Consider the following 122,215-nt stretch of genomic DNA (forward strand, 5'->3'; position numbering starts at 1 on the left):
CATCATGGAATAGGGATTATAAATTCTAATTCTATAGTTTGAGACAATATATTCATGTGATGTTTAAGAATTTTTTTTATAAATGAGTTCCAATAGTTCATGGATTAGGGACCCAATCTTATGGGGTTCCAGGGGCTTCTGTATAGATTATTTAAATTAATCTTTCTATCTACCCACTGGGACTCAGTGCTCAGTCTAGAAGATACCATCAGAGATGCTTATTTTTGCAGTTCTCAAACTGTGGATTTGTGTCTCCAGAGATAACATGCTTGTTTACAGCAAAAATGTTTTAAAATAAATAAATAAATATATAGAGGTGAGAAATAACAGACCTCAACCCTATTGTCCCTCTGCAAATTTGTGTACACAGAGTCAATTCTTTACCTCTCTCTAAAAGTGCAAAGTTTCAAAAAGTTCAATGAATTGTTGGGGGTGGAATAGCTCTGGACAAGAAGTCTGGAGATAAATGTGAGAAGGGAGGGACAGGCAATAGAAATTAAAAGTGAAACTGTTTGAGCAGCATATTTCAGAAGTCTTAAGGTCTTTCTGACTGTAGCCTTCATTGATTTGAGATCTACCATACATTCTCTCCTTAAAAGGGAAAACCTATAATGGCAGCAGGCCATAAAAGACACTGAGTTTGGGAATAAGAATAATTCAAGAAATATGTTTGCTGATAATGTTTTAAAGAAAGTCACACCAGTGAACTTGTGGAAGTCACTTAAGCACTTGGATTCAGAGACTGTTGAAGTGATAATCTCATTTTTAACAGCAGTAGCTTCTTCTGCGGGTTTAGAAAGAATATTTTCTTCCTTTGGACTAATTCATTCCAAATTGAGAAATTGTTTGAGACCTGAAAAAGCGGGAAAGCTTGTTTTTCTTTTCCAGATTATGAGCAAACAGGAAAATGAAGGTGAAGACGACGGTTTGCTGCAAAAGCCAATATTTTAAGTTTCTCATGTTGACCTGGCTGACATAGTTGAATTAATTTTTCTTGTTTTTTTTTTTTTTAAATATTTCATGTAACTATTTTAAGTTAAAAACAATTTTAACAAAAACTAACCAGATTTTTAAAAATTTGAATGTTTAACTAAATTCAAAAATTCATAGGCTTGTTTTGTTAAAATATTAGATGTTTGCTGTTGAATACATAGCATTGTTGTTTTAGTTAAATAAAACAATTTAAATGTCTGTCCGGTGATGTTCTCCTCCTAATACAGCATAGCAAGAAAATCCTCCAAATATTAATGATTAACCTGTTGAATTGGAGATATTTATGAAGTCATTGGGAGGTGAACTATCTGCTTCAATTACCTTTGGTAAATGAAATAACCAAACACTCATTTTCTGATATAGCTGTAAAACTAATCTGAAAAGTTTTCAAAATAAATCACTATAAAAATGTATAGTGTGTACCTTCTAAAAGTGAAACCCACATCTATCTCTGAGTTGTGAAGAATATGTATTAAGGTTATAACAACCAACAAGAATGCACTTTTATGTAGAAATCCATGATTAAATCAAGTCTTCCTGACTAGTGATTTAAATCATGATTTAAATCAAACCCACCCTGTTGCATGTGGAAGATTTGCAAGATAACAACTTCTAAATATTGGCCCAAATTAAGGCCTCCCTAAGGTAGAGGTGGTAGAAAGGAGGCAACACAACACAGGTATTTACTCCTAAGTGAAGAGCCACAATTTGAAACGACGAAGTTTTCTGGTCAAAGCACAGGACTAAGTGTGAAGCTATGTGGAGCACGGAGTTCCTTTGTGGCTTCTGGCAAGATACTCAGTTTTCCCTTCTGTAAAATACAGATGATAATACTTCCCTATTTTATAGGGTTGTTGTATGTGTTAAATTAGTGGGACTACTCATGCAGAAAAATACTTCATGTGAAAAAGGGAGGCAGAATCTGACCTGTATGTTTGCAAAGTGCTTTGAGGTCTTCAGATTTAAGGTGCTACAGAAATGCAAAGTTTTATTATTGTTTGCCTAAAAGTAGACATCAAGAACCAGAATAAAACCACACACCACAAACTGGATACCCCAATCAGGTACGAGCTTGGTGTTGTGGTTATATATGAACAGTGTTAACATTAACTTTGATTGGTCATCTACAAAAAGTTACATAAACTCAACTTCTTAAAGCTAAAACCTTTTGGAGTGTAAATCTAAATATATCACAACATGTACAACAGGCCAACTTTAAAATTACTTCATGAGCTGCTTCCCAAAAGAAGTTGTTCGCCACCCCAAACAGCCTGCATTTCTGAAGGTCTCTTTCTCCTACACTTGCCATCTGATAAGGCTATGCAGACAGAGACCATTCCCAAAGCGGCAGACAACTCCTCCATCTCATCCTGAAACTGGTCCTCCCAGCTTTCCTGGAGCCAGCTAGTATTTCTTGTCCCCCATGTGCCCCCAAAGCAGCAGCAGCACCTTCAAATGACTAATTCAACACAGGGTGACCAGATGTCCCAATTTTATAGGGACAGTCCTGATTTTTGGGTCTTTTTCTTATATAGGCTCCTATTACCTCCCATCCCAATTTTTTCACACTTGCAGTCTGGTCACCCTAATTCTACAGCCCAGCCCTGAGCAGGCGAAGGGCAGGGGAGAGGGGTGGGCAGCAGGGGGTTCACGGTGTCCCCTAACTCTCGTGTCGGAACCATTCACCACAAGGGAAGCGGGGGCTCCAGAGCAGGGAAGGATCAGCCCCCCCACGTTACAGCTTTCTCCTTCTCGGCCCCATCCAGAACAGGACTTATTCTCCCCTAACAACGAACAAACAAAAGACACTTACTGGCTTTATTTACTATTTCCTGCTAAACCCAGCGTCACTGCATTGTAGCCACAGAGTTTGACTCCCAGTTCAGGAACTCCCCAGTGGTGGAAACTCCAGCTCATTGCGGCGGCTCTTTCCCCCTGGAGCGATTCCTCCCCATCCCGGACGGCGCCCACTCCAGAGGCTGCATGATTTATTCGCGCCCTGCCCGCGTGTGTGGGGACGCGCAGCTCCCAGCCCGTCCAGCCAAGGGGAGGCGTTAGCAGGCGCCGCCCCGCCCGCCAGCCCCGCGCCCTCTGCCCGCTACCTGCTAGCGCCGGACTCCGGGAGCGCTTCCCCCCGCGCCAGCGCTACCGGGCAGCGCCCCCTGCTGGCGACCGGCCGCTTCTCAATGGGTAAAATAGGAGAGGCCTGCAGGTGAGGGTTTTGCATTTACATCCACTCCAGCTGCGGGTTGATCTGCCCTATGTTTTCCTTGCAGTCCACTATGAATCTGGGACCCTAGCTCAGAGCACTGAACTGCACTGCTGTAAATGGTACATTCATCTACCACTTTTTCTGTGAAAGCCCAACGATGTGGTGGTACAATTCTTCCGGGGAAATACAGGGAACAAGCAGAAGAGGAACAATCTTGAATTCATTTTTCATTAAAAATTGGGAAATTCCTCCTATCCCCCCAAAATGCAATTTTTTATTTATTGTAATGAAATGAATTCTTTTGTTCAGACTGACCAAAATAGGTAGGCAATACCAAAGTTCAAATATTTACTTACTTGTAAATAGACTAGACCAATAAAAAGGTCACAGAATTGAAGTGATTTGCCCAAGGCTACAAAGCAGGGAATAGAACCCAAGTCTCCTGACGTCCAAGCCAATAGCCCTCTCCAATAAATCCTCCTCCTTAAGTCTTTCAGAAACTTTTTCTATAAAAATGTACATGCTACTTGAGTGTTTGTTTTTTTTAAATTTCCTTCTCTTTTGTACATCACTTCAGCACATGCAGAATGTTCAGTCATGAAAGAGCACCGAAGGCGGTTACTGAGACTGTAAACCTTACTTAGATTGTTAGTTCCCTAAGGCAGTGGTGTTTGTACAGTCCTGGTCCATAACTACAACTCATGTGCTACTGTAATACCAATATACATAAACATAATAAAAATAACATTAACTGAAACAAATTAAATGGACAGATCAGATAGATAAAGCACAATAGGTAAAACAGACATTTTCTGCCACCCCAAAAACTTTCTGTTTAAGAGACACATTCTGTGGCAAGTTTTGAACACTTTAAAAAAAAACAAAAAACAAGCTCTAAACAATCAGCTGAAACAAACAAAATGTGTGTGTTGGGGTGAGTACCAATGAACTATTGGATCAATTGCTACCTCCTCTTCACCCCATATCCTCTTCTCCAGATATGGGCCTCTTCCCCCCAAGCAATCATAGCTATTCTAAAAGGATTACTGGAAAGTAGTGCAGTCCAAAAAATCCAATTTATTTATGTAGGAAAAATAGTTGTGTATAAATTTTCCATTATTTTTGTTGTGGTTATTTTCCCCCAAGGAAAAAACTGAATCCACAAGTGAAAAATGTTCATTTTTTTGAAAAATATTCTTGATAAAAAATCCACGGGGGATTGAGAATGGTTTTGGTAAAAATGGGCTTTGGTTTCTAGCTTTTCAATGAAAAACTGGAAAATGTCTTCAAAAAATGAAATTATCCTGAAATTATTCAACATAATCATTTTCTTAAAAATTAATTTGATGAAAGATGTCACAGGTTTCTCTCTCACACACACACACAAATTCATGTTGAGTATGAATCAGCTATTGAGTGAAGCACAATATAAACTTTAATTTTTTATTGTGTGGGCCTAACGCACAAGGTTTTACATGAAGTTTGCTAGCACCTTGAAATATAAACTATGAAAGAACCTTCTTAATATTGTCTGATGCAATATTTATGTATAATTTTCAGTTGCATCTGAAGAAGTGGGGTTTTTTACCCATGAAAGCTTATGCCCAAATAAATCTGTTAGCCTTTAAGGTGCCACCAGACTCCTCCTTGTTTTTGTGGATACAAACTAACACGGCTACCCCTCTGATTCTCACAGTTAAGCCAACATGCCCCTCCCTCTAGTGGCTAAAGAGAATATTGCTACTTCCAACAGCAATTACCTTTAAAATAAAGGCGAACTGCAAGGAGTGGTCATGTTTCTTTGAGCCAGAATAGGTCCTGGAGGTAAAAAATAAAACAGCCAGGAGGGGGGAAATTATGAAGAACTTTACATTGAGCTATTATTTTTGAATTGGTAGTAAAACCGAACCTCAGGAAGGATCAATTTAGACACAAATGCAATCCTGCAAAGATTTATGCATGTGTTTAATTTAAATCTGAGTATGTTAGTAAGTCTTTGCAGAATCAGGGCATAACTCTGGATCTGTGCACTCTATTGTGGATGGCAGAAGGACTTAGTCTTTTCACATGGTATAGCAGCAAAAGCAGGAGATTCAAAGGTTGCTATCCCTAATATTTCTACAGTAAACTAATAAGCCAAAAATGTTTACTTATTTATTAAGATCAAACATAATACAGGAGCAGTACAGGGCACAAGCAAACATATTTTTCATTTTGTATTCAGTTCACCTTTAAAAGGGACATTAGGTTAAAAAATATACGTTGTTTTTTTTTAACGTTTCCTGTCATCACTAACAATACTTTATATTTTAAAGTTGTTCCAGTGGTTTATTACTCATGTTACAAATTTACATCTTATTTCCAGACTTAATTTGTCTAGTTTCAACTTCCAGCCATTGGATCATGTTATAACAATTTCTGTCTTTGTCAAAGACTGTGTGTGATCTTGAGCAAGTCACTTAATATCTCAGTTCCTCATCTGTAGTATGGGGGTGTTATGATCCCAGGTTTTCTACACTCCGGGCTCCAATAACTTTTGCCACCACCAAGCTTCACACTTGCAAATTTTGTATTGTGTCACCTCTCACTCTGCTCCCTCATTCAAGGACTTGGTCTCCAGGAGCGAGGTGCTCATTGATAAGTATGGTAGGTACTCTTCAATGGCCACTAGAGGAAAACCCAGTCACCACAGATCCACTCCAAAGTCGTTTAATGAACTCTTACTTTATCAATTACAAGTAAACCCATGAACAAACTCAGTTACCTTTCAACAGTTACTTGCCTGTGCTTGAGAATGACTTATTACAGAACCCAGTTCAGACTTCCTTCTCAGAAGTTGCTGGATCTGACATCCTCCAAACTTGGTCTCAGTACCACAGGGTAAAAATATTAAAAATAAAAAAATACATACATAAACCCCCCCAAAGTTTTAAATGTCATCCTAGACAAAGGGAAGCTGAAGCTGTGAATTGTCCGGTGCTGGAGGTGACCATGAGGTGTTGTCCAGATAAGCTGCTCACTTGTGAGTAACTAATCATTATTTACTAGTGTTTTGCCTTTATTAAGATTTGAGACACCCATTTGTTGAGGGTTGAATCTGAATCCAACAGTGCCCAGGTCTCCTGACTCCCTGTCCCGTTCCTGATAACAAGGTTTTAAAAGTAGTCAGAATTTTCTGGTGAGTCAATGACTCAATTACATAAAACCTGGCAGGAGACAGTAATTGGACAGACCTCCGATACTCTGTAACCTTGATTGTAGACTTGGGCCACATTAAAAACAATCCTTTTCTACCCTCAGGCCTTTAAAATCTTGGATGAAATTCTGAAAAGCACCTAAGTGACTGAGGAGCTTAAGTCCCATTTTCAAAGTGATTTAGGAGTTTAAATCCCATTGACTTGACTATCTCCCCAGTAAGCCCTGAACCAAGTCAATAAAAAGTACATTATATAATCACATATAATTTGGCTGTACTCAATTTAATACCTACTTCACCACATTGTTATTTAATTAACCAAAAATGTCAAACATACACTATAAATCCTTAGATTCTATGTTACTGAGTTGAAAGTGTTTAAGTTTCACTTTGTTATATTAATCCCAAACCACTATTGTTTAGCTACCATACAGTTCTACTTTCATGCTACTAGTTGCCAATGCTCTCAGGTTATAAACTACACCATATCTCCTATCTGCCTTGTAATTGTAGTCAAATGTATTTGAGTCAAATTTAAAGCAAGGTTGAATGTATTTCTAAAAGATGTGCTCTGTCTGGTTCAACTACAAGTAAAAGGGTACTTAAGGATCTATCTGAAGCAATCTCAGAACCCTAAGCAATTATCTTCGGGAACTCCTGGTGTATAGATGAGGTCCCAGAGGACTGGAGAAGGGCAAACATAGTACGTGTCTTAAAAAGGGGGGACAAAAAGGACACAGGGAACTATAGGGTAATCAGCCTAACTTTGATACATGGAAGGATACTGGAACAAATTATCAAACAATCATTTGTAAGCACCTAGAGGACTTAAGGGGTGGGGAGGGATAGCTCAGTGGTTTGAGTATTAGCCTCCTAAACCTTAAGGTTGTGAGTTCAATCCTTGAGAGGGCCACTTAGGAATCTAGGGCAAAATCAGTACTTGGTCCTGCTAGTGAAGGCAGGGGGCTGGACTTGATGTCCTTCCAGTTCTAGGAGATAGGGTATCTCTATTTATTTATATTTTAATAGGGTTATAAGGAATAGCCAGCATGAATTTGTCAAGGACAAATCATCCCAAACCAGCCTAAATTCTTCCTTTGACTGAGTACTGCCCTGGTAGATAGGGTGGAAGCAGATGATGTGACATTTTGATTTTAATAAGGCTTTTGACACAGTCTCCCATGACAGTCTCATAAGCAAACTTGGGAAATGTGGTCTAGATGAAATTACTATAAAGTGGGTGCAAAACTGGTTGAAAAAAACAAAAACAAAAACATGAAGAGTGGTTCTCAATGGTTCACTGCCAATTTGGGAGGGCATACCTAGTTGGGTTTGCAGCATTCAGTCCTGGTACTATTCAATATTTTCATTACTGACTTGTATAATGCAGTGGAGAACGTAGGCCTTGGTGGAGCCCTAGGCCCCTAACAGGGTGAACTAAAGTCTGTGAACCAGAGCAGGCCTGTCCTTGGCAAAATAGCAATGCATCAGGTGTCAGCTAACCAAGTAAGCACATTCCTGACTGGAGAGGACTGTACAAAAAACACACAGCTCTCAAGTAACTATGTAAACACATTCTTAAAAGATGGTACAAGAACACATTGGCCCCTCATAAGATAAGGAGGGAATGACAAGATAATGGATGAAGATGGTTTGTTCTAACTAGGAGGTACAAGGATAAGTGCGCAGATGTGGTAGATACTTAGCTGCTGAATTCAATGGAGCTGTACCAGTTTACACTAGCTTAAATCTGGAACAAACTCTATGGGGAATTTATTGGATAAAAAGAGAGGGAAGGAGGAAAACAGAAGAGGATGACTAATATGATGCAAAAGAGTGGTGTGGTGAGAGCCATGGCAGATTGACAAGGGCTTAAAAAAATTGAAAAGTGTTGTGGAGGTATGTTTTCACAGCCCCTGCCCCCAGGTAGTTGAGCTGCGTTGCCCCGCCCTGCTCAGAAGCAGGGAGAAGGCAGATGGGCTGCACCATAGAGGATATGGGCTGGAGGGGACAGTACACCTGGGAACGGAGCAGTTCACCCCTGTGCACAGATGTAAGATCACATATTTGAATGACTGTGAAGCTTTGGAGTCCACTCAGGCCAGTATGGGGTGCAGTCAACACCTGCCTTGCAACTCTGGGTGCCTTAAATGCTATGCTGCTCTGGCTCACAGCCTTGACAGCAACAGCCACCATACAAGAAAGAAGGTCTCACCCTGGCTTCCATTGCCCAATTATGCTTTGCAGTGGGACCTCAACAACCCTTCCAGCCCTGAGTCCCCCTCAAATCATCTCCTCTGCAGGGCTCAGCCCTTCTCACTGTAGCACTCAGGGGTGGCTCTAGCTTTTTTGCCGCCCCAAGCATGGCAGGCAGGCTGCCTTCGGCGGCATGCCTGCGGAAGGTCCGCCAGTCCCACGGCTTTGGCGTACCCGCCGCCGAATTGCCGCCGAATCTGCGGGACCGGCGAACCTCTCACTGGCATGCCGCCGAAGGCTGCCTGACTGTTGCCCTTGCAGGGACCAGCAGGGTGCCCCCCGTGGCTTGCCGCCCCAGGCACGTGCTTGGAGCGCTGGTGCCTGGAGCCGCCGCTGGTAGCACTCACAAACTTTATCAAGTTCACTTCTTCTTAAAAGAGCCTGTTAGTTTGGCTGAGGATTTTACTTTTCAGTTTGAAATGCTGCACTGAGATGATTGTGTAAGATTAAGTTTATTAACAAAGAACAGATATTTAAGTGATACCAAATAGAAAGACTTGAGTTAGAAATGGTTACAAACAAAAGTAAATGGTTACAAAAGTAAAAATATGCTTCTAACACTAAAACCTAAGTTAACTAGAAAGTTTTGTTCAAAGTAGATTGTTCACTACAGTTGTTCTTCTGGCATGGCTAGCCAGTTCTTAGTCAGGATCCAACACAGAGTTCAAAGCATTTGGTTGCTATGTCTTTTCAGGTGAAGAATGCCAAAAAGACCTTCTCTCTCTGCTTATATCCTTCAAGTTTTCTCTTTGTTTTCAAAGTCAGGAAGCCCTTCTGGGGGCTCAGCTTGCTGAATCCATACCAGGGAGCCTCTTACCTTCTGCCACTGGGGTACTCTTAGGGTCACATCTCCCCCCTCACAAAGCTGCAGGAGGGTTAGCCACTGGCTGACCATAGACAGCATGTCAGAACCCTATTTTCTGGACAGGGCATCTCTCACCATATTTTCTTTCCCCTTTATATGTACAATTTCCATGTCATATTCTTGGAGCATCATGCTGTATTGTAACAACTTGTTTCATAGTAGCAGCCGTGTTAGTCTGTATCTGCAAAAAGAACAAGAGTACTTGTGGCACCTTAGAGACTAACGAATTTATTTGAGCATAAGCTTTCGTGGGCTACAGCCTACTTCATCTAATGCATAGAATGGAACACACAGAAAGAAGATATTTATACATACAGAGAACATGAAAAGGTGGGAATAGCCATACCAACTGTAAGAGGCCAATCAATTGAGATGAGCTATCATCAGCAGAAGAGAGAAAAAACCTTTGAAGGTGACCCATAGAAAGTGTGAGGATATTTTAACATATTTTAACATGAGGAAATAGATTCAGTTAGTGTAATGACCCAACCATTCCCAGTCCCTGTTCAAACCTAAGTTCTGTCCCCCCTCCATATCACTTGGGGCACTCTTTTCCCAGGTGTCCCCACTGCCCGCAGGAGTAACACTGCTTTGGCTCGGCCTCTGGTAGGGTGACCAGATAGCAAGTGTGAAAAATCAGAATAAGGGCTGGGGCTAATAGGCACCTATATAAGACAAAGCCCCAAATATCAGGACTGTCCCTATACAATTGGGACACCTGGTCACCCTAGCCTCTGGCCTCCTGGCCCTGGTACCTCCCTTCCTACCTCGCTCTCTGCAGCCTTTGCTAGTTTCTTCCCTCAGAACCTCAACTAGAGCCAGCTGCTGTTCAACCAGCTGCACCAAATAATTCTGCAGCTACCAATGTACCTCCCATTTTCTCTGCTGGTTCTTCAGCACCTGCCACAGCTGTTTGTCAGTCCCCCTCTGCTGGGATGCCATAAGTGCCCTCCGCAAAAAAGGCTTCCACATACTGTAGCTCCCTTGTCTCTTTTCCTTCTTTTCTATTATGGTTCTTCTCTATGCTCTCCTTGTATTGGGAGTGGCCACTTTATGCAGTCCTTCACAGTCCACCAGAGTCTCTTAAACTTCCCTTGTATCAGGGGCAAATGTATGCCCACATGCTGCACAAATTGTCACAGGGTCCACTCAGTGCAAGTGGCACCTTCTCCTGGCCATCCTGGAGATTAGCTCTGCCAGGCATTGCACCCTCCTCTGGCAGGGTTTTAACCCATCCTGTCTTGCCCTGCATCCCCACCCCCCATCTCTCCAGGAACTACAGCAGGGGTTGGCAATCTTTCAGAAGTGGTGTGCCGAGTCTTCATTTATACACTCTAATTTAAGGTTTCACGTGCCAGTCATACATTTTAACGTTTTTAGGTCTCTTTCTATAAATCTATAATATATAACTAAACTATTATTGTATGTTGTGTCAAAGTGGGGGATTTTCTTGTTTTTCCTTGTTTTTCCAATGGTTTGCATGCAGAGGGGGGTGAGACTCAGTTTCCCTGGGTGTTACTGGTTTAATGAGGTGAGGGGAGAGGGAGTTTGTTGGTACACAGGACCGGAGAGGGAACTTGGGACCCCAGCCAATGGCCTGGAGAATGGATACCCCAGCGACTGGTGACCTGATGACCCGAGGACCCAGCTCAGGAGTCGCAGCCGGTTCTGGCCAGTGGGAGGACAATGGGCTGTGAAGAGAGGACCCCAGTGAACTAACCAGCCAGTTCCAGCCAGAGGGGGCCGAGGACAGAAGAGGGGAGAGGGGGCCCAGGTGACCCTGTTTACCTGGAGAGAGGACAATGGACAGAGGTGGGACTTGGGGCCAGTGATATCAGATGCCCAGCTGGGAAGCAGGGGGGCTCTGGGCTGGAGAGGGGGAGCAGGCAGAGCCCACCTGGATGCAGGGAGACTGGGATGTGCTGTGCTGAGGGAGGCCAGGCCTGAGGCCCGGAGAGTTTTCCTGTGCTGTGTTCAACGCTCAATAAACCCTCCTGTTTTACACTGGCTGAGAGTCACTCTGGTCTGGAAAACAGGGTTGCATCAACCCCTTCGGGGGGTGGAGGCCCCGGGGGGTCCAGAGCAAGGGGACTTCCTGAGGGGGCTCATGGCGAGAAACAGGTGTGCTAAGGCTCAGAGAGGTGCGGCTCCAGGAGGTGGAGGGGCCTAACCCCGAGAGAGAGTGGACCCCCGAGAAGGGCTGTCTCACTGAAGGGGGCACCCCCCACACGGAGCCAAGAGTGAGCACGATCTGTGAGTCCGTGACATATGTAAAGTAAATAAGGTTTTTAAAATGTTTAAGAAGCTTCATTTAAAATTAAATTACAATGCAGAGCCCCCCCGACCGGTGGCCAGGACCCGGGCAGTGTGAGTGCCACTGAAAATCAGCTCACGTGCCATAGGTTGCCTACCCCTGAACTACAGCCTCCTCTTCATGACTTTGCCCTCCACCTGGGTCACCCTACATATGCCCTTCCTGGGGGTGGAGTATCAAACTCCCTCCATACAAATGGCACTCTTCCCTGTTCTGCTCCAGTCATGTCACTCCTCCAGTGGCTGGTAGGGGAGTCCTGGCCCACCCTCTACTCCAGGTTCCAGCTTAGGGGCCCTCCAGTCAGCAGCCAAGGCCTGCACCGTTCTACCTTGCTGTTTTCCACCTGAGCCTTTTCCTACCTTCCTGGCTTCCCCCCACTCTGGGGTCACCACCTTCTCAACTCCCTCCTCTCAGGGAGTATCTGTGGACTACTCTCTAGCCCCTAATACACCTCTCTCCTCCCAGGGAGTGACTGCAGTCTATTTCCCTGGAGCTCCCCTTCTGTGCTCAGCTCCTGGGCTTTATATAGGCCCCTCCAGCTGAGCCTGCTTCCAATCGATTCCCTGCTCCCTGGCTCCTCCTCCAGCTGCAGACTGTGGAGGTAATTGGGCCCACCTGGCTGCTTAAACCCTCCACTCCATCACAATAAAATTCCAGAGGACAAGAAAGTCCCAACACTAATTATTAAGCTCTTGGGGAAAACATTAAATGAATGTGTATAAATTGTGTGATTTGATAAGAAAATGGGCCAAGGGGAAAGGGGCAGACAATTATGACTAGTTGACTGATATTTTCACACAGGAACAGTTCCTATGCTTATGCTCTGAAGAGATCAGACAAGCTATTTGGGATAAACCACTGGATTCTGTCCAAAAATCAGCAGATCTTGCTGGTGCCTATGTGCCAGCTAGAGCATCCAGTGAGTTCAAAGAGAGGGGCAGAAACCCAGTGTAAGGAGGGGAGCCTGTTTTGCCCCTGGTAAAAAGGAGGGTGTTTAGGAGCCTAGGCACCCATCTCCCCAAAATAGATCTCATCTTGGGAAATCTCACTCTCAGCCCCATGTACAAGAGAATGGTGCAAGAAGGTGCTACCTGCGTGACTGAACTGAGCATGAGAAACACTTGACCTAAGCTAAAAGAAACTAAATCCACACCCAATCCAGCCCAGGTTAATGCTGCTGTCATTAACACAGAGGAGCTAGGGGGACCCCTGATTAATTTTGTGAGGTCTGACCCATTACAGGAGGATATGGAATTTATCAAAGTTGCCAAGGGGAATGAGAAAGAATGCCTAGGGTGGAGAGATACCATGCCCAGATTTATCTGGTCAGGGAAATTATGGTCAAGGAGTCTGATGTGCTGCAGAGTGAAGGTGTAGAACTCCTGGGACTGGGAAAATATAAAACTCCTCCACCTTTAGCTAAAGTGCATTGTGAGTAGGAATATTCTGAGGGTCCCTTAAAAGTAGGGGAGTTGGACTGTATTGCAATGGAAATGGGGGTGGGAAATGATATTTTGAACATGTCCAAAGTAGTTAATATTGTAACCAATAGAAAAAGGAATATTGTTCTGTAATCCCAGAAGGAAATGGTAAAGCAAAAGAAACTGCTGTTGGGGGATGGAAGTGTTACCATGAAAACAGAATTAGGGTACCCATAGCTTAGCTCACCTATTGCCCCCTCCCAGGTTTACCAAGGGTTCCCTCAAAACAGCCCACTTATTAACTAATCTGTTCTCCTAAGGTATGGGTCTCCAGGATGGCTACGGAAATACCTGGAAGACACAGATACAGCCTTCCGATAAATGATTGACACAAAACAATAGTCTTTCCAAAACAAGGCACCTTTTTATTGGTGCAAATAACAATCCCTAATACAATAATAACCAAAACCACAAATCCCTCGCAAGTTAAAGAGCACCCTAAACCGCAATAACATACCTCTGTGCTTCTAAGTGGCTGCACCCTGCTTAAGATGGTCAATCTTCCACAGGACACTGACAGCAGCTTTTAAATTTTTCTTAAATGTTACATATATACAATCCTTTTACAGTTAATAGACATTCATACATCTTTATTAATACAAGCACACACATATGCACACTAACATTGCACTATACTATGATTATGACTGACAGGCTGACCTTGCTGTCTTCTCCTCAGGTCTCTGCCTTTTCTCCCTCTGTGTCCCAGTCTGTGTGTCTGCATTCCAGTGGCAGGGCAGGACACCCTCCGCCACTGTCCTTCTGCTGCTTTTTTATTGTCAGCTCCTAACCCCTCGGCTGCCCACTGACACACAAACGTATACTGTCCTGTCAGAACTTTCTAGACCTTCCTGTCAGATCTTTCTTGGAGGCATGCCAACTGCCCACATTCCAATCATTCCAAACTGTCAGTTCTATTTTTAGCCTGCAACCCTTGTTTACCTCAGACTTAGGATTTGTTGATCTTGCCCCTACTTTAGTTTTCCTGCCAATTTTATTTTTAATGCTATGTGACCTGCAGCTTCTAATGGTGGAGTGACTCTTGCCTATTTAAAATGGAAGCCAGGGATACAAAATGGAATTTGGGGAATTTTTCTAGTATCAGGAAGACTCTCCCAGCTCAGCAGAAGGAAGCAGTGTGCTTTCAGGTGTGGGAGGAGCAGATACCAACTTTTGTGTAGCAGAGGAAATTAGCATGCCCTTGGGTCTTGGGAGGAATTAACCCCTGTAACTGAAGCAGCTGTCAGCTGCCAGCATTTTGCAGATGAGCATAGGGAAGACCCTATGCTAGAAAGCATAAGGGGACACATCCTAGACTGGAGGGAACCTCAATGAGGGGGAATAGGGGAAGATTTTTTTGAAGAGGAAGGAATGTTGTACAGGAAAGCTCTAGTGGATAAAGATTAAAATGTTGGGAAACCTTCCAAGCAACTAGTTGTGCCTGCCCAGCATTATGGGGACTCAATGTTGCTAGCCCATGACTGCCTTTTTGCTGGTCAGTCAGAGGCACAGAGCACCTATGCTAGGTTAAAAAGGAATTTTTACTGGCCAGGGATATAGTATAATGTGAAATACTATTGCAGATCTTGTGACTTATGCCAGAAGAGAAAGAGAACTGCAGGACCCCCAAAAGTTCCTCTATACCACTTGCCTGTGATAAAACAGGCATTTTTAAAGGTCGCATTAGACATTGTGGGCCCTAAAAGCCACATCCTACCCAAAGAGGGAAGCCATATCTTGGTCATAGTGGATTTTGCCACTAGCTATCCAGAGGCAATGGCTCTGTCAAACATAGAAGCCTGTGTGCTTTAGAGTTCACCCAGGCTAGTAAGAGATTCAGTCAATACCTGCTTTGCAACTCTGGGTGCCCTAAATGCTATCCTGTTGCAGCTCTCAGCCTTGACACCAACAGCTAGCACACAAACAAGGTCTCACTGGCTTCCACTGCCCAATTACGCTTTGCAGTGGGACCAACAACAACACTTCCAGCCCCACAATCTCTCAAAACCATCTTCTCTGCAGTGCTCAGCCCCTCTCACTGTAGCACTCCCAAACCTTATCAAATTCACTTCTCCTTTAAAGAGGCAGTACACAGAACCAGCTTGTTAGTTTGGCTGAGGATTTTACTCTTCAGTATGAAATGCTGTACCAAGATGACTGTGTAATAAAACAAAATTAAGGTTATTAATAAAGAACAGATATTTAAGTGATACCAAGTAGAAGGTCTTGAGATAGAAATGGTTACAAACAAAAGTAAAAATACTCTCCTAAGATTAAAACCTAATTTAAGAAACTAGAGCCTTATGTTCAAAGTAGATTTCTCAGCACAGTTGTTTTTCTGGGATGGCTGGCCAGTTCTTAGCGAGAATCCAACAAAGAGCTCAAAGTGCTTGGTTTCTTTGTCCTTTCACGTGAAGGATTCCAGAATGCCTTTTTCTCTTTTAACATTTTATCTTTCTTTTCAAAGTCAGAATTACTCTCCAGGGAGCTGACACCTTATTAATTTTTGTAATCTCAACCACTTAATTATCATGCCAGGGGAGATCTTCCCCACTTGTTAGTTTGATGGCTTTGTTTATCTTTTATGTAAATGTACTTTCATTGTCTCTGTTCAATTTACACTGGAGACACATTCAAGGTGGCTTGACTACATTCCTTTGTCTAGGGCAGGGTGACTTAAAACATATCTCCCAAACACACTTTAATTTTTCACGTCACCCATACGTACACCACACAATAATATTAACGACCAGTGTGTTACCAAATCACATATGATACCTCACATGACACCTTTTAGATACAGATTATGACAACAGTGAGGTGGCGTACACTGAACTGGTCAGGCCATCTGAGACTTACTGCTACATATCAGGGAGCCCCTTGCCTGCTGGCATTGGGATCCTCTTAGAGTCACAGCAACATTCTCAGGTGATATAAATCAACATAGCACCACTGAAGTCAATGCAGATTTACACTACTAGCTGACGACCTGGCCGCTTATGTACAATCAGGATATAACTCAATACCGTAGATTGGTTAATATACATACAGATCCCTAGTTTGAAAAGTTTTAAGTAAAATTTAGATAAAAATATCATTTCCAATCTGAGGAGTATGCCTGAGGTAGTGTCCTTTAGCTGGAACCAAATACCATATTAGATTCAAAGAAAGAGGAATAGCCTCACAATATGGGAAATGCCTGCCTAGGAAGAGTACTGTGGAAAAGGGATCTGGGGGGGGGGTCATAGTGGATCACAAGCTAAATATGAGTCAGTGTAACACTGTTGCAAAAAAAGCAAACATCATTCTGGGATGTATTAGGAGGAGTATTGTAAGCAAGACACAAGAAGTAATTCTTCTGCTCTACTCCACTCTGATTAGGCCTCAACTGGAGTATTGTGTCCTGTTCTGGGAGCCACATTTCAGGAAAGATGTGGACAAATTGGAGAAAGTCCAGAGAAGAGCAACAAAAATGATTAAAGATCTAGAAAACATGACCTATGAGGGAAGATTGAAAAAATTGGGTTTGTTTAGTCTGGAGAAGAGAAGACTGGGAGGGGACATAACAGTTTTCAAGTATATAAAAGGTTGCTACAAGGAGGAGGGAGAAAATTGTTGTTCTTAACCTCTGAGGATAGGACAAGAAGCAATGGGCTTAAATTGCAGCAAGGGCGGTTTAGGATGGACTTTAGGAAAAACTTCTTAACTGTCAGAGTGGTTAAGCACTGGAATAAATTGCCTAGGGAAGTTGTGGAATCTCCATCATTGGGGATTTTTTTAAGAGCAGGTTGGACAAACACCTGCCAGAGAGGATCTAGATAATACTTAGTCCTCTCTTGAGTGCAGGGGACTGGACCAGATGACCTCTCGGGGTCCCTTCCAGTTCTATGATTCTATGTGGCAAACCACTACCAAATCAACAGTGACTACTACTACTAAATGGACACAGAGTACAGAAGGCTAACCTAGATGGATACTTGATTGTACTATATATTAACTTTGTCGCTTCTGATATACCTGCTCAAGCCTAGAAAATTTTACTCAATAGAAAAATCTTGAGAAGAAAGGGCCCATGGTTTATGCCCTGTAGACAAGACTAATGGGACAGAAAATACAAAGCCCACATTTTGATGCCCGAAACAGTGCTCTCTTCATAAAGAGAATATATTAAATATACATAGTTCTATTTTTATTTTTACATATTTAACTCAATTTTGTATATACAAATTAGTCACATGATAATTTCATTGTAAAAAGGTCTCATTGCTGAATCTCTTTAGACAAGATAATCTCATCAGACCCATATGATTTAAAAACTTTGAAAATCTGGATTTAATTTTCCATCAACCACCCAAATGTTTTAAAGGTAATTGTGATCATTCAGTGATTTCTTTAGCACACTCCTCAAGCTAAATCATTTTGCAAGACGCATAAGAACCAACCTGTTGTGTAGATCCAGTCCCCAAACACCTGCACAGGATGAGTGAAGGTGCAGTGACTGATTTTCCAGCTCTTAGATTGGAATAGTGTCCATGAAGGGACTGTACTGTAGCTCCATGGCCTGTTTGTGATTGAAAGATGAATTCATCTTTCCTACCTGCATTTTAGTACCCTGCATAAAGATGAATTACTTGGTCTCTATGCAGGGAGAGATGGGTTTCACCCTAATATGAGTAAGATTTTAAATCTATAGAATTAGGCTTTATCCATGGATGGAGATGCATCGTGCTTACTGGTGAATAGCCTAGCAGAATGATTCCCAACAAATGGGCAAGTGCAATTCATTTTGCGTCACCACCTGGTTTTTGCTGGGTCGCAAATAGGATTTTTTTAAATTGTGTAATAACAAAAACTACATCAAAAAGAAGTATTTTAGTCATTTCTCCAGATCTTCAGCTGGTGCAAATCAGCATAGCTTAATTGATTTCCATGGTGCAGCGTCACTGACATCAATGACACTATGCTGATTCACACCAACAAAGGATATTGTCCATTGTGTCTAGCTTCAAATTATAGGAAGAAAATAATAGTATGGGCCCAAAACTCCATAGTGAGAGACCCTGTGGATTAGGGGAAGCAGGGGAAACAACACAGAGAAAGAAAGTTAAAAGGCATTATAATTATTATTTATTATTTCTTGTACTCAAATAGTACCTAGAAGCTCCAGCTCAGATTGCAGCCCCATTGTGCAAGACACTATAGATATGCATAGTAAGATAGTCCCTGGCCAGAGAGTTCACAATCTAAATAGAGAGACAGACAAAAGTGAGGGAGGAGGAGAAAGGAAGAATAATTATTATTATTCCCATTTCCTAGGTGGGGCACTGAGTGAAAGAGAGATTAAAGGTATGTCTACACTGCAATCAGAGGTGACGTGCATGTGGTCACATGGGAAGTCTGTAGCCAAGCAAGAAACTGAACCCAGATTAGAGTCCTAGTCTAGTGCTTCAGCCATAAGGCCAAGCTTCCTCTCAGTCTGAAGTAACTGTGGTGAAGAAAAGAAAGCTGTCTCCCCCATGGACCAACCACCCTTGATAATCGCATAAATCTTGCAACTTAAAAAAAACAAAAACAAAAACTTACCTTGAAAACTGACCTGCATATAAAAATGAGTGATATTTAAACAAATGGAGGGGAAATAAGGGGCTTGGCAATGTTGTGGCTATGACTACCTGAAAATATGACCCAAAGGAAGACAAATCAGCCACTGAAAAATGAAATGGTTCATACTGAGAGTTTGAACACATATATATATCCAATAATACATATTTACATGCATGGGAAAAGAGACTGAACCCAGGTCCAGGAGTAGAGGCCTTTGTGGGATTTTTGTGAGAGCATGATGCCAACAAGAGTAGCAAAGACCTTAAGAAAGAAAACATGGTGAACATAACAAGGCCAATGCCATAACTACAAAGGGAAAAGATTCAGGTTTGTTTAAAAACAAAAGAGAGTTCTTACTCAGTTCATTACTGTTTCGGAATGTTAAATGTTATATTTATTATTTCATTATACTGCAGTAACATGACTACAACAGTATATACACCATGGCTATTCTGTTTAAATTCATCGTATTGGAGGAGTTCCAGTACACTATGTCATATCCATGAGTCATGCAATGATTATGCTTGTGATATGTGAAACACAGGATTGAACAGATTGTGAGCCATAAATCTACCGGGTTTATAATCAAAATGTTAATTAGGAATGAATTAAGACTACATTTCAACCCCCTCTCTCCTTCCAAAACCCCCAAACCTTAAACTTTCTCCCAGCCCACCCTTTACCCCAGGCAGATATTTATTTCCAGACGACACCATGAAATTTATCTTCCTTGAACTTGCTCCCCAACAAAGCAAACCAATCTAAAGAAGTAAATGTCTGGTTAGCAGAAGTAAGTGGAATACAGCTCTATCAACACTATGTCTGGGCCACAGTAACCACATACTAAGGATTCTGCCTTAACTTGGTACTGCCACTGATATAACGGCTGTAACCATACACAAATTCTTCCTGTTCATATATAAATATAAACATTAAGCAAAGTTGAATGTAGCAGGGTCAACATACCTTACCAACTTCTGCAGTTAAGGGTAAAAACACCACTGTTTCTTTTGCAACTAATGTTTAATAAGAAGGCTGCTTCAATTGCTATATATTTACATCATTACATGCTGGGAACAATATTTTAAAGCATTCTTAACAAAAATTTAAACAATGGATTCCTCTTCTCTCTCTGCAGATAATGGACGATCGGTAGGTTCAACACTTTGAGGAGAGTCTGCCATCTTCACCTCAAGGTGCTCATTAGTGGTCCCAGTGACACTGTCATAGGATGGAGGGAAAGATGTTGAGGACACAGTTTCTGACTTGTCTAAATTTCTACCATAATTTTCATTCACCATGAATGCAATGAGGCCTTCTTTCTCTGGAGCATCTTCAAGGATGTCACCATCACAGGTTCTATGACGGTATAAAAAAGAGGCCTGCTTCATGGAACGTTGCATCAAATGACTCCTGTAAACCCTCTGGATAATAATGGCAGAAACTTCCTCTTGTTTGTGTCTGATTGTGGTTGTGATTGGTTCATAAGAAAGCTTGGATGGATTGGCAGCCATAAACTTTTCCTCCATCTGTACTTTTAGAGTATCCATCTCCCCAGATTCTCCTAGCACCCGTTTAGTGAAAGCAAACAAAATATCCAAACAGTGGATCCTATCTCCACTGACCAAGGGAAGATCCATTGCTATGAGCTCAATTTTGTTTGGTTTGGCTACACGTAAAGGTTCTGCCAGAGCATCTGCAAAGTCTGAAAGTGCCGAATACCCAATAAACTGAGTTGCCTCAGGATCAAATTTCTCCCAGACTTCATAAAACATATCAAAGTCATCTTCACCTAGAGGATCTGTACTTTCCTCAGTGGCAACATTGAAGTTCTCTAAAATAACAGCTATATACATGTTTACTACAATGAGAAATGATATAATGATGTAACTTACAAAGAAAATAATACCCACAACAGGTTTACCACATTCTCCCACAACTTCTTTTGTCTTTGGATCACAAGACGGAGGTCCAGTGTTTAAAATAGGACTGAGAAGACCATCCCAGCCAGCAGATGTTGTCATTTGGAAGAGACAGAGCATGCTGTTAGCAAAGGTTTGGAAGTTGAACATGTCATCAATCCCACTCTCCCACTTAACATAAGCAAAGTTAGCCATGCCAAAAATGGCGTAAATAAACATGACCAGAAAAAGTAAGAGGCCAATGTTGAACAGAGCAGGAAGGGACATCATTAAGGCAAAAAGGAGAGTTCTAATTCCTTTCGCAGCTCGGATGAGTCTTAGTATTCGTCCAATTCGAGCCAAGCGAATGACTCTGAAGAGTGTAGGTGGGAAAAGATATTCAAATACTTTAACAAGGTTAGAGAGCACATTGCCTAAAAAACAGAAATGAATAATCAGTTAGAATTTCTAATTTTTGCTAATTATTAACTGAAAGAAATAATAGTATCAGTAAAAATGTGCTAGCACTGATGGATCTTGAGTCTTAAAGGAAAAGGTACACATTTTAAAAATGTTAAACGGCTTATCTGTAAAATTTTTGAAATTAAAACAACAACAGACCCTGATGGACAATATTTTTCAAGCATTGGAGTACTATGTATGTTGTGCCCCTAAAATCTGTATATGAACTATTGCACATGGAAAACATACAAGTAGGTGTTTTATGTGCAGCATTTTGCACAACCACTGGTACATGTGTATTTTTTGTAGGGGCAGGTTATGTACGTGTATTTTAACATTTGGCTCTAAATGTTGAAAAAACAAAGCTCATATAAAAAAACAAAACATGACACCAGAGTCATAGGCATTCCGGGTCTTAGATACTGTGGTGACGAGGGCCAGATAAACCAGACAGAGAAAAAGAGAGTAAACAACAGTGTAATCCATGCTAACAATGAGGCTTTTGGTCCCTTTCTAGTGGCATGATCCAGGGGTCCAAGGTTCAGTCACTGCAGATGACCAATCCAGAGGTGGTGTTACACAAGGAAAGACTAAATTCGTTCAGGGCTTCCCAAAGTGTCCCATTGCAGCCCCAACTAGACTCATAAGACAACAGAAAAAAAGGTAATCTTCCAGACATCAGCTGGTCAAGGCTTGATGTAAATTTTTATACTCTTTTTTACCCCCCCATAATTTCTCTCTCTTGCTCTCCCTTTAGGTCTATTTATTTTTGCTATTTTCTAGGAACTCCTTGTGGCAAGGAGCACTATAGAGAAATACTTCTCTTTTAAGGGAGATTTTTCCTTAAATCTCTAATCTTTATGGGGACCCACTTCTTTGCTCCCTGTTTTTCACCACTGTCATCAAAGTGGAATCAGTAACAGGTTTGGATACATTTCTCTCAATACTCATACTGCCACACTATATGGGGCTAATTATGTGGAGAGCTGATATTTTCCTTCCCTATATACCTTCTGCTATCACTTTTGACTGTATTTGCTTTAGAAGTAGTTAAATTAGCAGAACAGAAATTTTATTCCAGCTCTTCACTCCATTTCTGCATTAAACTCCCTTCAAACTAAACTCAACATATATGGGCCTGATTCTCCTCTCTGTTACTCTAGTACAGTGATGGGCAACCTGCGGCCCACGGAGCACACGCGGCCCATCAGGGTAATCCACTGGCGGGCCACCAGACCATTTGTTTACACTTGCACAGCTGCCCACAGATCCCATTAGCCAGGAACGGCGAACCGCAGCCACTGGGAGCTGCGGGCAACCGTGCAAGTGTAAACAAATGGTCTGGCGGCTCGCCAGTGGCTTACCCTGATGGTCCATGTGCGCGCCGCGGGCCGCAGGTTGCCCACCACTGCTCTAGTATTAATCCATTGACTTCAGTTGAGTGACTCCTGATTTCCACCAGTGTGAGAGGAGAATCAAGATAACTTTAGTCTAAATTAGACTGTCAAATAAAATGATACACCAATAACAATATACTACAGGCATGAGGACAAAATCAATGAGTTTGATGATGACATGAGGATTTTTCCATATAAAAAGATTGCTCTAACAAGAGAATTGTCAAAGATAATGTGCTTGTTCACAAGAACTGTTGGAAAATTGTGTGACATATACAAATATTTATATTTTGGATATTCTCATATCTATTGTTATTCAGGATTTATCAATTAAAGTAGCTATATTTTAATTTCAATTTTTGAAACGGAGTCTACTTTACAATGTGAATGTATTGTATATGCTTTAAAAATTGGCAAAATATTTCTTCATGAACCAAAATTATTACAGGTCATGATATCATATGATAAATGATTATACAATCATTGAAGTCTGAAAAAAATAATCTGAATTTTAGTAAAAATTAAAATGTTTCACATCCCTAAAATAACCCCTAATTAACACAGAAAATTATTAACTTTATCATCTGAATTCTCTTTTCAGTGTTATGAGACCAAAGTATAATACTTATTATAACCTGGTGCATTACATTTACAACTTTTCAAACAGTAAGAGAAAAAACACTATTAGAGATTGTATACAATGTATCCTTCCACTATAAAAAGTAGTTCCTTTTAAAAGATAAGATAAAACAATAGGAAAAGTTTATAAATTCCTGTTCTGTGCTACTTTGAATATATGTATTGGTATTTATTCTTCTGACCTTTCTTTTCTTTCTCTCTTTAAAAAAAAAAAAATCTGTTTTGACTACTTTCCCCAACACTTTGTTTCTAACATCCTGGGTCCCATTTCAGCAACAGTTTGTGGCCAAGTAGCCAATTGCAACTCACTTTATTTTATGAAAACTAAATTTGGGATAGTGAAGAAAATGTTTGTGTATTTTTACCTACCAACAATGGACACGATGACAACACTTAAATCAAAAATGTTCCAGCCATTGGCGAAGTAGTAGTGTCTTAGGGCCAATAATTTCATGATGCATTCTACAGTAAAGATGACAACAAAGAGTGTGTTGATTTTGTTAAGAATGTAAGTCTTCTCTGGACTTTGATCATCAGTTTCTATCATCATACTGATCATGTTAAGGCAGATGAGAATCATGATGATAACATCAAAGGCTTGGCTTGTTACGATGTCAAATAAAAACCCTTGGTATTTGTTCTGTAGGATAAAAAAAAAAAAAAAAAAAAAGAGTATTTAGTATTCATTATGAGAATGTAGGCATGTATAGAATAATAGAAATGTAGGGCTGGAAGGGACCTCAAGAAATCATCCAGTCCATCCCCCTGCACTGAGGCAGGACCAAGTATACCTAGACCATCCCTGACAGGTGTTTGTCTAACCTGTTATTAAAAATCTCCAATGACGGGGATTCCACAACCTCCCTTGGTAACATATTCCAAAACTTAACTAGACTGATAGTTTAAAAGTTTTTTCTAATATTGCACCTAAATCTCCCTTGCTTCATATTAAGTTGTTTATTTCTTGTTTGCCTACTGTGGACATTGAGAACATTTGATCACAGTCCTGTTTATAAGAGCCCTTAACATATTTGAAAACTGTTATCAGGTCCCACCTCACTCTTTTCTCAAGAGTGAACATGCCCAGTTTTTAACCTTTCCCCATAGGTCAGTTTTCGAAACCTTTAATCATTTTTGTTGCTCTCCTCCAGACTCCAGTTTGTTCACATCTTTCTTAAAGTATGGCATCCATACCTGGACACAACACTTCAGCTGAGGCCTCACAAGTGCCAAGCAAAGCAAAACAATATAACCGAAATATTATCCTTTTTCACAAACAGCATCACACTATTGGTTCATATTCAATTTGTGATCCATTGTCATCCCCAGACCCTTTTCTGTAGCTCTACTGCCTAGCCAGTTATTCCCCATTTTGTATTTGTGCATTTCATTTTTCTTTCCTAGGTGTAGTACTTTGCACTTTTACTTACTGAATTTCACTGTGTTGATTTCAGAACACTTGTCTAATTTATTAAGGTATTTTTGAATTTTATTCCTGTCCGCCAAAGTACTTGCAATCCCACCCAGATTGTTAACATCTGCAAATTTTATAAGTGCTCTCCACTCCATTATTCAAGTCATTAATGAAAATGTTGAATAGTACCAGACACAGGACAGATCCTTCTGGGATCCCACCAGATACATCCAATTTGACAGGGAACCATTGATAACCACTCTTAGGGTATGGTTTTTCAACCAGTTTTGTACCCACTTTATAGTAATTCCACATTTCCCAAGTTTGCTTATTAGAACGTCATGTGGGACTGTATCAAAAGCCTTACTAAAATCAAGAAATCACATCTCCTATTTCCCACAGATCCCCAATCATCCCTAGTAACCATGTAAAATAAATGTATATACTCACTAGTGGATAGCTCCAATCTTTATATGTTACAATGTTATTTAATTTCATAATAGGTAGCTTATATATTTATATCAGAGTATACAAATCCTGAAGGATAATCTGTTTCAGGATAAATATACAAAACAGTATTTCTGCATTGACCTTCATAAACATTTAGTCTGTATAATCTTTATAATCAATGACAATTTCTTGGTGCAGAGTTAAGACTATGAAGACTGTACACTAATGGAAAGAAACAGGTATATTGTATATATAGTAGTTTTTTTCAGTGGATTAAGTGAATTTTACTATGGATTTTCACTGATTAGAGATATTTTAGTTGGAAGAACTCAGGCGGTCTCACCAATGGCCTTGGGATAGGTTTTTGGGGTTTCTTGGATCCCAGTTTTTTCATTGCATTATAATATTTTCTCTGTTCTTCTGTCATAAAGATGTCTTGTCCACCTAAGTATATGGAGACAATGCTACTGTTATTTTTGATGAGAAAAAAACATTACTGCCATGCAAGCATCTAAATTATTGGAATCCAACATTTCTCTTTTTCTTCTATTCTTTCATCTCTTGCTAACCCTTCTCCCAGTACCTTATTAGGCCCAAAACAGTGCAGCAAGTTAACAAGATCTCCCAGAGCAGCAGTTCTGTGGTGACACTCTAGTGGCTCAGAAAGCAGATAAATGTTTCGGTTGCTAAGAGCCCAGGCGTCTGAGGGAAGGAGCAACTTTCTCCCTGCCCCTCCAACTCATCTTGCTGCTTCCTCCATCTAAGGCCCACTGCCCAATCCCAGAGCTGCTCTCAGACCCTGTCCCACAGTGCTCAGCTCCAGTGCAGGGGAAGTAGTATTCATGGAACCATGTAGCTGGCTTCATAGACTCTTATGAATCAGCGCAGGCCAAAGAGCCAAGAGTTACATGGCTAGGATATAGGGGAATGGTATGGAGAAGGGGAAGCATTTCACTTGTAATGCTGCCTCTATTAAATTCAGTACTGATGCTGCTTCATGTAATAAATGTATATAGATATTTCAGAGCTTCAGTGTACTGCTGGCATGCTCTAGTTTGAAGACAACACAAGGAATATATCAGGGGCCTGGGAACATATCCAGTGTACTTATCTTTTTCTTTTGTTGGTTAAAATTGTCAATAATGACACCGACAAAGAGATTCAGTGTGAAGAAAGATCCAAAGATTATGAAAACCACAAAATAGAGGTACATGTACAGATTACATTCCTGCTTTGGCTGTTCTTCTTTCTGCAAAAATGATAACCAAGATGAAAAATGACTGAGAATAGTATGGCCCTAGTCCTGGAATGAGTTCTGTATAGGTGCAGGGGTCCTCCCGCACAGAGATCCTTGCAGGATATCCAACTTGCTTCATCACTAGAAATGCAGGAAAAAAACCTGTCTGTAATGCACAAGAATAAGGGATTATCTACCCAGGAGTTAGTACACAGCAAACTAGGGTGGGAATCTACAGTGCACCTGCTTGCCGCAGCTAAGCCACACACTGGGACTTTCACTCTGCTGTAGCAGTGAACATATGGTGAACTATGTGCAGTAAGCTGCTACACTCTAGTTTCACACCCTGGCTTGCTGTGCACTAACTCACTGTAGACAAGCCATAGGTCTTGCATTTCTGTGGTGGTGGGGGAGAAAGGGAAGCAGAGACTAAATTTGTAGTGTGATTAAAGTTAAATCCAAGGAGGCCACAGACAATGCGGATGACAATTTAAACAAGGAACAATGTTTTGCCTAGAATTTGATTATCCTTCCTGATAAGCTGAAAATACCTTCTGAAAATATGCCAAATTCTCTGTTGGCATGTTTCCATTGAAATAATTGGGCAGAGAATTTGGCCCAAGGTCTAGTATAACTATTTGTTGTTTTGATTTCCTTTGCAGTCTTTGTTAAGATTATTCTGTGCAGAACAGATTCCTGTAATTGGCATTGATATTGATTAAAATTATGCTCAGAAACCTGTAGGGCAAAATCTCCCATTCCACTAATTGAAGACTAAGAAATTAGAAGATTGAATTTAGGGGTTTTTGTACTTCAATATTCACACAAGGACACAAGATAATGTTTCTCTTTTTATGCATTTGTTTAAAATATTATCCATCATAACTAAATATATGCCTGAATCAACTCTCACTGAGGTCAATGGAGTCATTACTGAGTACAGTGAGAGTTGAATCAGACTTTCTTGGCATGATTTTCAAAGGTGGGCAGCAGGTTTAAAACAAATAAAAGGAAGTAGTTCTTCACACAGCGCACAGTCAACTTGTGGAACTCCTTGCCTGATGAGGTTGTGAAGGCTAGGACTATAACAGGGTTTAAAAGAGAACTGGATAAATTCATGGAGGTTAAGTCCATTAATGGCTATTAGCCAGGATGGGTAAGGAATGGTGTCCCTAGCCTCTGTTTGGCAGAGGGTGGAGATGGACGGCAGGAGAGAGATCACTTGATCATTGCCTGTTAGGTTCACTCCCTCTGGGGCACCTGGCATTGGCCCGTCGGTAGACAGGATACTGGGCTGGATGGACCTTTGGTCTGACCCAGTACAGCCATTCTTATGTTCTTATGTTAATCAACAGTTTTCACTGCAGTCAGTAGGATCTGTTGAGTACTCAATACTTGAAAATCAGGCCACTTAATGAGGAGCCTAACTTCAAATTCTCCTGCTTTTGAAAATCTTGGCCTAGATGTTTTCGTACACACAAATGATACAGTGTGGAATAAGCAAAAGAATATTTCTCATTAACCACCTGTGTCAATATGATGAAAATCTTAATGTGTACTATCTGGCCAGTTGATATGTATTCTATAATCCATTTTGAAAGTATATTAAGTTCATTGCGAATTGACTTAGGCCTTGGCTACACTTGCGAGTTACAGCGCTGTAAAGGCTCCCCCAGCGCTGTAACTCACTCCCCGTCCACACTGGCAAGGCATTTGCAGCGCTGTATCTCCGTGGATGCAGCGCTGCATGTACTCCACCTCTCCGAGAGGAATAGCGAGTATTGCACTGCCGCTGCAGCGCTGCGGCGCCAGTGTGGCCGCCCAATGCACTGTGAATGGCCTCCAGAATTATTCGGCAGTATCCCACAATGCCTGTTCTAGCCACTCTGGTCATCAGTTCAAACTCTACTGCCCTGGCCTCAGGTAACCAACCATGTGACCCACCCTTTACATTCCCTGGGAATTTTAAAAATCCCCTTCCTGTTTGCTCAGCCCGGCGTGGTGTGGAGTGCTATCAGCGAATCTTTCCAGGTGACCATGCCTCCATGCGCCAAGCGAGCCCCAGCATGGAGCAATGGCGAGTTGCTGGACCTCATCAGTGTTTGGGGGGAGGAAGCTGTACAGTCCCAGCTGCGCTCCAGCCGTAGGAATTACGATACCTTCGGGAAAGTATCAAAGGACATGATGGAAAGGGGCCATGACCGGGACGCCCTGCAGTGCAGGATTAAAGTGAAGGAGCTGCGGAGTGCCTACTGCAAAGCCCGCGACGCAAACGGCCACTCGGGTGCTCCCCCCGCGACCTGCCAATTCTACAAAGAGCTGGATGCGATACTTGGGGTTAACCCCACCTCCACTCCGAGCACCACCATGAACACTTCAGAGCCTGTGTGGGGGGAGGGGGGGGAAGGAGGAGGAAGAGGAGGAGGAAAACGGGAGTGATGGTGGTGGGCCGGATGGAGACACCCCGGAATCCCTGGAGCCATGCAGCCAGGAGCTCTTCTCGAGCCAGGAGGAAGGTAGCCAGTCGCAGCGGCTGGTACTTGGTGGAGTACAAACAGAAGAGCAGGTTCCCGGTAAACAGTTTTTTTTTTTCAGGAAGGAATTTTTTCGGTGCGGGCTCTTTGGGAGAGGAGGGTTAGGCATGCATGCCTAGATGCGGAATAGTGCATTGATGTGGTTTATCACATCGCGGTAATCGGCCTCGGTAATCTCCTCGAATGTCTCATCCAGAACGTGTGCAATGCGCTTGTGCAGGTTTATCGGGAGAGCCACCGTGGTCCTTTTCCCAGCCAGGCTAACGTGTCCGCGCCACTGTGCCGCGAGGGGACCATTGCTGCACACAGGCAAGCTGCATATGGGCCAGGGCGGAAGCCGCATTGCAGTAGAAGACCCTCCCTTGCTTCCCAGGTCACCCTCAGAAGCGAGATATCGTCCAGGACGAACTCCTGTGGAAAACGTTAGGACAGTGTTCAGTGTAGGTGCCCCCTGAAGCTGTTGGCTCTCCCCAAGGCACAGAAACCCAGAGGACAGTGCAGCCCTGAAACAATCAGTCCCCCTTACTCACCATTTTGAGGCTCCCGTGGGATGTGTGTGCTCTGTTTCGGACGGGAAAATTATGCTATTGTGTAGACCGTGTGTGTTTTCTACTCCTTAAGTGCGGGGGGAATCATTACTCTGTCTGGTATAAACAATGCTGCCTCTGTTAAATGTTGCATTTTGCCTATACAGCTGCATCAACCTTGAGACCTCAGCCGTCCCTCTTATCGCCTGCTCAGAGACTGCAAAGACTCAGGAAGAGACCGCGAAAAAACAAAGAAGACATGCTGCAAGAAGTGATGCGGCAATCTATTAAAGAGAATGAGAAAGCACAGAACTGGAGGGAGAGAGAAAGCAGGATCCGCCAGGAAAATGCAGCGCACCGGTGGCAAAGCACCGCGCACCGGCAGCAAAGCACTGATAGGCTCATAAGCATCCTGGAGCGCCAAGCAGACGCTATCCAGGAGCTGGTAGCCATGCAGAAAGAGGAGCAGTACCGCAAACGCAAACGCCATCCCCCCCTACAGCCCTTGTCCCAAAACTCTTTCCGTTGTGCCCCACTGTCACCTCCAACCCACTTTCCCCAACTTCCGTGTTTTTCACGCCACCCACTGCCTCCAACACCAGTATCTTCACCACCCAGCCCTGAAAACCACGACCCTTACCCTCTGCACTCAACCCCCATCACCATGCAGTATAGCTGTCCTGAAGTGCAGCACTCACTGCACAGCACACCAGACAGGACATACGCGAATCTGTGATTGTACTGTTCCCCACTCCACCCCCTTGTTTCTTTTCAATAAATGGATTTTTTGGCTTTGAAAACATTCTTTATTATTGCATAAAGTAAAAGACTCCTTAGCCCAGGAAATAAACAGGCACTGCAAGTCTGCTTGTCTGCTTAGCAAACACTGATTCCTAAAAATTGGAACTACTGCACTTCACTCCCGTGCAGGGCACCAGATATCACTGCCGGTTTTCAGCCTCAAATTGCTCCCTCAAGGCATCCCTAATCCTTGCAGCCCCACGCTGGGCCCCTGTAATAGCCCTGCTCTCTGGCTGTGCAAATTCAGCCTCCAGGTGTTGAACCTCAGAGGTCCATGCCTGAGTGAAGCTTTCACCCTTCCCTTCACAAATATTATGGAGGGCACAGCACGCGAATATAACCGCGGGGATGCTGTTTTCGGCCAAGTCCAGCTTCCCTTACAGAGATCGCCAGTGGGCCTTTAAACGGCCAAAGGCACACTCCACAGTCATTCAGCACCGGCTCTGCCTGTAGTTGAACCGTTCCTTGCTGCTGTCAAGGCTCCCTGTGTAGGGTTTCATGAGCCACGGCATTAACGGGTAAGCGGGATCTCCAAGGATCACAATGGGCATTTCAACTTCCCCTACCGTGATCTTCTGCTCTGGGAAAAAAGTCCCGGCCTGCATCTTCCTGAACAGCCAAGTGTTCCGAAAGATGCGTGTGTCATGCACCTTGGCCAGCCTGTGTTAATGTCAATGAAACGCCCACTGTGATCCACAAGCGCCTGGAGAACCATAGAGAAATACCACTTCCGATTCACGTACTCGGATCCTAGGTGGGGTGGTGCCAGAATAGGAATGTGCGTCCCATCTATTGCCCCTCCACAGTTAGGGAACCCCATTTGTGCAAAGCCATCCGCTATTTCCTGCACGTTACCCAGAGTCACGGTTCTTCTGAGTAGGATGCGATTAATGGCCTTGCAAACTTGCATCAACACGATTCCAACGGTCGACTTTCCCACTCCAAACTGGTTTGCGACCGACCGGTAGCTGTCTGGAGTTGCCAGCTTCCAGATTGCAATAGCCACACGCTTTTCCACTGGCAGGGCAGCTCTCAATCTCGTGTCCTTGCACCGCAGGGTGGGGGCAAGCTCCTCACACAGTCCCATGAAAGTGGCTTTTCTCATCCAAAAGTTCTGCAGCCACTGCTCGTCATCCCAGACTTCCATGACGATGTGATCCCACCACTCGGTGCTTGTTTCCTGGCCCAAAAGCGGCGTTCCACGGTGCTGAGCATGTCTGTGAATGCCACAAGCAATTTTGTGTCGTATGCGTTACGCGGCTCAATAGCATTGTTGGACTCCTCACTCTCACGGTCACTTTGGATCTTAAGGAATAGTTCGACAGACAAACGTGACGTGCTGGCGAGACTCGTCAGCATACGCCTCAGCAGTTTGGGCTCCATTTCCCGCAGACAGATCGCGCTGCACAGAAACCGTTGAAAGATGGCGCCAAAGGTGGACGGAAACAAAGGGATTTCTGGGATGCGAAGCGATGCATCACGGGGCATTGGGACAGGACCCAGAATCTCCCACACCCACGCCCCCTTCCCACAACCCACGGCGCCAGAATGGGAAAAGGTGCTCTGTGGGATAGCTGCCCATAATGCACCGCTCCCAATAGCACTGCAATTGCCGCAAATGTGGCCACGACAGTGCGCTGGGCAGCTGTCAGTGTGGACAGACTGCAGCGCTTTCCCTACTCAGCTGCACGAAGTCAGGTTTAACTCACAGCGCTGTACATCTGCAAGTGTAGCCAAGGCCTTAGAGAGGACTAATGTTTGAGTGCATGTATCCCGCACCCAAACTCCCTCCCGCATCCCCACTCCCTGACCCAGTCCGGAGCCCCCTCCCATACCCTGAACCCATCTCCCCTGCCCAGGGCCGGCTCTGGCTGTTTTGCCACCCCAGGCAAAAAAGCCTCCGGCCGCCCCCCCCCCCTCCCCAGTGTGGGGGGGTGGGGGTGGGGGGGAGGGCGGTGAGCCCCGGCCGGAGCTCCGCTCTCCCCGGCGGCCAGAGCGCCAGGAGCAGGGCGGCGAGCCCCCGGCGACCAGAGCGCCGGGGGGAGGGCGGCGAGCCCCGGCCGGGGCTCCGCTCTCCTCGGCGGCCGGGGGGAGGGCGGCCGGAGCCCTGGGAGGAGGGCGGCAAGCCCCGGCCGGGGCTCCGCTCTCCCCGGCGGCCAGAGCGCCGGGGGGAGGGCGGCGAGCTCCGGCCGGGGCTCCGCTCTCCCCGGCGGCCGGGGGGAGGGCGCCGGGGGGGGAAGGGCGGCCGGGGGGAGCCCTGGGAGGAGGGCGGAGTGCCCGGCCGGGGCTCCGCTCTCCCCGGCAGCCAGAGCACCGGGAGCAGGGCGGCAAGCCCCCGGCAGCCAGAGCGCCGGGAGCAGGGCGGCGAGCCCCCGGCCGGGGCTCTGCTCTCCCTGGCGGCCAGAGCGCCGGGAGCAGGGCGGCGAGCCCCCAGCGGCCAGAGCGCCGGGGGGAGGGCGGCGAGCCTGGCTGTGGCCCCGCTCTCCCCGGCGGCGAGAGCCGGAGCGCCGCGCCGCCCCCCTCCAGGTGCCGCCCCAAGCACAAGCTTGGTGGGCTGGTGCCTGGAGCCGGCCCTGCCCCTGCCCCACCCCAGAGCCCCCTCCTGCACCCCAAACCCTTCATCCCTGTCTTCATCTCAGAGCCTGCACCCCAACCTCCTACCCCAGCCCAGTGAAAATGAGTGATTAAGGGAGGGTGGGGGAGAGCAAACAACAGAGGGAGGGGGAAATGGAGTGAGCGGGGGGCATGGCGGGGGCATGACCTTGGGGGAGAGGCGGGGCAAAGATATTAATAGGCAGCAGGTTTAAAACAAATAAAAGGAAGTTCTTCTTCACGCAGCGCACAGTCAACTTGTGGAACTCCTTACCTGAGGAGGTTGTGAAGGCTAGGACTATAACAATGTTTAAAAGGGGACTGGATAAATTCATGGTGGCTAAGTCCATAAATGGCTATTAGCCAGGATGGGTAAGAATGGTGTCCCTAGCCTCTGTTCGTCAGAGGATGGAGATGGATGGCAGGAGAGAGATCACTTGATCATTGCCTGTTAGGTTCACTCCCTCTGGGGCACCTGGCATTGGCCACTGTCGGTAGACAGATACTGGGCTAGATGGACCTTTGGTCTGACCCAGTACGGCCTCTCATGTTCTTATTCGGTTTTCTGCAAATAGAAATTTGGCAACCCTACCCCAAGTACCAGAATTCCAGTCACTTCTGACTGACTTCTGCTAGAAAAGCCCCAGAATGTATAGAGCCCAGCAGTGAAGCAAAGCACCATTGGATACCCACTCCGAATGCTGACCGCTTACTCCACAGAAAGTCCCAGCTATTTACACACACGGATACATATTGAATCAGAAAGCAATTTACTGTCTGTATGCCAGTGTGTACTATATAATATGCACCACTTAGTGTACAAAAATTCATTGTGCATGAACTGCCCTCCCACTCTCTGTGTACACAAGACTTCTGTGTTCATATAGCACCTAATACAATAGAGCCCTGATTCGGGCCTCTGGATGTTAGAGAAATATAAATATTAAATAAAATAATATTTGACAATTTATTTCAAATGGTTGTCATCCACTTTAGTTCAACCCTGAATTGCTCCTAGTTATAATTTTATAGGCTTTGAATTTGACAAAGCAGCTTCCCTCTAAAACATTCACTGTAGCAGTTAACTATAATTATGGTATTGCAAGTCATTTGCAAGTGAAATGTGCATATCAGATGCTGGAAATAAAGATCAGGGAGTCTTATCATAAGTGGACAACACCAAGAAAACAATGAACAGAAAAGACTTATAACATTGTATCACTTAAAACTAACAAGTATGAAAATGATCAAACAACTAAAAACTGGAGAGATGGTCACCAGGGAGAATATTTAATTTTTGTGACCTACCCCTCGTGAATCTACTGCTGCATACATAATGTCCATCCAACCTTTAAATGTCGCCTAGAATAAAAGACAAATTATTAAAATCATATTCAACTTTCAGGGACAGATATTTTAGCCTGTTTACAACATATTTGTGGCACTGAGTTGGTGCGCAAAGGGACTACAGTCTGTCCATAAATGCCCAGTAGATTTACTTCTGGTGTGTGTGTGTGGGGGGGGGGGGGCGGAAGATCTCCCTGATGACATGTCTATGACACAGATGGGCCCTAGGCCTCTGCAGCCCACCATCTTCTTGCATAGAGGGCATGTCAGGAGAGGGAGGATGCAGACTGCAGTGATATTCTGCCATAGCAGTCCTCCACTTGTATATGACCCATTAAGGACCTTAATTCAGTGGCAGACCAAAGCTGCCTGACAACAGGTTTAAATTGTGTTGAGCGGGGGTTGAGCCCAAGATTCAGGGAATTGGAACTAGCCCACTAATGCTGTCTTCCCCCTTCCCATTTCTGGCAGGGAGAGAGTTTTGCCTTGAGTTTCATGAAATTAAAACAAACATACCATCTTCCCAGGAGCTGCAAATCAGAGTAACATATGTTCAAACAGTTACATCATCAGTTTGTAGATCACCCCTAGGCCCTACATGTCTGTACACTAGAGTAAGAGGCCCCACATGGCCCAACCATATTGCCAGTCTGAACATGGGCTGGAGGGGGAGAGAAGGCTCTGTAGGGCCACTATTACCACCTTGCACAGAGGTGGGTAAGAAATCAGCACCATGACACCACCCCATTGTGCCAACCAGCAAAAGAACACAGAACTTACCACCTGAAGAAGAGCCAGATAACCAGAACCAACGTGATCAAAGTTGACTTTACTATTTGTCCAATATATTTTTTGTGTCTCATTATAGGCTATGCAATTCTGTTTGTTCTCAATACTTGTATTTAATACTGATTTTTCTTCAGTCAAGTTAACGCATTTTCCAAATTTCCCTGCGAATAGGTTCACTCCCATGATACTAAAAATGAGCCAGAAAATGAGGCAGACAAGCAGAACGTTCATGATGGAAGGGATGGCACCTATCAATGCATTTACAACCACCTTAAAAGTGAAATGAAAGAAAAGCATACAGTTATTATAGGCATTATAGACATGAGCATGGCCCTAAATAGCTATTCACTACATTCAACTGTTTTGAAAAAACTAAGCAATCCCTTGTATGCAATGTTGTTTTATTCATTACAGTCCCAGGATATTAAAAGAGACAAGCTAATAGGTTTTATTGGACAAGGTAATATATTTTATTGAACCAACTTCTGTTGGTGAGAGAGACAAGCTTTTGAGCCAATACAGAGCTCTTCTTCAGGTCTGGGAAACCTACTCAGAATGTCACAGCTAAATACAAGGTGTAACAGAGTGTTTAGCATAAGTAATTAACATATTTCAGTGGACCATTCAAGGTGAAGTGACCCATTAACATCCCTCCAGCCACAGGGGACAAAGGAAGGTGGGGGGAAGCAGCTAGGGTGGGGGTTCTTAATGGGTTATAGATTGTTGTAATAAGCATAAATCCAGTGTCTCTAGTCAGTCCATGATTATAAATGTCTAACAAAGTTATGAATTTAAGCTCCCAGGTCTCTCTTTTGAAAGTGTTGTGCAGATTTCCTTTGAGGATGAGGACTGATAGGTCAGAAATAAAGTGATCATTTTGTGAAAAGTGTTCACCCACAGGTGATAGGGTTTTTGTCTTTTATCATTTTCCTGTAGGAGTTCATTTGAGAGTGTAGTAATTGTCTGGTATTACCCACATAGTTGATATTTGGACATTTGTGAGGTACACCACATGTTATGACAGGCCTGGGTAGGACCCATGGACCTTGAAAGGTGTGTTGCGGGGGTGGTGGTGGAGGGGGGGCAGGGAGTGTTGATCATTGTGGCAGAGGAGAAGATTGCATCATGGAATGGGCCACCCAAATCCCCGAGAGAACCTGCTTCAATACAGAAATGCCCCAACAACAACTGTGTGGGTGAAACCAGAGAATTACTATGCTCTCCAATGAACTCACACAGGAAAATGATAAAAGATAAAAACACCATAACATGTTCTGACTCATGCTTAATGGAGATTTTAACTTCCACTGTGGATCTTATTACATCTGGCTAGGTGCTTCAAGGCGTAATCTCTACTAATGAACTCAAGAGTCAATAAATGCAAAGCTGTCACATCCTGATTAGGACATGGGCTTCTGCTCATTGCTGGTCCCAATTTTGATCTCTAGTAAAGGACAGACATGGACTTCAGAGTGGAACCCTGTACCCCAAACAAGTAAGATATGGGTGATATTTACCTTCACACAGGTCACAGCCAATAGGGCCAGCTGGATTCCCATAGGTGACATTTTGCAAGAGAGGGGTCATGCAGGCCACTGGGTGTTACACACAAGAAATATCTAAAGATAAAGTGGGAGGCTGGACTTCTTTGTGAGGAGTAGGGGGGAGTGTCAAACTGACTACAGGTGTAGTATGAAACTTACGCTATATTCGGGTGAGCACATTTAAGATCCATAATAAACTCCAAACCCAGGCAAGTTCCTTATATTTGTTTCTTTACAGGTTTCAGACACCTTTCATCACATCAGGAAAAATGGAAAGAAACTGCAAATATTGTACTATTCAAGTTTGCACTTTCTGGGGTTAAATGCTCCAATGACCTGGGGGGGGGGGGGGAGAATTTTTAAGTTCTATATAGCTTATGTAGAAACTAAAGAATTTCCCAGACAAAATCTTTAAGATTGTGTTAAAGTTGTAAATAAATATCTTAATTCAAAACAACATTTTTAGAACACGGTGATTATAAAAACAGGGACAAAATATGTAGTTAAGATTCTACAGTCTTAATTCTACTCCTATATCCCCACCCAGAAACCCTCTTACATCTACTTGTCCTACTTCATATAATTTCCAGTATGGGCTACAAAGCACCATAAACCAACCAACCAACCATTAACCACAAGTAGCCTACAGTCTAATTGTAGATCACCTTTCAATTCACTTCCTCTTTATACATCAGGGAAATACAACCTAGATGGAGTTATTATAAGATGGGGGCGTAACTACTCTCTGGGAACAGTGTTCCAACCAGTTATCAGAGGTTCAGTGTCAAGCTGGAAGGGCATATCAAGTAAGGTCCCACAGGGATCAGTTCTGGATCCAGTTCAGTTCAATATCTTAATCAATTATTTAGATAATGTCAGAGAGTACACAAAGTTTGCAAACAAAACCAAGCTGGGAGAGGTTGCAAGTACTTTGGAGGATAGGATTAAAATTCAAAATGATCTGGACAACCTGAAAAAATGGTCTGAAGTAAATAGGATGAAATTCAATAAGGACAAATGTGAAGTACTCCACTTAGGAAAAAACAATCAATTGCACATATGCAAAATGGGAAAAGACTGCCTAGGAAGGAGTACTGCAAAAAGGGATCTGGGAGTCTTAATGGGTTACAATTGTAATACTGTTGCAAAAAAAAAGCAAACATCATTCTGGGATGTATTAGCAAGAGTATTGTAATCAAGACACAAGAAGTAATTCTTCCACTGTACTCTGTGCAGATTAGGCCTCAATTCTGGGAACCACATTTCAGAAAAGATGTGGACAAATTGGATAAATTCCAGAGAAGAGCAACAAAAATGATTAAAAGTCTAGGAAAACATGACCTATGAGGGAAGATTGAAAACACCCGGTTTGTTTAGTCTAGAGAAGAAGTCTGAGGGGGGACATAACAGTTTTCAAGAGGGAGAAAAATTGTTCTCAGTAACCTCCGAGGATAGGACAAAAAGACTATAGGCTTAAATTGCAGCAAGGGCGGTATAGGTTGGACATTAGGAAAAAAACTTTCCTATCAGAGTGGTTAAACACTGGAATAAATTGTCGAGGGAGGTTGTGGAATCTCTGTCATTGGAGATTTTTAAGAGCAGGTCAGACACCTGTCAGGGATGGTCTAGGTAATGCTTGGTCCTGCTTTGAGTGCAGGGGACTGGACTAGAAGACCTCTTGAGGTCTCTTCCAGTCCTATGATTCTATGATCAAAGACAGCAACATCTTACTTCATATTCTCCATAGACAGTTCAGATAGTTGACCATCCCTCATATCAATTTTTCTCTATGGTCAATAGAGCACAAGGATATTACATCTGATTTGTAATACACAGAGAGTCCAGCTTACTATATACACCTTACTTGCCATATACACGTAATAGTATGTGGAATGCCACTTCTGCAACATTTTTTCCTTACTTTCCCCTTATCTTGTGAAAGCCTCTCCCACTGATGCTGTGCTGCCAAGGGGCTGGGATGGGAAGAAAGAAGCCTCAGAATCCGTCTAGAGGCACAGGACCCTCTTGTGGACAGACACTACCTTTATTGGATCTTCCAAGATCTGAAACTGATCCCTGCTTCTTCCACAGGAGGAACTGTGGCAAATTCCCCATGCAGGGTTTCCCACATAGGTGATAGTTTGGGATAATGCTTAACAGAATAGAGGAAAGTAGTAGATATGTTAGTGACAAATCTGCCTCAGCTACATCTGTGCAACTCCCATGGAATTCAATAGGGGTTGCACAGTTTTATTTGAGGGCAGATTTGGACCAGTTATCCAGGATTCAAATTCTTCCTACCACATAAAATACAATGTATATCAAACAATAGAAAAGACATTTAAAATGCATTTATACCCACTGTAAATCACACGAAGTAATTATTTCCCCACTACATTACTAGCTTTTTCTTTCAAATCCACTACTAGGTGTCAATAACTCACATTAATACTCATATATAATGATCTAACAGTTTGTCTACTGACTTGAGTCTATATTTGAATGTGTTTGCTTCTCAATGCTTTCATGCATTCAAAATTAGGATCTTTGCCGACACAAGCCTTTACTCTTTTTCTCTTAAATTCTGAGTCTGAGGGTATGTCTACACTTACTTCCTGGTTCGGCGGCAGGCCTTGTCTAGACGCGATAAATCGATCCTGGATCGATCCCGGAAGTGCTCGCCGTCGACGCCGGTACTCCAGCTCAGCGAGAGGAGTACGCGGCATCGATGGGGGAGCCTGCCTGCCGCGTCTGGAGCCGCGGTAAGTTCGGACTAAGGTACTTCGAATTCAGCTACGTTATTAACGTAGCTGAATTTGCGTACCTTAGTCCGAAGTGGGGGGTTAGTGTGGACCAGGCCTGAGATAAAGTGATATTGATTCACAAAAAATGAAAATTTATCTAGTTTTGAATCGGATTGTGGAAATGCCTATTCTTATTCTCCGCCAGAGCACAGTATTTCCATTTTCTTCTAAGCTACTAATATTGTATTTCTCTGTTTCTTTTATATTTGTCTACAGGTTCCAAAGGCCGCATGGAAAAGTGACTTTACATTAGGTGCAATAGATAATTGTGAAGGCCATGAGGAGAACCAAATCCTGAGCTATTATAAGTCAGTGTAGTATGGCCTTCACAACTAGCTTCAGGTAGTGTGAGTTATAGCAATGTAATCTAGATGTGCCGAGTGCACGGATTGTATTAGTTAGGTCAACATATGAGAAGCAGGGGGCAAAGTTTGAATTTGGGAAGTAAGCTGAATCCTCAGAGGCTTTTTCTGTCACTAATGTGTACAATACCATATTGTGAGTGAAGGTAAAATTTCATTATTAATTATGATTATTAATTAGTGAATTAAGTGCTAGCGAAAAGATCAGGACACACATATTCATTAATGGCAGCATAAATTTCCTCACAGTGCCCCACTAATATGTCTCAATCTTGGAAAGCAATTGCTATCGGGGGTGGCAACAGAGGGGATCATCCAGTTTTCATTAAAGATTAGTCTAAACTAAAGCCAACCTATGGCAAATTTTGAGGAAAGGATTCCACATGTGCTGGTGGTGTTTTGTTTTCTTAATGTATATAGTTATCCTTTAGAAACTGGAGCGAGACAACCAATTTATATCCTGGCCTTTGAACACCCAATAGATTTTAATAACTTTTCATTCATAGAAACCTACATTGAACCTGAATTTGTGACGGAGATTGAAAAAAAAACAACAACAACTTCTATTAGCTGCTTCTCTCCAAATTCATTATTAATGGCTTAATGCCCCCCATGGAATTTGGAGGCAGTCCAGTGTTGTTGCTGGAGGCTCCAGGACTAAGCCTTCCTCTCAGGCCATCAGAAGAGTTCTTCCACAGCTGTGGAAACACTCCAGGAATTGATCATCATCAAGACGACTTGATATAATGTATGAAATTAGCCTTAACACAATACATGCCTAAATCTCCCTTCAGAGAAAGGTTTCAATTTATATTCTGGTCATTTAACAGAATTTGGGGAGAAGCTGCTAACAGAAAGAAAGTTATGAGGTAAGAAATTTCTCATTCTGTTGTACAGCTTCTCTCCTCATTCATTGCTAATGGGAAGTAGCAAGCAGTGAATGGGGGGGGGGGGGAAAGGATAAAGCAGAGTTTAATTATAGTAGAATAATAGGCAGGGGGAAAATGGTTAACTTGTTCTGTAACTGTTGTTCTTCAGATGTAGTGATGACAAGTCCAGACAAAGAATTTTCTCTTTGCTCTGTGATATCAAGTTGGGAAGTAGAGGAAGGGTGATCAGTGAATGTATTGACAATCTGAACAGTTCCAGAAACCAGTACTGTCTTGGCCATGCTGGTGCAATGAGAATCATGTAAACTGAGTCTTGCTTGAGCTTCATTAAAGTTCTTGGAATCAGCGGAGGATAGGCAAAATGAAGGCCTACAGACTATTAGATGATGAACATGTCAGCTATAGAGCCTGGACTGATCCCTGCTTTTGTGCAATACCTCTGACACTTTTTGTAGCAAGCAGATCTACATGAGGCTGACCCCAATTCTGGAATTCCTAAGAGCCACAGATCTCTTCGGAGACAAGTCATGGTCTGATGAAAACTGCTTAGTTGGTCTGTATGAGCATTCAAAAGACCTGGTAGATGAACTGTTTCCGGGACACCTGATATTGTATACACCATTCCCAAAGAAGTTGCACTTCTTGACATAAAAGAGTTTTGATCTTGTTTCTCTTGTCTGTTTATGTTTCTTTGACAGGGTAATAAGGAATGAATTACCAGTGAATGAGGAGAGAAGCTGTACAACAGAATGAGAAATTTCTTACCTCATAACTTTTTTTCTGTTAGCAGCTTCTCCCCAAATTCTGTTAAATAACTAGAATATAAATTGAAATGATAGGGGGGAAAGCAGTAGATGTTGTATATCTTGACTTGAGTAAGGCTTTTGATACAGTCTCACATGCCCTTCCAATAAAAAAACTAGGGAAATACAACCTAGATGGAGCTATTATAAGGTGGGTGCATAACTGGTTGGAAAACCATTCCCAGAGAGTAACCATCAGTAGTTCACAGTCAAGCTGGAAGGGCATATTGAGTGAGGTGCCACAGGAATCAGTTCTGGGTCTAGTTCTGTTCAATATCTTCATCAATTATTTAGATAATGGCATAGAGAGTACACTTATAAAGTTGTGGACAATGCCAAGTTGGGAGGGGTTGCAAGAATTTTGGAGGATGGGATTAAAATTCAAAATGATCTGGACAACCTGGAGAAATTGAGTGAAGAAGATAGCATGAAATTCAATAAGGATAAATGGAAAGTACTCCACTTAGGAAGGAACAATCAGTTGCACACAGACAAAATGGGAAATGACTGCTTAGGAAGGAGTACTGCAGAAAGTGATCTAGGGGTCACAGTGGATCATAAGCCAAATATGAGTCAACTATGTAATACTGTTGCAAAAAAAGCAAACAAACATTCTGGGATGTATTAGTAGGAGTGTTGTAAGCAAGACACAAAAAGTATTTCTTCTACTATACTCCATGCTGATTAGTCCTCTACTGGAGTAGTGTATCCAATTCTGGTGGCAACATTTCAGGAAAGATGCGGACAAATTGGAGAAAGTCCAGAGAAGAGCAACAAAAATGATTGAAGGTCTAGAAAACGTGACCTACGAGGGAAGATTGAAAACATTGGGTTTTTTTTTAGTCTGGAGAAGAGAAGATTGAGGGGGGACATGATAATAGTTTTCACAAGGAGGGAGAAAGATAGTTCTCATTGACCTCTGAGGATAGGACAAGAGGCAATGAGCTTAAATTGCAGCAAGGGTGGTTTAGGTCGGACATTAGGAAAAACTTCCTGTCAGGTTGGTTAAGCACTGGAATAAATTGCCCAGGGAGGCTGTGGAATCTCAATCATTGGAGATTTTTAAGAGCAGGTTAGACAAACACCTGTCAGGGATGGTCTAGATAATACTTAGTCGTGCTATGAATGCAGGGGACTGGACTAGATGACCTCTTGAGGTCCTGTCCAGTCCTATGATTCTATTCTATGATTCTATGTAAAAAATGGTGGCAATATTGTTGATGACTTTAACAACCTTGTCCTGTTAGATCAAGACAAGACAAATTGCTCACAGTTCCAACATGTTTATATGTAGAAGAGACTCTTTCTGAGACCATAATGCTTGAGTCTGATGTAGGAAGTTCACACCTCAACCCAGTTTGGAGGCATCCATTATCTTCAGAGTTGGTTGAAGAGATACAAACGGAAGGCCCTTGCAAGCCTCAGAAGGGTTTAACCATCAAGAAAAGGGACATCAGAACTCAATCATATCTATGCTTTGTGTAAAGATCCACAAGTCTAGAAGGAAAGGTTACTCACCCAATGCAGCAACTGTAGTTCTTCAAGATGTGTGTTCCTATGGGTTCTCCACTTCAGGTGTGCAAGAGTCCCATGCACCTTCAACTGGAGATTTTCATTAGCAGTTTCCATTCAACCTGCTCTTATGCCTTACACATCTTTGTGGCCCATGCCGAAGTTATACAAAGCTGCACAGGTGAACCACCCTGAGTTCCTTCTCTACCATGAAGTCCCACCAAGAAAACTCCAAAGCAGAGGGGAAGGAGGGCAGATAGTGGGGCACCCAATAGGGATACACTTCTTGAAGAACTACAGTTACTGCACAGGGAGGGTTCCTTCTCCTTTGAGTAATATCCCTATGTGTGCTCCACTTCAGGTGATTTCCAAGCAGTATCCCCAGGAAGAGGCAGTTTTGGAATAGAGTCTAGTACAGATGAAAGAATTGAGCTGCCCACTGCCACATCAGATCTAGAGGCATGATATAGTGTTTGGAGAAAGTATGTACTGAAGATCACGTAGTGGCCTTGCAAATTTCAAGTACTAGAACATTCTTAAGTAAGGTCACAGATGTTGATTGTGACTTAGTAGTGTGGACCAGAACCCAAGCAGGAGACTAGGAATTGGCAACCTCATACCAAGTGATGATATATCCCCAAATCCACCTTGATAGTATTTGGGTAAAAACAGTGAAACCCTTAGATCTGTCTTCAGTGGAGACAAATAGTGACTCAACTTTTCCAGACTACTGTAACCCTTTCAGGAGTCTGATTTGTCTTGCGTACCCCCAAGCGTCACCTCACTTAAAAACTACTTGCTTACAAACTCAGACATAAAATACAAAAAAGTGTCACAGCACACTATTACTGAAAAATTGCTTACGTTCTAATGTTTACCATACAATTACAAAATAAATCAATTGGCATATAAATATTGTACTTACATTTCAGTGTATAGTATATAGAGCAGTACAAACAAGTCATTGTCTGTATGAAATTTTAGTTTGTACTGACTTTGCTAGTGTCTTTTATGTAGCCTGTTGTAAAACTTGGCAAATATCTAGATGAATAGATCTCTGGAAGACCTCTGAGTATCCCAGGGGTATTTGCACCCTTGGTTAAGAACTACTGGTCTAGGAGACTTCTGGAATCATTTGGTCCTATCAAGATAGAAAGTCAGTGCTCTTCTGACATCTAAGGTATGGAAAGAAGCTTCCTGACCCGAGCTATGTGATTTTGGGGCAAAATGGTAAATGTATGGTCTAGTTCAGGGGTTCTCAACCTGGGGGTTGGAACCCGTCAGGGGGTCGCGAGGTTATTACATGGGGGGGGGGGTCGCAAGCTGTCAACCTCCACCCCAAACCCCGCTTTGCCTCCAGCATTTATAATGGTGTTAAATATATTAAATGTTTTTAATTTATAAGGGGGTGGGGCACACTCAGAGGCTTGCTATGTGAAAGGGGTCACCAGTACAAAAATTTGAGAGCCACTGGTCTAGTTCATATTAAACTCAGATAAGAGCATAAGAACGGCCATACTGGGTCAGACCAAAGGTCCATCTAGCCCAATATCCTGTCTTCTGACATGGCTAATGCCAAGTGCTTCAGAGGGAATGAACAGAACAGGTAATCACCAAATGATCCATCCCCTGTCGTTCATTCCCAGATGGTACTTTAGGAAGGAATTTGGGATGTGGACATAGGGAAACTTTATCCTTGAAGAATATTGTAAAGAGAGCATCTGCCATTAAGGCCCTGATTTCCACAACTCTTCATGCCAATTCAATGGCTATTAAAAAGGCCATCTTCATGGATAAGTATAGGAATGAGCAGGTCATCATAGGTTCAAAAGGAGGCCCTGTGAGACCTCTGAGAACTAGATTAAGATCCCAGACTGGAGCAGGGGCTTTGAGGGAAGAAGTTCCTCAGTCCTTTAATGAACCTTACAGTTGTGGGGTGAGAGAATATTGAGAACCCTTCCACTAGAGAATGGAAGACTTCATCTAGCTGCAATATCATCTTAATCAAATTACTTGTTAAGCCTGTTTTTTTGTCAGTTGTAGCAGGCAATCCAGGATAAGTGAAGGTGAGGAAGATTTAGGTGCAGTTTGCTATATTCACACCAACAGCTAAATCTGCTCCACTTCTGAAGTACTCTAGGTAGGTTCTTTCCTGCTGTACCTCTACTGAACAGGTAGACTCTATGCCCATGAACCATTGAGGAACCATGCCCTGAGGTGGAGAATCTTTAGGTTGAGATGAAGCACTTATCCCACATCTTGAGAGAGAAGCATGGGGATTGATCATTGGACAAGGAAACAGTCAAACTAGGTAAGGCTACCATGCTTGTCTCAGTCACGTAGGGATTATCATGATTACCTTGTCCTTGTCCTGCCTGATCTTTTTCATCACTTTTAAAATCAGACATGTTGGGGGGGGGAGGGGAAATGTGTAACACAGGCTCTTTGTCCAAGGAAGGAGAAAGTAATTTCCCAAAGACTGAAGGCTTAGGCCCTTCCTTGAGCAGAACAGACAACACTTCCTGTTTATGGATGAGACAAAGCGATCCACCTCCAGAATGTCCCCACATTCAAAATATGTCATCTAGGATCCAAGGGTGCAGCTCCCATTCGTAGTCCTTTGAGAAGTGTCTGTTGAGAGCATCAGCTGTGGAGTTTTGTATTCCAGGAATGTACATTGCTGAAATGTGAATATAAGTTATGGAATTGGTTCATAGCCTAATTGCTTCAACACACAAACAGGGGATCTTATGCCACGCTGTCAGTTGATATAAAACATGCAGGCTACTTTGTTTGTCAAGATCCTGACTGAAGGGTTAAAATTCATGTGCATTTTATATAACAACCTGGTATATGGATTGTGCCAGCTCTTTTTCAGACCCAAAGTCCAGAGTTTGGTCTGGAGACCAGAGGCCTAGCAAATAGTGATCATCTAAGAGAAAGCTGGGGTAAACAAGAGAACATTGCCTTTGCTAAGATATGCTTGGTCAGTAGAAATGCCAGATGTTGCAGCAATAACTGAATAATTATGTTTCATCCAATGTTTCAAATTGAACAAAGGATCCCTGTTCCTATTGTGTTTCTTCTGTAGGGAACGTTCTTCCCACAGATCCAACCTTGAGTTTATGAAAATTGGCACATGTCAGTATAAAGTTATGGCATCCTTCCACCTTCCTTCCCAGGGACCAATGCCCTGCCTTAAGACATAAAGAAGACAATCTGTACTGTCCTATACTTTCACTGTTTCTTTGCTTTAACCTCTAGGAATGTACCTGTTGGACAATCAAAGGAGTTGCTCCATTCCTATGGACCCCAAATCAGAATTCAACATATATATTTTATACTAATAACATTTTATCAAAGTATTAATTAAATGTTAACTTGCTAACTTGAGACCATGGACGGAGACATTATGTAACCTTTAACCATTGGCTAATGTGCTATCTTGTCTTGCTGCAAAACCTATCCCGGGGTGTGGAACTGCCTACCCCGTCACTTTCCCCCACCCATGGAAAAAAAAAATCTATATATTCTATTGTAATCAATTGATTGACAGTGTCTCTGAGCCTGATAAGCCAGGTGACACTCCGCCAGCGCTGTGTGTAATAAACTCCTATGGTTGACCTCTACACGGTGTGGATTTATGTCCTTCATTGACTTCCCTCTGATCAGAGGAAGAAAGAAATGTCTGTCTCTGACTGCCTTAGTTCCAGAAGGTGGTTGTGGAGACTGGTCTCCTGAGGTGATCATCTGCCCTGGACTGTATGAACATTGATATTTCCCTCCCTGATTTGAGTAGCAATGCATCTGTCATTATGGTGACCATCGGCATTGACCGAAGAAAGGCAATGCCAACCCCAACATTGTGGCGATCCTTCTACCAGTCTAGGGCATCTTTCATCTGGCATGGAACAGAAACTTGTATTGCTAAGCTGTGTCTGTGTGGTGAATACACTGTCCTGAGCCACCCCTGAAAGCAGCAAAAGGTGTAATCTTGCATGATCTGTGATGAAAATGCAAGCAACCATGTGATCCAGGGAGCTGCAAACAAAACCTCACTGAGGACTGAAGGCTCACTTGAATAGTCTTGATTAGGTTTGTTAAGGTTATGGGAAGATAGGCCCTGGCAGTCAGTGAATCCAAAGATGCCCCAACTAAGTGTATTTTCTGAATAAGAGTCAACACAGACTTCCTGACATTAGGCTGGAAGCCTAACTGCAGGAACAGTGAGAGAGCCCTCTGGGAGGCCAACAGCACTTCACCGAACAGCCAGTTGCTGAGGTATGGCAGTACCACAATTGCCTCTTGATAAGGGTGAGTAGCCACCATCTCCAGAACCTTTGAGAACACTCTTGTAGCTGAGGAGAGACCAAAAAGAAGTATATGATATTGGAAGTAATCCTGACCTATCACAAAATGCAAGTATTGTCTGTGAGCTGGGTGTATGGAAATGTGTCTTGTAAGTCAAGGGCTGAAAATCAATCCCCTTAGTCTAATGAAGGAATTATTGCTGCCAGAGTCACCATCCTGAATTTTTGGCACTTCACAAATTTGTTTAGGAGTCTTAGATCTAAAATCAGTATCCACCTTCCATTTTTCTTTGGAAAGAGGAAGTAACTTGAGTAGAAACCCTTCCCCCTGTGTAGAGCTGGGACAGGCTCCATTACTCCTAAACAAAGGAGTTAATTTATGTCCACTCTTAGTATGAGCTCATGAGAAGGGTTCCTAAAGAAAGGAGGGGGGGGGGGTATGTGAATCTCCAAAACTCATTTGTCTGTGATAATTCACTCCCATGTGTGTCAGAATGGGGAGATGGGAAAACGGTTATAGCTGGCAGGCTAAAGAATGGGGAGACTTCAAACCCTCAACTGTCCCTTCAAAACTGATATTTTGATTTTGAAGCTGGTTGTGTACTTGAACCATATGGGTTTGTGTTTCTCTTCCACTGGAACCTATGCTTCTTTCTCCGGGGTTTGATGGGTCTCTGGTAGCCAGAGAAATGTATCAGAGGGAACCTGCTGCTATATCATAGGAGATGTATGAGGTTGCTCATCAGGGAGACACTCTGACTGCTCAGGTGATGGTGACCTTTGCCTTGAATTAGATGAAGTTGGGGTCCTATAGCTCTGATGAAGAGTCCAAGGGTGCCAGTACAGCCACATCTTTGCCCATAAGGAAGTTGCATGGCTGCCCAAGGAGAAGGAAACCAGGAGCAGAGGAAGGTTCATAATAATTACAAGATGACTGCTGCAGTCTGGTTTGAGAATGAACCTCTGATGAGAGATAGGCAGGTGAGGAAGAAGGAGATCCCTCCAAACTTGCCCCAGAAGCTGAAGAAAACACATATTTTTCTGAATAAGGACTTTGAGGAGGCTTCATTAAGTGAGAGTTTCAGACCCGAAAGTTAGAAGTTCAATAGACGGTATTTATGATTCACCTATATACAGTACCAATAATGGATTTTCAGCATAAGCCACTAGAGGTGATTTTGGATGATCAGATACAACTAAATCTGATGGTATGGTGAATGAAGGACCTGAAATAACTGGTACCGAAGCTGGAGCTGTAGAACTTATCAGTACATGCAGCATTAAAGAGAAAAGAGACCTGGAGGCAGCATCCTTGACCTTAAATGGCACCTGGGCACTTGGTACTGAATCCATGCGCCCTGATGGACCATGTACAGTAGATGGTACCATAACATTCAGAGGTGGTACTGAAGCCTCAAAACTATCAGAAGATTCTCTCTTTAACAGTTCTTAGCTCTTAGTCATATGATTCAGGGCTTCTAAGGGCACTTCTCTATGCCTTGAAGTCCCTTTTGAAGCTTAAGGTGATCTTGCCTTCTTTTTCCTTGAAGGACCAGGAGAATGAAATCTGTAGCTCTTTTCAGCCAAATATCTTCTAACAACCACAGGAGCACTTCTTGTTGAGGGAATACTGGAGACAAACCGGTCCGAATGACCAGGATCGGAATCAGGTCTCATGGATCTGCCCAGGAGATTAAACTCCGGAGTTTAATCTCCCAGGTCATTTGAAACCACTGGCCAAAAGAACAGCAGATTGCACATTTACTAGGAATATGCCACTTATCTAGACAGTAAAGATGTTTATATGTAGAAGAGACTCTTTCTGAGACCATAATGCTTGAGTCTGATGTAGGAAGTTCACACCTCAACCCAGTTTGGAGGCATCCATTATCTTCAGAGTTGGTTGAAGAGATACAAACGGAAGGCCCTTGCAAGCCTCAGAAGGGTTTAACCATCAAGAAAAGGGACATCAGAACTCAATCATATCTATGCTTTGTGTAAAGATCCACAAGTCTAGAAGGAAAGGTTACTCACCCAATGCAGCAACTGTAGTTCTTCAAGATGTGTGTTCCTATGGGTTCTCCACTTCAGGTGTGCAAGAGTCCCATGCACCTTCAACTGGAGATTTTCATTAGCAGTTTCCATTCAACCTGCTCTTATGCCTTACACATCTTTGTGGCCCATGCCGAAGTTATACAAAGCTGCACAGGTGAACCACCCTGAGTTCCTTCTCTACCATGAAGTCCCACCAAGAAAACTCCAAAGCAGAGGGGAAGGAGGGCAGATAGTGGGGCACCCAATAGGGATACACTTCTTGAAGAACTACAGTTACTGCACAGGGAGGGTTCCTTCTCCTTTGAGTAATATCCCTATGTGTGCTCCACTTCAGGTGATTTCCAAGCAGTATCCCCAGGAAGAGGCAGTTTTGGAATAGAGTCTAGTACAGATGAAAGAATTGAGCTGCCCACTGCCACATCAGATCTAGAGGCATGATATAGTGTTTGGAGAAAGTATGTACTGAAGATCACGTAGTGGCCTTGCAAATTTCAAGTACTAGAACATTCTTAAGTAAGGTCACAGATGTTGATTGTGACTTAGTAGTGTGGACCAGAACCCAAGCAGGAGACTAGGAATTGGCAACCTCATACCAAGTGATGATATATCCCCAAATCCACCTTGATAGTATTTGGGTAAAAACAGTGAAACCCTTAGATCTGTCTTCAGTGGAGACAAATAGTGACTCAACTTTTCCAGACTACTGTAACCCTTTCAGGAGTCTGATTTGTCTTGCGTACCCCCAAGCGTCACCTCACTTAAAAACTACTTGCTTACAAACTCAGACATAAAATACAAAAAAGTGTCACAGCACACTATTACTGAAAAATTGCTTACGTTCTAATGTTTACCATACAATTACAAAATAAATCAATTGGCATATAAATATTGTACTTACATTTCAGTGTATAGTATATAGAGCAGTACAAACAAGTCATTGTCTGTATGAAATTTTAGTTTGTACTGACTTTGCTAGTGTCTTTTATGTAGCCTGTTGTAAAACTTGGCAAATATCTAGATGAATAGATCTCTGGAAGACCTCTGAGTATCCCAGGGGTATTTGCACCCTTGGTTAAGAACTACTGGTCTAGGAGACTTCTGGAATCATTTGGTCCTATCAAGATAGAAAGTCAGTGCTCTTCTGACATCTAAGGTATGGAAAGAAGCTTCCTGACCCGAGCTATGTGATTTTGGGGCAAAATGGTAAATGTATGGTCTAGTTCAGGGGTTCTCAACCTGGGGGTTGGAACCCGTCAGGGGGTCGCGAGGTTATTACATGGGGGGGGGGTCGCAAGCTGTCAACCTCCACCCCAAACCCCGCTTTGCCTCCAGCATTTATAATGGTGTTAAATATATTAAATGTTTTTAATTTATAAGGGGGTGGGGCACACTCAGAGGCTTGCTATGTGAAAGGGGTCACCAGTACAAAAATTTGAGAGCCACTGGTCTAGTTCATATTAAACTCAGATAAGAGCATAAGAACGGCCATACTGGGTCAGACCAAAGGTCCATCTAGCCCAATATCCTGTCTTCTGACATGGCTAATGCCAAGTGCTTCAGAGGGAATGAACAGAACAGGTAATCACCAAATGATCCATCCCCTGTCGTTCATTCCCAGATGGTACTTTAGGAAGGAATTTGGGATGTGGACATAGGGAAACTTTATCCTTGAAGAATATTGTAAAGAGAGCATCTGCCATTAAGGCCCTGATTTCCACAACTCTTCATGCCAATTCAATGGCTATTAAAAAGGCCATCTTCATGGATAAGTATAGGAATGAGCAGGTCATCATAGGTTCAAAAGGAGGCCCTGTGAGACCTCTGAGAACTAGATTAAGATCCCAGACTGGAGCAGGGGCTTTGAGGGAAGAAGTTCCTCAGTCCTTTAATGAACCTTACAGTTGTGGGGTGAGAGAATATTGAGAACCCTTCCACTAGAGAATGGAAGACTTCATCTAGCTGCAATATCATCTTAATCAAATTACTTGTTAAGCCTGTTTTTTTGTCAGTTGTAGCAGGCAATCCAGGATAAGTGAAGGTGAGGAAGATTTAGGTGCAGTTTGCTATATTCACACCAACAGCTAAATCTGCTCCACTTCTGAAGTACTCTAGGTAGGTTCTTTCCTGCTGTACCTCTACTGAACAGGTAGACTCTATGCCCATGAACCATTGAGGAACCATGCCCTGAGGTGGAGAATCTTTAGGTTGAGATGAAGCACTTATCCCACATCTTGAGAGAGAAGCATGGGGATTGATCATTGGACAAGGAAACAGTCAAACTAGGTAAGGCTACCATGCTTGTCTCAGTCACGTAGGGATTATCATGATTACCTTGTCCTTGTCCTGCCTGATCTTTTTCATCACTTTTAAAATCAGACATGTTGGGGGGGGGAGGGGAAATGTGTAACACAGGCTCTTTGTCCAAGGAAGGAGAAAGTAATTTCCCAAAGACTGAAGGCTTAGGCCCTTCCTTGAGCAGAACAGACAACACTTCCTGTTTATGGATGAGACAAAGCGATCCACCTCCAGAATGTCCCCACATTCAAAATATGTCATCTAGGATCCAAGGGTGCAGCTCCCATTCGTAGTCCTTTGAGAAGTGTCTGTTGAGAGCATCAGCTGTGGAGTTTTGTATTCCAGGAATGTACATTGCTGAAATGTGAATATAAGTTATGGAATTGGTTCATAGCCTAATTGCTTCAACACACAAACAGGGGATCTTATGCCACGCTGTCAGTTGATATAAAACATGCAGGCTACTTTGTTTGTCAAGATCCTGACTGAAGGGTTAAAATTCATGTGCATTTTATATAACAACCTGGTATATGGATTGTGCCAGCTCTTTTTCAGACCCAAAGTCCAGAGTTTGGTCTGGAGACCAGAGGCCTAGCAAATAGTGATCATCTAAGAGAAAGCTGGGGTAAACAAGAGAACATTGCCTTTGCTAAGATATGCTTGGTCAGTAGAAATGCCAGATGTTGCAGCAATAACTGAATAATTATGTTTCATCCAATGTTTCAAATTGAACAAAGGATCCCTGTTCCTATTGTGTTTCTTCTGTAGGGAACGTTCTTCCCACAGATCCAACCTTGAGTTTATGAAAATTGGCACATGTCAGTATAAAGTTATGGCATCCTTCCACCTTCCTTCCCAGGGACCAATGCCCTGCCTTAAGACATAAAGAAGACAATCTGTACTGTCCTATACTTTCACTGTTTCTTTGCTTTAACCTCTAGGAATGTACCTGTTGGACAATCAAAGGAGTTGCTCCATTCCTATGGACCCCAAATCAGAATTCAACATATATATTTTATACTAATAACATTTTATCAAAGTATTAATTAAATGTTAACTTGCTAACTTGAGACCATGGACGGAGACATTATGTAACCTTTAACCATTGGCTAATGTGCTATCTTGTCTTGCTGCAAAACCTATCCCGGGGTGTGGAACTGCCTACCCCGTCACTTTCCCCCACCCATGGAAAAAAAAAATCTATATATTCTATTGTAATCAATTGATTGACAGTGTCTCTGAGCCTGATAAGCCAGGTGACACTCCGCCAGCGCTGTGTGTAATAAACTCCTATGGTTGACCTCTACACGGTGTGGATTTATGTCCTTCATTGACTTCCCTCTGATCAGAGGAAGAAAGAAATGTCTGTCTCTGACTGCCTTAGTTCCAGAAGGTGGTTGTGGAGACTGGTCTCCTGAGGTGATCATCTGCCCTGGACTGTATGAACATTGATATTTCCCTCCCTGATTTGAGTAGCAATGCATCTGTCATTATGGTGACCATCGGCATTGACCGAAGAAAGGCAATGCCAACCCCAACATTGTGGCGATCCTTCTACCAGTCTAGGGCATCTTTCATCTGGCATGGAACAGAAACTTGTATTGCTAAGCTGTGTCTGTGTGGTGAATACACTGTCCTGAGCCACCCCTGAAAGCAGCAAAAGGTGTAATCTTGCATGATCTGTGATGAAAATGCAAGCAACCATGTGATCCAGGGAGCTGCAAACAAAACCTCACTGAGGACTGAAGGCTCACTTGAATAGTCTTGATTAGGTTTGTTAAGGTTATGGGAAGATAGGCCCTGGCAGTCAGTGAATCCAAAGATGCCCCAACTAAGTGTATTTTCTGAATAAGAGTCAACACAGACTTCCTGACATTAGGCTGGAAGCCTAACTGCAGGAACAGTGAGAGAGCCCTCTGGGAGGCCAACAGCACTTCACCGAACAGCCAGTTGCTGAGGTATGGCAGTACCACAATTGCCTCTTGATAAGGGTGAGTAGCCACCATCTCCAGAACCTTTGAGAACACTCTTGTAGCTGAGGAGAGACCAAAAAGAAGTATATGATATTGGAAGTAATCCTGACCTATCACAAAATGCAAGTATTGTCTGTGAGCTGGGTGTATGGAAATGTGTCTTGTAAGTCAAGGGCTGAAAATCAATCCCCTTAGTCTAATGAAGGAATTATTGCTGCCAGAGTCACCATCCTGAATTTTTGGCACTTCACAAATTTGTTTAGGAGTCTTAGATCTAAAATCAGTATCCACCTTCCATTTTTCTTTGGAAAGAGGAAGTAACTTGAGTAGAAACCCTTCCCCCTGTGTAGAGCTGGGACAGGCTCCATTACTCCTAAACAAAGGAGTTAATTTATGTCCACTCTTAGTATGAGCTCATGAGAAGGGTTCCTAAAGAAAGGAGGGGGGGGGGGGTATGTGAATCTCCAAAACTCATTTGTCTGTGATAATTCACTCCCATGTGTGTCAGAATGGGGAGATGGGAAAACGGTTATAGCTGGCAGGCTAAAGAATGGGGAGACTTCAAACCCTCAACTGTCCCTTCAAAACTGATATTTTGATTTTGAAGCTGGTTGTGTACTTGAACCATATGGGTTTGTGTTTCTCTTCCACTGGAACCTATGCTTCTTTCTCCGGGGTTTGATGGGTCTCTGGTAGCCAGAGAAATGTATCAGAGGGAACCTGCTGCTATATCATAGGAGATGTATGAGGTTGCTCATCAGGGAGACACTCTGACTGCTCAGGTGATGGTGACCTTTGCCTTGAATTAGATGAAGTTGGGGTCCTATAGCTCTGATGAAGAGTCCAAGGGTGCCAGTACAGCCACATCTTTGCCCATAAGGAAGTTGCATGGCTGCCCAAGGAGAAGGAAACCAGGAGCAGAGGAAGGTTCATAATAATTACAAGATGACTGCTGCAGTCTGGTTTGAGAATGAACCTCTGATGAGAGATAGGCAGGTGAGGAAGAAGGAGATCCCTCCAAACTTGCCCCAGAAGCTGAAGAAAACACATATTTTTCTGAATAAGGACTTTGAGGAGGCTTCATTAAGTGAGAGTTTCAGACCCGAAAGTTAGAAGTTCAATAGACGGTATTTATGATTCACCTATATACAGTACCAATAATGGATTTTCAGCATAAGCCACTAGAGGTGATTTTGGATGATCAGATACAACTAAATCTGATGGTATGGTGAATGAAGGACCTGAAATAACTGGTACCGAAGCTGGAGCTGTAGAACTTATCAGTACATGCAGCATTAAAGAGAAAAGAGACCTGGAGGCAGCATCCTTGACCTTAAATGGCACCTGGGCACTTGGTACTGAATCCATGCGCCCTGATGGACCATGTACAGTAGATGGTACCATAACATTCAGAGGTGGTACTGAAGCCTCAAAACTATCAGAAGATTCTCTCTTTAACAGTTCTTAGCTCTTAGTCATATGATTCAGGGCTTCTAAGGGCACTTCTCTATGCCTTGAAGTCCCTTTTGAAGCTTAAGGTGATCTTGCCTTCTTTTTCCTTGAAGGACCAGGAGAATGAAATCTGTAGCTCTTTTCAGCCAAATATCTTCTAACAACCACAGGAGCACTTCTTGTTGAGGGAATACTGGAGACAAACCGGTCCGAATGACCAGGATCGGAATCAGGTCTCATGGATCTGCCCAGGAGATTAAACTCCGGAGTTTAATCTCCCAGGTCATTTGAAACCACTGGCCAAAAGAACAGCAGATTGCACATTTACTAGGAATATGCCACTTATCTAGACAGTAAAGACACTTTTCATGTGGCTGGTATAGCAACAATACATGAACGTCATGTTTTGAAACAGGGAGATTTAGGAGCCAACATAGCTGCTTATCACCCAGTACCAATACCTAACTGAATGTTAAAACTAATACTAAAGTAGTAACAAAAGACCTACTCTAAAGCTAATTGACAAAAAAAAAAAAAAAAAAAACACCTCTTTACAAGAGACTGAGCTACCCAAGTTTAAGACATAGATAAGTGTGCTTAAATTTGCCATTATGGCTAAAAAGTTATAAAATGCTCTATTGACAAACACTCCTAATGTACAATTGGTATTTTAATGATCAGCACATGAAGAGCAACAATGTAGGCAAAAGAAAGGTCCCAGATTGTAGTAGAGTTCTTGCTATAAGGAGTACAAAGAAAAGTGAGAATCTAGTGAAAAGTTGCCAAAAGGGATGATTTTAAAAAAAACTTTTATTATTCTCTGTATCCACCCATTTTTCACCAATCCACCACAAAAAATTCAAACTGTGCTCATAGTTTATATTCTATGTTTCGTTTGGTGCCATTTCAATGAGACTTTTACAAAATAGGTAGTTAAAGCTCCTGTTAAAACTGAATTCTTAAATGTAACCTTAACTATGGTGCTGTGCAACATAATGAAAACAAAACCATATAAAATATTGTCACTTTACATCCTTGATATTCACAATAGATGGTTGCTTTATTTACTCTTACCCTCATCCCTTCAAACCGTGACAATGCTCTTAATGGTCTCAAAGCTCGGAGAGTCCTAAGGGATTTCATGGCTCCTATTTTGGAATTTCCAAGTAACTTATCTATGAGGGTTACTAAAGAGACCTGAATGAAGACACAAAGTAAAAGTCCAAAATATTAGTGCAATCCTACCATCCTCCTCTCCTCTTCTTTTGTTTTAACTCTTGTTTAAAAAATAAATCTTAACAGTGGAAGTGTGAATAAACAGCCTGTATAGCACAAGTAGAAATGCATCTTAAATGGACACTGACAATTAAAAAAATAACAGGTGAAATCTTGGTCCCATTGAAATTAATAGTAAAATACCCATTCTCTTTAGTGGTGCCAAGATTTCACCCAATACATTTTAACAAAACAAATGTATTTATCTGAGTTATTAATGCTACCTGAGATTATTAAAGATGGAGGAATTTTGAGTCCAACATTTTAAACAGACTAATGATTTTCATTGCCCAAATTCAGACAACTCGAAGAGTCCTGATTTTCAGACGATAGGTGCTCAGCACTTTCTAAAAATCAGTTCCCCTTCAAGGTACATCCAAAAAAGAAGAGTGAACATTTTGTTGCTGTATCCAGTTCACAGAATTGTTCAAATGCAATACTTACATCTACAATAAGGAAATCAAGCCAACACCAGGCATTGGTGAAATACTTCCTGAAGCCATAAGCCAGCCATTTCAGAAACATTTCCAAGACAAAGATATAAGTGAAGACTTGATCAAGAAATTCCAACATGGTTTTAATGTTTTTTCTGTTTTGAAGATGAATATCTTCAAATGCCTGGAATAATGAAGATTAAAATATTCCACTGAAACTCTGTAGAGTGGGATTATATTTAATGTGCTGAGATGAGAGATGTATGCACTTTTCATTATGAAACCCCAAACCACATGAAACTTGGAGGCTCATCCTGCAGACAGTTACAAAACAGCTTAACTTTACACATAAGAATAGTCCCAATGAAGGTGATCATTACAGCTGGCTGAAAATACAGAATTTGTTTTCCATGATTTTGGAAAAGTTTTTTTTGTTTCACAGAATAGAATCCAGAAAAAGTTTCATTTGAGAAAATGCCAAAATGCTTTGTTTAGACATTTTTTTATCTAGAACAGCAAATGCCCTACTGTTCATGTTTATTCATATTTTCACTGCATCATTCAGGGATGGAGGTGAGGAGGGTAAGATGGGGAGGGTGAGTGGAGGAGAGAAGGGATCCCTTCAACATTCCCAAAGTTGCTGCCAACCTCTGTCATACTGGAGTACTTCATTGTGGTGGCACAGCAACTGGATGTAGCTCCCTATCACCACTGTGACATGGACTCCCTAGAAGCGAGAGAGGGAGTTGGGGACCACCTTTGTGGTCCCACCTGAGGTGGCAGCATCCAGAGTTGCTGCTCTTCCCAACATCGGGCTAGCAACCTAGTACCCACTCTCTTGCAAGTGCAGCTTACACCACCTTAACCAGCTCCTACTTTGGAGGAGTGGGACCAGGCATAGTATGCCTGTGAGCAGTACTCAGAAGAAACAGCAGTTGCAGGGGGACTGGGAACATGCACTTTCAGCACAGGAGCTACCAATCGAGGCCTGAGGACACCACCATGCTCAGCTGGAGGAGCAGAGGGAGTTCATTTGAGGGCAGGCTGAGGCCACCGCCCTGATTCTCGGCACAATGTTGTAAAAAATTTGGGGTTCCCTAAAATTATTTTTTTTTGGAGAAAACAAGTTTTGCCAAACATTTTTTCAACCAGCTCTAGTGACAATAATGAAAAGAACATATTAGATACTGTGGAAGAGCTACAAAATATTATCATATGCAAGGAACAATCCTGGCTATATATATATATATATATAGTCAATCTTCATTAAAGTTGTATTTTGTGACACAAAAATCTGTTTGTGGCAGACAAAGTGGTTACAAGCGGTGAGATGGGGGATGAGAAAATGTAAAGATGGGTGGTGGAAATGCCAACTCTGATATCTCTTATGCTTCCTCAAATCCTGCACCAGCATAAATAAGTCCTCGAAGTATCAAAGCTGAAAGGACTTGGTATGTGGTCATTGTTTTAATGATGAAATAATCTTACAATTTGTTGTTTGTTTCAAGAAGGGAACAGCAGGATCTTATTTAGAATTGTGTATGCATTTCAGCTCTAGGAACCTTCCTGGAGAGCTGACATGATTCTTCACTTAGGGAAGAACATCAAAGAAATCAGGATCTTGGAAGCAGAATTTTGAGAGAGATCAGCAGCAGATGTAAAGCAGCTGAGGAACATCACATGTTACATGTGGAAGTTTGGGAGTTCCATCACCTGTCTCTGAAAATCCTAATACAAGTATAAACAGGTGTCCCTGTTACAAATATAGGCCTGTTCTGCACTAACACGGTAGGTTGATCTAAATTATACTAGTTAAGTTATGTAAGAAACGTAATTTAAGTCAACATAGCTTATATAAATTTACAGTGTTGTGTACACCACGCTATGTCGATGGGAGATGCTCTCCCATCGACATAGCTTCAGCCTTTCGGCAGGGCCGGTGCAACCATTTAGGCGACCTAGGCGGTCGCCGGGGGCACCATTTTCTTCAGCAGGGACCGCGGCGGCCGGATCTTCGGCCTCCCCGGTCGCCGCCGGCATTTAGGCGGAGGGAGCTGGGGCAGTGGAGCGCGCGGAGGGCCGCCTGCAGCAAGGGGGGGGGGGCGGCACGCAGGGGAACTCCCCGCCCCAGCTCACCCCTGCCCCGCCTCCTCCCCGAGCATGCCGTGGCTGCTTCACTTCTCCCGCCTCCCAGGCTGGCGGCACCAATCAGCTTAGGCACCACAAGCCTGGGAGGCGGGAGAAGTGAAGCAGCCACGGCATGCTCAGGCAGGAGGCGGAGCAGGGGTGAGCTGCTTCACTTCTCCTGCCTCCCAGGCTTGCGGCGCCAATCAGCTTAGGCACCGCAAGCCTGGGAGGCGGGAGAAGTGAAGCAGTGATGGTGTGCTCGGGAAGGAGGCAGGGCAGGGGTGAGCTGGGGCGGGGGGGTGCCTCAGGGTGGAGGGGGGGAGCTGCCCTGGGGGGGGTGCCTCAGGGCGGAGGGGGCGGAGCTGTCGCGGGGGGTGGGGGCGCGCAAGGTGGAAGTTTTGCCTAGGGCGCGAAACTTCGTTCCACCGGCCCCGCCTTTCGGGGAGATGTAGTACTGAAGTGGGCGGGAGAGTGCTCTTGTATCGACTTATGTCTTCATCAGACCAGCTAAATTGATGCCTGCATCATCACTCACAGCAACACTGAAGTATCCCATAGTGAAGACAACCCCATAGACTCAGTCAACTACAGACCTAGATGACTATCACAAAGTTTCATTACAGGCCTAGAAATTTCCTGGATACAATCTGTGAAACAAACAGTCAAATTCTGAGGTGAGTCTAAGAAAATGTAATCCTAGAGGGAAACTAAGTTAGTTAAATCTACTTAAGGCCCCTCAATATGTAAGTTACACAAACTTAGACTCACACTAAACTCATTCAGACTTGCACCAATTTACCAACTTGTAGCTTACAGTTACCCACACACATACGTGCATCACTTCTGTCCCAAAGAATTTTATTTTTGGTGGATTCTAGGGGGAACAATATATTTTCATATAGGCACAAAATTCTGCAGTATTGTTGTAGCCATGTTGGTCTTAGGATATTAGAGAGACAAGGTGAATGAGGTAATATCTTTTATTGGACCAACTTATGTTGGTGAAAGAGACTGTCACAGAGTCAGGTCTATCCCCCCAGCCCATCACCAGTTTCCTGGGAGTGACCCCTTTTGTGTGCCGGGCCCCAAGGACCTACACAGTTCCACAGAGGCAGGCCCATGGTCTCTAAGACTGGGCCTTTGGCACCAGCATCCCCTGTCTCTCTCCATGGATTCCTGCAGTGAATCCAGCCAAACCAGAGTCCTGTGGGAGGCTTGTACTGTGCCCCTTCAGGACACAATGCTCTCAGTGAGCATTTACAGTGACACAGTCAGTCTTTTCAAAACAAGGTAACCATTTATTAGTCACCTGTTTCTGAAAATCCTTAGCTGAACACAGAGAGGTAGAAGTTAAGCCATAGTCCCTCCTAGCCAAGCCTTGATGAGCCAGCCAAGTTGTGATGGACTTCATCTCTGGCTCTCTCTCCTCTTTGTCCCGCAGATCTGGGCTCCCGAGTCCCTCCAAAAAGCCCCTTTCTACCAGTCACCTGACACATTGTTCTCCAGCTCAGCTCACAAGTCCTGCTTCCTGGGGTTTCCTTCTGTTAGAGATGATTGTTCAGTCACTGGGGCATCTCTTTGTCTTGCTGGACCCTCTGTTGATTTGGGTCAGTTTGGGCCAGTTTTTTAATGACTGTATTCATTCCTCCGCAGACAGCAAGGGGACACACACACACCTCCTGCATTGTTCCAGGAGCAGTGTTAACCCTTTTGGACCCACTTGGAACATAAGAACGGTCATACTGGGTCAGATCTAAATTCCATCTAGCCCAGTATCCTGTCTTTCCACAGTGGCCAATGCCAGGTGCCCCAGAGGGAATGAACAGAACAGGTAATCATCAAGTGATTCATCCCCTGTTCGTATTTTTTCACACAATGCACAGTCAACCTGTGGAACTCCTTGCCAGAGGACGTTGTGAAGGCCAATACTATAACAGGGATAAAAAAAAGAACTAGATAAGTTCATGGAGGATAGGGCCATCAATGGCTATTAGCCAGGATAGACAGGGATGGTGTCCCTAGCCTCCATTTGCCAGAAGCTGGGAACAGGCGACAGGGGATGGATCACTTGATGATTACCTGTTCTGTTCATTCCCTCTGGGGCACCTGGCATTGGTCACTGTTGGAAGAAGGATACTGGGCTAGATGTACCTTTGGTTTGATCCAATATGGCTGTTCTTATGCTTGATTTTAATGAAGCACTTAAAAATGATAATCTATGCATTTGAAACAACTGCCACAGAAAAGTCACAGCAAAACCAATATACGAGCAGAATGGAAATCATCTGTCATGTGACTTACAGTACTTTACAGTCATTATAAAAAAGAAGTTACCCCTATGCTAAGTAATTTTTCCCTCTCCCAACCAGTCTGAAAATACACCTTTCTGCCCTAAGCAAAAAAGTCATGTCTTGGATATTAAATTAAAGCTATGTAACATCTCTGCATACAATTATAATTCAACCTGAGATGAGATTAAGTAAAAATTTACCAGGGCACCGCTGCTCAGCAGGATCATGAATATGATAAAGCTTTCAAACCAGCTATGTTCAACAACTTTGTAGCAGGTTTTCCTCAGGTTCCACCACATTTTGCCTGGAAACTTTGTGGTATTCACCACACAGCAAGGGAAATGTCGAACACAGCCTGAAAGAGGGACACGTGTTACATGAGTACCCAGGGCAGCCATGGAAATTTCTGGGTTCAGGGGAAAGTCTTTAGTTCCTCAAACTTGTCTGTCTCCTCTTTCTCAGTCCTTTATTATTTGAAAGCAAACTACAAAATTATTTTTAAGCAATTAGGAATATCTTGCACCCATTAGTGAGCTACCTTCCAGCTCACTGGAAATTGGTAAGAACACTGGGAATGCTGATGGCTGGGTTTACAGAACAAAGGCAAAACAACAGGATGGACCTCATGGCATTGGAGATTTACCAGCTATCTCAACACCATGACTAGCATTGAGAGATGGAAGAACAGCACAACTGGCACAAGCAGTCATTGTATTTTAGAAATTAGAGATAAAGATAATCTGTAGGGTCATCTAGTCCATCCCCCTTGACTGCAGGATTGTTTCCTACCTTGTCATTTCTAGTCATTTATCCATTCTATGTTCAAATGTACAAACTGACTGGGTTTCTACTATATAACTTGTACGACTAGTCAACTGTCTAGTTGATCTTACAATTTAGGAAAATGTAGGTTGAATATCGGGAAAAGTTTCCTTTCAATCTCATCACATCTCTCTGTAGTGGCGAGGACTCACCGGTGCGGCACCTCCTTCGGGTCATCCTGGGAATTAGCTCTTGTCCAGCCCGGAGCGCTCTCTGCAGGCAGGTGTCTCACCTGCCTTAGGGCTCCCCATGTCCCTCCCAGACCCCGGTGCCCCTTTCCTCAGGGTACTGCCCCTGCAGTACCCCCACTCTGGGTCTCCCCTCCCAGGGGAACCCCTAACCTTCTAAACCCACCTTGCCTCAGTGGTTACTGCCAGTCATCATCCAGCCCCCTTTCCCTGGGGCAGACTGCAGTCTGTAATGGCCACTCATCATCAGCAAAGGGATAGGACCTGCTGCCTTTGCCTATCGCCAGGCTGCCCTTCTGCAGCCCCAGTAACTTCATAGGCCTTCAACAAGGCCTGCAGCCTCGGGGTTTACCAGGCTAGAGCTCCCCAGTGTCCTTTGCCCTTCCCCAGCACTGCTCCGCCTCAGGTACCTCGCTCCAGGGCTAGAGTGAGACTCCCCTGTCTCCTGACCCCACAGTCCTTTCATCCAGGTCAGCTGTGGCCTGATTAAGCCAGCCACACCTGTGGCTGCTTCCCCAATCAACCTAGCTTGGCTGCTTTTAGCCCCTGTTCTGCAAGAGTGGGGCAGCTGCCCCACCTCACACTCATATACTTTTTGGTACTTATTTAATTATAGCTGGGGCAGGTAGAAATGCCTATTATTAAGGTTGCCTGACACTTCCCATTATAAAACCCCCTTTTCAGTTCCCTTATAACTTTGCCAAACTTTAACCATTTGGGCTGAAATTTTCCTTGCTGGGTGTCTGCCACAAGCCTGTGCAACCTTAATTTGGCTCTTTGTGCATATGGACTATGATACAGTCTTTAATTACACGATCACATACTTTTTTTTTCCCCACTGGACCCCGGTCTGATTCAGTGCATAAGGATGGACCTGCTCTGGGGATGAATAAGGGTTGTGGTAATGAAGAAAAGTGTTATCTGTATGATCCTTGCCTCATTTATTCCAAAAGCCAAATGTTGTATAGTGCATGAGGCAGTGGACTGCAGGAAGAGAAAGGATGGCCTCATGGTTAAGGCAGGTGAATGATGCCTGGGGAATTAGACTATACCTCTGTCTCTGCCACAGACTTCTTATGTGGTACTAGTCAAGCCACTTAAACCAATCTTTTCACAGGTGGTCACTAATTATATGCTCCTCATTCTCTGGGTTCCTAACAGAAGACCATGGGGGGTCTCATGAGCAGAAGTGCTGAGCACACACAACCAGTAACTGAAATTAATGTGATCTGTGCTTTGAACATAGGAAGTGCTATATAATGCTAAATACTCTGAAAAATCAGGTCGTAGGTGTCTCAAATTGGGCACCCAAAATTAGTGGATATTTTTGAACTTAATCTCCCTGAGTCTCAGTTTCCCATCTGTAAAATGGGGAAAATGCCATCCCCTCACCTTACAGAGGTGTTGTGGGGACACATTAACTACTGTTTGTGAAGCACTCATGTACTATAGTGATAAGCACCAGAGAAAAGCCCATGAGGAATTTAATAATGCTGTCTTCATAGGAGATTTTGAATAGTGTACAGTAAATAAGGCATGGGACCGCATACTGATCAACAAAGAGAAAACAAAATATTGAATAGCTGCTTATCAAGTGAGAATCATCCATTCTGTGCACTGAAGGAGGCAGGGATGCTATAGAAAAAATAGTATGTGATCATGTAATTAAAGGATGTATCATAATGCATATACACAAAGGGGCCAAGTTAAGGTTAATTTACGTAAGAGCCTTTGGTGAGGGACCTTGTCAAAGGCTTTCTGGAAATCTAAGTACACTATGTCCACTGGATCCCCCTTGTCCACATGTTTGTTGACCCCTTCAAAGAACTCTAATAGATTAGTAAGACATGATTTACCTTTAGAGAAACCATGTTGACTATTGCTCAACAATTTATGTTCTTCTATGTGTCTGACAATTTTATTCTTTACTATTGTTTCGACTAATTTGCCCGGTACTGACATGTTTTACCCTGTTACTTCTACTACAGACAGTTCAGGGAGACTACTGTTGGCTCTGAGTAATAACTGATATAAAGTAGGGGTTTGGATGAAATGTTAATAAATTTAATTTTTTCTCTAGTGAAAACCACAGTATTCTTAGTTTTGGCTAGAAGGAGCCAGCTGTGAAAATTAAAATAAGCATTGAGTACAAGTTTTGACATGAAGTAAACTTGTAAAGCTTTGCAGCAATTTAAATTGTGCTTCTGGACTTACCATCGTACAGAAATTCAGCTGAATACTAACAAGTTCTCTGCGCCTGTTTCATGTGTGTTTGACTATTACAGAGATCTATGGATGAAAAGTTCTGTGCAACTACTCAGTAATTATATTATTATTAAATACTTTGCAAGTAGACAGAGTGCCTTGGTGTTGAGTGCCTGAGTGTCTCAACATTACCTAGGAGAACAGGCTGCTTTGGATTGTTTGTCTCACTTCCTAGTCATAGTGAAATTAGCAGATCCTTACCTTCTGGAAAACAGTTATCAGGTTCTTTTAAGAATTCAGCCAGCTCAGAGATCTGTTTCAGAAACTCCTCAGGATTTGTCAGATCCACTGTGCTGCCTTCAGAACAGCTGATGTCATCCAGGTGCTTTGCAAGAGAAGACAATGTATCATTTTTTGTTTAAAGTAGTCACTGTGCTTTCAAATAAACTGAATGCTCTTCTTACTACATTCTGTTGCACACCAGAAGCAACTACAACAGTACAGTCATCATCAGAAGGGTGCCCTCTGGTTGTTGTGAAGGAAACTGCAGCCCTCTGCTCATTGGTAAGGGTGCTCTGTACACTGCAGCCCAGTTGGCTGGGGTTGGTTAATTTCAGCTGAGCTTCGCCTGTCTTGCCAGCCTGGATTTGAGCCGACAGGTTAGTGAAAGGGAGAGCCCAGAACCAGGGGGAAGAGGGCATTCACCTGACCTGAGCTTGGCACTGCAGGGAGCCAAGAAAGTAGATTTAAAAACAAAAATCTGCTAGTCAGACCCCTCCCCCCCCCCGTTTCCAGGGTTTCATTTCTGAAAACAGCTGGGCAGGTAACCCCAGGCCAAGCCAGGGGAAGGAGTAAAGGGGAAACAAAGTCAAGCTAGCTCCATCTTTGATCCTGTAGTAAGGGCTTTATCCCTGGAGGCACAGTGCCCCCCCTCCCTGCTGCATTGGTGCACGTGGCCCTGTCTCATCCCACCCCACCTTCCATCCTTGCGGCTCTCCTCACTGGCTAACCTGCCTCCCCTGCCCAGCCCGCTTCATTAGCCATCTTTCCATGCATCACAGGGTGTGCTACCTACTATGGAACGGTGAGAAAGAACACGTTTGGGTAAAAACAAGCCCTGGCTAATGTGCTGCTCTCTCCAAAGTGCGCCAGGCTTTAGCAAAGTATTTAATTAGCCTCCACAAACTTCTTTTCCTCACCTGCAGATTATAGTGATCTTAGCCCAAGAAGCCCTGGAATGTGATTCCTTCTGAGGACATGCTCAATTGAGACGTAATGACATTGACTTGGTATACAACAGAATGAATAAGAAGAGCATAGGATGGATTTTATTAACACTATTGAGCTGCTTGTGAATGATTTTGTGACTATACATATTGGGACTTCTTTCTCTGAATGTCACTGTAATTGGCAGTGAAAGTCGCTAGATTTGTCACTGGTCACTTTGACACTTATTTTCTCGCTAGGGAAACCAAAAAGTCACTAAATCTAGTGACAAAATAGCTAAGTTGGCAACATTCTGGTGGAATGGACTTTCTCCCCTGAAATATCTCCACATCAACTTAAAGCCAAAGCTAGATTTAAAGGTACTAGATTAATCACTGTAATAAAACTTGCATATGGGAATGATTCCAACTTTTCTTGAATTAAGTGCATATAGTTCTCAAACACAGACAGGCTTTAAAACATTTCACTAGTTAGAGCTGAAAACAATTAAAACCAGCGCACTCCACCTGGGGAAAAAGAGAGCGAGAGAGAGACAGACAGAGAAATGAAAATACAGTATAGTTTATTCAGAGTCCTATTTGGTAGAGCTCTACACATTTCTGTTCAGAATGAAAGTACTGTAAAATGCCCTCGATAATTTACACGAATTAGAACATGTAATCACATAAAACATAATGTATTCTCCACTGGCATAGACTTCCTTGTATTCCAGCATATTTCACACTTCACACCACTAGAGATGTGTGAATAATTCATAACAAATTATTTATTCAGTGAATTCTGCCACTTTTTCTGTTTCCAAATTGCTGATGAACAATTTGTGATTTTCTTGAATATGTTCCTTATTCAAAATTATTCTCCAAAGACTTGTGTAAATAATCATGAGATTTAATTTTTTAGTTTTTGTGAACAATTCATTTAAAATATTCTGTATTTGAAATCTGAGCTGTTTTGATTGGACATATAGACAGCATTGTACGTGTCCACTCCCTGACTAGAGGAGTATAACCCTTAGATATTCAGCTTGGAAAATTGTTTTTAAGATTACATATACAAAATTAATTTAATGTGTTTTGAAATTATACAGAAAAAAGACTGGAAACACCAGAATGGTCCCTGAAACCATTTTCTGGGACAAAACATTTTTGGTAATTCAGATGTCAAGTAGACAATGTTAATTTTATAGGTAATGTTTCTGAATCAAAGGCAACTCAGAACCCAATTTCTCTTCCTAATAAAGTTTTTAATTAATATTTATAAATACAGCATTTTGCCATTTCCATTCATAGAGATCCAACTACTCCACCCTTAACCAATGAGACAGAATACTTTAAGCTAACTATAACCGAGCCAAGTAAATTTATCAGTCATGTTATGATGCAAGTATTAATTAAAAATGGAACTATGATGAACACCTGCATGGCTAAGATATCTGAGGCCTTCCCAATACTCGAAGAAAGAGTTCTTGTGCTTTAAACACAAAATAGAATAATAAAGATAAAATTTATTGTACAACATTATTTTTGAGTCATTATCTTTATTAGATTCCAAAAAACTGAAACAGAACATACAGGAATTGGCCAATGTTGGTGATTTCATGTTAGGTAAGAACATGGTGTTACCTCTTTTTGTCCTTGTGAAGATTCATCCTTCCTTTGTTTACATATGTTAAACTCACTTAAGTCTTCAGAGAAAACCTCAGATCCTTTACTCCAAACTCCTGGGCTTTTACATTGCTCTCCCCTCTGCCTCAGGTGGTTTTCCTGCTGAAGATAATCTAAGATGGGTTTATTTTATTTTCTCTTTTCTTTTTTGTGGCAGAGGGATAGCACACTTAATTTTAAGGTAGAACACTCCAAATGGAACACAAAGCACCTTGAACTGCTCACTTGTAGTCTTGGAGAAAAGTGGGAAAAGTTTGCCTTGGTTACCTAAAATAAATTAAGGCCTGATCCAAAGCCCACTGAAATCAATGGGAATCTTTGCATCAGAACCAAGTGAAGAACTCAGGATCTGAAGGGGAGATTTTAGATTCATAGTCAGTCATGACTCCTGTGACGTTCCCACAGGTACCCAGGATTCTGAGGAACTTCGCTACCACATGCCCTTAGCAAGAGAAAGCCTTGTCAGTCCCTGCTGTGGGTCAGCTCACCAAGTCCACCGCCCATGGGCAACACAAGCACTGCCCTCTATACCTATGCAGGCCCCAAACTCTCTCTCTGGCTTAGCAATAGGCACCCTCCAACTCCCAAACCCTCCCAGTATCTCCCTATGGATCACAACTCCATACTTAAAGGGGAACTGCAAAAATTCAGACAAATTTAAAAATGTGTTTCTATGCACCATAATATAATAAATATAGATTCATAGATTCTATCATGTCCCCTTTCAGTCTTCTCTTTTCCAAACTAAACAAACCCAATTCTTTCAGCCTTCCTTCATAGGTCATGTTCTCAAGACCTTTAATCATTCTTGTTGTTCTTCTCTGGACCCTCTCCAATTTCTCCACATCTTTCTTGAAATGCGGTGCCCAGAACTGGACACAATACTCCAGTTGAGGCCTAACCAGCGCAGAGTAGAGCGGAAGAATGAATTCTCATGTCTTGCTCACAACACACCTGTTAATACATCCCAGAATCATGTTTGCTATTTTTGCAACAGCATCACACTGTTGACTCATATTTAGCTTGTGGTCCACTATAACCCCTAGATCACTTTCTGCCGTACTCCTTCCTAGACAGTCTCTTCCCATTCTGTATGTGTGAAACTGATTGTTCCTTCCTAAGTGGAGCACTTTGCATTTGTCTTTGTTAAACTTCATCCTGTTTACCTCAGACCATTTCTCCAATTTGTCCAGATCATTTTGAATTATGACCCTTGTGACGGGTTGGATCACAGAAACCCCCTTGGGAGCTGCCACCTAATGTGCCAAGACTACTTCTGCTCCTGTTTTCCCTGCCAGCTCAGGACTCCAGCACCCTGTCTTGCTGAGCCAGACACTCCCGTCTGGCTCCAGACACAGACCCAGGGTCTGAATCACTTGTCCCAAAGCTGCAAGTTTACCTGAAAACAGCTCACAGAGGTGTGCTTGTCTTTAGCACTCAGATGCCCAACTCCCAATGGGGTCTAAACCCAAATAAATCCGTTTTACCCTGCATAAAGCTTATGCAGGGCAAACTCATAAATTGTTCGCCCTCTATAACACTGATAGAGAGATATGCACAGTTGTTTGCTCCCCCAGGTATTAATACATACTCTGAGTAAATTACTAAATAAAAAGTGATTTTATTAAATACAGACAGTAGGATTTAAGTGGTTCCAAGTAGTAACAGACAGAACAAAGTAAGTCACCAAGTAAAATAAAATAAAATGTGCAAATCTATGCCTAATCAAACTGAATACAGATAATCTCACCCTCAGAGATGCTTCAGTAAGTTTTTTCTCAGACTGGACACCTTCCAGGCCTGGGCACAATTCTTTCCCCTGGTACAGCTCTTGTTGCAGCTCAGGTGATAGCTAGGGGATTCTTCATGATGGCTCCTCTCCCCTCCCTCTGTTCTCTTCCACCCCTTTATATATCTTTTGCATAAGGTGGGAACCCTTTGTCCCTCTGGGTTTCCATCCCCCTCCCCCACTGGAAAAGCACCAGGTTAAAGATGGATTCCAGTTCAGGTGACATGATCACATGTCACTGCAAGACTTCATTGCCCACTTGCCAGCACACACATATACAGGAAGACTAACAGGTAAACACAACCATCTGCGGACAATGGTCCTTGTTAATGGGAGTCATCAAGATTCCAAACCATCATTAATGGCCCACACTTTACATAATTACAATAGGCCCTCAGAGTTATATTTTATAATTCTAGTTTTAGATACAAGAGTGGTACATTTATACAAATAGGATGATCACACTCAGTAGATTATGAGCTTTGTAATGATACCTTACAAGAGACCTTTTGCATGAAGCATATCCCAGTTACGTTATATTCACTTATTACCATATTTTTCTAAAACTATCCCAGTTACATTATATTCACTTATTATCATGTTTTTATAAAACCATATAGACTGTACAACGTCACAACCCTGTCCTCCAAAGCAGTTGCAATCCCTCCCAGTTTGGTATCATCTGCAAACTTAATAAGCGTACTTTCTATGCCAATATCTAAGTCGTTAATGAAGATATTGAACAGAGCCGGTCCCAAAACAGACCCCTGCGGAACACCACTTGTTATGCCTTTCCAGCAGGATTGGGAACCATTAATAACAACTCTCTGAGTACGGTTATCCAGCCAGTTATGCATCCACCTTATAGTAGCCCCATCTAAATTGTATTTGCCTAGTTTATCGATAAGAATATCATGCGAGACCCTATCAAATGCCTTACTAAAGTCTAGGTATACCACATCCACAGCTTCTCCCTTATCCACAAGACTCGTTATCCTATCAAAGAAAGCTATCAGATTGGTTTGACATGATTTGTTCTTTACAAATCCATGCTGGCTATTCCCTATCACCTTACCACCTTCCAAGTGTTTGCAGATGATTTCCTTAATTACTTGCTCCATTATCTTCCCTGGCACAGAAGTTAAACTAACTGGTCTGTAGTTTCCTGGGTTGTTTTTATTTCCCTTTTTATAGATGGGCACTATATTTGCCCTTTTCCAGTCTTCTGGAATCTCTCCCATCTCCCATGATTTTCCAAAGATAATAGCTAGAGGCTCAGATACCTCCTCTAGTAGCTCCTTGAGTATTCTAGGATGCATTTCATCAGGCCCTGGTGACTTGCAGGCATCTAACTTTTCTAAGTGATTTTTAACTTGTTCTTTTTTTATTTTATCTGCTAAACCTACCCCCTTCCCATTAGCATTCACTATGTTAGGCATTCCTTCAGACTTCTCGGTGAAGACCGAAACAAAGAAGTCATTAAGCGTCTCTGCCATTTCCAAGTTTCCTGTTACTGTTTCTCCCTCTTCACTGAGCAGTGGGCCTACCCTGTCTTTGGTCTTCCTCTTGCTTCTAATGTATTGATAAAAAGTCTTCTTGTTTCCCTTTATTCCTGTAGCTAGTTTGAGCTCATTTTGTGCCTTTGCCTTTCTAATCTTGCCTCTGCATTCCTGTGTTGTTTGCCTATATTCATCCTTTGTAATCTGTCCTAGTTTCCATTTTTTATATGACTCCTTTTTATTTTTTAGATCATGCAAGATCTCGTGGTTAAGCCAAGGTGGTCTTTTGCCACATTTTCTATCTTTCCTAACCAGCGGAATAGCTTGCTTTTGGGCCCTTAATAGTGTCCCTTTGAAAAACTGCCAACTCTCCTCAGTTGTTTTTCCCCTCAGTCTTGATTTCCATGATTTCCAACTTTGAAAGATTCCATTCCATTCCATTTTTCCCCTCAGTCTTGATTTCCATGATTTCCAACTTTGAAAGATTCCATTCCATTACATTCCATTCTTAACCCATCCATCTTTTTGCTGAGATGACAGAAGAGAAAGAGAGGTCTCCTTGTTACGAGTTCACAGCTTGAGCCCTTGACATTATTTCCTCTCTGCCTGGTTACTGATGCCAAACATAGATTTCAAGGTCAGAATGGACCAATGTGATCAGCTAGTATAAATTCGTCCATAACTCAGGCTGTAGAATTTCACCCAGTAATTCCTGCATCAAGCCCAGCAACTTGTGATCCAATCTTGACTTAAAGACTCCAAGTGATGGAGAATTTACCTAATCCTTGGTAAATTCTTCTAATGGTTGATCACCCTAACTTTAAAAATTCTAAACCTTATTTCCAGTTGGAACTTTTTTAACTTAAACTTCCTGCAGCTGGATCACGCTTTGCTAAATTAAAAACCCCATTAGTATCAAACATATTCTCCCTGTATATGCTTCTTACCTGTTTAGAGAACTCAGTTTCTGAGAATGTTGTTGGCTTATCATCATCTTCTTCATAATTTTCACTATCAGAATCTGCCTCAGCAATAGGGACACAGACAAACTTGTTGGGGTTGGTGATAAAATCTTCAAGAATGCTAACTGAGCATTTGTTCCCATTTTTCTCAGTCCCATTGTTACTGTGATTTCCTTTACAATTTTTCCCTTCTTTCCGAGCCTTCACACATGTGTTCTTGGCAGCTAATTTCTTTTTCTTTTTGGCAGCTTTCTTTGGATGCTGGCACTGTCCACAACAGTAATGCCATGTTGCGTGTTTCACCAGGTAAAGTCCCCTGTGGATCCGAGCAAATGCAATCTTAAGATTGTTCATCTCTCCATCATCTTCGGGTGCTTGGAGGTTGTCAGCACTGAAGGAGTTCAGCAGTAGTGCAATGAACAGGTTGAGAACCTGAAAATAATTGAAATAAAAAGAAAATCATGGCAATACAATTTTGAAATGTAAATAATGGCTTGAAGATTAGCCAGTTTCTAAACAATTTTTTCTTAATGCACCAACCTTAACAAGACAAAATGAAATGATTGTTTAGCAAATTATTTTTCATGCAGCATATTTGGCTCTCACAAATGTATATGTTTCCATGATCCTCAAAAGAAAAAAAAGTAGATTTTGTGTAGCATAAAATGATGACCTTATTGCCAATACAGGGATATGTATAAAAATCACACAATTTAACTGAAACACGAAAAAGATTAATAAAAAAATTGGTGTATCACAGTACTCCATCAATCCCACAAGGAGGAGACAATTACATACAATTACAGCTACACTAATTACGGGGGTGCTGTTCCTTTAACAGGACAATATTGTTAAAACACTGTTGGAGAGATTTGTGCAATAGAGCTATCAGCCTGGATTGTAGGGTAAGGGCACAGTCTGGACCTAGTACAGGATAATGAAGGTCTGATACTAGTCTCACAACAATTTTACCTAGGTGTAATTACACCAGACCTGAGTGGAGCTCCTTCTGATTTGCATGGATATGAGATCAGAATCAGGCTCAGTGTGTCTATCAACTTTGTAGCATTGTAATGAAGAATATTCTAGGACTTACTCCCCTTAGGCAGAGTCAATTTGATTGCAGGCGGCACTATAAAATGTATATCCAGTTAGATGATGAATATATTGCTCCAAATATAGTGGTGGAGGTGGTTGAATCAGCAGTTATAGAATCATGGTTTTTCCTCCAGGGTTTTCCAGAGGAGGGGGCCAGAAATTTGGGAGGAAAACCTATTTCTATATTCATTTTAAGATAAAAGGGGGATGAAATGGGTACTTACCTTAAAGTAACTGTGGTTTTTTGAGATGAGCTGTCTATATACATTCCACGGATGGTGTGCACATGCCCTTTGCACTCAAGTCTAGATTCTTTTGGCCTGCAGTGCCCATTGGGGGTCACACCTGTGCTCTGAGTGTTCTCATGCCTCCAAATGGGGGCATAAAGTGTAGGGCAATCCCAAATGCCCCTCAATTCCTTCGCCAATACAGAATCCTAATGTTATAAGACTGTTGTAGCAGGGAAGGTGGGAGAGGAAAAAATGGAAACACTATTCTGATCTTATCTCTAATCATTAAGGTAATGTCTAACTATTTACAAAGAATGATACGGCCACACAGTGAGTGAAAAGACTCAGATATTGCAGGGTTCTGACTCTGAGCCAGGGGTGGCGAGAAGGAACTGAGTGGTGCTTCTCACTGCTGGCCAAAAGAATCTGAACTTGACTGCACGGGGCATGGGCACACCATCAACAGAATGTATACAGACAAGCCCTGGAAGTTGCAGTATGGGTTTGAAGGGTGATTTTTTTAAACGAGATTCTTGAAAAAAGGTGTTGAAACAAAAGGGAATTTCATTTATGAAGGTCTGACTAAAAGCTCACTGAATTCAACAGATGTCTTTCCATTGATTTCAGGTTTGGGTCAGGTTTTAGAGAAGTCTGAGCAAATCGAGAGAACAGAGAAGTAAAATTCCTTTAAAGTCATTTGGTAAGCCTTGAATTACAGCTCTGGCAGAATGTTTTGCGTTAAAATCCTGGTGCAGATCTGGTGCTGCCGATATTTTAAGAAGCTCCCACAAACATTTTTTTCTTTGGCCTCATGTCCCAGGAATATGTGGGCGGGGCTCAGAGTGGAGGGGTAATGGAGTGGTGGATCTATACATTTGTCATCCCATTTAGACAAATATGGATTTTTTCATAACCAGGCACTCATCCTGTGGGCCAAAGGAACATTGTTATCCTCATTTTACAGATGGGGAAACTCTGTTTGGGTTTGTTTACAGATGGGGAGGCACAGAGATGGAGTGACTTTGTTAAGTCCACACAATGAGATAGTGGGAGAGCAAAAAATAGAACCCAAAAATCTAACAATATGCTCCTGTGAAACATCACTTGTAAAACAGGTAAGATGGCAGGAACAAAATAGAGGATCAGGAGACATTCAACATGTGGGAGTGGGGGAGGGCAACCACCTTCCCACTGCTAGATCTGGTGGTTACCTGGTGAAACTGTATGAGATTTTGACCTCAAAGGGAATTGCCCCCAACAGTGCATCCCCAGTAAATGTCTTCAGCAAAGGGAGGATGGGGACTCTAGAAGACCAGACTGAGAAATTTCCCCAAGGTCAGGACAGACGCTGAAAGGACTAGAAGAGAATTCCTTAGGGAACTGTGTCCACCTGATTCTGACATCTCTGCGGGGAACTTTCTCTGCAAAGGTAAGAAGTTGTGGAAGGTGAGATGCTATTGACTAGGAAGGGACAAAGAGTGATTAGTTTATGATGTTAGTGAATTCCCAGCTGAGCTTTTGTAAGCTAAATGTGATATGTATATAGGGCCTGATTTTTTATAAATGTGCAGACTGAAAACCATGCCAACTTAAAATTTCACAGCGACTCCAGTGATATAACTCAGATCCTCTTACTCTACAATGACAGATGCCACTGAAGTTAAAACTGAATCTCTGTAATCAGTAAGGGACCAAAGAGACACAGATGATGAGTTCTTGATTTCATTCAGTAAATACATACCAGCCTGTTCATTATAGTACTGCCCTTCTATAGCACCTTTCATCTCAGGCTCTCAAAGCTCTTGAGAAACATTAATTCATCTTCCAACATCCCAGTGAGCTATAGGGACATTTTACAGTTAGGGAAACCAAGCGAGATAGAGATTAGGTGACATTGGGCAAGATACAGTGTGAATCAGCGATTAAGCTAGAAATAGAATCCAAATCTCCTGTCTCCTTGCCTTCATTCACCACTAAATCACAATCACAAGATGTGTTGGGTAGGGTGGCGGCAGTGGGATAGGGATTTGGAGTAGCAGGATATGCTGGGGGACAGGCCGGGACACAATGGAAGGGTTCTGTGTTTTGTGTAGTGAGAAGGGAACACCCATAATTGGAACATCAGGAAATGCTGCAAGACTAGTTTGGTTTAGCATCACTGGACTTGTATACACGAACAGTTAGTTCACATCAAGCTGGGGTGTAAATCTACCCCACATTAGGTTGCTGCTCTTTAAATGTCCTGTGGACCATGTAACTGCATACTAAAAGGTCCATAGTGAGCTTTGATCTAACCTGCTTTGAAACAGACTAAATGTTCTTGTAGACAAGTCCATTGACTCTACTTCTGTGACTTTCCCCAAACTCTCCCCTGATAAAGTGCCAATTCTGGGCGAAACTTTGATTCAGGAAACCCAGCAGCAGAGGAAGAGCAACAGGATTCAGGTATAAACCCTCTCTCAAAGAGGTTGGCAGGTTCAGGCCAGCTACTGGCAGCTAGTCTCCTAGGGTGGTTGTCCCAGTGTCCAACTACCTCACTGTTTGTGGACTGTTCGGTTCTTTTGTCATAAGATCAAGGTGGTAGGAGTCCATAATCATTTATGAAGCTTCGTATTGGACAAGACAGTTATCCCCAGATGGCTACCCCTTCTCCTGCCACATAAAGTTTTTGAAAGCTTTAAATTGTTTTGTTTTATTGCACTAAGCTTCTTACTATAATAGATGACTGCCAGCTCCAACCTACAATTTTAAAATAACACATATAATGAGAATCTTTGGTCCTGGGACACTTATCATTTGCACCAGTGTAACTCTGTTAACTCAGATTGAGGTACTCCGGATTTATACTGGTGTAAGCAAGAGAAGAATTGGATCTTGTACCCCATGAGTCTTTCACTGTATATAGTTAATTTTGCATTGTGTTTTGAAATATGAGACTGTGGGGGGGGGGATGCCATGTCAACATCACAAGCTGATGTTTTTGATTAACTCTGAATGTCCTGGGTTTGTAATGTTTGTTTTAGGAGTAATTACAAACATCCCTGTAATGTTTGGTACCCTTAAGCTACTCTTATGTGCTTTCAACCTTAACTCCAAATGAACTTAATTTTTGTGTGGGAATAATAAAAATAATCAAATCTTAATTTAAAAAAAAAAAGATTCCACTGATACGCAGAAAGCAAGTTGGCAATGAAAATGTCATCTCAGAGTTAATGGGCCAGCATTTCCTTTTATGTATGCTACTTATACAGTAGTGTAATTACACTGATTTCCATGTAGTTACTCCTGATTTAGCCTAGTGTAAAAGAGAGGAGAAGTAGAGCCAATGTCTGGCATCTAAAGAGACCTGAATTATGAGCCTGCATTGAGCTATGTACTGGCAGAATTCTGATTTCAGTGTGGCTACATATGGGTCCAGGGGCTGATTGCAAAGAACGCGGTGCAGACACAAGCTTTGATAATCATACGCTTAGTGATAATTTACACCAAACTCCTGATAAGAAAATAAATTCTTACCAGTATATTTTTTTCCTGTTAGAAAATTATTCCTCCCTGGAATGAACACTGTCATATGAAAGAGTTCATTGCTACACTACTGAAAGTGTCTTACTTAAATATTAACAGGAGTTCTAAAGGTGAAAGACAAACGAGATTTTCTAGAGCACAACATAGTGTGACCTCTTTACCAATCTTTTGGGGACTTACCACTGAGTGATAAAAAGACAAGTCAGTATATCGTATACTGTCATAACTATAAAGGGAAGGGTAACAGCTCTCCTGTGTACAGTACTATAAAATCCCTCCTGGCCAGAGACTCCAAAATCCTTTTACCTGTAAAGGGTTAAGAAGCTCGGGTAACCTGGCTGACACCTGACCCAAAGGACCAATAAAGGGACAAGATACTTTCAAATCTTGGGGGGCGAAAGGCTTTTGTTTGTGCTCTTTGTTTGGGGGTTGTTCGCTCTTGGGACTGAGAGGGACCAGACATCAATCCAGGTTCTCCCCATCTTTCTAAACAAGTCTCTCATATTTCAAACTTGTAAGTAAAAAGCCAGGCAAGGCATCTTAGTTTTACTTTGTTTTCTCAACTTGTAAATGTACCTTTTACTAGAGTGTTTATCTTTGTTTGCTGTACTTTGAACCTGAGACTAGAGGGGGGTCCTCTGAGCTCTTTAAGTTTGATTACCCTGTAAAGTTATTTTCCATACTGAATTTTACAGAGATGATTTTTACCTTTTTCTTTAATTAAAAGCCTTCTTTTTAAGAACCTGATTGATTTTTCCTTGTTTTTAGATCCAAGGGAGTTGGATCTGTATTCACCAGGAGTTGGTGAAAGGAAGGAGGGGGGAAGGGTCAATTTCTCCTTGTTTTAAGATCCAAGGGGTTTGGATCTGTGTTCACCAGGGAATTGGTGAAAGGTTTCTCAAAGCTTCCCAGGGAAGGGAATTAGCTTGTGGGAATAGTGGCAGCGGACCAGATCTAAGCTGGTAGTTAAGCTTAGAAGTCTTCATGCAGGCCCCCACACTTGTACCCTAAAGTTCAAAGTGGGGATACAGCCTTGACATATACTATATATGCAATAAGAACAGAAAAATAGCTGGAAACTCACCACTAGGTTTCCTATCACCATGACGAGCAAGAAGACTAGAAGGCATAGTGGTTTATCAGCTACCACCATACAATGCCACATGGTCTCAATCCATTCTCCACACAGAATTCGGAATATAATAAGGAATGAGTGGAAAAAATCCATAAAATGCCAACGTGGCTTGCAATCCTCAGATATTTTACAGGATTTTTCAAAATATATTTCCCCAAAAAGTTGCATTCCTACCACGGCGAAAATAAAGACTATGATCGCTAGAACCAGGGTGAGGTTACCCAGGGCACCCACTGAGTTACCAATGATTTTAATGAGGGTATTTAAAGTTGGCCAGGACTTTGCCAGCTTGAAGACTCTCAGCTGTGTAAAAAATAAAACATAGCATTAGATAACAGACGATTAGATATTCCTCACATTGCATTGTTTAAAAATAGTTTAAAACATTATATATACATTTTAAACTATTCAAACACTGTGAAATGTAGGGTATTTTAAAGTCTATATATGATCAATGCAATATAGACATACTGATTTGCATATGTGTTATATCACTATCCCCCGCTCTTTATCTGTTTGTGTCTTTTTGCTCCAGGGTAATGACTGTTTCTTATCTATCTTTATAGAGAGTCCAGCCCAATGAGGCCCCAATCCTGGTTGCTGTCTTTGCACACTTCCATAACATAAATGATTATTATTACCCCTACTAATAATTTATTACCAACTTGTAATTTGAATGTCTCAGGAAATAATCTTGGGGGACAGCATATTGGCAGATTTCATTCTTCCAATATTTCCATGTCTCCTGGAAACAAAACTTTAATAACCTTCCTGATTAACCTCATTTGTACTTGATTTGCATTTACAATAATCAAACTTTTATATGCAAATGGTCTAAATTTTAGACCCACAACTCTAAGTTACTAGGAGTTATGGATGTTCAGCACCTCTAGAAACCAGGCCAAGTACCTATCTTGAGTTTTGTTTGCCATCCATCACCATAGTATACAAGGCACATAACCAGCAAAACACCTTAAGCATATGCTTAATTTTGAACATGTGAATAGTCCTATTGATGCCAAAGTTTCTAGCTAAAAAAAGACTGATCTATATTATATGGATAGATAAACCAGCCACCTCTCTAAAACTCAGGCTAGTAGATGTGCCTAGCGATTATATAATATAAATAATGCCTATTACAATTTTTCTCCATCTCCAGCTCTGCTTCTTCTTTCTCAGTCTCTCTGCTTTTGCTTTTCATTCTGTTTATTCTCTGCTCCAGCTTTCACTATATATTAATGTTGGGGGTTTTTTCTACCTCCTTCACTCCATATGTTTTTAACCATCTCCAAGTGAAATACAAATGCTGTATTAGTTTCAGTCAAATCCAAATGGGTTTGAAATCTGGCAAAATGTCTTTCCCATTTCTAGTACTGAGGCTTTACAAATTAATTTTCCTTGCACTGAATGGGGGGCATTGACATCCTCTCTATTATATTCATGCAAAAGGTTTTATGAGATTGAATCAGTATGAGACATTACCAGTCTGAAAGAACGTAAAACTGATATGATTCGTCCTCCTTTTCTGCCTTTAGATTTAGGTAAACCCAATTCAATTAAGCTGAGGGTGACAATTAAGCTGTCAAAAATATTCCAGCGCTGCTGAAAATAGTAATAAGGATCTAGAGCAACGATTTTCAAGATCATTTCTGCAGTAAAAATGCCAGTAAAGACCTGTGACAAAGAAACAGTAAGTCATGTCAGCTAAAAGGGTACCATAAGCACATCTTCTCTTTAAACTACCTTCCTTTAAATATAGTAGCATAGCTATAGATAGGTCAATGAAATCTGAACAGCAGATCCTACTTTTATCATGTATTCATATAATGCATTGTCAATAAAAACTCTAAGCTTTTCTGCTGCATTCTAAAGGATGTTTAGAATGTCTGAAAACCAAAAGTAACAATATCCGTGAAGTTAACGAAAGAAAGAAAAGCTTTCTTTCTTATAAGCATTCTTTGTATTCTGGGTAGAAATATCCATAAATTCATTCTTGATATAGAATGTGAGAATTCACTTACCATGTTGCCTACACGAAGCATGACTTTAAATGGGCGTGTCATGTTATAGTGCTCTAGTGCCATGAAGATAGTATTCATCACAATGCAAACAGTGATAGCGAGGTCAGTAAATGGATCCGTTACTAAAATTGTCACTTTGTTCTTGATTCTCAACCATAGTGGACAACAGTCCCATACAAGATACTTTAGGGCAAAATCTTTCAAGCATGGAGGGTATTTCTGTTGTGATTCTTCAAGTTCTTAATGACAAACAAAAAACAAAGCAATAACCAGGTAATCAGTGCTGAGAAGAAGTGGCAAAAGAACTGCAACTAATGAAAGCACAGGAAAAAACCTCAAATTCCATCACTTCACAAGTGATCAGGGAACTCTTCTTGATACTTTCTGAAATTATATCACTCATTTTCTATAGTAGGCACTCCCTCACTCTGCAGTCATTTTAAATACCCTTCCTAGACCAGCGAATTAGTATTTAAACTCATTCTCTTCAGATAAGATCTGATTCAAAACCCACTGAACTTCTGTAGGCTTTGGATCAGGCCTTTGTTCATCAGACATACACTCCTATTGTCAACACCATTAGAAAATATGACTGGGGTAAAACCTTGCTCCAGATGCACCAAGGAATATAAAACTTTAAACTACTTTTGTGCTTTCTCCCCCACTTACATGTCATAAATCTTGTGTGCAACATCACCAATGACCATGCTGCATGCAATAAATAGCTCTGAGATTGATTAATGCTGAAGTGAAATGCCTGTACTACACTTAAATTTTGATTAGATCCACTTCACCTGATATCACACCTGAATATTAGGAAAGTTTTAGATTCACTTAAAGCCAAATCTCACTAGAGGCAAAACTCAGTACATACACATAGGTAACATTTATTAGGTTCCAAATTGTCAGTGGATCTGGACAATGCTGGTTGAAACTGTACGTAAGGTTAACAGCTATTTTCAAGGATCTGAGAGTGATGAAAAAAGTGGTGTGATTCTTCCATCTGGTGTATAGCATTCATTTGACTAAAACAATGTAATTTACATTATTTTGGGGAAGACTGGGCAGCAAGTGTATTACCTCTGCAGTAAATGATCATTCTGGATACTCATATATCATTTATAGTAGTAGCTGACAAAATCATGTATGTAAAAAAAGATTAAAATGGCTGAGAACTTAAAAACTAGACAGTGACAGACTGCAAATCCAAGTGATGATTGAACCTGGTGGTATTCCAAACAAAAAGAGCTCTCAGCCATGCTTGTAGCTGTTTCCATTGTTCCACACTGACTCCACAGACATTCTAGGCTTCAGAATCACATTTGGGGTTATTGTGTGTGCTGGTTGTGTTATTGGGTGGGTGGTTCTGTTAATCTCTGTGTGTGCTGTATTGTGCTGGGAGAGTTTTGTGGATTTGTGTGGGTGGTAGTTAGGCACACAGGTTTGGTAGCTGGGCCAAGTAATCCGCCATCTGTGCAGTCTCCCTCATAGCACCAATGAAATTGTTGAATGTAAACTAGCTGTAAAGTAAGGGTGATTGTTTGAATTACCTCTGATATCACAATGGTCTAGGACTCTTGGCATGGCATAGATACATAGATACTGTAGCCAAACACAGCATGGGTATAATTCATAAAGTCAAAATGACTGAAAACTTCAAAAGTTTACAGCAAGAGACCGCAAAACCCAGTGATGATTCAACCTGGTGATATTCTAAACAAAAAAGAGTGCTCAGCCATGCTCACACTGACTTTATAGATATTCTAGGCTTCAGAGTAACAAACAGAATGACATTCTTGGGATTTTATTATAGAGATTACACACACCAACAAAACAAACAAAAACAATAACCAACAAAACCCTATATTTAAAAAGCATTTTAAAGCATCTGAGTGCTTCACAAACAATTGATTTTCACAAGATGAGGAGGTATTATTATCCACTATTTACAGGTGGGACAAAGACCAAAAAGCACATATGCTGTTGTATATACAGAGACATAGAGGCTTGGCTCCTGGATGGAAGTTCCATCATTTGGAACTTTGGGGTGGGGGGGTTGAATTTGAAGGATGTTCATTTGGTTACTGGGGTCAGAAGGAGCAGGATCACAGTGGGGGCGTAGAGCTAGACTGTGGTCAGGCAGGGAAGCACACAGCCAGACTCCTATAAGATTAGGTTTCCCCTAGTGGAGTAAGAAACATGACTGTTCTGAAGGCTATTGTTATGTTTGTTATGTTTAGTCTGGTGAAATAAAAGGGTAGTGGTTTTTCAAAACCAAAATTGGAGGTATAGTCAACTGGGGGATTCTGAAGAGACCTGCAGGTCCCCTGAAATAGAGGGGTCACTTGATATTTACAGGCAAATGTCTAAGAGGGAGATTAGAGGGATAAAAGCATAGGTGCGGGAACTAGAGTTTACAGTTTGGTTGAATGGCTCTCAGCATGCCCACTATAAAAATTGTTCCAGCACCCCTGGGTGAAAGGCCGTACTAGCAACCTAGAGATGCTGATGTTGAACAAAGTATGCCAGGGAAGGGACAGGTCGTGACAGATGCTTTGCAGGTACTGCTTCAAATTTTCACCTCTCCCAATGCTTTTGTTAATGTTATTTATTTACTATTTCCGATAATCTATCAAAAAGTGATTTAAAAGACTGGCAGAACAATGCCTCATGTAGTGGGGGAGAGCCACTATATTTCAAGCTCTTGCTAATGCTACAGTATGACAACTAACAAAGAATGGGTACAAAATTGTTACAAATACACTCAGCCCAGTCAGTTGGAAATTACTCCTAAACTCCAGGCCACCTCTCTTATCCCCACACCTGTTTTTTTCATATAGCCTACATAGCCCCTACCAAATTTCAAATCTCTATTCAAAGAATGGGGGGAACGAGAGCTTCTCAAATAAAAGGTTACCAGAATTTTTTAACATGGGCAAACCAAAAGGTTTTATCCCTAACCTTTTTTTTCAGAAATGGCTAAACTGTTACAGCTGAAATTTTCCAAAATTGATCAGTCTGAGGTAGACACCCAGCATATAAGATTTCAGCCCAAAAGATTAATGTTTGGCAAAGTTATAAGCAGCTGGAACAGAATCTTATAATGAGATGTGTCAGGTAACCTTAATAATAGGTGACACGAGCAGACCCATCTAGAATTATGTATAAAAACTAAATTAAAAGAATTTTAAGATGGCAAAGTCAAGCACTGAAAAGTCTGGAAACGACAGAATTAATTTTGCCTGTGCAATCTTTATTTGGCTCCCTTGAGCACGTGCATATGATAGTCTTTCCCAATATCACAGACTATGGCAAAGTCAAGAATAGAACTCAGCTCTCTTGTATCCAGCTCCAGTGCCTTAAACACGAGAGAACGACCTTTCTCCTTCTGCTACCCCTATCTCATTCACTGTCCATCCTGTGCACTGAATGAGGTGAGAGTCCTGTAGAATAAAAAGTCTAATCATGTAATTAAAGACTGTTTTATAACACATATTCACAAGGGAGCCAAATTAAGGCTGCATAGGCAACATTCATTCTGGAATTTCCTAACTATAGCATCTACAAAGGCTCTATTAACAACTTTAAATTTTTTACTGTTGACATTTTGATGACATTCTGATCTTTCACATCAACATATGCTCAGGTTTGAATAAAAAAATGATGAGAAATGACTTACCCTCCAGGACACTGGTAATGATACTAATTGCACTTGCTGCCCTTTGTCTTTGAAGTGGCTCATTAAAATAATCCACTGACAGACGAGGGGCCAAATACATCTTGCTTGCCTCATCACATAAAGGGCTCTGCTTAAAGAAGTAAACATGGTTAGTAAAATACCACAAAACAAAGTGAAGTAACAGGCAGATGGGGTAGCTGTGGAGATTAATATGAATGAAGACATGCAGTGAAATAAATGGGCCTCCCTCAGCCATTTAGAATGAGATGTAAAATGAAGGCCCTAATCCCTTGTGGCCGTTCAAGTTCCCAGGGTATGTGCATTCCAGACTTCTGCACAAATTTCAATTTGGTTAAAGAGATTCTGCCTATCTACAATTCCTCTTTTATTGAGCCTTCTGAATTTCCTATCCTGAATTTATCTGTAGTGTTTCTGCACATCATGAAACACCTGGCATGTTACACACATGTGCCCAAGCAGATAGTGTATGCTATAATATTCTATTAATTTTGTTATCCTGACCTCCCTCTCCTCCCCTCTCTTCATGGATTTGGGTTGGAATCATATACAAATGTAATGGGTTTGTATGCTTTCAACCAGGGCTAGATAAATGCAATGACAACCCATAAGTCCTAAAATTTTGCACATTTTTCCCACTCCCTATCTTCTCAACTCTTTTATCCTAGAGGAGGATCAACAGGTTGCAGATCTCCCATTGTGCATATATGATTTTCTTTTTACAGCACCAGCTCTCCTCAGCCTGTTTTATTGCTTCTCCCTATGTCCTACCTATTCGTCTCATCCCCACTGGGAAAATTTTCACACACTCTCCAAAATTTCTGAAATCCCACCTAAAACTTTTAAAAAAGATCCAAAATCTAACACCATCCATGTACAGTGCAGCTTTTTGCTTTAGTGCACTGAGAGATTATTAAAAATGGTTATATTACAGGCAGAGTACAATTTTCAAACCATCATAAATTCTCCAAACAAAAGTGGATTTTCATCGGAATACCAAGGATCACTTATTTTCACTAAGGAGTATTTTCATGCCAAATTATATCTTTCTATTGCAAACCATTTCAGCACAAGAGCTGCTCAAAAAAGATCACAATAATTATTTTTCATATTCAAAAATGGCTGAACTCATTTTGCTCAAATTTTTCACCACTTGGCAGAGACCAGACCTAGAAAATTTCAGGTGCCTGAAAAGTAAGTTTGCAAAAGTTCTGAACAGGTGAAAAAGGCAGTTTAGAATGGAAATACTTTGACCACTTTAACAACACTTTTCAGTAGCATGAGAGCTGTGTTAAACTCATGTGGCCACTTTCACTGCCGGAGTAAGCAAATGCAGATCCATTTACATCAGTGAAGTTGTATCTTCTTATTCAAGTGATGAATTTGGTCCACGATGCTCACACTGGTTCAGATTCTGTTCTCAACTTCACTGGAGTTACTCCAGATTTAAAATAGCGTAGCAGAGAGCAGATTTTCTTCAATAGGTCCTGCCCTACTGTGTTTTTGTGGATGTTCAATATATTAAAGTACGTAAAGAAACCACAGAAAACCTTATGCTTCTGGAGGAAAACATAATATGAAGTACATGTTTTTAAAATTGCACTTTTCTTACCAAATCACCTATTCTAGGGTTTTCCATAACTGGAGGGAGCAATAACCCTTCAGGAGCAGGTGATTCTAGACTGTATGCCCTGGTGCTTCCTCCTCCCATTAATGAAACCACGCCATTGTAACCATCTGTGCTGTTGCACTTGCCATTCTGCATGCAGTTAGGAGTAGCAGGGTAAGAACTATGGCTCATTTGACTTTGCACACTCGGTAGTCTTCCAGTCCGTGCAACCAACAGTGACCCACGCTGGATTTCATTTTCCCCAGCACTGCTGATCTCATCACAACCAAAATCAGCTTTGGAGCCAACGTCTCTGCCAGATATCTGGAAATTGAATATGCTTCCATGGCTGAGCCTGCGCTTCGTTTGATTTGCACTGGCACCATAAGTAAGACCAAGAAGAGCCTAAAAGTCCCAAAAAAAGGAAAAAGGGGGAAATGGCACATCAAGCAATACATTTCTGGGGAATGATAAAGATTTTGAGTTCTCCCATCAACCATAGAAGATCCATAAGTCCCCCTTTATTTAAAGTTACTCAAAAAGGATTTAATTTAGATTTTAAATGACAGTTATTGAAATCCTATCACCTGAAGCAGGAATCTCTGGTAATCCATGTAACTTCATTTCACTAAATATTGATTTTATTTTTGCAAAAGACTGTTTATGGAATGTTAATTGAATTCTAGTTCCAATGCAGTTTTGTTTTATTTCCTAATACTGCAGGAAATGCTTTTTTATTTATATTTTTAAATGTTCATGAAACTACTTCTCTTACAGAAAATTCTGCAATGAAGGCTGACACTTCACTTTCATTATACCTTCTCTTTCACACATAACTTTCTCAAAAGTTTAACTTTTGCATTGTAACATTATATGCTTTCTTCCCACCCCAAAAGAGATTTTTTTTTTAATATTGAAGAAGCGGATGTTAGCTTATCTATAAATACAGCCTACTGTTTCTTAATGGGGTTTTATTTGTACTTTTGAGCAATTCTTGAATTTACACAATGAATTACCGACTTTCGTTGATCGTCACTGGACTGTGATTTGGGAATTTTTTGATCTTCCCCATAATCTTCTATCCCTAAGGATTTATTTTTCTTTCTCAAGTTGCTTCTATCTTTGACTTCTTTTGAGGGTAAAGACGAGATTTCAAAAGAGCAAAGTGACGTTGTATCATTTCCTTTATCAGACAATGCCTAAAATTAAACAAACAAAACCATAGCTGATATTATAGTTGCACAATTAGCGTAAGGGAAAAAGATTGCTGTGCTCTGTAATTCTTTCTTGTTAACAATTATCATTTCATATAGATGGTTAAAATACCAACACTCCTTGTGTTTGGTGCAAGCTGATCACAGCAGGAATTAGGAAGGATTTCCCACTCCACATAGAGTACTGAACAAGTAGTTACATGCTGCGTGTTTATGTGCAAACAGGTAATAGCCCCTATGGGAGACAAAATATAACAGTCTGGACTATTCATGTGGTTCAACTTCCATTTTTGTATACTCATTACATTTTTGCTTACTGTAAAAATACTCAATTTTTAACCTGATTCTGCATAATCTATCCACTTCCCAATATGAGGGCTTACACACTGAAAATCACAATTTGTGTTAAGTTTTCAGTGATATTTTTCTATACAAGAATTCTGCTCTCTAGGCGCTTGAGCCGTTGAAGTCAACTAGAGTCTTTTCATTTACTTCAGTGGGCTTTGGATCTAACTCTAAAGCAGTCAAAGAACAAAATTATTGTATATCTCAATACCCAGCCTACTCACAAGTATATAACAGCACAGCAGAGGAATACAAAAATGTTCATGTGTCTCTGTGGAAACTATAGATTGGTGGAACTTTAGACATACTTAATAATATCAATTTGCTTACAGTACCATGGACTAATGTTATGTTCTGCTGTTCACTCCTCACAGCTACAATTTACCAACAAATAAGGAATCATTCCTATTACTCTAGGCAGCAGTCTGATAACTTTGAATAAGATAGTAGTTGGCACCTCTTCTCATCGGTGACCGTGGAGTCATTGTTTATACACACTCAAAGATAAGGAGTGACTGATAAATTTCATTATCAAGATTATATACTGTAGGTGGAGATTGCCTAATTTTAACAACGGAACAGTTCATGGACCTCTTGCTCTTTTTTTAACAGTTCCATGGCTTCCCGAAACTTCCTTTCCTTTGCCTCAGTTTCAGCAATAGTAGCTTTGTTCTGCTCTTCATATGCCATTGCTACTACAGCCAGGATCAAGTTGACCAGATAAAATGAGCCCAGAAAGATGACCACCATAAAAAAGAGCATGTAGATCTTCCCAGAAGCTCTGAGAGTCTGTAAGCACAAAGTACACACTACAGTAAGAAGTCTGAAATGACATTTCATGTCTAATTAGATTAATTAATATTGAAAAGCACAGTGAAGATGTAAAGCACTATATGAAAGTAGTAAATATTATTCTAAAATATTTTTAAAAGCTTGGTCACATATCCATATTCCTGAATAAAATGCTTGGAAAGAACCTTAATAGAACCCTGCCCTCCGCTCCCTCTCCTACTTCCTATACTACCTCAAATGAGCCCGAATGACCTTCCTGATGGTGGCCTCTAGAGCTTAGTTTGGGTGAACAGAAAGGGAGCTGCACATCTGAGGGGAAGGCTCTATTGTGCTACTGGAGCAGTGCATGGTGACATCTCAGTCCCTTTCTGCTGCACTACACTTGCTGGGACTGCAGCGCATTAGGGTTAGTTTAAAGGGCTGTGGAAGCATTATGTTGCCCCCTTGCAGGAAGTCTGGCAAACACCACAGTACAAAGAGGCTATGCTCTTGCCAAACAGCAAATAGGAAGAGGTGTGAGTCAGACTCAGAGGTGCAAGGCTCTGTATTATGTTGCCAATCCCTCTTGTGCTCCCCCTTTTTATGGATATGTATGTCGCATATTTTGAATTTTTCCTCCGGGCTAGTAAAATTTTCTGCTTTGTAGTTATTAACCCATCAGACATCAATCTATGAAGTGTTTTTCATGAGCTGTTTAATTTCCCGGTCAAAATTCTTAACTGAAAGCTCAGTATAGTGAATTAGCTGTAGTTTCCCCAACATACTGATGTGCACAACAGTCACTTATTCTGTGACTTGCACCCATCATTTCATTAAAAAAAACAACAGTTACTAACCTGTACAATAACTGTTGTTGTTTGTTGTGCACATACACATTCCACTATAGTCTACTAGAGTCAGAGACATACACATTCCACCTAGTGCGCCAGAGCTGGAGACTTCTGCCAGCAGTATCAATAGGTGTTGTGTGCACCCCTCTCTTCTCATGCTATCAGGCAAGGGCATAAAAGGGGAAGACTGCTACCTCCCTCTCTATTCCTTCGTACTGCCATAAGTTAAGTCCGAAGTCACAAGAAAAGTGGAACGTTCGTGGAATGTGTGTGTGTCAAACACACCTCAAAGAACAACTACTACTGTAGTGGTAAGTAACCATTTTTTCTCCTTTGAGTGATTGTGTACATATACATTCCACTATGGGCGACACATCAGTAGTTCCCTTACAGGTGGCGGGACTTTGGATCATTTGAAGAGCGACTATGGCACCGTCTTCATTTGGCATCATCACAGGAGGCTTGAGTGATGGCGTAATGAGTAGAGAGGGTATGCACAAGCATGTTGCTGCCTTGCATACATCAGCTATTGCAGAATTGCTCATAAAAGCTGAAGTCGTGGAGTGAGTCATTATTCTCACGGAGGAGGGACTTCAGAGTTTGATACAGTCTGAAAACTAATGGGGGATTTGTTGAGATGACACTGATTGACCCTAAGTTCTTTCAGCATAGTCCACAAAGAGTCTGGGGGAAGATCTGAAGGGTCTAGTGTGGTACAAGTAAAATGCCAGGACTCTACAAACCTCCAAGATATGGAGTGCTTCTTCAGCCACAGACAAATGAGGTTTGGGAAAAACACCAGAATGGTTTGGTTCAGATGGAAGGCTGACACTACATTAGGCATAAACTTAGGATGTGGCCTAAGGGACACCTTCCTTATGAAAGACTGTGAAAGGCGGTTCAGCTAGGAGAGCTTGATGTTCTGAAACCCTCCTTGAGAAAGTGATTACAATCAAAAATGCCATCTTCATAGACAACATAGGTTGTCATTCCTATAGGCTCAAAAGTGGCTCCCATGACTTTAAATCCCATACAGATACAGAAGGTGGCACAGGAGTGTACGTGTTGGTTAGGCCTTTCAAAACCAAGATGCAAGAGGGTAAGAAAAGTTGGAAAAAACCATGTACTGTCGAAGGTAATGCCAAAATAGAGGCCAGGTGATCTCTCACAGATCAATTTGAGAGGCCTGATGATTTCAGGTGCAGAACATAGTCCACTACATGTGTAACTTATGTGTGATGGGGTGATAAACTGGGAGAATGAAATGAGAGCCCAAATGAAAAACCTCTTCCAATTTGATGCATATGTGGCTCTCATGGACTCCTTTGTGCCACTCACCAAATGGCCTCTCTTGGGAGCACAATTTCTCATGAGTGTTCAACCAAAGATCATCCACACAGTAAGGTGGAGAAATTCAAGGTTTGAATGTAGGGATTTGCCCTAGTTCTGGGACAGAAGATCCTTGAGTAGTTATAAGATATTGGCAATCAGATGAACAGTCGATGTAGATCAGTGAACTAATATTGACTTGGCCACACCGGTGCAATACAGATTAATAATGCTTTGTCTCATTTCAGCTTCCTCTCAGAGAGATAGGAACTGGGGGGAATGAATATATTAGGTGACTGGATCAGGAAAGGAGACAAGCGTTTGTGATGGAACCCGGGCTGCAGCCCACCCTGGAACAAAATCTTATGCATTTGTTATTCAGATTTTCAAAAGAACATAAGAATGGACATACAGGGTCAGACCAATGGTCCATCTAGCCCAGTATCCTGTCTTCTGACAGTGGCTGGTGTCAGATTCTTCAGAGAGAATGAACAGGACAATTTATCGAGTGATACCATCCCCTGTCATCCAGGCCCAGCTTCTGACAGTCAAAGGTTTAAGAACACCCAGAGCATGGGGCTGCATCCCTGACCATCCTGGCTAATAGCCATTGATGAACCTATTCTCCATGAATTTATCTAATTCTATTTTGAACCCAGTTATACTTTTGGCCTTCACAAAATCCAGTGGCAGCAAGTTCCACAGGCTGAGTGTGCATTGTTTGAAGAAGTACTTCCTTATGTTTATTTTAAACATGCTGCCTATTAATTTCATTGGATGGCCCCTGGTTCTTGTGTTATGTGAAGGGGTATATAACACTTCCTTATTCATTTTCTCCACACCATTCATGATTTTTTTAGATCTCCATCATATCACCCTTAGTCTCTTTCTAACAGTCCTAGTCTTTTTAATCTCTCCTCTTCTTGTGTTATGTGAAGGGGCAAATAATACTTACATTATGGTTGCTATTACTGAGTGTTTCAGCTATATTCACTTCTTGGACCAGATCCTTTGCACGACTTAAGACTAAATCAAGAATTGCCTCTCCCTTTCTGAGTTCCAGGACTAGCTGCTCCAAGAAGCGGTCATTAATGATGTCTAGACATTTTATATCTAAACTCTGTCTTGAGGTGACATGTTCTCAGTTGCAAACCCTTCTAAGGGAATCTGCCAGCATGTTTCTCATAGCGGGAAGGTGAAAGGCTTTCAGGAAAACTTTGTGATGAACATACAAATTCCATAGAAGGATAGCCTCCTGGCACAGTTGAGACTATCTTGCACCTGGCCAGCTTGTTCAGGTAAAACATGGCAGTGATGTTGTCTGCGAGGATTTGTACCAGCTGGTTCTGAATGGTAGGCATAAATATCTGGCAGGCCCACCAACTAGCTCTGAGCTCCAGCACATTTATGTGGAGGGAAACTTCCCGAGGTGACCAAAGAGCTTGTGCCTGAAGTTGACTAAGATGCCTTCCCCATCTGTTACCAGGTTCTGGGGCCAGAAACAGAATTCCTTTGCACTAATTTTGTGGATCCAACCATCAATCCAGAAACTAGAACATTCAAGCAGGTATGGAAATCTGCATATCCAGAGGATGCCTGGAAGAGTGATATACTGAATGAAGCCAGGCCTGGAAACAGTAAAGGTGACGTCTGGCATCTAGAGTTACGTACATACACAAGGTCACGTGACCCAGGAGCTGAAGGCAGGCACACACTGCTGTTGCTGGATTGAATTTGAGGTTTTGGGAAAGGAAGGCTATAGCGTGGTGCCTCTCCTTTAGGAGTTAAGCCATGGCAGGGAGGCAAACCCACAGCTGGACCAGGGCTGGTCACTCAGCTATGACTCACCCCTCCAGAAGAGCCTGCAGTGACATATCTCTCAGGCATGCTTCAGCAGCTTATCCTTGGGCAGGGTCCAAGTCAGATGAGCCCAGGTACTACAACTGCCAAAGCTGTAAGTTTGTCTATCCAATAGCACCACTCAGCTAGGGACCCTCCTGCTGCCTTGCTGTGTTTCAGATTTCCTAGGCTTTCAGACTACCCTTGATCTTGTCCCTATTTCAGCCCCAGCTTTGCCCAAGCCTTGTTCCAGCCCACTCCCACCTTGTCTGTGCCCTATTCTGACCCTGCTCCAGCCCTGTTCCTGACCTGCTTCAGCCATGCACCCACCTCCTGACCCCCAGACCCTTGGACTGATTCCAGCCTTTAGCCTGTTTTCAAACTCTGATTATGATCCTGATTTGGCTTTTCTATGGACTCTGGCCCTGGTTCTGACCCCAAGCCTTTCCCCGGACCTCAGTTTCAGCACTGCCCTCAGCCTGTTCCTGGCTGTCCATCCAAGTTTGACCCCTGGTACTTCTTCTTGGGCACTGCTCCAACGACGAGGCCTGACCACCTAGAACCCACAATCTGATAATGGCTGTTCTGGCATCGAGGTCTGCTCCTATGAAAGTCAGTCACTGAGTCAGTTTTAATTGAGATTTGTCCAAATTTAATTTCAGGCCCAGATGAGAGAATATTTGATGACTAGGGTGTCATTTTGGACCTGAGCACTTAATGCTGCCCAGACTAGACAGTCATCCAGATAGAGGAATATTAAATGCCTGTATGATGGAGATGGGCTGCTACCACTGACTTGCATTTGGGAAAGATCCTTGGGGATGATGAGAGACTGAAGAGAAGTACTGCATACTGGTAGTGGTTGGTGCTTACCACAAATTGAAGATTCTTCCTGTGACAAGGATGTATCACCATATGAAAATATGTGTCTTGTAAATCAAGGGTAACACACCAATCTCCAAGGAAAGGATAATAGAAGTGAGGGTAACCATCCTGAATCTGATCTTTTGGATGAAATAGTTAAGGTTTGTTAGGTCTAGAATGGAACGGAGACCACCAGATTTCTTGAGGACCAGGAAGTACTGGGAATAGAAGCCTTTTCCTCTGTGCTGGTAATGAATTTCATCTATCACTCCCAATTCTAGAAGGGACCACAGCTCTTGAAGTAACATGGTCTTGTGAGAGGAGTCCTCAAAAATGGATGGGGAAGGTGGGTTGGGAAAAGGGAGAGATGTAAATTGGATGACAGATTCCTCCTTTACTGTGCTGAGTACCCATTTGTCAAAGGTAATCAAGCACAGTAAAAGAGGGATAGGCATTATCTGAAAGGAGGCGATATCATCAGTGCACTTTCTTCAAGGGAAGAATCAAAACGATTGCTTCAAGGATGCAGTCATCTGGTGAGAAGGACCCACCACAGTTGAAGATGGCTGGTGTCTTTGAGAAAAATCTTGACCTTCTCTTAGAGGCATATGGAGGCCGCTGATGGAAAGAAGGCCTAGAACAGGGTTGTGGTTTAAATTGTTTCCTTTTAGTAACCAGAATGTAGACTCCTAATGATCAAAGTGTTGCATGAGAGTCTTTCAATGTGCTCATAGCAGCATTTGTTTTGGCGGAACACAATTTAGAGTTCTCAAAGTGTAAATTGTCAGTTGTAATTTGCATCTCTTTTGGAATACTGGAAGCCTACAACCAGGAAGAATATCTCATAAAGACAGCAGTTGCCACAGAAGACAAGGTAGTGTCAGCAGCATCTACTGCTGCATGAAGAGATGTCTGAGATGTATATTGACCATTGGAAACTAAGGCTAGAAATTGTTCCCTATATTCCTCCAGCAATTTATCAGTTAACCAAATTATATTTAGATAAAAGAGTGAGATAACTGGCAACTCTCATTTGAAGCATGGCAGTGGAATACGCCTTACAACCATATAACTCAAGTCTCTTTCATTCCTTATCCATGGGAGTGGCCTTAGATTGGGATTGGCAAAATCATTCATTAATAGTTGCGACCACCAAGGAATAAGGAGATGTGTGGGTGAAGAAATAATCAAAATCTTGTTGAGCAAATTGATCTCTTCTGTCTACTCTCTTAGCCAAAGGAGGTATATAGACTGGAGTCTGCCAAAGAGTCTTCTCTGGGTTTAGTAGACGTTGCTGATAGGAAGGGTGACCCTTCCTACACCAGGAGTCTATAAATTGTCCAGGAGAGTGTGCAGGAAAACCTGCACAATCTCCACCTGGACCTCTACAGAGGTAGCCATGCTCCTCATGAGGTCCTGAAAAACACTGAAATCTTCTGGATCGTGCGGAGAGAGAAGTTGACTCCAGAGTTACCGCTTCATCTGGAAAACATGAAGAAATGTGAGGAGGAACATCTGGTGACCCCTCCAATTATTCCCCCTCCTCCATAGAAGAAGACTCCTGCACTACAGAAGGAGGAGACTTTCTCCTAGAAGGTGCATGAGACGGGGATCTAGAATCTTTTGGGGCATCCAAAGGCCAAGGAGGAAAAGGCATGGCCTGAGACATCTATGGTGAGGGACCCCAAGCTGAAACTCCTCTGTAGGGAATCCAACCCTAGTTTTTTGGTCTGTTATTTGAAGACCTAGGGTAATCTAAAAGATCTGGAGGAAGAAACAGAGTCCTCTCTCTCAGAGTCCAAAGAAGAAACATAAACATCCTCAGGATAGGGAGGAGCAGTTCCCGTCAGGGTTCTAGAGGAGGTCTGGGTATTGGAGACAGATAAGGTTCAAAAGCAGACAACGGTTGGGGCAGCAAGAGGCAGATAAACTTGTCAGCGCTGGTGGTGCCAGTAAATCCACAGAGTGCATCAACAGTGCCACCTGCATCATCATTGTCAGTGGAGCCAGCATAGCTGCAGAATGCATCAGTAGTGCTGGATGCATGGCTGGGGCTGGCATAATCAGTGAGAGCATAAACAGAGCTGGCATGACTACAGAGGGCATCAAGGGAGTTGGCAGAGCTGAGATAGCCACAGAGTGCATTGACGGCACCTGTTGCATTGATGGTGCAAGCTGAGGATTCAGCTGCACCAAAGGGGTGTCAGGTAAGGAAAAACCAAGGATGGTGCTGAAACAGACTAAACTAATGAAGGAGAGGAAGAAGGATCCAGCACAGGTGAAGACACCAGTTTTGGCAGCCATATCAGAACCAGAGTCAAGGGTGCCTCCTCAGACAGTATTGGGGAATGCTTAGATTTGTATGGTCAAGAAAATGTATCAGAGGACTTAGAAGAGTTTTTGACAGAGTCAGAGTCTGGAATGCTTCCAATCTGATAAAGAAGACAAAGCATGAGATTTCTCGTCCAACTTGTGCTTAGGTGAGAAATGGCTGGAGGGGTACTGCAGGTTTAATCAAAATCCACTGTTTCATGGTCGGGGCCCAGTTCAGATGCACGCTGCATTACCTCCTTCATGAGGTGAATCTTCAAACTACTGTTTGGTTTTTTTAGTCCTGATGGGGAAGGACTTACAAATGGAGCCATTTGTCATTCATATGTCCCTCACCTAAACAGATCAAACAACTGGCGTGCCTATCCATGACAGGAAAAACAGCCCTACACCTTGCACACTGTTTAAATTCTGGGGGATTTTTATAATAAATCTCCCAGGAACTTGTAAAACTACAATGACTAACTAACTAAACTATTAAACTATTAAGACACTAACTAACTATATATACAAAGACTCAGAAAGATGGTTAACTGAAGCAGAGCAATGGGGAGCTCCAACTGTCACCATGGGCAGTTAAAAGGAACTGAGAGAGAAGCATCAGTCATGCCCTTTATGCCCTACCTGACAGCATGAGGGGAGCAGGGGTTCATGTGCCACCTAATGGTAGTACTCGCAAAAGTCTCTGACTTGAGGGCACTGGGCGCACACACACCTACAGTGGCATGTATATGTGCACAATCATTTGAAGGAGAACTTCTTTTTCTCTCTTTAAATTTTAAATACTTTATACATTTAGCTAGTTAGGTTACTGCTTTACTTAGTACAGTAACTCCTCGCTTAACATTGTAGTTATGTTCCTGAAAAATGCTACTTTAAGCTAAACAATGTTAAATTAATCCAATTTCCCCATAAGAATTAATGTAAAAGGGGGGTTAGACATGGACATTTTTTCTGCCAGACAAAAGACTGTATTTTGTGTGTGTATATATATATACACACACACACACACACAGTATACGTTTTAAATAAACAATTTAATACTGTACCCAGCTATGATGATTGTGAAGCTTGGTTAAGGTGGTGAAGTCAGAGGGTGGAAGAGGGTGGGATATTTCCCAGGGAATGCCTTACTGCTAAATGATGGGCAGTTCAGCTGCCACCCCCCCACCACTGCCGTGTGCTGCTCCTGCCCTCTGCCTTGGAGCTGCTCCTGGGAGCCTCCTGCTCTGTGGAGCTAAGGTACAGAAGCGGGGGTTGAGGGGGACACCCTGACATTAGCACCCCTCTTCCCCCCACCTCTGCACAGCAAGCAGGAGGCTCCTGGGAGCAGCTCCAAAGCAGAGGGCAGGAGCAGCACACAGCAGTGGGGGGCAGGGCAGCTGAACTGCCCAGCAATTGATAGTCTGCTGGGCTGCTGCCGCACAGGGAACTTAGGGGAGCAGGGAGCTGATAGCGGGGCTGCCGGTCCACCCTGGTTCCAAGTCCCCACCAGTTAGCTCCAACAGGCTGCTCTTTCTGCAAGCCGTGGACAAAGCAGGCGGCTGCCAAACGTTATAAGGGAGCATTGCTCAACTTTAAACGAGCATGCTAATTGATCAGCAATGTAACAACGAAACAACGTTAAGCAGGACGACTTTAAATGAGGAGTTACTGTATTTGAAATAAGTAAATTTGATACCTGTTGATAGAGACGCTCCCAGGAATCCTGTGTCATCAGGCGGAACAAGGAAAGAAAGGCCCAGCCAAATGTATCAAAACTTGTGTAGTTAAAATCAGGATTTTCCCCGACTTTGAGACATATAAATTTATCTGGACAGGAGCTACAGATGAGAACAGAAAAGTGATGAAAGCTTCAAATGTGCAAATTTAAAGGGAAGCAGCTTCAATTCATGTGTAAGTTTAGAATATATTCAACTATATTGAAACTCAAATATAGGGACTCACTTCTTCTGTGAGACCTGCAAACAGTATCCCATGCTATGCAAATGTCCTCCACACCTCTGCGATAGTTTGGTGGGGAAGAGGGACATAGAGTGGAAGGGTAGAGACAGTAATACAAAAACAGATGCACACAATTGCATTTTTAATGATATATATGTATATATCTGTTTGTGTATTCTATATAATATTTCTTATTCTAAGTTAACACTTCCTCTGAGTCTTCCAGTGTATCTTGTCTTAACACATAGTCTGACTGAAATCACAGGGAATATGGGTACAAGAGTAACTGTTTAGAGGATTGATCTCTACATCTAGGGAGGTGGTGGAATCTCCTTCCTTAGAGGTTTTTAAGATCAGGCTTGACAAAGCCCTGGCTGGGATGATTTAAGGGTATGTCTACACTACAGGATTAATCCGAATTTATATAATTCGAATTTAGGAAACCGATTTTATAAATTCGAATGTATTCGGCCACACTAGGCACCATTAATTCGGTGGTGTGCGTCCAAGCTACCGTAGTAGCATCGATTTCCAGAGCGTTGCATTGTGGGTAGCCAATAACATCTAATTGCCAATAACATCGAATTGCGGCCACACTAACCTTAATTCGGATTAACAATACCGATTTTGACGCTACTCCTCTCGTCGAGGAGGAGTACAGAAATCGAATTAAAGGGCTCTTTAATTCGAATTAAATGGCTTCGTTGTGTGGACGGGTCAAGCGTTAATTCGAATTAAAGCAGCTAAATCCGAATTAAAGTCGTAGTGTAGACCAGGCCAAAGTTGGGAATTGGTCCTGCTTTGAGCAGGGGGTTGGACTAGATGACCTCCTGAGGTCCCTTCCAACCCTGATATTCTATGATTCTATGATCTATTTTTGGCACTGTGAGCTAAGATGATTTTTAGATTGTGAATTATAAGACCTTCAAGGCAGAGGCTGACTTTTCTGTGTCTTGTGCAGAGCAGAGCATTTGCCAGACTGTGGCCCAGGCTTACTCAGCCACACAAAAACATAAGGGGAATTAAGACCCTCCCTCCCGAAACTCTCCCACATAGCCTCCCTGTATCTCAACTACAGGGACAGGGCACTGGGTAGAAAAGGAAGCTGGGGTTACATGCTTGGTACTTTCCCCCTGCCACACTCAGGCCTTGAAAGCAGGCAGGGAGTAGGCAGAGCTTTGGCTCCACAAGCCCACCCCCATATGAAACTCCCCAGCCTTTTTCTCAATCTTCTCCTCCTACATCACTGGGGAGGGGAAAAGTTTGGATTAGATTTTTTTCTCTCTGAAATGATGCACCCATTCTTATTAGAAACACTGAAGTTAATCCTACTTCCTTCTCCACATATCATTCTTTTAAAATATAATTCACTAAATGGAAATGTGTATTAAATGCATTCCTGAGAAGAAAGTCAAAGTAATTGCAAGAACATCTGCCAGGAGGCCTGGAAATAATTTAGACCTGAGTAAGGAAACCACAGGTTTGAGCTTTATCCCCTATCCTTCATTAAATTGTCTTATTATTTGTATATATTTTCATTATCCTTGTTCCCATTACTGTTGTTGTTAGGAACATGAAATCTGTTTTTCACATTAATCACTGGTGGACTGAGTTAAGCCAAAGAATATGAAGCAAAGAAAGAAAAGAATCAAGAAAGATTGTAGATTGCAGTTACCCAGCATCTGAGCCATTGCCACACAACAAGCTATCATTGGAGTTATTCTTCTTGAGAACATTTTCTACAATAAAAATGAAAGCATAGTAAATCAAGAATACTTTTTAACATCAACCCGCTAGATTAATATGAATTGTAATACACACACACAGGTAAAATAGGCATTTGATGATTAAAAAAAGTTACTCATGTGTAGAGTAGCTGGAGTTCTTTAAGATGTGCTGTTCATTCCACTCGTTGCACCCCATGCACTAGAGATTAGAGTATTTTGGCAAGCAGTGTCCATTGTGTCACTGCATGTACCTTAAATGTCCTTATGCTTCCATACCAAGGGCATAAAAACATGATGCATGCCCAACTGCCACTCAGTTCCCTTGCCACTGCAGAATCCATACATAATAGGACTCTATAGTAGTTGGGAACAAGGGCAGGTCCTGAAATACATATATATGGACAACACATCTCGAAGAATTCCAGTTACTGTGTAGGTAAGTAATTTTTCTGTCTTTGAGTTGTTCCCTCTCTCTCTCTCTCTCTCTCTCTCTATATATATATATTGTACTCTTGATAACTCCCAAATTCTCTCTCTGCTTTCATGAGAGAGATTCCTGAAAAGAGATGGGGAAAGGGGGTGAGGGGTAGATGTACAATGGAATCGTATGGAGTAACGTACTGAGACAATCTCCAGTACTTAGCAGTCTGTTGTTATAGAGACCCATGGCTCCTGGAAGGAGTGTAGATGGTTTCCAAATAGAGGGGGAAAAGGGTCTAGATCTATCAAAATGGTGGTGGTACAAATGCTGACCAACCTGTCAAAATGATTGCTTACTCATAGATCCAGGGTAGGATGTAGGGTGATTATCACAGGTGTTTGCCAAATATTTTTACATGGTCCAATAAACCATCATTAATGGGGAGTGTCACACACCGTGGCATTATGGCATGGAGAATGTCTAGCAGTTTCTGTGGGGACTCCTGCACCTCCACTAATGGACTCTGGAGGAACTCAGATATCTGCTTTAGCAGTTCTTGGAAGCTCTTACAGTCATCTGGATGAGACAATGTAGAGGAAATCACTGCCTCGTCTGAAGATGAGGATTAAATAGCTATAGGCACTTGTAAATCTTCAGTCTGAGGATGTTTCTCCTCCTCATAAATTTCCTCTATTGGTTGAGGATCATGTGACACCATCTGAGGCATTGCCCTGAGCCCCTTCCTGCACACTGCACCCCCTCCCACACCCCAACCCCCTTCCTCAGCCCTACATTCATGGCACTGCATGCAATTTCCCCACCCAGATGTGGCCCTCGGGCCAAAAAGTTTGCCCACCCCTGTGCTAGACATTAATATCTCATTGGATTGTATGTGCTATCATCGTATGTGAAGTTATGAAGTTTGGCTATGTATGTGTTACTGAAAAATGATGTGAGGTTGAAAACACCCACAAGCAGCCTTTCAGGTACAACAGTAAAAAGGCGAAACAATGTTAATGGCTCATTGAGGAAAAGCACACAAGTACAAGGCTTACCCCAGGAACTGTGTACAATAGAAACCTCTCAGAGCTAGCACTACACAATGGGAACTGTTTGACCCAGGTCACAGCAAAAGAGCTTTCCAGCAAGTGGGAAGAAGATATAAAAGAGGGAAATGACATCATGATGGTACCTCACTCTCCCTAAAACAACACACCTGGAAACACCCGAGGAACAAAGACTGAACTGGGGGAAGTGATGGTCCCAGGCTAAAGGTATTTCTAGCCTGTGTATGAAAACCTGGGAAACCCAAGTTGCAAAGCAAAGACAGTTTGTACATTAAGAATCTGCCAGCTTGTTTATTTATCACTCAGGGTGAGAATTTGCTAATTCATATCCTATGTTAAGCTAAGTTAGCAGTTTTGTTTATTTACTAGGTAATCTGCTTTGATCTCTTTGCTATCACTTATAATCACTTAAAATCTATCCTTTTGTAGTTCATAAACTTATTTTATGTTTTAATCCAAACCAGTGTGTGTTTGACTAAAGTGTCAGGGGAAAATCTCAGCTTGGTCACCACAAGTGTGTATGGTCATCTTCACATTGACGGGGAGGTGGACTGGGTATTAAACCCATATACTAGCCAGATTTGACCAGGGCAGGATGGTACTGCTCTGGGGTCCTAGGCTGGGAGGCTGGTGGTTAGAAAGCCTGCATGTAACTGCAGTTGGGTGTGTCCCTACCTGTGTGAATGCTGGTGAAAGTGCAACCTTGGAGGGCTCTGCAGCTTGTCACAGCAGCACAGTGTGAGGGAGCCCAGGCTGGTGGGTCAGAGGGCTCAGTGGTATCCCAGCTCCAGGTGGCAACCCGTCACACATGCAAATACTTTTTCTGGTGTGGTTCCTCTGGTGTATTTTGAGATATTTCTTCTGCATAAAGCTCTTTCTTCCCTTGGTGCATCTAACTAGTGCCTATCCTATGAGAATGCTTTGGTGTGTTTTCACATACCTCTGTTCTCATCCATACTTTCAGCACTAACTGTGGTCATGACATACATATGGAATAAAGAGATCTAGAACGTATTTCAAGGAAAAAAAGCAAGCAATTTAGCTGAATCTTTAATAAAACTGTTCACAGGCCACATCAAAACACATAAATGTGTAGCCTACTTAAACATACAGTTTTCTGTACAGTTATAACTGTTCAGCACACTGTACAGGGCAGAACTTCTGGGAATTACATCAGAGAATGAGCTAATGTGCATTTCAGTTACTATGGTATCATACTGGGAAACATAGATGAATATTATCAGAAACTTTGGGAACACTATTTCCAATACTTTTGATGAGGGGGGAGAGGGGGGAGAGAGAGAGACAGAATTGCATCACCAAGAGCAGAAATTATCCCAGGACATTTGCAAACCACTCTGGCATTTTGATGACTAATGTGTTGTGGTAGCAGTTCATTGGTATTTTCAATATCATTTGCAGTGCACGAGTCTCTCTCTCTCTCTCTCTCTCTCTCTATATATATATATATATAATACTACAATTTTTAAAAGAAATAAGAGGGCAGTTTACCTGAATCATTAGTAAACAAGTCAAAGGAGTCCCATGTCTTATCATCTGAAGTAATAGTTCCGTTGGTGTAGTTAAAACTCCTGACACACTTATGTCTCAAATTGCCCTTAAAGAGCTGGAGGCCTACGAGGGCAAAGACACTCAAGCAGAAAAGGGTCAGGATCATCACATCAGTAAGTTTCTTAACAGACTGGATCAGTGCACCTACAATGACCTTCAGTCCTAGAGAGATGAAATTCAACAGTGCATGGACTGAGAAACTGATACACATACGGTATACCATTCTTTTTGAGATTTAAAACAAGATACAGCATCCACCGTTTCATATTTACTGGGCCAGTGTTACATGCATCTTTGCAATACGAGCATAGCCCAGATGAGCTAGAAGTGATCAACATGAGAAATGTAGTTTTTTCCCCTACACACATTTATCCCTAGCACTTTTGCGGGGAAAGCAGGCTGTATGGAGGGCAGAAGACTTCTTATGTTCTTCCCCCACGTATTGCACCTTCCTCCATGCAAGGATCAGGATAGTCTGTCTTTCATAATCTAGAAAGGGGAATAAGCATCATGCTAATAAATTTTACAGTGATGCTACCTAGGGAGGACCTGTGAACACTAGAGACATACAGAAAATAATACAGACGGACCAGACAGAGACCAATGGACCAGATTCATCGACCTTATTCAAGTTTTATACAGCCCTTCCTTAATCAGGCAATACCTAATTGACTTTCCTGATTAAGGAATAAGTAAAAACTGAATAGGATCTGACCCAATAATAATAAATAATTATAAAGCACAAGTCTGTTGAGGTATTGACATTGCACAGTCAAAAAAATGATAAACAAGAACAATTAGAAGGGCTTTCGGTGTAATAGACATTATAAAGATCAAACAAAATCCTCAAAGACATAAATAAACAAAATAAATTAGATGGCAAATTGTTTCCAGTGCTTAAATCATTCTGACTGGGCCAACAATCCTGAGACACCATCCATGTCCACAAATTCAGTGGTATCTGTAACAGCTGAAAGTTATACAGATAAAAAAAGACAGAAGACCTGCAAAAAAAACAACCAATAATAAAGTAGTTGGAGGAGAAAATCACTTGTAGTTGGCAGAAAATATTCAAAGATCTGGGCTTCTTACCTGGGACTATTGAAATAGTTTTTAAAGCTCTCAGAACCCTGAATGTGCGAAGGACTGACACACTGCGTAGATCACTAAATATCGCTACATATCTGTAAAATCAAGACATGACACAATATGCTATTGAATGAACAAAGCAACTATTTTATATGCCTTTTCCTAACTGCTAACCTTTCTGAGTATATAATATCTTGTGCATTAACAAACCACATGTCAAGGGCTCATCCTAAGTATTATAAATCTATTTCTTGGTTACTTCAAATAGAACCTATTTACATGGCAGTGCTTGATTATGCATGTTGCCAACTTCCTACAATACACTTTTAAATTTAAACTAAAATAACACAGAAATTATTCAAAATTATGTATTTAAAGCAGAGGAAGAAGAGAATAATTTCTTTTTGACCAGATCCTCAAGTAAAACTTCAAAGTATGCCTCCTCCCTAGACCCACAATAAAGCTATCAATTCCCCTGCATCACAGGCCTACCTCCTAAAAAAAAATCCATCTATTTTCCTCCCTAAAACAAAATGAATTAAATCTCTCCTTTAGAACTGTGTCCCATATTCCCATAATGCAAAGCAATCCGTTCTCCCCCCAAATAGCCCCATTCCACAAAAGACGCCTAACATCCTCCCATAACACAGAGTCCTCAATAGCTATCAACTACAGTCTTTGCTCTTCTCTGCTTCTCAGCTCTATCTGATATTACTCCTTCCTCCCCACCCTCCACATGCACGCATACGCATACACACACACACACACACACACACGCACAGTTCTTTTGGCGAAGCAGGAGGTCAAGCTTGAGACTTTGAGTGAGTCACGACTTCACAGGCAGAGATATTAATGAGGTGACTCAGAATGTTTCTCCTAGTTTATTTTATACACAATCTGGTTTGTTTGGAGCAAAGATGGGAAAGACCACAGCAAAGCTTCACTTACACACACTAACAGAGGCACGTGTAACTCCACATTTCTCTTTTCCCTTAATGGTATCATTTTGATATTCTTTCCCTTAGAACAATAGCCAATAGTGCCAAGTGAACTAGTAACAAAAAGGGACTATGGATATAATCGAACTCTACAGTCCGTGGCTGTATTTGTGTGTGTGATAGGAAGTTCCTCGTCTCCTCTTTGTTGACTGGGCTGCAGTCAGTGTGCTGTCACTGGGAGCACAGTGAGTGAGAAGCTGTCTATGCAGACAGCTCAGAGGAACTCTGTAGGGAGTAGCTCCAGCCACTGTTGGTATGGAGTGTACTCCATACTATCTACTACAATGAAATAATTGGAAATGCTATGGATGATAGTATTGCCTGTTTATTGCCCTACTGTGATAAAAAGAAACCAAGACAGAAGGAACTAAAAGACCCAGTGCCTTTGGAACTCACAACACTCTGGAATGTTTGGAGTAATCAAATAAAACCTGGACTAATTGGTTCTGCCTCTTGTTGGTACTTATATTTGAAAGGAAACTAACATAAAAATGGACATCTCCTATGAGTCTTGAGCTGCGGATTGCAAATATTCTTGACATGCTTGTGTAATAATAGGAAGAGTCTATAATACAGTGGCTTAATGGGTTTGATTTTATTTCCCTCTTGTGGCTGCCACTGTAATAGCTTTCTAATCTCAGTAGTTCAAGCTCAACTTGTGTTTCTGGTGACGAAATCCCAGATTTGATTCACTGACTACAATGGTGTCTGTACGTACGTCGCCAAAGTGCCTTCATACACATGCATGCATGCACACACACTTCATGACACTACAGATATTAAATCTCACTGCCTGTCAGGTCAGATCCTTTTCCTATTTCAAATAAAGGGGCTGCTGGTTTCTATGCAATGGAATACAGTATATCTTATTGCTGTCTTTGCCCTCTATGCAGTCCCTTTTATCCTCTTTTGAGGGATTGGCATACTGTTGCTATCCTCTACACCCTACAATGAAGGGGATACAGGGGCACTAGATAGCTTTTCCAAATACAGTTATTGCTCCTTAAAATGATTTTGTATCTTGGGTGCAAAGTACAACAATTTAGACACTTCAGTGAAAAGTTAGAGAAAAAATCAAAACAAGCAAAAATACTTTAGCTGCATGATAACCCTTAATATACATATACACCCTTACTTACGCCAGAACAATGACACTGGAATCCAACCAATTCCATGGATCTCGAAGGAAAGTGAATTCATTCAGACAGAATCCTCTTGCCAATATTTTTATCAATACTTCAAAAGTGTAAATGCCAGTGAAAGTGTACCTGGGGAATAAAGTGTCCAAGAAATGCGAGAACATTAGCAATTAGTGGAGGCGGCACATTCAGCGTACTCACTCTGTGAGCTGCCTCAGAGCCCCCAGGAGCTGGTCCAATGGCCCCGTTGAAGATAATGGAAAGGCTCCATCGATTTCTATGGGTGTTGGATCAGGATCTAACTCATAGGCAATTTGAGATATTATCTGGATGCAGTTACCAACATTTGTGTCTGCAGCATATTCCCTTGCCTCTGACAATTTTCTTTGCTAAAATTTTAAGGTGTCTCAGATTGGGCCTTCCAAATTTGAGGTATCCAAAATAACAGGCGAGTTTTAAAATTGTTGAAGATAATTCATATCGTCACTTGTCAATGTGCCAAAATAGCTGTATGTTGGTCAGTTTGTGAATCTGGGAGCCATTTCTTTAAAGAACATTGAAAAACCTACAGAAATACAAACTTACAGGATCTTCATTTTAGAGGCAGCATTGTTTTAAATGGAAATTGTCAGTAAATACTCTGCTGGCTTTTCTGAGTGTACTTGTCACTTCAGCAAGACTGAGGTCTCCTGCGGGAATTCTAAACGCATCTGATACTCAGAAAATATTTAACAGCAATGTTGCCCTTTACACTGAGAAAAAATATTCTGAAAATACTGTCTGAGTTCATTCAAACAGATTTTCAATTCTCACAGCATATAATATTCTGTCTAAATTCTGACTCCCTTACATAGAAACTTAGGGCAGCACACCATTACAAATGGAGATGTATATTAAAATCATGACACAGTTTTATTCAGATATTACAGTTAGCAAAGTGGATGAGCTGATAGACTGAAAGTTGTTAATTTAGATGCTGATCCTGCAACGTGCTCCAAAAGAAGAGGAGATGCAGTGATGTTAATGGGATTTGTGCAGGTGCAGGGAGCCAGCTACATAGAGTTCATTACAGGATTGCTAGCAGCAAGTGTTCAAAACTCATGAGTGAGGCCTGAAAAAGTCACACGATTGGCCTAAAAATTATGACATTTTAGAAATAATACATTTGGGGTTCTTTTTCTTTGCCTTCTGTTGTTGAGGCCATTAGGGTTCACATTTTCAAGTTTTCCTCTACAACTAGGAGGGCTAGAATTGTACCTTTTTTTGAAATCTGAGATTTTCAGGTTTTAACATGACTCCAGGAGCTAGGGCTTTAAGACAAAATACTAAATATTGTGATATTTAGTGAAAGTGATAACATTGCAAGAACTGGCAATGTAGAAGACAGAGTTCCACAAGCAAAAAGCATCTGACATAATATTTTACTAGAGCAAATAGTGCACAACTCAACATCACTGAAAGAAATTTAAAAAGACAAAGGATCACATTTTAAAATCCTTATTCAATATTGACATTGGTGGGAGACTTGTCTGGGTAAGCAATGAGTAAAAATTGAGGAAGGACTTCAGGGCTTAGAGCAATGAAAGGTGGAAGAAAGATAAACAATAAAAGAAATTTAGCACTTTTTTTCCCCTTCATGGCTCAGATTCTGCTCTCCAATGAGTTACTCTGCATTTACAATGGAGCAAATGAAAATAGATGATGGCCCTATTTCCACAAAGTAATAATCCTGAAGTTCTAACAGAAGCAAAAATCCTACTGACTCCAATATGGGGCGGAGGGATAGCTCAGTGGTTTGAGCATTTGCCAGGGTTGTGAGTTCGATCCTTGAGGGGGGCATTTAGGGAACTGAGGTAAAAATCTGTCTGGGGATTGGACTAGATGACCTCCTGAGGCCCTTTCCAACCCTGATATTCTATGATTCTATGACATTACCTTGTGAGAGGACTACAAGATTAGGCTAATTAATTAGAACTAGAGAATTAGGAAAAATAAATTCCTACAGAAATACTTACTCAACATAGGTGTTCCATTCAGGAGCTGCAGGTGACTTAGACTTCTGAGGAGTCTCAAATATAGCCATGAAGACACAATTGGTTAAAATAGTGCACATAATAAACATAGTGAACCATGTAAGTAACAGGAGTTAAGGTAAAGAACATTATTGTATACTCAGAAAATATCACTAATACGCAAAGTGTTTTAACAGTTGTGGATTTAATATTTTATTCAAATTCTATGACATGCTTAATTTTATTTTGATGTTATTCATTTTAATTAATGTCACTTCATAATACACTATTATTAACATTATTTATAATACAGTAGCATCTAAGCAACAAAGATTGGGACTTCATTGCACTAGGCATTGCATGTAAAACTTAATAAAAAACAGATCCTGCCTCAAAGGGCTCAGAGTCTAAATAGAAAAGAATGACAATGAGTGGGGAAAGGGATGTATTTTTATCCTCATTTTACAAATGAGAAACTGAAGTGCAAAGAGATAAAGACCCCAGATCCACAAAGGTATTTAGATTTCAATGGAAGTTAGGAGCCTAAGTAGCTTTGTGGAACTGGGCCAAAATGACTTGCCCAGGGTGACACAGATAGTTGTGACAGGTGGGAATTGAATCCAGATGTCAATGTCCCAGGTCAGTGCCTTAGCCACAAGACCATCCTGCCTCACACAAAAACCATTTGTTCAAAAAGATACGTGTGGAAAATATATCACTGCTTGGCACTACTCTCCTTCTACCCTTCCTCTTCCCTCATATAATTTGTTATGCTCATTTTGTGGAGTCTCCATCTTAAATTGTATTATAAGCTCTCTAGGGCAGGAACCATGACTTTGTATGTGTCTGTACTGCATCTGGCTGGTGCCCTTGGGCACTAATGCAATAAAAGTAAAGGTAATAACAGTGACTTCCTCATGAAACTCTGAGGCATGTATTGCATTATGTCCTTTTTACAGATGAAGAAACAGAGCGGTTAAGTCACTCATCCAAGATCACAAAGAAAGAGCCAGGAACATAATCCAGGGAACTGATCCTGATATCACTGACACTGATTTTATAGTATAGTAACTATGGGTGTGAGCCTGAAAGCAGTGCCAGTGGTTTGCACTCCCACATACACAGGATCTACAAAAGCACTGAGCACAGCTCAGTGGCATCACTGGTGCAGATCCCCACTTGCAACTGGTGCAGAAAGCTAAGCAGATACAGTCACCACATCACAGATGTGCTCCATGTGCACCCAGCTCTGGAGGAGTGTGCAGAGGGCAGAAGGGGTGGGACACCACACTCCCTGTGGACATGCAATTCAGGAAGCAGGGCTGCATGCAGAAGATCTTCCCTCCTCAAATTCCTCTATGCCTACCAACTGCAAGTTTAGGAGCCATCCTTTCAGACAGGGACCTCCAGAGACCCAACAGCTGCACCAAAAGCACCATGGGCCTGTGTCATAACTATAAAGGGAAGGGTAACAGCTCTCCTGTGTACAGTACTATAAAATCCCTCCTGGCCAGAGACTCCAAAATCCTTTTACCTGTAAAGGGTTAAGAAGCTCGGGTAACCTGGCTGACACCTGACCCAAAGGACCAATAAGGGGACAAGATACTTTCAAATCTTGGGGGGGAAAGGCTTTTGTTTGTGCTTTTTGTTTAAGGGGTTCTTCGCTCTTGGGACTGAGAGGGACCAGACATCAATCCAGGTTCTCCACATCTTTCTAAACACGTCTCTCATATTTCAGACTTGTAAGTAAAAAGCCAGGCAAGGTGTCTTAGTTTTACTTTGTTTTCTCAACTTGTAAATGTACCTTTTACTAGAGTGTTTATCTTTGTTTGCTGTACTTTGAACCTAAGACAGAGGGGGGTCCTCTGAGCTCTTTAAGTTTGATTACCCTGTAAAGTTATTTTCCATACTGATTTTACAAAGATGATTTTTACCTTTTTCTTTAATTAAAAGCCTTCTTTTTAAGAACCTGATTGATTTCTCCTTGTTTTAAGATCCAAGGGGGTTTGGATCTGTATTCACCAGGAGTTGGTGAAAGGAAGGAGGGGGGGAAGGGTCAAATTCTCCTTGTTTTAAGATCCAAGGGGGTTTGGATCTGTTTTCACCAGGAGTTGGTGAAAGGAAGGAGGGGGGAAGGGTCAATTTCTCCTTGTTTAAGATCCAAGGAGTTTGGATCTGTATTCACCAGGGAATTGGTGAGAAGTTTCTAAAAGCTTCCCAGGGAAGGGAATGGTGGCAGCGGACCAGAACTAAGCTGGTAGTTAAGCTTAGAAGTCCTCATCCAGGCCCCCACACTTGTACCCTAAAGTTCAAAGTGGGGATACAGCCTTGACATGGTGGTAGGGGTGGGATCGTTTTAAACCCAAAAGCCAGTAAGATTTTTTTTCCCTTCTAGCTGCTTGGAAAGCAGAGCTGAAAGTAGATGCATATCTTATCTCTCCTTGCCTGAAGGCAGAGGTGTTAAGTTTTTTTAACAAGAGCCTTTGTTAAGAGAAGGGTTCAAAGTGAGCAAACTTTGACTAGTAAAAGGAAGTTACAAGCTGAATTGTTTTTTTTTTCTTTTTACATCCTCATGAGTAGCTAGTTAGAAAGTCTCTGTTAACTCAGCAGCAGCCAGAGCTGAGTACATCCCAGTTTCAGTCAACTGCAGAGGGGTGTGACCCAGCACAAGAAAACAGGAAAATGACTACCAAAGAAGTAGCTAACAAAATAGAACTGGCCAAACTAGAAGCAGAAGAAAATGAAAGAAAACATCAGAGACTGCTTCAAATTAAAAAACTTGAAACAGAGCAGAATGAAAGAGAAGAAAAAGCCAAAGAGGAGGCCCACAAAAGAGAGATGGAGCTGGAAAAAGCCAAAGAGGAGGCGAGAGAAAAAGAAAGGAAGCATGAACTGGAAGTAGCAAGGGCTAAGCAGGATGCATCAGACCATCCTAGCAACTCCTCTCCAGGTACCACTTCCCATCCCAGAAAATTCCCCACCTACAAGGCAGGCGATGATACTGAGGCCTTCTTAGAAAATTTTGAAAGGGCCTGCCTTGGATACAGCATCACTCCAACCCAGTACATGGTAGAGCTGAGGCTGCAGCTCAGTGGACCCTTAGCAGAGGTGGCGGCTGAAATGCCTAAGGAACACATGAACAGTTATGAACTTTTTAAAAACAAGGCCAGACTCAGAATGGGGCTAACACCCGAGCATGCCCGTCGGCGGTTCAGAGCCCTAAGGTGGAAACCAGATGTGTCATTTACCCGGCATGCCTACCACATTGACAAAAATTGTGATGCCTGGGTATCAGGAGCAAATGTTAAATCTCTGGAAGATCTGCTTTCCCTAGTAAAAATGGAGCAGTTTTTAGAGGGTGTTCCTGAGGAAATAGAAAGGTACATCCTAGATAGGAAGCCCAAAACTGTAACCGAGGCGGGGGAGATTGGAGCCAAATGGGTGGAGGTGGCAGAAAAGAAAAAAACCAGTAGCAGTTGGAGCGAATACCAGAAGGGGCAAGCCGAAACAAAACCTTACCACCGGGGACAACCCAAGGCCCCACCCACATCCCAAGGGAAACCCCAGACGCCTTCTTACCCCACCCCACCAGTCTCCACCAACCAACATCGCCCCGGTGATACCTTAGCAGGGCGATGTTTTAAATGTAATGAACTGGGACATATAAAGGCTCACTGCCCCAAGAACCCCAACCGATTACAGTTTATTACACCACAATCACACCAAAGATCCCCAGACCCAGATGCCTCTCTCATACCCTCGGAGCAAAGGGAAACCTTGAGAGTGGGCGGAAAGAAGGTTTTGCAGTCTATGACAATTATCCCATCCCCATGCTGCTGGGGGAAGACTTGGCCAACCATGTGAAGCTAGCCAAGAGGGTGGGAATAGTCACCCGCAGCCAGGCTAAGCAAGCTTTCACCCCCATCCCTGTTCCTGAGCCGTCCACCAGGGCCCCGTCTGTGTTACCGGAGACCCAAACAAAGGTGGTGGAACCGGATCCCCTGCCAACGACTGCAACAGCCGTAGTGGATCCAATCCCAGAGACCCAGCCAAAGCCAGTCCCAGAACCGGAACTGGCAACGCAACCAGCACCAGAACCATTGCCAGCACTGAGTCCAGCGCTTGCAAACCCGTCTACAACTCCAATGCCAGAGGGCACCAGCGAGCCTGAACTGGTGGAAGCAGCAGATAACCCTACCCAAGAGGCTCAGCCAGAGCCTGAAATACCACATAGTGCACCAGCGGACAGTGGTTCACAGTCAATGGAAACAGCCCCAGCACCTGCATCGCTTCCAGAGGGACCAAGCCCCAGTCCACAGTCCAAGGAGGAACTGATGTCTCCAGCATCAAGGGAACAGTTCCAGGCCGAGCAGGAAGCAGATGACAGCCTTCAGAAAGCTTGGGCGGCGGCACGGAGCACCCCACCGCCTCTCAGCTCTTCTAACCGATCCCGGTTTGTTGTAGAACAAGGACTTTTATACAAGGAGACTCTTTCTGGTGGGCACCAGGAAGACTGGCATCCTCAAAGACAGTTGGTAGTTCCCACTAAGTATCGGGTAAAGCTCTTGAGCTTAGCCCATGATCATCCCAGTGGCCATTCTGGGGTAAACAGAACCAAAGACCGGTTGGGGAAGTCCTTCCACTGGGAGGGAATGGGCAAGGACGTTGCTAATTATGTCCGGTCTTGTGAGGTGTGCCAACGAGTGGGAAAGCCCCAAGACCAGGTTAAAGCCCCTCTCCAGCCACTACCCATAATTGAGGTTCCATTTCAGCGAGTAGCTGTGGATATTCTGGGTCCTTTCCCAAAGAAGACACCCAGAGGAAAGCAGTACGTACTGACTTTCATGGATTTTGCTACCCGATGGCTGGAAGCTGTACCTTTAAGCAACACCAGGGCTAAAAGTGTGTGCCAGGCATTAGCAGACATTTTTGCCAGGATAGGGTGGCCCTCCGACATCCTTACAGATTCAGGAACTAATTTCCTGGCAGGAACCATGAAAAACCTGTGGGAAGCTCATGGGGTGAATCACTTGGTTGCCACCCCTCATCACCATCAAACCAATGGTCTGGTGGAGAGGTTTAATGGATCTTTGGGGGCCATGATACGTACATTCGTAAATGAACACTCCAATGATTGGGACCTAGTGTTGCAGCAGTTGCTTTTTGCCTACAGGGCTGTACCACATCCCAGTTTAGGGTTTTCACCATTTGAACTTGTGTATGGCCGTGAGGTTAAGGGGCCATTACAGTTGGTGAAGCAGCAATGGGAGGGGTTTACGCCTTCTCCAGGAACTAACATTCTAGACTTTGTAAGCAACCTACAAAGCACCCTCCGACACTCTTTAGCCCTTGCTAAAGAAAACCTAAAGGATGCTCAGGAAGAGCAAAAGGCCTGGTATGATAAACATTCCAGAGAACGGTCCTTCAAAGTAGGAGATCAAGTCATGGTCTTAAAGGTGCTCCAGGCCCATAAAATGGAAGCGTCGTGGGAAGGACCATTCACGGTCCAGGAGCGCCTAGGAGCTGTTAACTATCTCATAGCCTCCCCCACCTCCAACATAAAGCCTAAGGTATACCATGTTAATTCTCTTAAACCCTTTTATTCCAGAGAATTAAACGTTTGCCAGTTTACAGCCCAGGAAACAGATGACGCGGAGTGGCCTGAAGGTGTCTACTACGAAGGAAAAAGAAATGGTGGCGTGGAAGAGGTGAACCTCTCCACGACCCTTGGACGTCTGCAGCGACAGCAGATCAAGGAGCTGTGCACAAGCTTTGCACCGATTTTCTCAGCCACTCCAGGACGGACCGAACGGGCATACCACTCCATTGACACAGGTAATGCTCACCCAATTAGAACCCCACACTACCGGGAGTCACCTCATGCCCAAACTGCTATACAAAGGGAGATCCAGGACATGCTACAGATGGGTATAATCCGCCCCTCTAACAGTGCATGGGCATCTCCAGTGGTTCTAGTTCCCAAACCAGATGGGGAAATACGCTTTTGCGTGGACTACCGTAAGCTAAATGCTGTAACTCGTCCTGACAACTATCCAATGCCACACACAGATGAGCTATTGGAAAAATTGGGACATGCCCAATTCATCTCTACTTTAGACTTAACAAAAGGGTACTGGCAAGTACCACTAGATGAACCCGCTAAGGAAAGGTCAGCCTTCGTCACCCAGGCAGGGGTGTATGAATTCAATGTACTCCCTTTCGGGTTGCGAAATGCACCCGCCACCTTCCAAAGACTTGTAGATGGTCTCCTAGCGGGATTGGGAGAATCTGCAGTTGCCTACCTCGATGATGTGGCCATTTTTTCTGATTCATGGACAGAACACCTGGAGCACCTGGAAAAAGTCTTCGAGCGCATCCGGCAGGCAGGACTAACTGTTAAGGCTAAAAAGTGTCAAATAGGCCAAAACAGAGTGACGTACCTGGGGCACCAGGTGGGTCAAGGAACTATAAATCCCCTACAGGCCAAAGTGGATGCTATCCAAAAGTGGCCGGTTCCAAAGTCAAAGAAACAGGTTCAATCCTTCTTAGGCTTGGCCGGATATTATAGGCGATTTGTACCACACTACAGCCAAATCGCCGCCCCGCTGACAGACCTAACCAGAAAGAAACAGCCAAATGCAGTTCAGTGGACTGATGAGTGTCAAAAGGCCTTTAACCAGCTTAAGGCAACACTCATGTCTGACCCTGTGCTAAGGGCCCCAGACTTTGACAAACCGTTCCTAGTAACCACAGATGCGTCCGAGCGAGGCGTGGGATCAGTTTTAATGCAGGAAGGACCGGATCAAGAATTCCATCCTGTCGTGTTTCTCAGCAAGAAACTGTCTGAGAGGGAAAGCCACTGGTCAATCAGCGAAAAGGAATGCTACGCCATTGTGTACGCGCTGGAAAAGCTACGCCCATATGTTTGGGGACGGCGTTTCCAACTACAAACAGACCATGCTGCGCTACAGTAGCTTCATACCGCCAAGGGAAATAACAAAAAACTTCTTCGGTGGAGTTTAGCTCTCCAAGATTTTGATTTTGAAATACAACACATTTCGGGAGCTTCTAACAAAGTGGCTGATGCACTCTCCCGGGAAAGTTTCCCAGAGTTAACTGGTTAACAATTGTTCTTGGAATGAAACATATTGTTAGTTTTTATATAATCAGTAGTATGTCTAAAGGTACATGTGTCTTATTAACTCTGTTTTCTCCTAGAGCTCCAGGAAAAAATCACAGCCAGTGTAGAACCGAACGTCCAACACTATCTGTGATTTGGGGGGCGTGTCATAACTATAAAGGGAAGGGTAACAGCTCTCCTGTGTACAGTACTATAAAATCCCTCCTGGCCAGAGATTCCAAAATCCTTTTACCTGTAAAGGGTTAAGAAGCTCGGGTAACCTGGCTGACACCTGACCCAAAGGACCAATAAGGGGACAAGATACTTTCAAATCTTGGGGGGGGGAAAGGCTTTTGTTTGTGCTTTTTGTTTAAGGGGTTCTTCGCTCTTGGGACTGAGAGGGACCAGACATCAATCCAGGTTCTCCCCATCTTTCTAAACAAGTCTCTCATATTTCAGACTTGTAAGTAAAAAGCCAGGCAAGGTGTCTTAGTTTTACTTTGTTTTCTCAACTTGTAAATGTACCTTTTACTAGAGTGTTTATCTTTGTTTGCTGTACTTTAAACCTAAGACAGAGGGGGGTCCTCTGAGCTCTTTAAGTTTGATTACCCTGTAAAGTTATTTTCCATACTGATTTTACAGAGATGATTTTTACCTTTTTCTTTAATTAAAAGCCTTCTTTTTAAGAACCTGATTGATTTCTCCTTGTTTTAAGATCCAAGGGGGTTTGGATCTGTATTCACCAGGAGTTGGTGAAAGGAAGGAGGGGGGAAGGGTCAATTTCTCCTTGTTTAAGATCCAAGGAGTTTGGATCTGTATTCACCAGGGAATTGGTGAGAAGTTTCTAAAAGCTTCCCAGGGAAGGGAATGGTGGCAGCGGACCAGAACTAAGCTGGTAGTTAAGCTTAAAAGTCCTCATGCAGGCCCCCACACTTGTACCCTAAAGTTCAAAGTGGGGATACAGCCTTGACAGCCTGAACACGGACAGCCCTGCTGGAGAAGGGGCATGTCTGAACTAGGCTTGCCAGCCCATGCGACCACACTTCAGCATGGTGGAGAGGTGATCCTAGACAAAAATCACCCTCCCTGTACCGTTGCAGAGCCATATGCAGCACCTCTCCATCAGAGCCTGTCCCCTGCTACTAGGATGGGCTTTGGATTACAGAACATACTTCTCCTCAGGGTGCTCATAACACCTTTGCAGGGCTCCATGTATTTGGTCTAAGTATCACTGTGGTACTCCAGTGTAACTTCACAGTGTAAAACTGGTGAAATACTCTAGTGAACCAAGCACATTGACTTTAATGACATTACTCCCAACTTACACAGGTATAGTGAGATCAGAATCGGGCCCTCGGTTACCTGGTTTCCAAGGCCATCCTTCCTCTGTACAGATCTATCCCTATACTTTCCAGTTTCATATACTAATAATAGTCATTTCTAAAATCATTCAAAATTATCCGTGAGCTATCCGGAGCACATGTATTATTGCTTTTTAATTATTGCTTTTATAAAAAGGCTAGAGCTAGCATATGGTCTAAAATATAACAAGCACAGTATAACACCCATTATCTTGTATAATTATTAAAAAAATAGAATGAGTAAAGCCAACTGAAAGGATATTTGTGTACCAAAATTTTAATCACTGCTCTTCTGACCGGATGAAAAGGGCTAAGTATACACAAGGCACCTGTGGCAGTAAATCGGAAGATTGTTTTTCCTTTGTTCAGTACCATAAATGTCTTTAAAGAAAACAAAAACATGAGAGATAATATGAAATAAATTAAACTTTTACAGAAATTGAATTGAGGATGTTAATGGTTTGTATTTGTGGCCAGAGCTGCAGATTATAGGTAAAAGTTTGATGTCTGGACTTGCACTTTGTTTAAACTGAAAGACTTTTTTTTGTAATTCTTGTCTATTCCTTTTGATTTATTATATGTTTATACCACACAATTTTCAACGGATCAATAAGAAATATTGTGTACTATGGAGAACACATTACATGTCCTTTTTTTCCCAAGGAAAATTTAGGCTATTAATTAATCAGTTGGAAGTTCTCAGTAGGAAACTTCCTTCTTTAGCCCTGATCTTAAAAAGAATTTGCAAAGAAATCATTTTACTCATGTCAGTATTCCCATTAACATAAATGGGACAACTCATGTGAGAGTCAATTTACATACATCTGTAAGCATTTGCAGGATCAGGGCCTTTATTTACTGAACCACTTTCTCAGAATTCACTAATATTGACATTAGAACTCGTCCAGAATTTTTCAGTAAAAGTTTTTCATCAAAAAATACTGATTTGTCAGACCTGAAACTTTTCCCACAAAAGAGATGGTTTTGCTGACATTTTAACTGGGAAGGTTTCTCAGGTCCAGGGTAGAATTTCTGAAAAACCAGGGACCCTGGAATTTCCGCTAAAAACTGGAAAAGGGGAGTGTCCTAACAACTGGGATATACGGTCAGTCGCTCTTCTTCCCTTTCTCAATTTCTCCAGTTGGAGCTCTTCCACTTTGAATAAATAACTAAATATTCTTTGGACCAGAGAGAGACCGACTCTATTGCTCAGTTGTTTTGGAACTCACCTGGGCATATGGGAGACCTGGGTTCAGTCCCTGTGCCAATGAATATTGAATTATTTATACAAGATGTAACAACTGCAACAGGAAAGACTTGGAAAAACCCATCCCATTAGCCTGGGGGATAGGGCTCGAACCAGAGTGTGGGAGACGTGGGTTCAAGTCTAAGAATTTCAGGTTTATTTTAAAGACTAAAATATATTCTATAGAAAACATTGTTGAAGAACTGGTGGTTCTGTAAATATATATATATTTATTTTCTGTATTTCCTTATTAAAATTTGTAACATAGGAAATAGACTGTATTAAGTGAATCTGACTATCAGCAGCCTTTAGAGAGAGGCTACATGTAATGTATCAGGGGGTAGCCGTGTTAGTCTGTATCTACAAAAACAACAAGGAGTCTGGTGGCACCTTAAAGACTAACAGATTTATTTGGGCATAAGCTTTCGTGGGTAAAAACCTCACTTCTTCGCATGCATAGAGTGAAAGTTACAGATACAGGCATTATATACTGACACATGGAGAGCAGGGAGTTACTTCGCAAGTGGAGAACCAGTGATGACAGGGCCAATTCAATCAGGGTGGATGTAGTCCTCTCCCAATAATGGATGAGGAGGTGTCAATTCCAGGAGAGGAAAAGCTGCTTCTGTAATGAGCCAGCCACTCCCAGTCCCTATTCAAGCCCAGATTAATGGTGTTAAATTTGCAAATGAATTTTAGTTCTGCTGTTTCTCTTTGAAGTCTGTTTCTGAAGTTTTTTTGTTCAATGATAGTGACTTTTAAATCTGTAATAGAATGACCAGGGAGATTGAAGTGTTCACTTACTGGCTTATGTATGTTACCATTCCTGATGTCCGATTTGTGTCCATTTATTCTTTTGCGGAGGGACTGTCCGGTTTGGCCAATGTACATGGCAGAGGGGCATTGCTGGCACATGATGGCATATATAACATTAGTGGATGTGCAGGTGAATGAGCCCTTGATGGTGTGGCTGATGTGGTTGGGTCCTCTGATGGTGTCGCCAGAGTAGATATGGGGACAGAGTAGGCAACGAAGTTTGCTACAGGGATTGGTTCATGGGTTGGTGTTTCTGTGGTGTGGTGCGTAGTTGCTGGTGAGTATTTGCTTCAGGTTGGGGGGTTGTCTGTAAGCGAGGACTGGCCTGCCTCCCAAGGTCTGTGAGAGTGAAGGATCATTTTCCAGGATAGGTTGTAGATCGTGGATAATGCGCTGGAGAGGTTTTAGCTGGGGGCTGTATGTGATGGCCAGTGGTGTTCTGTTATTGTCCTTGTTGGGCCTGTCCTGTAGTAGGTGATTTCTGGGTACCCGTCTTGCTCTGTCAATCTGTTTCCTCACTTCCCCAGGTGGGTATTGTAGTTTTACGAATGCTTGATAAAGATCTTGTAGGTGTTTGTCTCTGTCTGAGGGGTTGGAGCAAATTCGGTTGTATCTTAAGGCTTGGCTGTAGACAATGGATCGTGTGATGTGTCTTGGATGGAAGCTGGAGGCATGTAGGTACGTATAGCGGTCAGTAGGTTTCCGGTATAGGGTGGTGTTTATGTGACCATCACTTATTTGCACTGTAGTGTCCAGGAAGTGGATCTCTTGTGTGGACTGGTCCAGGCTGAGGTTGATGGTGGGGTGGAAATTGTTGAAGTCCAGGTGGAATTCTTCAAGGGCCTCCTTTCCATGGGTCAGTATATAATGCCTGCATCTGTAACTTTCACTCTATGCATCCGAAGAAGTGAGGTTTTTACCCACGAAAGCTTATGCCCAAATAAATCTGTTAGTCTTTAAGGTGCCACCAGACTCCTTGTTGTTTTTGTAGATACAGACTAACACGGCTACCCCCTGATACTTGACACCATGCAAGGCACTAAATTTAGCCGTATGGAGTGGAAATCCATCAACCTCAACAAAAAACTTGCACGGATACAGACAGATATCATCTTCCTCTCCAAATGCAAACAGATGGACATCATACCAAATGGACTGAAGGTAAAAAATCCATTGCAATCAACATACTACACTGACTATGGTGAGCGACTGTGCCACACACTCTCAAAGAAACTGAGGAACCACCTGATCAGCATCCTGTACAGCAGACAGGAGAAGATCAAGAATGAGCTCTCAGAACTGGAGACTCTCATACAATACCAACCTTCCACACAAACTTCCACGTGGCTGGACTTTACAAAAATGAGACAAGCCATTTACAATGCACACTTCACTTCTCTACAGAGGAAAAAGGACAGTAAGCTATCTAAACTCCTACCTGCCACAGGGGGCTACAACAGTGGTACCCTCAACTCATCTAACAACATTGTCAATCTTTCCAACCACACACTTAGCCCAGCAGAAGAGTCTGTCCTATCTCGGGGACTCTCTTTCTGTCACACCATCCCCACGAACATGATACAGTTCTGCGGTGATCTGGAAGCCTACTTTCATCATCTCCGACTCAAGGAATATTTTCAACGCACCACTGAACAGTGCACTGACCCACAGGAACCCTCCTACCAACACTACAAGAAGAAGAACGCTGCGTGGACTCCTCCTGACGGTCAAAATGACAGACTGGACCTCTACATAGAGTGCTTCCGCAGACGTGCACAGGCTGAAATTGTGGACAAACAACATCACTTGTCCCATAACCTCAGCCGTACAGAACGCAATGCCATCCACAGCCTCAGAAACAATTCTGACATTATCATCAATGTCAGATGATTTAGTTGGGAATTGGTCCTGCTTGGAGCAGGGGGTTGGACTAGATGACCTTCTGAGGTCCCTTCCAACCCTGATATTCTATGATTCTATGATCAAAGGGGCTGACAAAGGAGGTGCTGTAGTCATAATGAACAGGTCGGATTATGAACAGGAGGCTGCCAGGCAACTCTCCAAGACCACATTCTACAGGCCACTATCCTCTGATCCCACTGAGGAATACCAAAAGAAACTACACCATCTGCTCAAGAAATTCCCAGCTACAGTACGGGAACAAATCTACATGGACACACCCCCAGAACCCCGACCAGGCGTATTCTATCTGCTACCCAAGATCCATAAACCCGGAAACCCTGGATGCCCCATCATCTCAGGCATTGGCACTCTTACAGCAGGATTATCTGGCTATTTGGACTCTCTCCTCAGACCCTACGCTACCAGGACTCCCAGCTATCTTCGAGACACCACCGACTTCCTGAGGAAACTACAATGCATTGGTGTTCTTCCTGAAAACACCATCCTGGCCACCATGGATGTAGAAGCACTTTACACCAATATTCCACATGAGGATGGACTACAAGCTGTCAGGAACAGTATCCCTGATGAGGCCACAGCAGGTCTGGTGGCTGAGCTTTGTGACTTTGTCCTCACCCACAACCACTTCAGATTTGGGGACAACTTATACCTTCAAGTCAGTGGCACTGCTATGGATACCCGCATGGCCCCACAGTATGCCAACATTTTTATGGCTGACTTAGAACAACGCTTCCTCAGCTCTCGTCCCCTAGTGCCCCTCCTCGACTTGCGCTACATTGATGACATCTTCATCATATGGACCCACGGAAAGGAGGCCCTTGAAGAATTCCACCTGGACTTCAACAATTTCCACCCCACCATCAACCTCAGCCTGGACCAGTCCACACAAAAGATCCACTTCCTGGACACTACAGTGCAAATAAGTGATGGTCACATAAACACCACCCTATACCGGAAACCTACTGACCGCTATACGTACCTACATGCCTCCAGCTTCCATCCAAGACACATCACACGATCCATTGTCTACAGCCAAGCCTTAAGATACAACCGAATTTGCTCCAACCCCTCAGACAGAGACAAACACCTACAAGATCTTTATCAAGCATTCGTAAAACTACAATACCCACCTGGGGAAGTGAGGAAACAGATTGACAGAGCAAGACGGGTACCCAGAAATCACCTACTACAGGACAGGCCCAACAAGGACAATAACAGAACACCACTGGCCATCACATACAGCCCCCAGCTAAAACCTCTCCAGCGCATTATCCACGATCTACAACCTATCCTGGAAAATGATCCTTCACTCTCACAGACCTTGGGAGGCAGGCCAGTCCTCGCTTACAGACAACCCCCCAACCTGAAGCAAATACTCACCAGCAACTACGCACCACACCACAGAAACACCAACCCATGAACCAATCCCTGTAGCAAACTTCGTTGCCTACTCTGTCCCCATATCTACTCTGGCGACACCATCAGAGGACCCAACCACATCAGCCACACCATCAAGGGCTCATTCACCTGCACATCCACTAATGTTATATATGCCATCATGTGCCAGCAATGCCCCTCTGCCATGTACATTGGCCAAACCGGACAGTCCCTCCGCAAAAGAATAAATGGACACAAATCGGACATCAGGAATGGTAACATACATAAGCCAGTAAGTGAACACTTCAATCTCCCTGGTCATTCTATTACAGATTTAAAAGTCACTATCATTGAACAAAAAAACTTCAGAAACAGACTTCAAAGAGAAACAGCAGAACTAAAATTCATTTGCAAATTTAACACCATTAATCTGAATTGGGACTGGGAGTGGCTGGCTCATTACAGAAGCAGCTTTTCCTCTCCTGGAATTGACACTTCCTCATCCATTATTGGGAGTGGTCTACATCCACCCTGATTGAATTGGCCCTGTCATCACTGGTTCTCCACTTGCGAAGTAATTCCCTGCTCTCCTTGTGTCAGTATATAATGCCTGTATCTGTAACTTTCACTCTATGCATGCGAAGAAGTGAGGTTTTTACCCACGAAAGCTTATGCCCAAATAAATCTGTTAGTCTTTAAGGTGCCACCAGACTCCTTGTTGTACATGTAATATAGTGTCTTTGATCAGCCTACACATAGGTCTAGTAGGCTGGAAGATACTTTAGATAAACCAATAACTCAGTTTTCTGTCATCATGTAGTAACAGATTTTTATATTGTGTCCAATGTTATATTCAGTGTGGGTGAAATTCATCTTTGTGGAGAGGGCTAATATACACCACCAAAGTCTCACTTGAGCCCTATTTGGATAGCTTAAGCAGAAAATAAGTGGTGCATATGCCTCGTGCTGATAAATTTCATTCTGTTTGATTAGTAGATTGTAAAGTTAAGGTTTTATTACATTATCACTTAGTACTCCAAGTATGCTAGGTACCTGTTTTATTATAACCTGATTTAATATAGCTGTCTTAATATAATAATTCAAAGGAAGCACTGCCAAATTTAGCTTTCTGACCCCTAAACCAGAAAAGGCTCTCTACTGATAACTGGTCAAGGAGGCATAAAAATCATAGCCCTCAGCATAAGCATTTCTTCTCTGCACATCTTAATTAAGCAAAGTTAAAACAACAAACTTTTTGGATGGCTCTAACCTTGTGATCACTGTAGTAAGGGTCAAGATCCTCCAGTGGTTCCCCAATGAGCTCCTGAGGGGGATTTCCATAGAGAGCAGGCAGCTTCTGGAAAGCCTTCAAGTCAAGCTGGGGCCGAGGTTTCTCTTCAGGCTTCTGACCTTTGCATTCCTTCTTGGCAGCGATTCGCTTCTCAATAGCAGCCAAGGATTCACGCGTGAACTTGCAGAAATTGTTAGAACATGGTAGTGAGAAGTCAGCCATCTTTTCCTCCTTTTCCTCCTGTTACAGATTGTATCCCTAGTAGCGGAAACAGCTAACAAGAGGTATCAACGTAAGTGACTACCTAAAACCTGTCAAATACAACCAACCACAGTTGGCTTTGCAGTTGTCTTATAACTGCACCTGCTTTGGTAGCTGTCAATCTCCTAGGCAAACAAAACAAAACAAAACAACCACCACCAACCAGAACTTGCATTACTTATTAAATGAGATGTCTTATGTGACAAAGTTAGGCTGGACAGCTGTAAGAGAGTGGTGGATGTCAGATATTTTAGCCTTTTTCCATGTAAACTAACAAGAGTTTATCTCGGGTCAATCGGGGGTTTCTGGAGACCAATTAAGGGCTGCCTGAGACCTTTACAAACCCCTCTTCTGGTGAAAGAGGAGAGGACGCAAGCTGCTGCAGGTTAATGGCAGAGGGAGATAGGCTTCTCCAGAGTGAGAGGCTGCTCTCCTCCCTGTTTAGGGGACAGACTGGCACACCAGAGCCAATATCAAGGCAGCATCCTCCCCCAAAGT

At 42.4% G+C, this 122,215-nt stretch overlaps 1 protein-coding gene across 3 annotated transcripts; it reads right to left on the minus strand.

The window, feature by feature from the left end:
• Positions 1-20,027: 20,027 nt before the first annotated feature.
• On the minus strand, positions 20,028-121,678 carry LOC135873561 (sodium channel protein type 5 subunit alpha-like). Of its 3 annotated transcripts, XM_065398163.1 has the most exons (28): positions 121,436-121,678; positions 115,064-115,184; positions 106,326-106,446; positions 104,311-104,439; positions 102,177-102,268; positions 101,025-101,246; positions 97,973-98,036; positions 96,035-96,176; positions 86,960-87,157; positions 85,826-86,008; positions 84,813-85,214; positions 83,183-83,312; positions 79,504-79,742; positions 78,965-79,156; positions 77,432-77,785; positions 71,493-71,926; positions 70,581-70,585; positions 67,203-67,357; positions 64,615-64,738; positions 61,339-61,493; positions 56,731-56,904; positions 56,086-56,208; positions 35,003-35,281; positions 34,180-34,237; positions 26,292-26,429; positions 25,528-25,628; positions 23,690-23,960; positions 20,028-21,256 (listed from the first exon to the last, which is right to left on the minus strand). In XM_065398163.1, exons 1-28 carry the CDS (start codon positions 121,676-121,678, stop codon positions 20,028-20,030), a joined length of 6,078 nt encoding a protein of 2,025 aa, XP_065254235.1. The 3 variants fall into 3 exon arrangements, with proteins under 3 accessions (XP_065254235.1, XP_065254238.1, XP_065254236.1); XM_065398166.1 differs by lacking the exon at positions 70,581-70,585 and having other exon boundaries at positions 67,203-67,343; positions 71,480-71,926; positions 106,326-106,442; positions 115,066-115,184; XM_065398164.1 differs by lacking the exon at positions 70,581-70,585 and having other exon boundaries at positions 67,203-67,346; positions 71,480-71,926; positions 106,326-106,442; positions 115,066-115,184.
• Between the last annotated feature and the right edge of the window lie 537 nt (positions 121,679-122,215).

Source organism: Emys orbicularis, chromosome 2 (genome assembly GCF_028017835.1).
Source record: "Emys orbicularis isolate rEmyOrb1 chromosome 2, rEmyOrb1.hap1, whole genome shotgun sequence".
Classification (NCBI taxonomy): Eukaryota; Metazoa; Chordata; order Testudines; family Emydidae; genus Emys; species Emys orbicularis.

Bases quoted from the DNA above. Each gene is read 5' to 3' on its own strand.
- LOC135873561 (XM_065398163.1), bottom strand. From the start codon at position 121,678: ATGGCTGACTTCTCACTACCATGTTCTAACAATTTCTGCAAGTTCACG. The intron at 83,313-84,812 runs GTAAGAAAAGTG...TACTTCTTTAAG, and splicing joins ACCCTAGAATAGGTGATTTG to CAGAGCCCTTTATGTGATGA. The intron at 26,430-34,179 runs GTCACAAAAATT...TTTTGCAGAAAG, and splicing joins AGTAGATTCACGAGGGGTAG to AAGAACAGCCAAAGCAGGAA.